This window comes from Thermobia domestica, chromosome 11 (assembly GCF_964235325.1).
Source record: "Thermobia domestica chromosome 11, izTheDome1.hap1.1, whole genome shotgun sequence".
Taxonomy (NCBI): Eukaryota; Metazoa; Arthropoda; class Insecta; order Zygentoma; family Lepismatidae; genus Thermobia; species Thermobia domestica.
In genome coordinates, this window is record NC_137464.1 from 170,509,595 (window position 1) to 170,649,281 (window position 139,687).

The 139,687-nt window shown below is 36.4% G+C and overlaps 1 protein-coding gene across 2 annotated transcripts; it reads left to right on the forward strand.

Annotated features, from left to right (window-relative positions):
- The first annotated feature begins 22,937 nt into the window (after positions 1 to 22,937).
- Positions 22,938 to 121,470, forward strand: LOC145664558 (carboxypeptidase B-like). 2 transcript variants are annotated; one of them, XM_081731327.1, is made up of 10 exons: positions 22,938 to 23,004; positions 63,765 to 63,974; positions 65,504 to 65,600; positions 67,444 to 67,594; positions 70,362 to 70,519; positions 75,557 to 75,647; positions 81,461 to 81,606; positions 110,124 to 110,180; positions 114,190 to 114,274; positions 121,198 to 121,470. In XM_081731327.1, exons 1-10 carry the CDS (start codon positions 22,973 to 22,975, stop codon positions 121,371 to 121,373), a joined length of 1,203 nt encoding a protein of 400 aa, XP_081587453.1. In that variant the 5' UTR covers positions 22,938 to 22,972; the 3' UTR covers positions 121,374 to 121,470. The 2 variants fall into 2 exon arrangements, with proteins under 2 accessions (XP_081587453.1, XP_081587452.1); XM_081731326.1 differs by lacking the exon at positions 22,938 to 23,004 and adding an exon at positions 48,692 to 49,110.
- Positions 121,471 to 139,687: the final 18,217 nt, after the last annotated feature.

A 139,687-nucleotide genomic window follows, 5' to 3' on the forward strand; every position in this document is an offset into this window, starting at 1 on the left:
CAGTAGAATTTGAGCTTTCAAAAAACCAACTCTCGGAGTTTGAGCTTTCAATTTAAAAGGTCTAAGCCCACTTAAAGGCTCTAAGTACATTTGAAAGGTGGTCCTGCCAACTTCACGCTGCAGGACCACCGAAAGCTCAAATTCTCAAAATCCGTCCAGATATTCAGTAGAATTTGAGCTTTAAAAAAAACCAACTCCCGGAGTTTGAGCTTTCAATTTAAAAGGTCTAAGTCCACTTAAAACTTGCGCCACTAACAGCTCAAATTCTGAAACTCGGTGCAGAATTCGAGTAGAACTTGAGCTCTCAGAAAAATCAACTCCCACAATTTGAGCTTTCAATTTAAAGGCTCTAAGTCCATTTGAAAGTTGGTCCTGCCAACTTCACGTTGCAGGACCACCGAAAGCTCAAATTCTCAAACTCCGTCCAGATATTCAGTAGAATTTGAGCTTTCAAAAAACCAACTCTCGGAGTTTAAGCTTTCAATTTAAAAGGTCTAAGTCCACTTAAAGGCTCTAAGTCCATTTGAAAGGTGGTCCTGCCAACTTCACGCTGCAGGACCACCGAAAGCTCAAATTCTCAAACTCCGTCCAGATATTCAGTAGAATTTGAGCTTTCAAAAAAAAAAAAAAAAAAAAAACTCCCGGAATTTGATCTCTCAATTTGTACTATATTTAATGGAGTACCGGTACTACATTTACGGAATATTGTACTACATTTAATACTCTCTCACTGTGAACCAAATATGGGTTCCAGTGTACTGTAAGTTATTTCAATAAATTAGAGTGCTAAGAACAGTGGCTCGCAAGGATACCCGTGAACCATAAGCCATACCAGGGGGGGTCTATCTTCGAAATTTTGGTTTACGTAGGTATAATATTTGTCAATTAGGATCGGACAGTAAGCAAGATATAAATATTGTTGACGATTAAATAATATAATAATATTCACATGTGAGAATCATTTTCGTTCTGAGATATTTCATGGTACGTATAAAATTTGTGCATGTCATTTTGTTCGATCTTTAGCAAATATAATAATAATTTATTGTTAATGGACTAGAGATTATGTGGAATTATGATGATGATACATATCATGACAAAGAGCAATGTATACGAATATGATGTTGATTAAAGAGAAGAAGTACGATTATAATTACATGCCACTTGGTCCTCAAACATATTTGTCAAATAAAATATTTACTTTTGCAAAACTGAGATAGGCAGCTTCAGAACTGCGTAAACTGACGAGCAACTAGTTATATAATGAAGTATAACTATATGGATATTGTTCATGGGTGGACAACTTCACACTATCCTTCCTCTCCCTAATTTATTTCTAGTATAATAGAACTCTTTCGAAAATAATAATTTTAGCAACTAACCTAAACTAACGATTTGAGGTGAAAAATCTGAAAATCGGACGGGTAAGTGTGAAGTTGTCCCGCCCCTTGTTTCATTAGTTTGATTAATAATAATAATAATAATAATAATAATAATAATAATAATAATAATAATAATAATAATAATAATAATAATAATAATAATAATAATAATAATAATAATGTGTCATCTATCAGTTATGAGTGCATCCTATCTCGTAAACGGTACGGTGGGGCAAGCAGATGAACGAAGAATTTCTGTGACTGACTGACTAGCTTCGGGTTAGAATTCCAAGAATTGAGAAGAAGCAAGCAAACGAGGGGATCTGATAAGAGCTTTTTTTTTTTTTTCATTTGTGCTGCACAGAGGGTTTTCACATTGGAATTGGCATGTCATTTCTACTCCCCATCCTGCCGGATTGGTTTTCCTCAGTCTTGTTCCGCCAAAATGTTTGTAAGTATTGACTCAGCCGCGGGCATTTCAGGTGCCATAATAGGGTATCTGTTTCGCTTTCTTTCTTTCAAGGCATGGTAAAAACGCCAGAGTCACTACGAAAAGTAGTGCATTTCATATAATGTAGCTACAAATGAGTGTATTCTCCATGTTAGCATGCGTCTCTATCCTCTCATCTGGTTTATAGTTTTAGTTGTCTTGATTCACCATTTTTTTTTTCAACGTCGACCAAGTGTTCACATCGGGAATCATATTCGCAAGCTCTCGCATCGTAGGCTATGACTTGAATGATTTTTTTCTAGAATTTATTTACATGTACTATAGCAAGCAATTTATGCAGCTATTTAATTCACTTGGGTACTGGCTACTATTTAATTCTACAGCGGAAAATAGTTGTGTAGAAACCAAGGATGTAGCTAGGGGGAGCACGGGGTCCAAATCTTGACTTGCCTTCCAAATATTTAAACTAGTATATAAATGCTAGTTTGCTATTTATACTACTAGTTTAGTATATATGCCCCCCACCCAAATCAGAACTCTGGCTACGTTCCTGGTAGAAACTAAAAAAAATGTAATTGCTGAGCATTTTGAACGTCCGAAAACGTGATTCGCAAAAAAAAAAAAAAAAAAAAAAACTTTTGACGCGCAATTACCAGCTTTGATAATTGCATCACAAAAGTGGTATGATAGAAGAAAAAATTCATTTCTCAGTGAGATCCGACTTTTCCAACTTCTAAAATGTGGAATTTGCTATTTATTTTTCTATAGGAGTATTTTTTTCATTTGCTCAGAATTTTCTGGGATGGGTTGGGCATGAACCCATAGACCTCCGTCCATCTGCACGTCTCTAAATATATCACGTAACTATCATTGTATCACAATGATGCCTCTGAAACTTCTGGATTAATTTTAGACTTCCAAACTATGCTATGCATAAGAAATTGAAGTCCTTTAGAACGGCTGTGTCCATCCGTCTGTCTATCTGTCTGTCTGTCTGTCAACAGGTATCACAGCAAAAACGGTAAGAGCTATTTTCATACAATTTAAGCGGTAAAATCTATCGACAAGTGGTTTTCGAGAATCGATTCAGCATCCCATGAACAGATTCCATCTCCTTCAACAACCTCCTACTTCAACAGAAAGTGGTCGATTTTTACCACTTCCTGTTTCAACAGTAATAGTCATAACCCAGAAACGATAATATCTAGCGTCAAACGGTTCACAGAAATCGATTCAAGGTGTGAAGGAAAAAAAAACACTTCGACTTCTGTATTTCCACTAAAACCGGAAGTGGTAGAAATTCACTACTTCTTCCGGTTTCAATATTGATTTTCATTGACATAAAACTGTAAGAGTTATCGACAAGCAGTTTTCAGAAATTGATTCAGCATCCTAAGAATATGTCCTATCTCCTTCAATCTTCAAGTTAAACCGGAAGCTATACAAATCAGCCACTTCCGGTTTCAACAGTATTTGTCATAACTCAAAAACAGTAAGAGATATCGACAAGAGGTTTCTGCGAATCGATTCATCGTACCAAGAATAGGTACAATCTCCTTCGAGAATCTTCTATTTAAACTAGAAGTGGTAGAAATCAACTACTTCCGGTCTACTATTTCCAGTTTTACTATGTAATTTGTATAGTTTGGAAGTCTACCGTAGTTTCACACTGTGGAACGATACTCACTTGTTTCTTCTTTTCAGAGACAATCATGAATCGCAGAATTGATATGTCATGCTCCACTAATTGAAATCAAGCAAAATTCTTTTAAAATTCTTATAATTTGTGTGTGGGTGGATACACATTGAGTAAGTAGAGAAAATTACGAGAATTTCTGGGAGCCTATCAGTTTTGTGGATTCATGTAATTATAAAATATGTTTCAACTCTACGATTCCAGGTTGTCTCGAAACTTCGTTTTTACATATTTCGCAAACATTTACCTCGACAAAGATAATTTTGAAGGATATGTTTAATAAACATTCCTTTTAATATTTGTAGGAAAAGTAGCTATTTGTGCTTACAATATCGCTTACAAATTTCAGTTCACCCTGTCCTGTTTCAAGAATGCTTTACATTATTTTTCATATTAGGTCAGTTCAGATGAAAGTACTTTATTGAAGTATTCTCCCGCGGACAGCATGGGAATTCGATTTATGAAGAACATCGCCGCAACCGTCTAACGTCATCCACGTTCGGTAAAGTTGTGAAACGTAAAGATGCCATGTGTTGATGAAAGACATTTTACACAAGAGAAATCTATCGACACCATCAATAGAATACGGAAGAAATCATGAAGATGTTGCTCTACGAAAGTTTGCGGAGAAGAAGAATGTGACAGTAGAGAAACGAGGATTATATATTGATTCTAAGTATAGTTTCTTAGCTACTAGTCCAGATGGTAAGAAATATTTTTCAACTTCTTTGTTAATGTAATATAATAAGTGTATAAGTCTAATAAGTGCTGTTTGTTCAGTGTGCTATAATTAGAGGACTGAATCTGAACGAAACCAAATCACTTCCTTTTTGTTTATGGAAAAGGGACAGACAGATTATTATATTACTTTTTTTCTAAAAAAAAATCTATTTTCATTCTTTATCAATTAATTCTCTTCTAATCATATTTCAGGATATGTAGTAGAAGATGATGCGTTGGTGGAAGTAAAGTGTGTTCCTTTTCTCAGAAATAAGGATGTCATTGAAGAGAAAGAAAAAGACAGGGGCATTTTTTTCTTAGAGCTCTTCCAGACGGAACTATAGGACTAAATACTAACAGCGACTACTACTGCCACCAAATTCAGGGCCAGTTGAATATTACAAAATTAGACAAATGCTTTTTAGTTGTATACATTGATGACAAATCACCTTTACACATTGTAGAAGTAAGAAGAGATGAAGAAGTAGGAAAATGTTATGCTACCGAAACTTATACGGTTTTTTAAAGAGTGTATGCTTCCTGAGATAGTAGATTCTATGGTACAACGTGGGATGCCCTGCAGAGACCCGGAATATATCCTAAGTGCTCAAAGCAAGATCGCCAAGAAAAAAGACAATGATCGAGCGAAGATGAAATAGGTGTAATAATGTACATACTTACTGCAACGAATTTGTGTTCTAAATAATCGTGTTTAGCATGTGTATATAATTATTGTTACTATTATTGTATATTTGCAGTTCGTTAATTACTCTTGTAATGTTTTATAATACTGCTTCTTTCGTGTTATTCGAAATGCTGGAAAATGCCATGATTTACTGTATCATGGTTAGGAAATATATAAATAATGCAAATATTTTCTTAATAATGTAAACTTGTATTGTGTTTATTTGTTGCTCTTTGTATTATAGTTGCGCTGTGTATGTATTTGAATTTGCTCATGTTGGTGTACTTGTTAAGATTGAATAAAGTAACTTAGGGTGTTATTATATGATATAAAGACTCAAAATAGAGAACTAAGAATGATCTAAATAGTGTAAATAATTTATAAAATGAAAATTATCATTGCAACACTATTTTTACTCAAATATTCTGTTACATATTTTTTATTCACAGACTCTTATGTACTTATGTTACACTCAAATAACTACTTAACATTACTTAAATTTCCAAGTTTTTAAATGTAGTTTATAATGTAGTAACAGTATTCTTGCGCTGAATAACCAAACAATCATACCATTATTTGTATTTTAGCATAAATAAAGAAATCGCGTCTGACTAGCCCCAGTTAACTGGGAAAGCAGCCAAGAAGACATTGTACCAGTGTTTCTCAAACTGTTTGATAACAACTCCCAAAATCGGTAAAATATCAAGGAGTTTGTAAGTTTAAAAATATTCATTCGTAAATGACTTTGTGACATTAGTATTATACAAAGAGGAGACGTCGTAACTTTTACTGACTTCTAAAGCGGGTCTAGAGGTAAATTGTTTGACAGTCACAAGCCCGGTGAATGCTGAGTGACAGTTGCCGATTGCTTTTCCTGCCATTTGTATTTTGTGTATATCTTTATGTAGAGAGGATAGAAGGGTAGTAGTGTGCGCGAGGTACGTCAAGGAAGAATGAATATCTCCGCTCTATAGGACGAGTTTTCTGGAGTGAGTGACAGCTTCTACACGGGGAGGGATACTGACCACGCGTTGAACAGAAGGATGGGTAGACCACCATTGAAAGAACTCCCCCGCCACGGTTAGTGCTATAGATAGACTGCTGTTACCAAACACGTTCTTCTAATTACTTGGTTCTCAAGACAAGTTTTTGGGCCATTCTTTTTCCTTGAAATCCCATCCTTTCAATTCGTATTTGATGCATTTGTATTTCAAGGCGACAGAAGAGGTTTCTATGGCTTTTTTTTTATATTGTAGTTTTAAAATTTTATTAAATTTGATAAATAATAACAAATGATATATATAAAACCAGTGTAACCAGACGACGGTGTATGGCCCTGCACCGACCACAACCATGGGTTTTCCAAGAATTTTGTCTGGGGTTCTGTATTTTTGCTGGGTGAGTTTGGATATTGATGCATGGAGGAACAACATAACGTAAACGAAATTACATGTGTGATAAGGCAGAAAAAACATTCTCTAACAAGTACACCTTCTGCAAAAAATACTTTTCATGGCTTGATTGAGGCCTATTTCAGAATTGACTATCTCTACAGGGTGCCTCTGGAATTTTCAATTAAAGTTTCTAACATTTCTTCACACATTTACCCAGGGACGTACGCAGAGGGTGAGTCCTGGAGGTCCGGACAACCCCCCGAAATTCTGACTTTTTTCTAAATTTAGTCTAACTTTAGGGGCAATTTTACACATTTAAATATAATTTAACCTCGGACCTCCCGAAATAGTTTGGACCCCTCCCAAAATAAATTCCTGCGTACGTCTCTGAGGCCAAGACATTAGCAAATAGATATATTAGCAAATACAGATACTTTATCTTTAGGGTTGATATGAAAGGCTATATATTTTTCTCTGTATCCATCGATGAATTATGGCAACAACCGTTCAAACTACTGAAACAGATCAACGTGAAGCTTCCACCACAGCAAGCATATATAGCAGGCACATATCCAGGAGGGACCTGGGGGCTCATGTCCCCTCCGAAACTGAAGCACGTTTTTAATAAACATACTTTTACGCTTTTGAAATTCTTTTGTTTCAAATTACTTCGAGTCTGTCAAAATTTTGGGCAATGTGTTTCGTCTTCTTTTAAGTCTAAGAACATACCGTGATGCCATTGCCCCTTGGTGGAATAATAATAATAAAAAAAAGAACACTTTGAAATAGGATTAAAATTTCGTTTCTATTCTGTTTACAACTTTAAATGTAATGGAACTATACATTCAGTGTTTTCTTGTTATTCTTGTTATATGCTATCGCAGACATTTTCCTTAGTTACATATCTCTCGGAAATATTTGTTTGACTTGCTTTGTGCCACAGTACAGTTCCTTCAAACTAAACTGGTTCTTATAATGAAAAGTAAGGAAAAGTTTAAGCAAGAATAGAACTGTTGCATTATATTATTATTATTATTTTGAAAACAAATTGATATTTTAAAACATTAGAATTACGTGCTTACGAGACTTCCCATTGTCACCCCCCCCCGCGAAAAGAAAATCTGGATAAGTGCTTAATATATAGTGATTAAATTCCCGTCAAATCAAATAAGTTCTCATGTATCCGAACTTGATACATGTATTCAAACTACAGACCAGGAGAGCATAACGTGTTCTACAAGATAAAATTTTGAGATGACCAATTTCACATCACATCACAAACTCAAGATTGTGAAGACAAGGGACGTACGGAGGGAGTGGGTGCTGGGGGTCCGGACCCCCCAATATCCCGACATTTTTGTAAATTTAGTCTAATTTTAGGGGCAAATTTACAAAGTTTAATATAATTATTATCCGTTAATATAATTATTATATTATCCGCACGGTAATCGGGTTTGGATGTACATCTGCGGACAGCCAAATTACTGTACAATTTCCATCTCTAAATCGAAAAAAATGTGTTTTTAAATACTTTAGTATTTTATTTCGTAACAGAAGAAAAGACTTTATGGGTTGAAAATATATAAATATTGCAAACAGAAGGAAGAAGTTAAAGGGTTACTTACAAAAATAAAAATAACGTAAGTGTATTAGCGCGATATTGCGCTCATTGGTACGCGTTTTCGTGCACACAGCAATAATAATAATAATAATAATAATAATAATAATAATAATAATAATAATAATAATAATAATAATAATAATAATAATAATAATAATAATAATAATAATGTATCAGATACTCCATAGAAACACATTATATACCAAGCAATACAGAACAAGTACTCATTTCATTTTTTCCTTTTCTCTCAAGGAGCAAGAATTTATTAAATATATTTAATTTACTGGTATTTCGTATTCTAAAAATGTACAAGAATGAAGATAAAACAAGAAATTCCCATTTATCGGAAACTTTCAATACTTTTTTCCTTTTTGTGAGACTTCAAGGGGGTCCGAATCCTCCCCTTGGCTACGTGCCTATCAACAATATAGCCTGTAAAGAGATTAATTATTCGGAAAAATGATGAGAATCTTGTAAATATTTTCATTATTTAAGTCACTGGTTCTTAACAATGGCTTAACGCCCCCACAGGCGTTTTCCTTTCTAAACGTTGCTTGGAACAAAAAGGGGCGATTGGAGGGCGTTTGAGATTTCATGACATGTTATAGACTGTTTTCTTATTATTAGACGAAAACCATGACTTATTTTATCAATACACACACAACCAGACACGTATAAATATACAAAAGAATTGTATATATAAAACAATTATGTTCTTTATGTTCATTATTCGTCAACTGATTTGACTGTATTTAACACTTCTTCATTATTGAGATGGCAACATTGAATGAAACAACAAACCTTTTCTCACATGTTTTTGCGAGCGTAGGCAAGACCGACTGCGATGCTAACTCCATCTCTGGACGGAGAAATAAAACTCGTGCAAATCCTTCGATGTTAAGTAGCCTGTATTTCAGAAACTATTCAACGTACACAGTGCGGCTTAAAAATTCAGGAAAGAAATTTCCCAGAGAGATAGCGAGGCAACAAAGAATTTCATTGTTGTTTGTTAAACCATTTTGTGCAATCCACTCCGAACACATTGCAGAGATTTGAAACATGCTTTTCTAAATAAAGCAACTAGGACTTTGAGGGTTAAGTATTAAGCCATACTCAATGCGTTGAACAGTTTCTCAAACATAGATCTCTCAAGTTCAGTTTCCATCGTTTTCGGCTGCTTACATCTACGAAACGAAGCGTCAAAGACATGTATTTTGACACCGGAGTACTTTTTAACTCCTTTCCTAATATTCAGATGATAAAACATGAGTCCCAGATAGGATTGTTTTACTAGACTCTAATGTGTGTGCAATAGAAATGTTGAAGCAAACAGTGCTTTCTAAGATAATCTATGATTCATTTATCTTGGTTGGTGGATTTTTTGGTGGTCCTGCAGCGTGAAGTTGGCAGGAACACCTTTCAAATGAATTTAGAGCCTTTAAATTGAAAGCTCAAATTCTGGGAGTTGGTTTTTCTGAGGGCTCGAATTCTACTCAATATCTGCACCGAGTTTCAGAATTTGAGCTGTTAGTGACGCAAGTTTTAAGTGGACTTAGACCTTTTAAATTGAAAGTTCAAACTCCGGGAGTTGGTTTTTTTGAAAGCTGAAATTCTACTGAATATCTGGACGGAGTTTGAGAATTTGAGCTTTCGGTGGTCCTGCAGCGTAAAGTTGGCAGGACCACCTTTCACATGGACTTAGAGCCTTTAAATTGAAAGCTCAAATTGTGGGAGTTAGTTTTTCTGAGAGCTCAAATTCTACTCAAATTCTGCACCGAGTATCAGAATTTGAGCTGTTAGTGGTCCTGCCAACTTCACGCACCTGAAGCTTTTGTCAGATTTATTGTTTTGCTAATGATACTTGTCTTAATACCTACATACTTCCACTACCTGACGCTAGTTCACCATCATAAACAGTAGGTATAATTCTAAATTTCAAATCAAAATCAAATTACTTACTACAATAATATTATGTTTTAATATACTTACCTCCGTCTTATCATTGGAACAAACGATTACACAATAACAACTCAGAATTCGCTCCATAAGAACACGAAAACCAGTCGAGCATGCGCAGAAAATGCTGGAGACTAACTCCAAACAAAACACGACAGAGGACGCCTTCATCGAGAAGAAATGCATCAGAATAAAGAGACAGACACCTCCATCAATCGAGTAATGTTAAACCACAATGCATTTATATGTCTCAATTAATCCGTTTTTATTTTCGTTCGTTTTCTCGGGTTGAAAATGTTGAGCATCAATAACAAAAACAAAATTTATACATATTAACGTATCATTTGATGCACGTAAATGTTTCAGATTGGCTATGATGCACTTGTAGTTCTGTGTGTTGGTGGTAATGAAATGTTTGCTCCGATTGCGTCATTTTCAAAGAGGAAATAAATAAATAAATGCATTTATTTCAAAAGGAGTAAAATGAGAAATGTAAACATTTCGGATATTAACAAAAAAAAAAAAAAAAAACACTTTATTCACCGTATGATCATACAGCAAATGCCATCTTTGAGGTTTGCTATGGACTACAAGGGAACAGATTAATACTTAGATTTTTTAGATATGGATTCCCGTTGACCCATATACCCATAATCCAACAAAAAGTGTATTTACCAAAATCAGAACTTAGATCCTTTAGAACTAAATATATTCAAATAAATAAACTAATATCTGTCTAATCAACATAATTACCATCTGCAATCACACATTCTGGGTTAAGTGCTATACCCCTGGACCATTTTTTGAAAATTTAACGTGGATTGGAGAATGTATTTTGGTTTGTGAGGGAGAGTGAGTGAAAGTAGGTAAGGGGAATAGTTAAAAAGAAAGTGGTTGTTATAAGCTCTCTTTGATGTTGTAAGCTGCACTGTATGTGGAGGAGGAGGAGATTATTTGGCGGAGAGGTACATTTCTTATGATTTAGTGGCAGGAAAGGCATTGTGAAAATGGTAAGATTGTGACATATCGTGTTTGAGGTTTATAGAACTATACAAAACTAACAAGCGTTAGTTGTTGAAATTGTGTGAAAACATAATGTACTGTTTACAAGTGGAGTGTTTCTAGTGTAAAACCAGCCACACCCAATCTGTTTTCACTACTCTCGCTCACGCGCATACCCAAAGTTACTGACGCACCCTGTTCTTTCGCATGGGCTGAACAGATTCGCCCTTCCCTGACTCGGTTCTAGCATTCGCGCTTATTATTGGCCACTAGCACGGTTAGTTTGAATTTTTGGACTAGTTTTTATGTCATATGCCCAGACGCCGTATTTATACGCAAATAGTAATTTTCTATTCCAAATTGTAAAATCCTCTGTTGTGAAGGTAACTGACTTGTAACTGAACGTTTTATTTAGCCTAATGTAATCACCTAATGTAACGTAATGTAATCTAACCAAATGCAACCAAATGTAGTACATTTTGATTCTTTTTTATTTTTGTGTGGTCCGGCGATACAGCACAAATGCTCACATTTTTACTATCATTCAGCTAACGATTGGATTCTATGGTGAAAGAAGTCCTTAGTCCGATCTTTTTCCCTATCGGATTCAATCAGGCAAGTCTTCCCTGCCAGGAAGTGATCTAGAGGCCGGAAAAGGTGGTAGCTATTGAGAGAGATATCAGGAAAATATGGTGGTTGAGAAACTGTTTCGTACTGCAACTCATAGAGAACCTGTCTTTACGTGACATTTTGACAAGTCTTGTCGTGCAACATAACAGCAGCCTGTTGACCATTGCTAGATGCTTGCGAACAAATTTGCGGTATTTCATGAGTTCAAGACTGAAACAATTTGCATGGATGGTTTCACCTCGCCTGAGAAAAATATGATGGAGTACTCCGACCATATACTACCATAGTAGTAAAAACACCTATGGTGAAGAGATGGTTTAGGGAACCGTCCTGGATGTTAATTATGATCCAACCACTGCACTGACCCTTTGCGATTGCCGTAGCAGACAACCTGCAACAAAAACATTTCCCAATTTTTGTTTACGCTCAGAGCATTGCACATTCCCAGACGACAATTCTTTTTGGACAGTGTTAACTCATATGGCACCCATGAGTCCAAATCTTTCACCTTATCGATTGTACGGATCATCGCGAACAACAGTGGTATACTGTATGCCTAACTCGTCTACAAGGACACGGGTATATTTCCAGTAGGTCTGCTTTCACGGTATTTCCTAAGAGCTTGTTCTCACATGATGATCAGTATCAACTGGAATGCTGTGTCACCAGAACGAAAATTGACAAACGATTAACGAATGATGGGTTGATAAGATATATCTAGCTGCTATATTAAAATAATCGAAATATCTGTAGTTTACAAGTAATATTTACGAAGTGGTAACACTAAGAATGCGTGTGTAGCACATGGTTGTTATTAGTAGTGTGTGGGGTAGAACGGAGGTATGTTTTAAAGCGAGCACACGGTCGTGATGAAAAATAGGATTCCTCTCTCAGTTTCTGAATTAAAATTGTTGGTGCAGTTAGTTGGCGCATGTATATCTAAGGGGCCATTGTGTTAGATAGGTTTCGAGGAACAGTATTTAAGGTGACAATAGCTTACACAACTCATGGTAGAACAACACAGGATAAAAGTAATAATGGGCGTAACGGAGGTGTCACTAACAGAACTGGAGAGCATTAAAGAGAAATGTCACCAAGGACAATCGAGCGAATGTGGCAAATTTGACCGTGGAACTCTATCAAGCACGAATATTCTATTGCAACAACCACAGTCCAACAGTAGCTATATAACGTGGACATCTTCGGGGGTCACGGTGGATCAGTGGTAGAATATTCATCTCTAATGCGCGGAATTCCTGGTTCGATCCCAGCTCGCGGTAAGTGGGCTTTGCAGTAGGTAAACATCTTGCACTTGGATTTTCTTAGGGTTCTCTCATTTTCTTACACTTCCTTGATTCCACTTACAACAGTAATGTATATTTCTTAAGTACTTTTAAGTATTTTTTTTTTTTATTTACGGGCATAATGAGCTATTTAAAAGGCACAAGCTCTCAAGAAGAAAAAGAAATTACGTAAAGGAATAATTTAAATATTTGTATCCTATTATAAGATTCTTGTATCCTATCGAGAGATTTTCTTAACTTAGTTACTATGACGATTTTTTTATCTGTTTAATGTCGTTGCTATGGTAACTGAAAAAGGATAGATATAACGAAGAACCATCTTGTGTACTCTGAATATATAATATTTTAATGTGGCGAACGAGATATAAGTTGAAAGATAATAATATATATTTGAAGTGCATAACTGTGTTGAGTTATTTTAGATAATCTTGTGCATTGCATAAAGATTTAGAATAAGGGAATATGTGACGTAGCTGACGAAAGAATTAACGTTACACACTATTTTATTCATTCTCACAATCACCGTCTCCTTTAGCCTACAGCCATGGGACAACCATAGTTACGTCCCGGCACTACCATGAGACATAACACTCAAAATTTTCATTCTGAACATCTCCTGTTGGGTTGCAACTTCAAAACAGTTATCACTGCCAACAACACTAACACTTTAACAGGACGAAAATGATGCAAGAACAAGCAAAATGGTGCATGGTGACCGCAAATGCGCAATACATCCCGATAAGTCCTCTTTCTCCTTTTTTCCAAACAACAGGCCATGCCTTATCGCAGACGCCCAAACAAGTTTATGCTCCGAACTGTTTCTCCCTACCGTGAAACATAGCGGCTTCTCTGAGATATTGTAGATCACAATTTCTCCATTTTTTGTCCTGGGATCACGCTCACAGGATGCATTACTTCTAGTGATTATGTCGAACTTCGGCTGATCACGTGCATCATATGGTTCAGATGCAGTGGCGAAGCGTAATCCCACAAGTAAGGTAGGCCCGATAAACTAATGTTCCCATTTAGTTCCACTGTAAATATTTTGAAGTGCAGTTCATATTTTCTTCTGTCTGGAATTTCTAGGGGGAATGAGAGGAATTTCCTCTTCACTTGCTGTTTTCATTTCCTGCATATTTGAAAATGGAGAGCGAGAAAAAGTAAGTACATTCTTACTGTTAGCTGTCAAATTTCTTGGATAAGCGTTTGTTACTTGCATCTCTCGCTTTAAAGTAAGTACAATACTGCATTTAATTAATGCATCTCGTGATAATGATTTCACTAGAAATGTTAATGGTCACAATGAACTTCATTTGAATCAACCAGTGGCGGCCGGTGGATTTGGTTTCGGGTGTTGCAGTACGAACGATCAGGGACAGAAGACATAAAGTGGACTCATTGACTAATCAGCATAACTTAAGATGCAAATGCTATATGACATGTTAAATTAAATAAAATTCTGTTTTTAAAAAATAAAAGAAATGCAGAACATTTTATCAGATTAATCACCTTATTTAATTAGTAAGTTCATTCTTCTCTCTTTGATTGGAGCAAATCTGCCTAATACATACTGGTTAAACTCTGGTATTCTTATTGTCAGGTCTTTTTCAATGAAAATCATAACCCATGGTGATACCCTTTCGTGGGACATTTTTGGATGTGGAAGAAAACTTTTCTTCTTTTGCTGACGCCATAGGTACAGTTAATATTAATTTCAGAAGCTTTGTAGATTCACTAAATATTTTTTCTAGATTATTGCGAACAATTCATTCTATCAAACTCAGTCCCTGACAGTGATCCGCATTCCTCTTTAGCCTAGACTAAAGAGAATTTGCAGCAGAGATTAATATTATAAAAAATGTACATTGAACACACTTTATTCACAGTTTATCTAGGAAATTTAAAATAAATTCTGGAAATGTATCTAGTGCAATTAACATTACTGCCATAAAATGTCCTGTAAATTTACACCGGATTTTTTTTCGAACACTCTCCTGAATTGCCCTTTCCTTGTTTTGTTTAACCCTTAATTGCAAGGTTTTCCTCAGTTGAAAGCTGGGCATTTTTTGTAAGTTATTTACAGAAGTCAGGGTATACAATTCATTCAGAATTTGTAGGTTATTTACAGAAATAAAGCACACACAATAAAATTAGATGTAATAACTAATAGCTAAAACAGCCAATACAAAAGAGGTACTGGTATATGAATTGCGAATGTCACATATTCATACATCAACACACACACACACATGTGCGGAAAAGAAAAAAACTACATTCCAAATCATCCGTCTTGGTTTTTACGCAATGCACGATGAACACAATATCCTTCCACATGAGACGAAACAGTGCTTATCAATGTCATACGTTCTGGAAATCAAACCTTGAAACCCGCCAGATGTAGGATCAGCATGTAACAGAAGCCGAAAATCAAAGAACGTCAAAACAAACAGCTTTGCCAGTTCTACTCCCAGAAATGTTAGCTGGGAGGGGTCCAAAATATTTGAGGGAAGTCCAATACGTCTATGTAATATCGAACCTGTCTTATACTGCATTCGAAAATACGATTGGTAATTCTTAATTACTATCACCTATATTTTTAGAGATAAATGATAGAACGATTATTTTTATAAGAAAAGAAAGAGTATATGATTAGACGTAAAATAAAATATTTAGCTTACATCAATCATTTCTCTGTTAAACAGGTATAGTTCGTTAGAAAAGTCTACAAATGTTAGTCGAAATTCGAAATTTTTGGGAGGTCCGGACCCCCTGTTTACGCGCCTGAACATTGCTAACTAGTCCCAAATTCAATGTGGCGTTCCCCCTAATACAGTTTCATGTAGAAATTATCAAGAGTATAAAATATACTTATTTTATAAAAGAAATACCTGTATGTATATACTAAATACTATCCACAGAAGGGGCGATTCTACATACTGACTTATTAATATTTAGTTCACAAGTTACTTTTTTATTTTTTTTAAAGGCTAGCCATCGGCTAGCAACCTTTCAGAGGGCTACACCCTCTTTTAGGGAAGGGTAGTTAAAGGGATAGGAGAAGAGAGGAATTGATGGATGGGCTATGGGCTGTTGTATTGATATCTTTATTTAATCATCGTTTATTTTGAGGTCTTTATGATCTTTTCGATCATAAACATACAACAAGGTAGAAGGAACTTCAAATGTTTATATAAATGTTAACATAACGAAAAAGAATATAGTAAATGTAAGAATACAAAACAAAACATGACAAAAAAGAAATAAACTATCGAAATTAAGTGGATATAGCAACGGAAAAAAATATAGTGAATAAATGATCTCGTAACAATAAGCAATAAAAGAAAACTAACGAAATTGGAATATAAACTAACGTACAATTTGAAATCATAAGCACTAATGGAGATGAGAGATGAAGTGAGGTGCACTAAACGCCACAACACATTATGAGAACTGTTAGAAGGACAAATGCGGTTATCTTCTGCCTAGGGGCTGCTCTAGGCTAATGAAGACGTGGTGAGCCCTGTTAGTAATGATGGAATCACTGTGCCCAAAATGATGGAAAAATATGAGGGAGATGAACATGCAGGCGATAGTCGTCAAGGAGTTGTCGATCGAGGTGGTCTGGTGGTACAGTGTAGCAGTATAATGTAAACAAAAGGTGAAGCGGGGTATAATGGTATCGTGCGGGAGCGGAGTGAAGTGCAAGATGATGCATTGTTTCAAAGAGGAGAGGTTGATGGTGTGTGTAGCGCTGAGTGATGAACTTTAAACGAAGTGCTTCAAGGTGATAGCGGATGGTAGGAAATGAGATCAAGGAGTAGAGATCACGAGTCGGACTTGGCAGAGAGATTCGAAAGGCAATGCGAAAGGCATGTCTTTCAAAAATGGCTAGTTTTTCATTATAGGAGGATGAAGCGGAAATCCAAGCCGGAAAGCCATATGTAAGAACTGGCCTGAGGAAGACCTTGTATGTGTTTAAGGCAACGTTGGCTTTAAGACCCCAGGTAGTACCGGTTAAGCGTTTGAGCAAGTTCAGTCGGTTGTAGGCTTTAGTTTTGACACTTTGAAGGTGTGGTTTCCAGGTGAGATGGTGATCGAAGATAATGCCTAAGTATGTGACAGTGCGTGTTGGAATGATGGGTGTATCATGGACAGTGAGCGATAGGAGGGATGGATTGCGATGAACTTTGGTACGTTTCCGAGGTGAAACAAAAGTAATTGCTTGAGTTTTAGAGGCATTTATTTTGAGCTTCCATTTAGAACACCAGTGGGTGAAATTATTTATAGCTGTTTGTAATGAAGTGTTTATGGCTTGGATGGTTTTGCCTAGAGCAAGGAAAGCAGTGTCATCAGCATACTGGAAGAGGTGAACGTTGGGAGGCAACTGCGGAAGATCTGCAACAAACAGGATGTATAAGAGAGGGGAAAGAGCAGAGCCTTGAGGTACCCCACACATGAGAAAAATATGATGTGAAAGCTGCTCATTAATGACAATGTATGAAATGCGACAGGCGAGGAAGTGATAAATAATGCGAACATAGGTTATCGGAAACTTAAATTTGATGAGTTTGTATATGAGTGCCAGATGCCAAAACTTGTCAAATGCTTTTTCAAGATCAAAGAGGAGTAGAACGGAAGGTTGAATAGAATTGTAATGATTGGTGATGAGAGTTGTGAGGCGAACTAGTTGATCGTTGATAGAAAATGATGGTCGAAAACCGGCTTGGTGTGTTGGGAGTAGTTGGCGGTCGAGTAAATAAGGATGGAGGCGTTTCACAAGTATTCGTTCGAATATTTTGCTGAATGTAGACGTTAACTGTATGGGGCGATAGGACGAGACATTCGATGGAGGCTTATTAGGTTTGGGGAACATGAGTGTTTTAGACACTTTCCAGTCGGTAGGAAAAAATCCTGTTCGGAGGATAAACGTATAAATAAAGGCTAAAAGTGTAAGTAGTGCTATATGACTTTCTTTAATGTGTCTGTAAGTGATAGAATCGAAGCCAGGTGCAGTGTTTCGTTTTCGCTGGATGACAGATGAGATTTCGGAAACTGTGATAGGACTAGTGAGACAATGGTCTGGGAGGACATGGGTGGTGTTTGGTTGCAAAGGTCTAGAGTTAAGATTCACTTGATCGACTGGATGAGGTATGCCTGTGTTGTCCGACTCGGATGGGGTGAATATTCCCTGCAGATAATCAGCAAAGGCGTTTGCTTTATCTGTGTCTGAATGAAGTGGGGCATCATGTAGTAGGAGAGGGTATGGAGTCCTGGCGTGTTTACCACAGAGTGCATTAAAGCGCTTCCAGTACAGGATAGGATGAGCTGTGTCGGAAAGATGATTGCAGGTTTTCACCCACTGGCGTAATTTATAAGCCGAAATGTAGTTATGAACTGTTCTTTGGAGTTGACGATGAAGGCGGAGTGCTTCAGGATTCCGGGTGCGCAGGAATTCCCGATATGACTGGCGTGAGCGACGGACAAGAGCTAGATATTGTGGTGGGAGTTTCGGCCGGTACGGGATGGATTCGGACTGTCTGATATATAGAGAAGAAGCCTGTTGAATTGTAGTAGTGATAGTATCGACCTGGTGCGTTAGTTCGTCTTGTGTAGTTGGGGATTCGTAATCTGTCAGTGCGTTTGATATATAGGAGCGATAAGATGGCCAATCAGCTTTATCATAACGTGGTGATAGACTTGGTGAAGGTAATGATGCAGAAGAAGTAAAACCGGAGTGATAAGTGAGCTTGATGGGCGCATGGTCGCTCCCCATTAAGTCCAGAACAGTTACTGTACAACGGCTGATGATAGTATTGGAAACCAAGGCTATATCTGGTGAAGTATTACTGATGGGACGAGTTGGGGACGGTAGTGCAAGCAGAGTACCGCTGATATGGACCGTAATGAAGTCAGTAAAGTCATCTCTCTCTGCTTGAGAACGACTATGAAGGTTGATGTCGGCGAGTATAATGAAGTGTTTATATGATTGAGAGATGTGTGAAAAAAGTCGTGAGGAATGGGAAGGCCGGGGCGGATGTAGATTGTGGCTAGAGTAAGAGCGATATTTTTGAAATATAAAGTAGTGATGACGTATTCGGGGATATGTAATATAGGAGATTGGTGTGATCGAAATGGAATTGAATGACGAAAACCTATCGCAGCGCCTCCGTTGGCTCTGTTTGCTGGGATGAGACTATCATGACGTAATAAGGTGTAGCGCGGAATAGTGCAGGAGATAGTATGCTTCAGAAAGGTTTCATTTAACAGAAATGCTGTAACGTTTTCTTCCAGTAAGAGAGTCTCAAATACTGCTTTGTTTTTAAGAAGAGAACGGATGTTGAGAAATAAGAAAATGATATCCATAGTTGATAGAATTATACTGCTGTTTCGAGTTTGGTGGTGTGGAAGTAAACGTAGTTGTTGGAGTATGTAGCGTATAATGACACATGAAAAGTAGATTTGGCGGAATTAATGATATGTTGAAGAACATGTTGACGTTGGAATGGATGGATATTTTGTAATGTCAGAGCAATGAATTCAAGTAGTTTGCTAACGGTGACAGGATCGTCAACGGTGCGGTTGGTAGAAGCGGTCTGTTCTGCTGCCCGTAAAGGTACAACAAGCTCTGGATGAGATTCTTCAGCTGTAGGTTTGCCTTTACATTTATAACTATATGCGGGATGTTGATCATTGCACGTGGGGCATTTCGGAGGCTGTTGCATGTTTGGGCAGATGCGAGTTTGATGGGGCCCTGAACAGTAACCGCAGACAGTAGAGTTTGTACACTGAGAAGTATGATGAGAGTTGTATACCTGACATTTTTCACATCGGAGAGGCAAAGGTGGAGAAGAACGCGATGGTTCGACACGATGTTTACGTTTATAGATAAGTGCCCCTGCCGTGAGGAAGTTATCGATGGTGTCTTGAGATGAAGTGAGGACACGTACCATGTAAGTGGGACCAGAATTGTTTCGAATACGTATGACTTTGCTGATGATATGTCCTTCGTATTGAAGTTCCTCATGAATCTCCTCATCACTGTAGGTTGAGTCAACTCCTCGAATCACTACTGAGAGTAATGGAGGTCGTTTTGGTGGAGGTGCTTGTTTGCGTCGAGTTGAGCTGAGGGAGGTGAGGGTAGCCTGTTTGCCGAAGATTTCGAATGAAGCCTTATTCCGGATTGTAGTGGCGAATTGTGGGTCTTGCGATTTGAAGATGTATCCGTTCCTGGTTTTAATGACTTCTGTTAAAGATATGCTAGGTAGATATTTTCGGAGTTGAATTGTGATGAACTTTTCGTTGCTGAACTTTGTATCGTATTGTTGAAGAAGAAATGAGTGAAGACAGGGCTTATCCGGAGAGATGTGATTGTTCATGAAAGATGACTGAGTATGGTTGGTTTCATTAGCAGTGTGGTCATCGGCTGCATCCATATCCGAAGAATCTGATGGCTTATCTCGATGCTGCTTTTTCGCCTGATGGCGAGGCTGCGTTACAGTATCAGAATAGAGTTGCTTGCTTCGTGGTGATCTGGACCGCGTGGAAACGTTTGATGTCGTAGAAGCAGTTGAACTGCCCGATTGAGTGCGTTGTCTATTACCCGTATCCTTCCGCTTGACCACTTTCGTGGCCGAAGAGGAGGGAGGAGGTAGAAAAACAGGTGGTAGATTAGCGTGTCGACCATCCACTATGGGTCCACCCGAAGCATGTGGGTCCGCCATCTTGCAGACCGGGAAAGTAATAAGCCGTGACCCTGACCAATGAGAGAGTGATGAATGAGATGATGAAGGTTGGACAACCCGTTTGGATAGCTGTCCAGGTGGAGCAGCCCCTCTGGCTCAATCCGTAGATCCGACCGCCCTTGACTAGATAAGTCTGACGAAAAGATCTCGAGAAAGAGACAGACAAGAAACTCAGGATGTGGAACAGGAAGGATAGTTCAAAACTCGTTATCATGCACTTGATAACGCTTCAGAGCAAGCTCTGGGAAAGTATCGCGACGAGTTACTGTGAAAGAAGCCTTCATTATCTATAGAAGCTAAGAATTAACTGGTAAATGCGGGTCTATTTTCATTTGTTTTCTGCTGTACTACATATTTTCTTCTTTATTTTGTAATTCTGCAATCACTTTTTTTAATTGTCATTATATTGATTTGCTTCAGTATAGTCCCGTAATTTAAAAATATGAATGCATAAGAACAAGTTCCATTTGTTAATTGCTAGTGAAATAAAGTTCAGAAATCTTATTTAGCGCGAAAAACCTTCTCGTTCATTGGAAACAGTGCTGTGTTGCAGAAGCACTGCAACGACCAGAGGCTTTAACTTCCGAGATAGGGGAAAGAAGACTTAACATTCGCTCCAATTGCCGCGCTGAAGGAATCTGGTCGTTGTATGCTCGCTGCAACGCAATATAAATTAGACTCTGTGACGGATTATTTTTCGCTTTTTGAAACGGATTAACGGAACGGACAGTTACAGAAGTAAAAAAATATGCTATTTAAAGTATATGGGAGTATTAGAAAGTATTTTTCTGTTCTTTACTACTATTGCTAATAATATTTTTTTCTTGAAATACTTTGGTCGTTGCGCAACGCTGCAACACTAAAACTAGCCGCCACTGAAATCAACGTAATATACTTAATACTGTACTCTATGCAGTTAAGATGGTGGCTTCGGGCTTAAGCACTCACCGAAAATTCATTGCATTTTTTAAAATTTTACATATATATTACAAAATTTTCACATTTCCAGGAATAAAGTTAGAAAAGCCCCTCCCGAAATAAGCAAACCCCTCGAAACAAAATCGTAAACACCCCATTGATTCTATGAAATGGAAAACTCCACTAAAATTACACACAAATATTATTGTTTTATCCTGTACGGTAGCGTTTTGTAAATTTATTCATTTATGTTTAATGCATCAAATTTATATTTTACAAGATATTATGGACCAGGCCCCATGTAGAAAAAAAAAACAGCTACTCTGAATAACTCCTATATACCTAAAATAAACAAGTTATAACTAATAGAAGTACATAATTTTACACATGTTAAGGAAAATATTTTATAACATATTAGCATTGAAAGATGCCTTCAACGCTAAAAGCAAATTTCCAGAGGCGAGTCTTCATACCTTCCTAAGAATGCGTGTAATTCCCAGTAATAATAGGTTCGCTCCCTGAGCAGCATAGCCAGTAAGCCTGTCTAGCGAGCTGGTGAGGCTCAGACGGAAGGGTCTCAATACTGAAAAACGGAAATATTGAAGTATTGATTTTTTAAATAAGAAATCAAAGATAAAGAAAATTTACGGTAGAAAACAGGGTAGGCCCGGCCTCAGAGCCTCATAGTACTCTTCGCTACTGTTCAGATGTTTGCGGCCAATGTCACTTTTCCAAAATAACAATGCGCCAAATCACACTGCTGGACCTGTCGAGGAGTGGTTTCATGAAAATCGGGAAGAACCACAATCTCCACTCCTCATAGATGCCTAATCTCCAGTTCTGGATCTCAAACCCAAGAGCAGATATCTTTCCCTACCATCGATGACAGAGTTGAGTGCTGCACTTCACGAGGAGTTGCACAATATTCCTCTGGAAACAACGTGGCATATGTCTGCATTCCATGACGAATCTAAACTGTTCTGCAGACTAACGATGATCTCATGCTGTTTTAAACCCACGTAAGTTGTATTTTAATCAGATGTTTCCATTATTTTGATAAGCATGTGTATCACGAATGATCTCTCTCTCTCTCTCTCTCTCTCTCTCTCTCTATATATATATATATATATATATATATATATATATATAAACTGCAATTGACTTATACATGCTGCAGTTGTAATATTTCTTAAATAGGGACGTATGCTAATGTGCTAAAATTAATATTACGTTTTCTCTTTGACGAGTATCACATTGACCTTAATATATTTTTTAAATCTTTTTCTATATTGGAAAATAACTATTGTTGAAGAAATACATCTTCAAAAAGGAAAAATCAACTGATAAGAAAAGAAAGTGTGTTAGTTTAGATTACATCATTACGGAGTACATAAAAATTAGAAGACACAATCTGAATCCATTCATTTCGTCTAATATGGAACACATCGTAGGGTTACTTTTTCTGAGTGTTATGGTCCTTGCCGAGCCAAAGTCATACACAGGGTAAGTTTCTATTTATTATCTTCTCTTTATGTCCGTTTTTTGTTGCTAAAGAATTTTTAAAGTAACACAAAAACTATTATTAAAACAACATGGGGAAATACGTATAATATAGGCATTCACATACAAGTGGGCTATGGCTATCCTTATACTGCTAATAGATACTTTAAGCATTGGACAACAGTGATGACTCGTGACCAAAAGGCAGTTAACGATTTTTGGTTTCTTTGGGCTTTAGTGTGATTCCTCACCGCGTAACTTTCCAAGGTGTAAGGTAAAATCGTATACATAAATGTAATAAGAAGATACATCTGAAACGGATTCAAATTTAATAAATTTGAAGCTATATGTTCATATGCGAAAGAAAGTACATTTTCTGTCAAATCTTTTTTTCTTTTTCAATGTGTAGTACATTACTTGAAAGACGTTATTACTCACGGAGCACTAAATAAGATTTTGTCAGACGCGTAGCATTTTATTCAAACGAGCTTCTACTGTTTGAGTCGATCGGCATTTGTGTATCTGCTCGTCAATATAGGGAAAGGAGATGCATGATTAATTAGAGTGCATGGTTTTCAGAGAATTAGTTGAATAAGAATGCGGGAAGAAACGCGAGAACTTCTAAAGAATCCTTGGACATGATGTTGTCTACCACGAACTCACAAAACCTGGGATTGAACCAGGGACCCATCACACTAGAGGTTAGCACTTTATCTCTGAACCACTGTTATCTCAGTCCTTCCTCCCTTTTCCATACTTCTTGCTTTCCCCTACAATATTCAGCTATAGATATTACAGTATCATATTTTCTATTGTAAATATGTAACGACATATGAGGCCAGATTCAACTTATATTCAGCAATTTTAGAAAATTTACATTTCTTCACTAACTTCATACAGAAGTTATTCCACATGCAAAATTTTCTTCACGAATACTTCGATATCATCTGGCTTGGGAGCAAGCTTAGTGTTGGATATTCTACCTAGGTACATATGAATATTTAAGCTACCAGAGGTGTTCCTAAAATTTTCATCTGTTTAAAAAGGACTGGATAGACATCTTCTACTTTCAAAGAATTATGTAAGGTTTGTAGTCTGAAAATAATATGCAATTTGTAAGTTTTACGTCTTACGAGTATCCATGTTGGTCCCGGCGTCCCCCACAGGGGACATAAAATATGAGGATATTATTCTTTCTTTACAAATTTAAAATCAGACTGGCAACATTGAAAACAGTTTACAGAGGGCATTTTCCCAAGAGGTTCAGGTTCATCAAATACATGGCTAAAGTAGAATTCTTATTGGCCACGTACGGATGACGTCACAAAGATTCAACTTCAACCTGCTACTATACTTGTTGCTTTCGTTTCTCTGCTTTGTGTGTGTGCGTTTTAAATACCAATATTACATTGCATTATAATTCTTGCAGGCCCGTGCTAGGATACTAATGAGGGCGCTGGACAAGTCTACTGAAAGGGCGCCCATACAAACTGATATATACTAACGCCCATATATATATATATATATATATATATATATATATATATATATATATATATATATATATATATATAGAGAGAGAGAGAGAGAGAGAGATGGGGAGACTGAAAAAAAAAGTATGGGTGCCATTTTATATCAAAATCACCAGCAAATTTGTTTAATTTGTAAATAGCAAATTTGTGGAAACCTCGAATCGAAATCCTGTTTACTAGAGAAAATCTTTTTACTTCCTGTAATAACATTTCCGTCAAGTAAAAAGAACCTAATATGCCAACAACTTAATATAGTTCTATGGCCTATGGATACATGAGGTTCAGTGCCGCGTTTACAAAAGCTCTCCATTAATTTCTGTGTTTAGCCAATTGTACCCACTTTCTACTTTACATTCCAATCTCTGCGAGAACCATTTTAATATTGTCATCCCATCTGTGCCTCGGTCTCCCTAATTGTCGTTCTCCTATTTAGATTTCCAGTTAGTACTTCGAAAACGTTTCTAATTTATTCCATTCTGGCTACATGACCTGCCCATTTGAGCCTCCTAGTTTTGATGACCCTAACAATGTTTGGTAAACGTATAAATTATGCACTTCCTCGTTATGAAGTTTCCGCCTTTCCCGTTCCTCTTGGAGTCCAAATATTGGTCTAAGAATCTTGTTTTCAAATACTTTCAGTCTGCGATTTTCCCTCAGAGTGAGTGAATATTTTTCGCAACCATACAGCACAACAGCCATGATTATCGTTTTATATTTTAAGCTACAAATTCCTCAACAGAATTCGCGACAACAAAAGATTTTTAACTGAATAATAACACGAAATCCCTGCTTTCAGTTGACATCAAATTTCTTAGTGATTATAGTTTTGGTCTGTTAATAATGATCCTAGATATGTAAAGGTATCCACTTTGTCGAAAGTAAATATTATTTGGTATTTTAACGCATCCATAAAATACAGTATTACGATCCCGACAAACTTCCATGTATTTAATTTCCTCTGCATTTACTTTTAAGCCTATATCCCTGCAAGCGTTAATTAAAATTTCTGCATTCCTTCCTATTGTTCTATCATCCCCTATTAAATTTACATCATCAGCGTACACCATAGCCTGGTAAATACAATTCAGCTCTAGGACCTGATTGCTGTTTTTGATTTTCCTTATAGTGTTCTCCAGAACCAAGTTAAATGATAATGGCGATAATGGCAACTCCTTGTTTCAGGCCATTCTCGACGTGAAAGCTCGTAGACAAAAGTTTTTCTATCCGGACTTTACCTTGGGATTCATTGAAACATATCTTAATTAATCTATCTTTATCGGTATTCCAAATTCTGTAAGCACTTACAATGTTTCCCTCCTACCATAGTCTATGCCAGGATATAGCATTCCCGTTTATTTTCAAGTATTAGTCGAATGGTAAATATCTGGTCGACATCGATTTTACCTAAATCCGCTCTGATAATCTCCAATAATTTCATCTGTGCATGGAGTCAATCTTGCTAATAGGATGTTTAAGAGGATTTATTGGATGTTGACAGAAGAGAAATGTCTCAATAATTATTATAATCAGTTCTGTTGCTTTTCTTCTGAACTGGGACATGATTGATTATTTTCACTCTTGTGGCACTTCCTCCTTGTTCCAGATAAGGAGATTAAGTTTCTGTATCTTGCTCTATAATTTTTCCCCTCCAGCTAAAATTAACTCAGCCAGAACTTCGTGTACACCCGGAGATGTGTGTTTCTTTAATTTCTATATAGCGATTTCTGTTTCTGTCTAGTTAGGTTCTGGAATATACGATTATGCAGTATTCATTTCACTTTCTCCACGGACATTAGGTTTTGACTATATGTTAATTAGATCGTCAAAGAAGTCTTTCTATCTATTTAAGATGCTATTCTGATCAGTGAGAACTGTTCCGTTGGCTTTCTTTATGTATAGTCACGAGGTTGATAGCCTTTCTTAAATTCGCTGATTCCCTTATACATGTCCCGAATATTTTTATTTTTAAAGAGGGAGCTACGGGCAAAAAATTTGAAATACTCTCCACGTACCTCTATAAAAGTTGTTGCTAGAGTACCTCAGGATTCTGAAATTTAGATAGGGCTCATGCATATTCGTAAGTGAAGTCTTGACCCGACTATGGTAGGCCCCATAGTCTTGGAGCTATGTACCTTTAAAGTTAATTTTTTCATGTTCTCGGCAGCCTATAACTCCGAAGGGAAGCATTTGTGCACTCAGGTCGGTCTACACTGCGTGTGAAAAACTGCCCAGTTACATGTTCTAAATGTTTACAACGGCTTCTATGAGACAAAACACAATAATTCCTTTTGTGTTCAGATTGCTATCCTCAGTTTTATAGGAAGATGTGTTTCAACAATTCTAAGAATATTCCGTAGCATTAAAGGAAATCTGTGCGTAAAATGGCGAAGTGATGCAAGAAATGTCTAAGAATGTACTCTTTTGTACACCTTGTCTCAAAAAGGTTGAGCGCATTCTTTATTGCTGTTTCGAGGCAAAATTTTTCTAAGTCCAACTTCGGGTATCTTCGGAAAAAAGTAAACCAGGTTCGAACCTCGAAGCCAACCTTTGCAATCGAGAAAAAGTTTGCAGATGTGTTTTCTTCTTTTGAATGTAATAAGACTTGTTACTACTGTATAAAAAAGCAACATTGATTGAAATACTTAATGATACAATATTTCGAAACTTTGTATTAATGTCAGCACATGCTTGTTTGTCATTTTGCTGTCCCTACTTAATGGAACATTTAGATACGTAAACGAATCTTTCCGTATGTAAAAGAATGCTGAAAGTTAAGACATAGAACATAATTCTCAACTGAGTACTAAAATAAAAGTCAAAGTAGAACAAAAACAGCGTTTGGAGTGGATATGTTTATCTTAAATGCCACTATACATCGCTAGAAGTATTTTACAAAGATTGCTTGTGGTAGCTCAGTGGTAAGCCGTTGGATTTCAAATCGTAAGGTTGTGAGTTCGATTTCCATCTAGGTTAATGCTTTTTTATACAATTCTATTTTCCGCAATGCATGAAAAATTATATAAAATAATTACATTAAAATACATCAGTTTTATATATATAACATATAATCATTCCAGAACATAGTGATTATTATGATAAAGTTCTTCTCGGGCAATCAGCCAGGTGAAAACTGGTGGATAGGCCAACGTTTCGAGAACTGTCATCGTTCTCATCATCAGGGCAATTATTATATTATAAAATAACAGACAAATTTTGACCAAAGCATATATTAACTAATAAATAATAGCGTTACAGTTTCGGCAAATTAACTTTGCCTTCATCAGACACATTATGAAATACAATTTCTAAGATTACAGCTTATATACTTCTTAAAGTGAGAGGAGGTATTCCATGAACCAATCATATTCGTCCTTTCCTTTAACAATTTTTAATTAATACAAATGCAACTTTTAATGATCAACTTTCACTTAAGAGCTAAACTTTTAATTGGCACACCTGTATATGAATAACTTTCACTTTTGAAAAACATAAACTTTTAATTGTCAATCCGTTGTTCAACACACCTGTTTTAATCTCTTCTTTCTTCTCTGTTTTATCCAATATCTTTCTCCATACCTCATGTATATTTAGTCCGCTATTCCAATTCATAAGTTTCTCGCTTCCTTCCTTTCTTATCCATTCTGCCTCTTTCCATTTTCTTATAATGCTTCTTTTCTCCTTTTCCAGCCCCTCTACGCCTTCCCAGTCTATTTCATGTCCTGTCTCCCTTACATGTTTATATATAGCGTTACTATCTCTTTTCAATCGAACGTCGTCCTTATGCTGTTTAATCCTTTCTTGTAACCTCTTTCTTGTTTCTCCTACATAACTCATATCATATTCTTTGCATTTAATTCTATATACAACCCCTTCATCACTTATTTGAATATCTGTCACCTTCCTTTTCCTCGTTCGCAATGCATCTAACATTCTTCTGCTACCTTTTCTGTACGTTCTTACTCCTCCTTTTCTCAATAAGTTTTTTAAGACTTCCGTTTTTTCTCCTATGCTCTCTATCCCGAACCATCTTTTCTTTTCTTCTTCTCTATCTTCTCTCACTTCCTTCTGCCTTCTGCTCTCTTCTTTCTTGCTATTCTTCTTCAATATATCCTCACTATATCCATTCTGCATTAATAAACTGTGAAACTGTTCTATGTCTTCTTTTCTCTTCTCGTCATCACTGTCTATCATTCTTATCCTTCTCTCCATGTTTCTAATAAAGTTCCTTTTAGTTCCTTCATCTACATCACTTCTTCTATGGCAATAAACACCTGCTGAACATTGTTTTCTATACCATGTTGTTTCAAATTTCCCTCCTACTTTCCTTATTGTCATATCTAAAAAGTTTATTTTCCCCTCTTCCTCTAATTCTACCTCCAGGTTTATTCCTTTTTCTTTATCTTCTATCCTTCTCACAAATTGCTCGAATTGTCTCTTCGTTCCTTTCCAAATACCTAAACAATCATCCACATACCTGCAAAACATAATCAGTCTTTCGCCTCCTTCTTCTTTAACTTTCTCTTCCCATTTATTCATCACAATTTCTGATAACACTGGGCTTAATTTCGATCCTATACTTAGTCCTTCCTTTATTTTCACTAATTTTTCTCCTATCGTACACACACTGTTCTCCCATATCAGTTTTAATGCTTTTATCACTTTATCTTTCTTCCATTTCCTTACTGTTCTATTCTCCATTTCTTCTTCCAATACCTTCAAAATATAATCCCTTCTTTTATGTTTTTCAAAAGTGAAAGTTATTCATACACAGGTGTGCCAATTAAAAGTTTAGCTCTTAAGTGAAAGTTGATCATTAAAAGTTGCATTTGTATTAATTAAAAATTGTTAAAGGAAAGGACGAATATGATTGGTTCATGGAATACCTCCTCTCACTTTAAGAAGTATATAAGCTGTAATCTTAGAAATTGTATTTCATAATGTGTCTGATGAAGGCAAAGTTAATTTGCCGAAACTGTAACGCTATTACTTATTAGTTAATATATGCTTTGGTCAGAATTTGTCTGTTATTTTATAAAAGAAGTTTCAAAGCTGGAATGAGTGGTATTATATTATGTTTAAAATATAACAGGTGTTCACAGTACGTTGGTATTCTATATGTGTATGTTAAATACAAATTCAGAAAATACTATCATCGCAATAAATAAATTATGTAGTGTATTTACTTGCAGCTATTTGTCATACAGAAGTTATTTCTCAATTTTCTCATTACAGCAAGTAATTTACGCTTTCTGAACGGTAAAGAGACTATGCGGGTATAAACAGAAATTATTATACAAACTCCAATCTTGGTTACAGACACAAAACTCATGATCCCCATAACCATGTAAACAGGATATCTACGAACACGAAGTCATGTCTCTGGGAGACCCGGGTTCGATTCCCGGCGGGAGTTCATGTGGTTCGGATTCCACGTTAATCAGTAGGTCCACGTCTCATATAGCCTCGCTGCTGAACGGGACGTTAAACTCAAAATCAACTCAACGAAGTCATGTCTAAGAGGCTTATTTATACTTTAGAAAGAAGGCAGAATAGAATTTCTTTCCAAAGAATTTCAGTTCAATAACCTACAATGCTTTTGTATATGGATATGGTCCCTTTCTCTCCGCCTCTTATATATATAATGTAAACAAACTTCCTACATATAGTGCTTACAGTCTAAAAAAGAGTACTCTCAGGGTAAGCTATTGGGAGTTGGAGGAGGATATATATAAAGTAAAAGCGATCGACATTAGTGTCGAATCCATAGTTCTCGTTGTAACAGATATTAATAATTACAACTCCGAAATCGTTAAAGTCGAAATTTAACTCTCATCGTATAGCTCCTTTGTGGTTAAGCGTATAGCGTACACGCTTTCGGCGTGGGAGACCCATTCGGCCCCCAGCGAGAGCTCATGTAGTTCGGATTCTACGTTAATTAGTAGGTTTACGTCTCATATAGCCTCACTGCTGAACGGGACGTTAAACTCAAAATCAACTTAATGAATTCAAAACCTATCATCATGGCGGGCGATCAAGGATGAAAAATAAAATGTCTCAAGTGGCTAAGATTAGTGTCAAATCCATAGTTTGAGTTCGTAACGCTATTACAAACACAATGTCATTTAATGCCACGTTTTGGCATTAGCGACTATGCCACCTGGATTTTGAATTTACAGGAGCAACATCGAAAGCGTTGCCCACACACCTCTAAATGTTTTGCTGTATGTATACGTGTATATTCCAGCGAAACTCCGGAATGTCTGGAGCAACTTTTACCTAGCATGGGAGACATATTACTTCCAATCTAAGAAAAGAATATTGTGGAAGTCAGATAACTCAAGGAATGGAAGTTGGGAGGAGTGACATGTAAAAATAGTGTAAAACGACTGATTGTAGTGTGTTATCCATTGTTTTCTGTTTCGTTGAGATGAGTAGTGAGGCGCTCAATGGCGTTATATCCAAATTCATCCCCATCTTCACAGGATGACGGGCTTGGAGACATGATTAATAAAATGTAAAAACTTACTTAAATATTTGTCGAAGCAATAGTTTTCTGGGGTCGCGAAAGCTTTCTAATAACTTTGGAATGTAGTTTGTACCCACTTCAAGATGGGCTTTTTAATCGTATCAATTTCTCACCTTAAGAAGAAATTACCATCTCAACTTGTATATGTATCAAGCTAGCCTTAGCAATCGAGAAAAAATTGTGTAGATATACTGTTTCGTCTTTTAAATGATATACTAAATCTAAAATAAGAGATTGAGTTGGTCGGTGGGTCAAATGGGTCAAGATTTGTGAGTGGGTCAGTGGATCGTAGTCAACAAGGCGTGACCCACTGCGAAACACCATCACCGTGACTCACACTGACCCATTGACCCACCGACCCATTCTGCTCAGTGCCTTCTAGATAGCATTTTCTGAACACCGGAAGTTTCTCTACGTTTTACTTTCAAGACTTCCATTTTTCTTCTTTTTTCACTTGGTTGTAATGAAGAAAGAAGTTCAGGCTCTTTTGGATTTTGATATTTCCAATTGTAACAATGGCAATAGGACTTACTACTTGGCTTTTGAGATGCAGGCTGTGAGTTTTTAGAGAAGATAACTACTGAAAAAAAATGGTTTATTACAAATATAACCTCTTTAGTCGGTAGAGGATGGTATGGATCATGGATCAAAGTTAATGACGATGTGCTTTAGTGCGTCGGAGTTGGTCACAATGTTTCAGAATTGTTTATATTTGGTGGTGGGTCAGAGTGGGTCATGGTGGGTGAATGGGTCACGTTGGGTGTTGAGTCATTGTGGTTTACGGTGGGTCATGGGTCACGATGTGTGGTGGGTCAGTATGTTATGGATCAAGGTTTCATTGACCCACACCATCTCTGGTCAACATTGCACTAAAGAGGAGAGGCTCCGAAGTTGCGGGTCGGTGATTTTCTCAAATTTTTCACATAGATAGTACCCCATCAGAAAGCAATAAATCTCGAAACGGTTCACAGCACCATCTCACAGAACTCGAGATAGAGGGATTTGTTTGATTGGCTAAATTAAGACCTCAATAATTTATACTTCTACAAGCGAAATTTTCTTCATCGAAGTCAGAAGAACATGCGGCAAGTAAACTTAAGATTGAAGGTTCGCGGCCACCTCGGGATACTTGCTTTTTTTCTAGTGTTTTTTACACTCACCTGAATATTTAAAAAAATCAGGCATATAGGCGCTTTAACATATTTTTGGGGAGGAATTTTGTGGTTCGTTGGCGTTCCGTCAAGTCTCTGCCGCTGGTGGTATAATTTTCAAAACGGAAGTGGGGCCACCACGGATCATAGCTGCGGGGTCACCAACTTTTGGCGAAAGGTCGCCAGTTGCACATCGGTGGTCCACTGACGCTTGTCTGAAAACTAAGAGAATAAAGTAGCATGGTATCGTTGGCACTCCTAGAAGTCTGAAACGATGAAACAGATGTCAAAACTGGAAAACACGTATTTTATAATTTCGAAAGTACCCCGTACCGAGGTAAAAGAATTGCACCAAGGTCCCAGGAGGGTATCAGGAGGGGTACAACTCAAAATTTGAAAATGGCAAGTGGAATCAAGTAGTATGTCATTTAAAAGAATTGCTAAAATTTAAAAAAATGGTAAGAGTCTTGAGTCTTTATGCTAACTTGAGCAAAATAGCAAGCGTTCAAGATGGTAATAAATCATTCATTGAAAACTCCGTGACCACCTCTAGAAATGTGAAACTGTGAAACTACCCAGAAGAGGTAAACACTTGTCTTATCATTGCAAAAGTATAATGCATCAAGGTAAAACTAGAATTGCCCCATTATGGATTTATTGCATCACTAATATTAAATTCTACGTTCCACGATTGTGTCTTTAAGCTAAAGGACAGGGTGATTGTGAATTATGAAATTAATGGTAGAATACAGAATGGACCCATCACCAACTATGAACCACTCTGAACCAATGTGACCAACTCCGACCCACCAAAACTCATCGTCATCAATTCTGAACCATGATCCATGTCCTTCTCTCCATTGACTAAAGAGGTTACATTTGAAATAAAACGAAGATTGTGAAATTATCACTTATCGGAGTTTGAGTTCCTACCGTCAATCGCTCAAGCACCGCTGTGTTACAATACCGGTAGATCTGACTTTTACGATATACAATGGTTTCTCACCTAAATTAAGATGAATTTAAATTTATCATCATAATTATTTCTTTCTTGGCTTACAGATACATTTCAGTACAAAACAGGATGAAATTTGAAAGTATCAAATCAAAATATAGTAGACCAACTCAAAAAAAGAAAGAAAAACTAGTTTTCCATATAATTAAGCATGCCGTATAATTTAAAGTGGCCATGCAATTAAGAATTTTAGGATTTAGGGTTTAGATTTCTGGGCTTTCGGCATCTAAGGCCACTTAGCCCTTCACGTTTTGAGGGATGGCGTCTCTCGGCACACAATCCGGGGAAAGGGAAGGAAGAAAGGATTGGGAAAGGAAGGAAGCGGCCTGGGACCTATAAGTTAGGTATCACTCCGGCATTTGCCTGGTGTGAATGAGGAAAACCCAGGAAAACCTCATTCAGAATGGCTGGCCTGAAAAAGCGTTTTACACTTTTTCGACCGAGTGCCCCCACCGGGAATCGAACCCGGGACCGCTCACACCAAGCCCCATGTAATTAAGCTTGGAATACAAATTTTATGTCCATTTTTCTCACAACTTTATGGCTTGATTGCCTTATGCTCTGAACGCTCCATATATTAAATACCAGCTTCAGCAATTATTATAATAAAAACAGTCGGTATAAAATGCAAAGGACTGTAGTTTTCATTCCTCAATTTATTTCTCAACTAATATAAATCGTTTTCGAGTATTTTTACAAATCAAAACAATACCAATTTCCAATATATAGAAAATCCTCCCCCGCTCATTTTTAAAAATGTCAGGACACGTTCTGTTTATTTTTAATAAAGAGTTATATACTGAATTTCAGCTCTCTAAGTTGAACGGCTTGTAAGATACTCAATTTTGTGCAAAAATTCGGACCCCTACTTTCCCCTAAGAATATGTGTTATAATGAAAGTGATACGCGTATGATAACTTCAATGTAAAGACTTTCTGCTGTGGTATGCTTCATAAGAACAATTCCAGTCTGCTCACGTGACCTTTGGGATTCACGAATTTCTTGCGAGCGTTCCGACTTTGCATTCTCTGTTTATACCCTCTTTTTGTGCCTCGGATAATTTGTCAAGAACATCAATGACATGCTGTAATACGAATGTTGTGAAGTAACTTCCATATGACAAATAGCTGCAAATAAATACACTACATAATTTATTACTTGCGATGATATTATTTTCTTAATTTGTATTTAACATTCACATATAGAATACCAACGTACTGTGAACACCTGTTACATTTTAAACATAATAATCACTATGTTCTGCAATGATTATATGTTATATATATATATATATATATATATATATATATATATATATATATATATAAAACTGACGTATTTTAATGTAATTATTTTATACAATTTTTCATGCATTGCGGAAAATAGAATTTCATAGAAAAAAGCATTAACCCAGATGGGAATCGAACTCACAACCTTACGATTTGAAATCCAACGGCTTACCACTGAGCTAACACGAGCGCTCTTTGGAAGATAGTCCTAGATATATATAGCAGTATTTAAGATAATTATGACATTCATATCCACTGCAAAGGCTGTTTTTGTTCTACTTTGACTTTTATTTTAGTACTCAGTTGAGAATTATGTTCTATGTCTTAACTTTCAGCATTCTTTTACATACGGAAAGATTCGTTTACGTATCTAAATGTTCCATTAAGTAGGGACAGCAAAATGACAAACAAGCATGTGCTGACATTAATACAAAGTTTCGAAATATTGTATCATTAAGTATTTCAATCAATGTTGCTTTTTTATTCAGTTAGTAACAAGTCTTATTACATTCAAAAGAAGAAAAACACATCTGCAAACTTTTTCTTGATTGCAAGGGTTGGCTTCGAGGTTCGAACCTGGTCTACCTTTTTCAGGAGATACCCGAAGTTGGACTCAGAAAAAATTTGCCTCGAAACAGCAATAAAGAATGCGCTCAACCTTTTTGAGACAAGGTGTACATACTGGTGAACGCATCTACAACTGCATGGAAAACTTTGCATCATATGTAAGAAGATTGCTCCAGCGTCATATCAATGTTCCATGAATTCTGATCAGCAACGTATGAAACCTGGTATGCCCTCTTTCATGCACGCAAAGAAAGCAATTCTCGTTTTCTGTGATACTGAAGCGATGCAGGGCAAGAACATTGATGACAATATGATTGTGTACGTCCCACATTTACTGGTTACACAAGTTTGTTACGTCTCCCTAGATAGAAATAACATACCATTGACACTCATTATCCAATTTAAGATTCTCATTTATACTTGCGGGAACGACGTCCAAATATAAATAGGATCATTTGCCTTGCACACAATGCAAAAGGTTACGATGGATATTTTACATTGAATGCAATGGTTCAACAACACGAGTCAATTTGAATGGGACCAAAATTTTAACTGTGAATAATCATGCATTCCTTTAATGTTCTACCCACGATCTTTAGCAAATTGTCAATAACATTTAATTTATCAGCAACCAAAGGTTACTACCGCATTTCTTCAACACGATGAAACATCAAGCATACATTGAACCATTTCCTGAAGTGAAGTTTTATAGTGCAATTTCTATGCACGTGAAAAATAGAAACAAGACCACGCAGTGGTATAACGCATATCGTGACGACATGTTTCATTTCCAGGAGGAAACTGTAAACTACTGCGTCCAAGTTGTCAATGCTCTTCGCCAAGCATACGTTTCCTTCATAACCACCTTTCGAGTAGAGACAAAAGTAAGTCCGCTCTTGAAGAATATCATCATTGCAAGCGCATGCAAACTCGTGTATCGACGAAATTTCCTTAAACTTAATATATTGAAATTCTACAGGCAAATTGTAACTAATGGAGGAATACACCATCAATGCCTACTGTACGATAATTAAACTACACTGAGTGCTCACTGAATTGCGACCACCACTCGACAAAGGCAAGTGTGAGCAGCAGTCCAGCTGATTACATGACCGCTCCGACTGATAGTATTGCAGAGAAAGAACACACTCAAGGCTATATGTTGGCAGACAGTACACTGTTTTAGTGGGAGGTGGGCAGGATTTTTCAGCATTCCAATAGGATATGATTGTAGGCACCCGAGCAATAGGTGCGCCAATAACTCAGTTTGCAATACTAGTCGGATGCGCTCGTTCCTGTGTAGTAAAGGTGTGCGAGGAGTGGGAAGAAAATGGGGTAACGGTCTCCAAGAGACGGAACTCCAGGCGCGTGACGAAGTTCAAAAGGTGAGGTAAGCGTAACGTCACACAGCTCGTGACAGCCAAACGAACCGTCAGTGTTCGGGAATTACGTGACCAATACAATGGTGGATGCACAACACCCGTATCCCGTGTAACTATACAGTGTACATTGTCACGCATGAAGTTCCACAGCAGACGACCCACTTGTCACCCACTCCTTACGACTCGTAACCGTCGACCTCATCGCACTTGGGCACAGGAACACACTAATTGGATTATAGATGATTTAAAAGAATGGTGTGTTGGCCCGATAAATCATAGTTTGTGCTACTCCTCTCGGAAGGCGTATGCATGTTTGGCGCCAATAGCATGAAGCTATGGACCCGTAGTGCATGGTGCGTACTGAACAAGCAGGAGGGGACGTCTGTATGGTTTGGTAATGGTTCTGTTGGCATGGATTAAGACCGTTGGTTTGAATGGACCCCAGCGAGATATCCGTTGTGTACCTCCATGTGTTTGAGGATCACGTACACCTTACAACGCAACACGTCTACCCACACGAAGACGGCATTTTCCAAGACGAGAATGCATGGTACCATCTGTATTTGCTTGGCTTAAGGAACATTCCACGGAGCTGTAGCATATGAATTGGCCCAATGACAAACTGAACCTTAATCCTATAGAACATTTATGGGATGTTATGGAACAAGCTCTTCGTACCATGATTCCAGCACCGACATCTGTGGGCTTATTGGGGGATGCCATCAGGAATATATGGTGTTTGATTCCCTTAGAAATATATCAGCAACTACCAGAATCCACGTCACGCCGTGCCCGGGGTGTCCTCTGAGCGAAAGATGGAGCAACAAAGTACTAGATAGGTGTCGCAATTCAGTAAGCACTCAATGCATATTGAGAAGACCGTAGGCAGGAAAAATTATACATGCTGCTCGGCATCTTTACGGGCTTATGTTTGTTACAGTGATTTATGTTTGTCCGTTATTGCACACAATAACTCTTAAACAAAAGCATTATTTTTAAATTCTGTTCTTTGCAATAAATAGCTAGATCAATTATCTCACCGAGTTCGATAGCGGAGTCAATCCATTAAACTCTTAAGCGGTATTGATAACTTACATATATCCGTTAGTGCACACGATAACTCTTGAACGAAATCGATTTTTTTAAATAGAAAGTTAGAGCAGATATCTCGCCCGAGTTCGCTAGAGAAGTCAATCTGTTAGCATGTTAACGGGAACAGTGGCTTACGTTTGTCCATTACTTCACACGATAAGTCTTTAGCGAAAGCGAATTTTTGAATTCTGTTTATTGCAAAAGCAGCAGAGTAAGAAAAGTAAGGTACATCTTGCCGTTAAATAACATAAAATCTTCAACGGTGTCATCTACCAGATGAAATTGAAACTTTCAGTGCATGACCCTTTTTGATTGTCCACCAAAGTTTTATTATTATTATTATTATTATTATTATTATTATTATTATTATTATTATTATTATTATTATTATTATTATTACACCCAGTTGAAAGTACAGTGTTTGGTGGACACAACCCTACATGGGGTGTTGTATGAGCAGTGACTATTCTGCCCTATTTCAGTGACTGTAATTTCCTTAACTTTTTTACATTTTAACAGAACTAACTGTCTAAAAAAATAAATTTTAAAAAGCAGAAATACAAAGGAAAAGATTAAATATTTATTTATTATGTAAAATACACTTTGCGATTTGGTTAGTGTACCTTAATAACTTCTTTCGTTCGTTATTAAAAGCAAAACATGTTCATACATTGTGGAGGAAGATATGGGAGTTTTTACTTCGTAAAGAAAAAGTTATATTTCAAAGTCTTCTAAAATAAAATGCCTCTGGACCGCAAGAAAGGTTTTGCACGATTTTCATTTTATCAAGTACTAGCAGCGTTCACCCCGCTTCGCTGCGGTCACCCCGGAACGCAATAAACGTTGTTACTTAGATAATTTTTACTTTTTCGCTTTCAAGTGATATGATAAAAACCATAGAAGATTGCAGTAAATGTTAACATTATATCGCCTGTCATTTATGTTAACCCGCCCCGCTTCGCTGCGGTCACCCCGGAACGCAATAAACTTTGTTACTTAGATAATTTTTACTTTTTCGCTTTCAAGTGATATGATAAAAACCATAGTAGATTGCAGTAAATGTTAACATTATATCGCCTGTCATTTATGTTAACCCGCCGAGTGACACGGTCATGCGGGTTGCATATAAATACGTTTATTTTTACCTATGATGAACTAACAAAGGATTTGTACGTTATGGACACTTGAATGGTCAATTATCTCAAGACACTGGTAATTAAAAATTAAAGTGATATGATAAAAACCATCTAGGGTCCAAATCCTAATAACCCCCCAAAAATGAAAGAAATTGGTTCAGCCGTATTAGCGTGATGAGGGAACAAAGGATTTGTGCGTTCTCTTTTATATATATAGATTAGCCTCTGAATATTGGAGAAGATAATTTACTTTTATCAGCCATCTTAGCTGGTTCATTAGCTTGAAGTCTTGGGTATTCATCGGGTTTCAGTACTTTATTTTATGGATTGGATGACTAATGTTTATTTAATGCATCCAAAAGTTGATTCCATTTATCTAAAGGTTTATACGATTAAAGGCTTCTAGAATATCTTTTCTTAATTTCATTGCTCGAAATGAACTCGTATTGTTTATTAGAAAACACCGTCGAGAAGATTGTGCTTTGGTTACAACCCTACATGGGCTATTGTATGAGCAGTGACTATTCTGCCTCTGGACCGCAAGAAAGGTTTTGGACGATTTTCATTTTATCAAGTATTAGCCTCTGAATATTGGAGAAGATAATTTACTTTTATCAGCAATCTTAGCTGGTTCATTAGCTTGAAGTCTTGGGTATTCATCAGGTTTCAGTACTTTATTTTATGGATTGGATGATTAATCTTTATTTAATGTATCCAAAAGTTGATTCAATTTATCTAGTATAGTAAAAACATTTTTTTTAACTTTGTAATTTCTTCAAGAATCCTTTGATTCAAGCGCTCCCGAAAAAAATATATTTGACATTTGTCTACTTAAGTCTCGTTTCTTCCTCTTCTTATGCATGAAATGTTTCTAATTTTGCGTTTTAAGTAGGCAGGCAACACAGTTTCGATATACAGTGAAGAAAACTTAAGGCGCAACTTTTGTGATTGACTTTGGCAAGTCTCAAAGAATCACGAATTTTGTATTTAGCTTTGCTTCTAGCTTCTTTATAAATTTTCTTCAACAGTTTTATTTTCTGCTTCTCAGTTAAATACGTAGAAGCCAAGTGGATCCAAAAGGTTTGATCAAACGTTGAGAATAATGGAACCTCTTTATTTAGTTCATTACTCAACTTCTCTGCTTTTTGTACGAAGTACCACCAATCCTTTCCAACTCTTGCGCATCGAAATGCTTTTCGAAGCCTTTGCTTGTATTGTTCAACTAAATACTTTTTATAATCACTTTCGAGTTGACTTATTTCTTTTCGAACTTTCGAAGAAATGGATGATATTGCCTTTAATATCCCAAATTCTTTATCTGGATTATAACGTTCCTCATCAGTTTCATCACCTACCTGCTTGAAGAAAGTTTCGTTTGTGTTTTGATCTTCACTTAACGAATTATAAGCTATAGTCATGTGGTTTTCAGTTTGAACTGAAACTGATAATCCTGGTTCACTTGCCTTAAATGGCAATTCCACCTGGGACGCTGTTGAATTAAAACCATAAGCTGAGTGACTTATTTGGCAAGCAACAGTGCGTGAATTACTTTCTTCAACTGACAATTCCACTTGAGATGCAGTGGTATGATAATCATAAAATGTGGCACCTATCTGACATCCCACAGAGTTAACATTTCGACGTGGTGTAATAAAATAGTTGTCTGGAAATAGTTTCACTTCTAGTTCATTGCTATTTTTGCATTTACTTATTTTTTTTTGTATTGTCTCCCATATTGAAGCCTAAACGATATGACCAAAAATCAGAAATTGATAACTCTCTGGAACACTCGCTGGTGCCTGAATCATAACTCGTTTTTGTTAGGGCAGTATCCATAGGTGGGTCAGATTCCAATATATCATGAATGGTTACGTTTGAATTCTTCCTTGTTGCGTAAGACAAAAAACGATACATTATAACAGATGATCTACATTGAATAGAAGAACAAAGCTCAAGTCCATGTCTTCGTCCGGGTTTTCTTCTGGTTTGTTTCCTGCCTGCGAAAACGTCATTCAAAGTAATGCTTCCAGAAGTACTTGCAATGTTTACTTTCTTTATCATTATAAAAGCTGATCGTGCTAGCTCACGAGAATCTCGAAATGATAAATGCATAGCAAAAATTGTTTTTGTTTCAGAGCATTCTTAAATTTGGTTTCTGCTTCTGGCTAGCAGTAGGTTCAGGCTTCAGGCTAGTCTGCTTCTGGTTAGCTTCTTCAGGCAACACATCAATAGTCCCAAACTTGCTTTCAAGAAGAGACAAATGAATTGAGTTTTCGTAAGCTACTGGCAAAACAGACATAGGTTTAATATTATTCTGAATTATGCCTATTTCTCTAGCCCTATCCCTGCTATGAAGTCTTTCCTTTTTAGGTGTTACAGGAAGCAGCAGCAATTGAGGTTTAATTAAGACTAACATTCGAAGGATATAGGCGAGTTTTTTTTACAGAGTATTTTTGCTGTAAATTTACAAATATTTCACATGACTCCAGCCAGTCTCTCTCGTCGCAATTTGATAGTAACGAAGTATAACAGTTAATAATAATTCTTCTTGAAGAAGATTGGAACGGTTTTATTGTTGTTCTACTTCTTTCTTCGCCATAAGGTCTGCTCTTACGTGCAATTTTAACATCATGTGGCAAGTTGCTTGAACCTAATAACTTATCTCTTAGATCTTCAGTTGCTACAATAGTCAAACTGGAGCTATCAGATTGGCTTATTTCTTCAATTACTACAGTCTTTTTCTTCTTTTTCCCTCGTTTTCTTGGCGGAAATCCTTTTTTCCCATCGGGGTATCTTTGGACGTAGAGTCCTCCACAATTGGGTATTGGTTTACGCACTACCGTGGTCTCTGGTGGTGGTAAATATTGTGGACAACTGTATGGTGTCGTTTGTGGCAAATGTGAACGCCATTCACGGAAGCTGGTTGGATAGCTTCTCGGTAATACTTCCCAATCATTTTGATGGTTAATAATAAAATTCCTACCACCTCCAAGTCTTTCAGTTGGTTGATTCCGACTTAGCGGGAAGCGGGGCACAACTTCCCTAGGAACTCTAAACATCTTGTACAATTTATTTATCGCTTTTTCGTCTTCACCGATGCTTCAGACAATCCACTCGAAATCAACCTTAAGCCTCTCTGAGGTAACGCATTTATGTAATTGTTAAAATTAATCACAACAATAAACGTGAATACTTTAATCAAGTAATACATTTGTGTCTAATACAATTGTTTATAGTATTTTGAAAGTTAGGATTTTGATAATAATTTATGATGAATCGTTTGCAAATAGTAAAATGCTATTCACTATCGAGTGACTGTAGGATAGAGGAAAGTATAGTGATCGTTAATAAAAATTGAATTCGATATTTTAATAGATTGATTGATTGATTTTTAGTTTAGCGTCCCTTTTAGCAGCGAGGCTATATGAGACGTGGACCTACTGATTAACGTGGAATCCGAACCACATGAGCTCCAGCCGGGAATTGAACCCGGGTCTCCCGCGTCAAAGGCGCGTACGCTGACCTCTTAGCCACGAGGGAGCTCTAATATTTTAATAGATTTACACGTTTCATGACCACAGATATGGAAAAAGTGATTGTTCGACATCTCTCCGCATGTTCGTCCTGATATTTACTCACCTAGAGGCCATACAGTTCGACGTATCGAGACCAAAGTTTTTTTTTAAATGCGATTCTCTATTGTTGTTTCAAATTTTCTTCCACGACCCTCTGGAACAAACTCAAAATGAATTATCTCGTCAATATTCCAGCATGTGTGGGCTTCCTGTCCTTTTTTCGCCCACTGTTTACATGTGTCAGTTTTCTTTTTTTTTAAAGTACTTCTCATCTTCTGTCACAATTCTCCTCCAGAAATGAGGATCTCGAGGTTCTTTTTAACAAAGTCTGGCAAATTGGCACTCTACGCAGGGCCTACTCCTCTGTCAGCTCATGGGGACTTTGTCGGAACTGTTTATTGAACTAATCCATGTAATGCAATAGACCGTTTATTGTCGATTTGTATGTCTCAACTACTCTTGCTAACACGCGTGTACTCGATTATGGTTCAGCACTCACAGCATCTTGCAGAGGGCCGTTCATGTCTATCGCAGGTCTAGCCTTGCGGAGCTTGTCCGCGAGGCTTAGATCACCCGAAGTAAATTTTTTGAACCAAAGGGTAGCTGTCGATCGATCCAGTACTACTTTGTTCTCGACACCACAAATTTCCTTCGTTGCAACTTTTATAGTTAGTCCTTTTCTCCTTTTAAAAAATGAAGTACAGCTCGAATTGCAATTTGGTTAATTTCTTGTGACCAGAAATGTATCTCTTTCTCCTTTCCTTAAGAAACTTATTTAAATTAAATTGTAGTGATAAAAATATAAACTCTTCCCACCGCTACCCACCACACCTTGTGATAAAATCCTAAATTAAGCCATGCTCCACCCGTGTATCAAATATAATCAAATTCGATACAACAGTGAAACATTCTTACTTTCCATTTTTATTCATATAGAAAAGTTCCGCTCTTTCCCTCTTAAAACGGGAATTTTAATAATATTTTATACAGAATTTCATCTTCCTAACATGACGGGCTCACGAGATACATTTTTTTGTCGCATAAATTATGATCTTTCCTTCGGGATATGCAGTTTGATCCAAGTAATGTAATAAAATACTAGTTCGAGATACCTGAGAACTATATAATACAATTAATTTAAAACCATTGGTCAGCCGCTTTCCCATGATTCGACTACACAAAAGATTAATTTCTCTTTTATACGTTAGGGGGCATGGTAGCTCAGTGGTAAAGTGCTTACCTGTGGTGCATGAGATCCCTGGTTCGATCCCCGGTCAAATAAGTTAGTGGTGAACAACATTGTGTCCGTAGGTTTTCTCGGGATAATCCCGTTTCCTCCCAGTTTCTCATTCAACCAATTGTTCCATCGTCAATCACTTGCTTTAACCATCATCTTCGTCAGCCTAAAGGGCATAATTGTGGGACGTTAAACTGAAAGATGTATCTTCTTTTATATGTTAGATGTGGCTTCCTGCTTTTGTCAGTTGATGTTGGACTTATCATATAATTTGTGTGCTTGCAATAAATGTATTTCGGCCAAACCTGAAGATATGCAATTTTGTTGTTGAATGGGAGAATGGGCTTCAAGGCTAACCTCAATTGAAGGTGATTCTCGGGCTCCCGAGGCCTCGGTTCTTGAGTTTCGACATCTCTGCTTCATACTGGTTAATCGTACTGTTAAACTAAACTACTAATCGCACAAAATTATACTGCCACCACCAGTTACCTCTCCTTGTTGTTCAGCAACAGAGTAAATGGATCTTACATTAATAATGACACAGCAGCCACTTTGTGGATAGGAGTCTTTATATGTTTATGTGCACTGGCGCAAATCCCGGGGGGCGAGGGGGACATGTCCCTCCAATCTTGGACCTGGGGGGATTGTCCCCCCAATAATCTGACGTGAAAAGTGCTTTTTGGGATAAGTGTGATGATTTGTGTCCGACGGCCACGAAGGAATGTAAGGTGAAATTAATTTATCTTGGCTTTTCCATTTTCTTAAAAGAAGAAGAAGGAGAAGAAGAAGAAGAAGAAACTTATTCTGAGGTATTTCAAACTAAACTTCGTGCTGTAGTGCGTTTAGTAGTCTCATCAATATGCATTAATTCCACTTCCGCTACTTGGGCACAAATTGCAATATATGCCAGAGGAGGATATGACCCTCTCCTCATGCTGGAAAGTTGTCTCAGCTGTAGGTACGGGCACAAATTCCGGGGAAATGGGGGACATGTCCCCCCAACATTGAAACTGGAATCTCTCCCAATAATCCGATTTGAAAAGTGCTTTTTCCAGATAAGTGTGATGATTTGTGTCCGACTGCCACAGAGGAAAGTGAGATAAAGTTGGTTTCTCTTGGCTTTTCCAATTTTAATGAAAATGGAGGTGCATGGCGTAACCTGATGTGAATTCTTATCTCCTCCTCTCCTCTAGGCCCAATCACAAGAAGAGTATATAGACTACCCAATGTCAGTAGAACTCATCTTTTCAGTAAATGCGCATTTCATCTATTTGTAGTATCAGCCTAAACATCTACTCATGCTTCGTAAGCTAACTAACTCTATGGCCTATGGAACCCAGAGGTTCAATGCCACGTTCACAAAAGCTCTCCACTGACTTCTATCCTTAGCCAACTGGATCCAGTGTCTACTTTGTGTTCCTATTCCTGAGAGATTCATCTTAATATTGTTCTCCCACATGCGCCTTGGTCTTCCTAATGGTCGTTTTTCGATTGGTCTTTCAGTCAAGACTTTGAAAGTGTTTCTTCTTTCTTCCATCCTAGCTACATGACCTGTCCACCTAAGCCTCCTAGACTTGATGACCCTAACATGTTTGGTAATCCGTATAAATTATGAAGTTCTTCGTTATGAAGTTTCCGCCATTCTCCATTCCCGTTCCTCTTGGGTCCGAATATTCGTCTCAGGATCTTGTTCTCAAATACTTTGAGTCCATATTCTTCCCTCAGAGTAAGCGACTATGTTTCGGAACCATATAGAACAACAGACATGGTTATCATTTTATATATTTTAAGCTTCAAATTCCTCGACAGAATTCGCGACGACAAGAAATTTTGAACTGAATAATAACACGAATTCCCTATTTTTAGTCGACATTTAATTTCTTCATGAATATGTTTTTCGTCTGTTAATATTAATCCTAGATATTTGAAAGTATCCACTTTATCAAAAGTATTATTTAATATTTTAACGAATTTATAATTTGCCGTATTACGATCCCGACGTACTTCAATTATTTAGTTTTCTCAGCATTTACTTCTAAACTAAACCCATGTTTCTGCAAGCGTTTAATAAGATCATCCCCTATTAAATTTACATCATCAGCATATGCCATAACCTGGTGAATACCGTTCAACTCTAGGCTCTGGTTGCTATCTTTGATTTTCCTTATAGCATATTCCAGGACAAAGTTGAATAATATTGGCGACAACGCATCTCCTTGTTTCAGGCCATTCTCGACTTGAAAGCTCGTGGACAAAAATTTTCCTACCCGGACTACTTTGGGATTCATTTAAACATATCTTAATTAATCTAATTAGCTTTTTCGGTATACCAAATTCTGTAGGAACGATGTATAATGTTTCTCTCCTAACCGAGTCGTACGCCTTTCTAAAATCAATAAATAGTTGATGTACCGGGGTATTGTATTCCCACTTCTTTTCGAGTATTTGGCGAATGGTAAATATTTGGTCGATAGTTGATCGATTTCGTCTAAATCCGCACATATATTCCCAATAATTTCATCTGCGTTGGGGTCAATCTTTCTAATAGAATGTTTGGAATGAAAGTAAGGATTTTATAGAATGTTGACAGAAGAGAAATGCCTCGATAATTATTACAGTCAGTTTTGTCGCCTTTCTTGTGGATTGGAACAATGATGATTCTTTCCACTCTTGTGGCAATTCTTCCTTGTTTCAGATAACGAGGATGAGTTTGTGTATCTTGTTCCACAATTTTTCGCCTCCAGCTAAAATTAACTCAGCCGGAATTTCATCCACACCCGGAGATTTGTGTTTCTTTCATTTCATTATAGCGATTTTTACTTCTATTCGGTTGGGTTCTGGAATATACGGTTCTACGGTGTGTATCTCTCTTTCTCCACGCACATTAGTTTTTGGCTTCGTGTTAAATAAATCGTCAAGGAAATCTTTCCATCTATTTAAAATGGTATCTGTATCAGTGAGAACTGTTCCGTTAGCTTTCTTTAATGTAAACACTAGATTGATAGCCTTCCTTAAATTCGTTGATCCCTTTATACGTATCCCGAATGTTTTATTTTTACTATTATCTTCAAGTTCCTTAATTTTAGGTTTCAAAAAATTGCGTTTCTTTGTTCTAAAAGTTTTGAAAGTTTCCCGCCTGATTTTACGAAATTTTATGTACTTGTTTCATTCGGATTTTGTAGCCAACGTAATTTTGCATGTTTTCTCTTCTCTGCTAGTTGAATGCATTCCTGGTCGAACATGGTTTGTTCCTACGTATTTCCACGTGTCCCAGTTTTTCTTTTGAGAGAGGGTTCTTCATAAGCAAAGAAAATAATTCAATTGCTGGAATATTTTTCTCCATAATCTTAAGGTTACACCTGTTAACTAAAGAGTATACGACAAGCGTCAGATTTCTGTAAGAATTCTTGTAATGCTATTGAGATTATAATTATTTTGCTCAAATAAGGGTATTGTTGCGTCATACATAATTGATATTCTTTCTTCGTAGTTTGGGGGAAGTCATGAGTTATATTATTATAAAACAATTTTAAGGTGGATCTTTGTAGATGCCTAATTAGAAATATGCCAATTATAAACATACATGTATTCAGTTTTCAGAATGTGTTCACGGCAGTGATTTCTAATACTGATTTGTAGTACTACTTCATCTACATCGCTTAATATATAATATACTCTACAACAGGTTCACCTCAGATTCATCTACCGTAATATGAGTTTCATCTCCCTTCCCTAGAATAAGCCTCAAATCTGTCCATTTCCCATGAAGACAACCATTGGTGTATTTAGGACTTTGTTTCGAGGGTCTATGCCCAACACAGGGAAGGAAGTGGTCAATTGCCTACCTGAGTTTGAGAATTAAATATATTTTAATTTATGCATAAATTGAAGTTATAATGGCAAGAATTGCAGACCGATAAATCCTCTATGATATGATACAAAAATTTGCGAGTGAATCTAACCCTTAATTCTGTTCATACAAGAAAAAGGAAGCATCCTCTTGGCCTACCTAACTTACCGGGCTAATTGTTCCCCCGTTTTGATTTTCTTTAATTCAAACATTTCCTTCTTTTACAAATAACTGAACGATACAATTTTCCCTTTGATATAATAACATAAGTCCCGTCATGTTGATATCCGCGCAAGTTGGCGTGGAATACCAGTTTCTCTTATCAACTTCTCTTAGTTTTGGTGTTACTGATGACGGCCGACTTGAATTAGAACTGACAACGGTCGATAAAGTATGATAGGTGAAATAAAAGAAAGTAACATCAAGAAAAAGAAACAGAAAAGTAGAAAGGACGAGAGAAAGAACAAAAGGACGCAGTTCTTACATGGAATGAAATTTGACAAATACAGTATTATTTCTAAACAAAGAGCATAAGAAAATGAAAAGTCAATGACATTCTTAGAAATGGTAAGAAGGATTATTGTTGTACGTGGAATGCTAAATACTAACAAATTTATTTCGGGGGGAGCTTGAGCCCGATAGCCCCCTAAATACGCTACTGAAGACAATTCTGCTCCCCTGATCCTCCACAGCATTGTTTTCAACTTAATAAATATTTTGAACATCGCTTATATATATATATATATATATATATATATATATATATATATATATATATATATATATATATATATATATATATATATATATATATATATATATATATATATGGAAACGATCTTATCCGCCCCCCCCCCCAATGTTGAAGACAGATTTGCGCTGATGTTTATGTGCGAGATGTAGAAATCCTTTCGTTCCTTACTTTCAAATTTCTTAAAACCATTTTTCATTCTTCTCGTATTGATTTGTAGAGAATTGGAGCAAGTATTTGAAAACCATATCAGTTTGCAAAAACATTTTTCCATTGATTTATATCCGCAACTTTAAATGACACTTTTATAGGTCTTGAATTTATTTTTTTCTACATTGTTATACATTACCTGATTCGTGTAGATTCAATATAACCCAGCACACACACATATTTAGAGAATTCGTTTCTGCAAAATCCTTTATACCATTAGCAATTTTCTACTTTTACTAGGTACTCTTTTAAAAACCAGTGAATTTTGTTTCTTAACGCAGTGGTGAGTTTTATAATCCGGGCGGGAAAAGGCGGGTGAGTAGCATAGCGTCAACATGGCATGAGCGGGTGTTGTTTTTATGTCATATGCCATGCATCTTTAGGGGAAGTGCATATATGTCGGATAAGAATGTATCATTGTATTACTTGTCTTGTATAATATTGCATACACATAGGTGCAAGTTTACAATAGCCTAGGTCATCAAAGTAGAAAAATATAATCTAGTTATGTTGCTTTAAGTGATTCTCTAAGACATTCTGCATACTTATCTTCCTGGCACATGACCAAATAATTGCGTTCAGACAGGCAAACTGGGCCATAAGAACTATTATTTAGGCAAACAATACGCAGCAACCTGTTCTTGGTAGTCACTATAAGCAAGATTTGTATCTGGTTGAGGAAGTATTCATAAGTTAACACTGTGCATTTACTTACCATCGTTTCCTTACAGATGATTCCGTGTTTAACTCATCTTATTTTGTCCCCTGAATTTCTCCATTATTGCACCCCTCTCAGGTAAGATAAACACTATTTATATTATTTACGTAGCGCTCTATCGAACTGATTGTACGAGACAGTGGACTTGTGAATAATAGATTAATTAACGAGGATGATCTACAAACACCAAAACAAACTCAAGCAAAATTTAAGAGCTATCAGAAACTTGTTATGGAAGGGAAAAACTTTTATTTGCAGTGACTATAGTTTTTAAGGAAAACCTGGTTTATTAGTATATCCACCGTGCCTGCTCCTTACGGATTCACTCATTGCAAGCCTACCAGCATCGCAATTCCTTAAAACCCAATGAATATAAATCCTGCTTGTATGACATACTAAACAGGATAGTTCGTGCTTTTGTTGCTAACAGATTTATGATATATGTTTGCACGCATATTGTAAATCTGTACTCAATTGATGAGTATAATACTAGTAAAGATGCATAACTGTCTTTTCTAGGGTATCTGCGTAGAATCTTATTGAAATAACACTATACGCACGTATTTATACACAAAAGGGTTAAGCGTTCCTAAAGTTATTCAACATGGCGAATGCACCTATGCTATCTAAGGGCAGATTTTCATGCAAGCGTCCGTAAGACGTTGCTTAAACAACTTTCTCAATTGGGTATTCAAAACAACTTTCTCAGTTGGGTGTTCAACCACATCACAAGCAAAGAGCGGAACGGACGCTTGCATGAAAATACGCTTTTATTCTACAGGAACATAAATTTGTAAAATCAGGGGCAGAATATATTACTCGATTTTACAACAGGTTTTATAAGTAATTAAAATATATCGTGATCATACCTCTCACATGCATAGTAAGGTAGAAAAACGAATTGCGAAGTATGCTCTTTATCATGTAATATTACATGAGGAAGACATAATGAAGTGAGTACTATGTGGAGACAACGGTGCCGACTTTCCAAAATTTATGTGGGTGCATACTGTAACATGTCACTCTGTTAGTTACAAAAAAAAACTTGTAAGATATTATATAAATTCATTCTATTTCGAGCCTTCGATAACCTAGTTTCGTTTGTCAAATTTTGAATATAGCGCCTCTAGTGGCGAGTGTTGATACTTCACCCAGCACTTGAGTTATGCTCATCAGATGTGTGCTGGAAATGTACTCGGTGAAATCTTGAAATAGTAAGCTCTATTTGTCGAAAATTAGTAAATTATTCTATTAGAGTTGTGTGTATATTACAAGTGAATTCACTTTGACATTCCAAAGTGTGGATTGTTATTTACTTAATAATCTGGTGAGTTGTATAATAATTTTCTTAAATTTAAATCAAATTCATATATGTTCTAATGGAAACTAATCTGTTTGATTAAATGGGATATACACAGTTGTGTGTTAACCATACTTATAACTTCCTGTATTCGATATATGTATATACGTATATTTGAAAACTCGGTACAATTATCCAAATCTTTTTGGTTGTCGAAGAACACGATTAAGTTGAGATTTGCTGGGACTCATATTAATTTCACTTGCATTTGATTTAATGTGTCCAATGAGTACCAGCGAGTTTAATGACTTGTAAAGAAATTTGTAATGTCGATTGATTTTGTTATAAAGAAGTGCTTCCTAAATCATTGACTTATTACTTAACGAAACAAATATTAAAATCCTTGACCTTTTTATGGATTTGCGATTGTCCTAATTTTGGAGAAGGTTATATGGTATTTATATTTAAGCTGATCATATGGAGGTGCTTAGGGTTTGTAGTAACTATTCTTAATTTGAAAATATATATATTGTTTCTCAAATGTGGCGGGACTTCACCGGTGGGAGACCCGTACCGAGTAACGAGCTCCTATCTAAAAAGGAATGTTACAATACCAATGACGAGACGTTGAGTTAAATTGGATTGATTTTGAGTTTCACGTCCCTTTCAGCAGCGAGGCTATATGAGACGGGACCTACTGATTAACGTGGAATCCAAACCCAAGGCCCCCGCCGGGAATTGAAAACAGGTATCCCACAACAAAGGCGCGTATGTTAACTGCTTAGCCACGAAGGAGGTCCAAGTGGCGAGACATGTAAACCAATATGCTTTTAGGGAAGTCTCGATGTTTGATTATTTTTAGTTAAAAATCTTTTATGAACACTGTCATAAAGAGCTGTGCTGGATAAAGTAAAATATGCCGGTACTATAAGGATAAGTAGGGGGTGTCCTACCTCAGTCGGTAACACGGCTGAGTTAAACGCAAGAGAAACGTGTTCACACCCGGTTCCAAACTAAAAATCCTGTGGGTGCCGGAGCAACAGAGCACCCACGTAGTCGGTGCGCATGTGTGAATTGTATAAAGTGGTCATGGAAATGATGCAAAGCTGTAGCATACGCAAGGCATGAGTTTTTGCTATATCAAATATTTCTCCACTATCCTCATTTATGTGTATACCCACCGTCGCTGACCCATCTGCTTCCTACGCTAGCACTTCTATGCAGGCCTTCTGTTTTGCTCCTGCCTCTTTCCTTTAAATGTGAGTATTTCGTTTCTTTCTTATTTCATTGTAAATGAGAGTTCATAAAACTATTTTTGGATCTTGTTTTGATTGTAATCCCTGAAATCCTGTACGTCATCTTTAATACCTTGTATCATTATATATCCATCAGGCACGTAGTCAGAATTTCGTAATGGGGGGCTTCGAGACGACATACTATGGTTATCACACCAGGGGCTCGATCATTCTAAACTATTTTACTGGCACCTAGGGATGCGCACGAGACAAGATTTGTGGCTGTCTCGTCTCGAAAATGTGCTGTAACAGTGATCTCGACTCGAGAAATATATGTTTCTCTATTGGAAGAACCGTGTCTCAACTCGAATTTTGTCAGGAAAATCCTGTCTCGACTCGTCTCGTACGCATCCCTACTGGCAACATACAGTCGTTTAGCCAGGATTTTATAATGGGGAGGGGTGGCGTGACACGAAATACTGTGGTTACATACCAGGGGCTTGATCCATCTAAAGTAATTTTGCTGGCAACATACCCTTTATTGGTTTGTTAGAACAATGAAATGAGGATATGTTAGTAAGTATCTTAATAACAAACTATGAAGAAATTTCGAGTAAAAGAATATTTTTAAAAAGTACTGAAAAAGATATACTTTCTTATGCAGAATCGTTTTGACGTATGATTAGCGTCATACTAAAGCAGGAAACATATGTCAGTATACTACTGCAGGAAACATATGTCAGTCGAACTCTTTAGTATGGCACTAAGCAAGCGTCAGAACGACTCTGCATATGGCCCATTGTTCCGAGATCGTTCGAACTTGGTTCTTCTTCTTTTCCTTATCTTCGTTTAATGCCGTCAAGGATAGCAACGAGATCTCTTTCGGCAGTAAACACATCCTATAAAATGGAGTAGTGTTGCCGCGAAATTGAAAATTTCTTTAACAACTGTAACTGGAATCTAAGTTGTCATGTTCATATTATTGGTGATTGGGGGCATTTCTTAAGTTCCACCTAAGAGTCTATCTGATCGAACTGGTTTATCGATCGTCATTTGTAGTCCATAGGTTAGCATGGAGCTAGATGGAATTCGGAATGCTCCAATTATAATGTCGATTTTTAATTTGACCCCCGCCCCTCAGTTTCATCCACACAAAACTCCGCATAAAAAAGGCTAAGCAAACCCTTACTGTAGCTTTTATTGATATTTTCAACGCTGATTCTTCTTTTTCTCGTTTATTTTTGTTTCCACTCCTTGGCTATGTGCCTGTACCCATACAAAATAACTTAGGAGAAATGCAATAAATGATTTGAATTTCTTCATTGTCACCTATTTGTTAGGCGTTTTGTGTACATATTTGAAAAAAAATGCTATAACATGTGAGGGCCAAGGTCTATCCACAGAAGTTTATATAGTAATTTTTGTCCACCACATGGCAGGCAAGTACTCTCCTGTTCATCAAGAATGCAAAGCTTTCCCGTCTTTTTCTAGCAGATGAACTTCAAGGGCAAACTTTGCTTTAGTGAGGAACATCTAAAGTGCCATTTTGTAGTCTGTTTTATTTTGTCTTTACTTATCAATTAGCCAAAATTTATTTTAAGACGAAGAAACGTTCTTTGATTGAACTTTGTGTTTAGAAAGTAGTCCGAATTGCAATAGATTTATGAGAGTGGTGAATGAGTGACTGTTTTATTTGAGTGGCAGAGTGACACTATTTTGGGTAAGGGACTCAATTTATTTGTATTTATGCATGTAGTATATGTCGTAAATAATGGCCGAAATAATCTGTGGTATCGCAATTTGTAAAAGCAATGCGATAGAGGCACAAAAGACCGGAGAAAAGGTATCTTTTTATTGTTGTCCTTGAGATAAGAACACGAGAAAAATATGGATCAAAAGGTTAACATTCATAAGACCAAACGGCATAAGACCTAAAAATATAGGCACTAGACCTAAATTTTAGGTCTTGTGCCGTTTAGATCCCTTGCCTTAATTCTGAAATTCACCACTACCACACGAAATTGCAACGATGCAGTAACTAGTTGGCAATAAAGTTACGACCGTAGCTAATTCTAACGGTAACAGCTATATTTCTATTATTATTATTAGCATTATCTGTTCTGCAGTTATAGATGAATTACATAATCTAACTTATTTCATTCTAAAAACTAATTAAATGATTGGACAAGAAGTCCGTTTCTTTCAAATGGAGAATGGCTATGACCAAAAGTCGAGGTTAGCGTCGAAGCCGTCAATAAAGTGGTTTAAAGATAAGTGATATAGAATTTTCTTCCTTATAAAATACTGGTTGTTACTCTAAATTTATTGAATATAACATATTGACCGAATAGTTCAAAATTTACGAAAGAAAGATTAAATACGGTTTATATTTCAAAGTGCTTCCTTTGGTTACAAGGCATCATCAAGTACTCAACGTAGATGTGATACCTCATTTCAGATGTCTTATTTTTGAATACACATTAGCTTAAAAAAAAAAAACATCGTTACATATCGCTAATGCTCAAAGCAATACACCATTTAAATAGATCCAGAACTCTCATCACCATATTCAACCGTCATTGAGTATGCTGCAGTAATGATAATGTACTACGTCAAGATCAAATGCTAGTAAACAGGGCTATTATTAGGACTGAAGGAGATCGTATTCCCCTACCACAATCAATTAAACCAGTTATTCCTGTTCGAAGTGCTATGGATAATTTCGAAAGAGAAGAAGCTACATTTTCTGGAATGGATTGGACTCATGACACAGTACTTGTCTTGTTTCAAGATCATCATGATGATTAACTTAATGTCTTGTTAGAAGAACCTAATAGTCCATAGAAATTGCCATTGATGTCGCTTCACGAACTCTCACTAAAGATATAGATGCCCATGAACAATTGTACTACACAAAGCCAAAACCAAGGTGAAGTATCCTCAGTACTTTCGTTCCTAGCAGTGACCTAATTACAGCAAATGAAATAAAACAGCCAGGCAGAGATATTATTTCTTTTAAGATTTCTTAAAAAGGTCCAACGTACCTCAAGCAAATTTCCCTCAGGAAGTTGAGATTCCCTCCAGAAACGCTTTTACGAGTGCACTGTCTGGACATTTATCTCACAGGACCATTACTGGATACACTCCCATTCTACTCTATCCTGCAACTCAGTATGACTCTATTTATAAAACTATGTGTAATTTCTAAGATATCTTGCACCAGTTAAATGTTGAAGAGAGTTCAGTCTGGTGTGACGAAGGAGTATATCATATAGCTAAAGAAATCCAGGTCCCTGAACCCGAAACTTTTTCCAACATATTTCTTGGTCTTGGAGGATTTCGTCTTCAAAAAGTCGTCCTTGCTTGTATTGGTCTATACCTCAAGGAGTGTGGAGCTTTGGAAACTCTTGCTCAGACTGAAATCATGGGTCCAAACACTGCTGAAAGCGATTTAAAAGGAAACCATAGTAGCAGGGGAGTTTGAGCAATAGGAATGTATTGTGAAGTAATGGAAACATTGGAGTGGAAGGTGTTCATGGAACAGATTAATATATCGAAGTATTCCGAATTGTTCTTAACAGTTAAACGCATACAGTTATCAGTGTACGAAGAACGAAGTTTATCTAAATCGAAAACCTGAGTGCCATCAGAATGGATCTTGAGACATTTAGAGAAAGTGGAGCACAGGGAAGTGAAATGTTTGCTTATTGGGAGCAGTTTGTCTCAACACTGGCTCCTCTTCTCCGAGACTTAATTCGAGATGACCGAGAAAATAACTGGGACTTTCATGTGTGCAGCCTAAGAGAGTGTTTACCGCTTTTCTTCTCATTTGACAGAACAAATTATGCACGGTGGTGTACTCTATATTACCATGATTGCTTAAAACTAGAACAAGAACACCCTTTGATCTATAATGAGGTTAAGAACGGTCATTTCACAGTTCAACATATTAACAATAGATTTAACAGTGTTTGCATTGAATGAAGCATTAGAGCAACACTACAAGAAGCTAAACAAGGAATATGGAGGTATCATCGGAGTAACCAGACGAAATGAAGCCGTAACAAATCTTATCAAACATGAGAAAGAAAACATAACATACTTTTTGAGACAGTTTTGTAGCTTTAATGAAGACGATGAATATGTTCTTCATCACGAGTTTTCGAAGCCTTTAACAATCAAGAGCAGCAGAATATTTAAGAGATGTTAAGGTCGTGAACAAGGAAATCTTTTCCTGAAAGTTGATAATTGTGGAATTTCTAACATTATAGCTGGAATAAACAATGATCAAGTAATAGCTGAGTACTTACTCTGTATACAAGAAAAAGGAGATACTAGCTACAAAAACTTCATTCAAGAAAGGCTGATTTAGAAATTCAAAGGTATTCTAGATCTCATACATAAACAATTTACAAAGACAAAGAAACATACATCTGCAACTGAGTTAGCGCTCCAAGAAACAAATAATGCTATTCGATTAATAGAATTATCATGTTCAAGAAGTTTCGATATTAAGACCCTACTAAAATACAAGCTTACATCTACATCGTATTATGAGTTCTTAAAGAAAACAGATAAAACACAACTCAGCAAAGAACTTGAAAACCACTTTTTAAATAAGAATGATATAGTTACTTATCTACCAACGCATGAAACGAGAGTAGCAATGGTGATTGACTTTGTCGTGTACACGCGAAACGTCTATGTCAAACGGCTTATCCGTAAGACGTTTAGAGACTACTTTAGCTACTTGTGGAAAACATTTTTAAAGCTTTCCGAAGGTTGTTTGTGCACGGATATCGTGTTTGATTTGTATCAAGAGAAAAGCGTCAAAAACATGGAGCGACTGAGAAGATCAAAAAAAGTGTTTCCTATTCATGTAATTGCTAGTAACCCAAATGTACCCCTTTCTGTCAACGTGGATACTTTTTGGAATTTAAGCCAGAACAAAGCACGTTTGCAAGAACTCTTCATTGAGTGGATTGTCGATGAAGGAAATCGGACAAAATCTTTGTATTTGGGAGGAGGTTACAAACAACCCAAAGCCATGCCTGAAATTAACAGAAGGATCTGTTAGTTTGGTACTAGGTCTTTGCTGTGAATGTGACGAAGCTGATAATAGAATCATGAAAAACACCCAACACGTGGTGGAGACTGATTCCATTGAAAGAGTTATGTTGCCTCAGTAGATACAGATGTTATGATTTCCGCACTATATCATTTCAAAAAGAGTTCTAAAAAATGTGGCCTGAAAATTTTGTGGATTGTCAAAGATGCCTATGAGACGACCAGACCCGTATCCAGGGGGATTTAGGTGGGGCCGGGCCCCCCTAAATTTTTGCTGGCCCCCTAAAATTTTCACGGCAGGCTTGCAAATGAACTATAATATGGTTAGATCGGGACCCCCTAATTTCAGCCGGGCCCCCCTTACGTTTTTGGGCTGGCTACCTGCCTGGAGACGACCATCTATGAGGTACATTCTACTTCACAAAATGACAGAGAATACACTCTTTATATGTTCTTTATGCTGTTCACAGTCTAACTAGTTGTGGTATCACAAGTGAGACTGGGACAAAACTTATGGTACTTAAAACAGCAATGGCATCGGGAACACTGACACTAGAAGGACCAAGCCGTCATTTTGACTGCATCACTTAAAACAATTTTGTATATTTCATATATTTATTTGAGTAACGCAACCAACCTTTAGGACTTTTATTATTTTAAAGAGAGGTTTGATATAGCTTATAAACATTGTGTGCCTATTTGAAAAAAATACACCCCTAGAACGACCAGACAGCCAATTTGATTGCCTTATTTAAAAATCTATATTTTGTTGTTGATATGGAAAATTTTATAGGTTGTACGCTATATGGTAGTATCTCTATTGGAAATAATAACTTTTAAAATATTTTACATTGTTTTTCCAATGGGTTTGCTATTTTATACGTTTTATTTCTGCTTCTAATTGCTGTAAAGGTAAAATATATGGTACATCTTTGAATGATTTTCTTCTTCAATAATGTTCGTATCTCATTGGTAATACTGTTCTCTGTAGAAATAAAGGTTTTTTTGAAGCTGCATATGAATAATTACAAAAGCAACATGAGACCTGATAAAATGTTATGTAATTTCTAAGATTTGAGTGAAAATGAATTTCGCTTGGAAGAACAACAGGGAGATTCTTCCGACAAAGACAGCAGTAGTAGCTAGAATGCAGTGTCTGAAGCTACTTCTTCGGATAAAAGGGAGAAAACAGATACAGAAGCTTCCAGAAGTAATCGATCAAATATCTTAAAAGCAGCTGATGGGACACGTTGGAGTAAAGTGGACAGACAGAAAAATGCTGGGCGTACTGCCTCACGATATTCTACGATAGAGACCTGGTTTGTTATATTATGCGTTACATCATATTGAAGATAGTGATTTTGTTAGAGCTTTTCGCTTGTTCATAGACGAAACAATGTTGAGAAACATTCCGTTATTGAAGCTCATAGACAGCGTCAAGATTCTATTTGGCCGCTGTCAATTGCAGAACCCTTTTCATTTCTAGCAATATTGATGTTTCGTGTAGCTTCAGGTATACCCGTAAAGGAACTATAGAACGAAAGCTATGGCCCAGTGCTTTACAGGATTATGTTGAGAAAGCGATTTCTTGAAATAATGACGTTCTTCAATTTGGTGAAAAATGTTCTAGCTCTTCAAGGCTGAAAGCGGACAAGGATGCTTTGGCATCATCTGTGTGGAACGTATTCATTAAGAATTGTATCAGGCAGTATAAAACCGAGGAAAGTGAATGAATAGTTTTTCCCTACTACGATGAGATGCAAATTTATGCAATATATGTCTAACAAGCCTGACAAATTTGGATTCAGATTTTGGCTGCTTGCCGATGTAAGGTCAAGATATGTACTAAATGGCATTTCCTACTTGGGAAAGAATCAAGAACGACGTCAGGACTTACAGTTAAGCGCATATATTGTTCTGAAGACGATGGCTCCTTTTTCCAACAGAGGACTGAATGTTACTTGCGATAACTTTTCTTTAAAAATTAGCCAGATCTTTGAAAAAGAAAAAGACGACCTTGATTGGTAGTATGCGTCCAAATAGAAGAGAACTTCCCAAAATGTGCTTGAATCAGAAAGAAAACGATATGTGTACTACAAACGTATATGAAGATCAATCAGGAAATCGACTCACAGTATACATGTGTAAGCGTGAGAAAAGTATTGTTGCCTTGAGTTCAATGCATACAAGTTGAAATAAAAATGTATTGAAAATCTAAATTCATTTTCATGTAATAAAAAGTTCGAAATAAAAAACTATTATTTAGGTGTATTAAACACAGGGTCTGCTATAAAAAAGTATAACAGTGAATGTCTACAAGGCAGGTAGGGTGATCACGTGACGAGTAAGAAATGATTTCATACGTAGATATGTACGTATTTTCACTTTATTTTAATTGTTCTTGTCACTGTCCTGTGGACGAAGTTACGATATTACTATTATATTTAATATATTGTCGGGGTTTCGTGGCCCACCCTGCACTATATCACGAGAACAACTTACATGAAACATAAGCTAGTCGATTAAACATATTAAACAAAACCTAAAAGAACAGAAATATAACGAAAAAACATATATCTCTTGCAATTAAATAGCCGTCAAAATGGCGGCTCGGTACCTCTGGGGAGGTAAAAATTTTGGTCCTCCTAGTAATAATAACATGTATGTTACATTAATCACCACTATATATTACATCTAATCAAACAAATTATAAAACGAAATATTATTTGTATCTCTGTGGCAGTTGCAGTCTGAGCTGGAGGTCTTTCATGTGTCAAAAGTACTTCCATTAAATCCAAAGATCGTTAGAGCGACCAAAATCATAAAATGCAAAATATTTTATTACTCGTCTGCTAGTGAATCAATCAAGACAAAACTTTCCATATATATACCACGCAACAGAAAATGTCCGTAATTTTTCTTTCTAGCCTAGAACCCAGCGTTGCCATCTAACAAAGCAAAAAAATCTTTGAAAGGGAAATTTTTGAGGAAAATTTCCAAAATTTCTCTCTTTTACTCCCTTCTTGTGTGTACTACTGACAAGTGAATAATGCCAGCTATAAACCTATATTATTGCAAATCGAACGAGGTATAATTGATAATTTTGCGATAATTACAGCTTGAGCTAGATGTATTTAAAACGATCACAGAAAAATTTAGGTAATACGAAAGGACTATTCAAGATGGTGGTCATTGCGCAATAATGACCATGATTCAGAACATGTGACCAACTTTTTTTTTTAAAACACTAAAGCTAGAAGAACTCGGAAAAACAAACAAGCCTTCTCAAACTTCCAACAGAACTCTGCTAGCTGCTGGATTAGAGGGGGAAAGTGTCCCCCTCTAAGTTCGAGAAATAGGCAACGTATGTTTTTATCAATTGAATAATCGTATAGCAATACAGTAAAAGCGTTAAACTCTTACGTGAGTGAATAATCTTGCCCACTTTTAGCAAAATCTGAAACGACGACGCTGTGGTGAAGTTTGTGAAATGAGCGTTTGAAAGTAAAAGAAAAAAAAAAACGTTTAAAACACATTAACCCTAGACGACAGGTTTGATATGTGCTATTGAAGAAGTATAGTTTCATTTGAAAACAGGTAAGATCATACAAATGAGACTGTAATGTTAATTTCACACACACGAAATTGTAATGTGACTCTGGACTACGTATTTTTAAGTCCGTCCGTTACTCCGCACGTTATCTCATGTACGAAAGCAAATTTTTGAATTCTGCCTTTTTTTGCAATAGATATCTAGAGTCAATATCTCAATCGGGTTTGTTACTGGAGTCAGTCCCTTAACATTTTCAAACACAACGGTGACAAGCCATATTCTACTTATTTTATTCAAAAGAATGTTAGAAGTTACACATTGCTCCGTTATATTGCAGCAAACGTTCCCCTGCTGACATCTACCAGACATAATTGAAACTTCTAGGCGTGATATTCTTTACAGTATTTAGCGGAGTAAATTCATGGATAGTCATACTACATTCAACAACTTGCAGCGAGCAAAGAGTCTGTGATAGCATGGAAATGGTAGACTTAAATATAGTTCTTGTTAATTGTTTCAGAGCTCCAGAAAACCATTGTTAATAGTGCTTCTCTTTGTTGAACATCAAAATGGAATATGAAAATGAAAATACGTCCTTGCTTCATGCAAGAGAGCTTTTGCCAGTCTTACAAATGTAAAAACTCAGTTTTTGCAATAGTATTCCCGATAAATGTGTTCAATTTCCTTTACTTTTTCTTTTTCTTTCTTAGTTTCTTTCTTTTTACTTCACACTGGCAACACTGCGCCGCTTCAATCCAGTAAAATTTAAAAAATGTTTCAATGCGAGTAAAGCAAGCTACGGTTTTGTGTTACTTGTGTAGAATGGAACACAAATCCTTCAATTTCAAGAATTTTATACGTTTACTGCGGGGGGAAAAATGTACTAGCTCCATTTCACAAAATAATGTTCTTATCTTCGGAGCCAAAGATTCTATGGAACACTAAAACTTGAGTTCTTTTTTAACCCCGGAACTAAAGATGCTATTGAGATAAAACACGTGTATAGTATTTTTTAATCTAAAACGTGTATACATATTTTATATATATATATATATATATATATATATATATATATATATATATATATATATATATATATATATATATATATATATATATATATATATATATATATATATATATATATATATATATATATATATATATATTTTAAGAAGAACCAGTAAATTTTGAGCAAATATTACAATTAAGTAAATTTACTTAAAGTGGCTTTTGAAATATCTACTGATTTTAAATTAAAATACGATTCTCCAGTTATCTTTTGTCAAATTCTAAGTCTAAATATAAATTAACAGTCAAACGACTAATGAATTCAGAATACAAATATATTATAATCAAGTTTACTTGTTTTCGCACATATGTGCCAACATTATAGTAAAATTAATACGTTACACTAAACAAATAAGTTTAAATTTCGCCTGGTTTAATTCTAAAATTAAAATGTCAAACGGGAAAAAAATATGAAGGAAAACTACTTATTATAAGACCGACATCACTCGTAATTTTAAAATAAAACACGAGGATAAAGAATATTCACGTTGTATGGCAATCGTATTTGCTATTTCGTTAAGGAGCAATGTATTCAAATTTTCGATATCATATAATAAGCATATTTTATAGCAGAATGATTGACATATTATGATTAAAACACATATTACATATTACACATATTTCTTTCAATTTATTCTTTTATTTTCAGATAAACGTATAATTTTGTTATCAGACATAGTCTCCCTGACAAGTTTGACCGATTAAATTCCAGAAATTATATACTTTATATTATTGCAGTCACTGTAGCGAGCTTCTACTATTCTAGTCAGCAGATAATTATCTCATTGTCAGTCCGTTCTTCTATTCGACGATAATTTTCGTAAAATTTGTCTATTTTAATGAAGCTTCGCAGGTACCGTGTTTCGCTTAAGCAAATCCCTACGTTAAGTGGGTATGCATATCCAGACTCTTAACTATGGAAACATTTATGATCAGTCCAACCCCAATCATTTCATGGATTCAACCTGTTTTATATAAATTATTAGGACTTAAAATCGAATGTGATTTATTCGAAAAATATTTTATACATTGCAAGAGCTGTAACTTTCAAATATTTACCTCAAACTCATAGTTGTATTGGATTAAACGAAAGCCAGTGTAGTGGACCCGCGTAGCGTAGTCGCTAACGTTCTCGCCTTCGGTGCGAGCAGTCCCGTGTTGCCGGAAAATGTGCCCGGAAATGTTCCAATCCCGGAAAAAGTGTAAAAAGCTTTTTCAAACCAGCCATTCTGAATGAGGTTTCCCCCATTCACATCAGGCAAATGCAGGGGTGGTACCTCACTTCTAGGTCCCAGAACGCTTCCTTCCTTCCCCAATCCCTTCTTCCTTCCCTTTCCCCGGATAGAGTGCTTGCCGAGGAATGCCATCCCTCCTAGGTGTTGGGCAAAATGGCCATAAATGCCGAAAGCCCAGAAATCTAATTCCTACATCCTAAAAGCCAGTATGAAGTAGAAAACTATATATACACAAAAGTTAAAAGAAGATTTGCGACTGCATACGAAATGGTCGAGCGGTTTGAGTCAACAGTCTGGCAATCAGATATTTAAATGTTCAAACTCAGTAGAAAGTCATTTTTTTTAAAAGTGTGTTCCTATTATTTTACAGAGATTGAGAACATTTCTTTCAAATTTGATTAGAACAGAATATAATACGGACTACAAATCTAAAACCATAGCTGAAAACAGCTGAAAACAAAATATTAAGCATGATCGCAATTTTATTATTATCCTCTGTAACCTGTATCCTATGATCCTCTGATGTTTTCTAACGATAACTACAGGGCAGTCGTCAGTTTTCTTTTCCTTTTCACGAATATTTTCGTGCAAGGAGCCAGCTTTCCAGTATCATTTTTGTTCTTTTGGAAGATGCATTTTTGACCTCATGCACTTGCCTGCTACTGCCCTTGTAAATATTCGTACAGTGTAATTGATCTACTGTCATATATCAGAGTCATAGTTCCGGACCTCATATTGCTTCTTTCATAATTGCCTACAATTCCTATGATTGTTTCCTATGGTTACAGTTCTCATCCAATCTGCGCCTCATGCTTTCGCTGACGCAAGTTTTCTCCTCATTTGATTCAGATGTTGGACATATTTCTACTCGAAACAATTATATTACGTACAATTGATGATTTCTAGTTGTCTTTTTTGTTTCACATGTACGAAATATCCAACTTTTCTTCTAAGCTACCATTGTGGCGGTTCTGCTTGCAATACATTTCTTGAATAATGAAATCTCAGGTATGAATAATGCATATTGTCTTCGATTGAACTTTAATCTGACATTTCGTTTTTGTGTTATGGCAAGTTGTGTCCCGTTGGACACATTTTCAGTGCTCTCTATCTCCATAACGAAGCACTTCCGGACACTTGTTTCTATTCTCAAATTGCTTCTTTTATCATTGTGTATCTTGACTGTGAATTTTTCCCCAGATTACGGAAATGCCATATATAATTTTAAAACAACGGCATTGGTATTTAGCTATTTAACTTTTTACTTTCAGATACAAAGTACTGAGAATTCCGGTAGATGATGCTAGCTCTCTAAAAGCTCTTGTTCCTCTGTATGGACAACATCAGTATGACTTCTGGTCAGCACCACGGTTGGGGAGATCCTCAGATATCCTTGTGTCAGCTGAACATTTCATGCCTTTGATTAATTACTTAACGGAAAATCAGATGAACTATGAAATACTTGTACATGATGTTCAAAGGTAAGTAAATCTAATTATTATTTAAAGATAGCTTACCTTTAAAAACATTGTTTACCTTTCCTTAAATGCAGCAAATATTTATGTTTATCTTCTTTACTGTTTATGATATCCAATACCCTGTATTTAGTAATTTAAATTGACTTTTTCTTGGGTAAAAACCCATTAATTGATGAACACAAAATTTTTAAGCTTCCCTAATCCACATGCAGTATACGAATACATGCATAAATACGAGTCTTGTCTTCCAGTTGTTTCCAATACTTACAAATAACGTAGTATCTTGACTGAAAGCAAAATGCATAAAAACTTGAAATTTACCTTATAGCTTGTAGTACTTTTCAAGGAAAATATTGATATAGAATGAGTAAAATAAGTGTTTATCGCATAAAATGAAAAATGTTATGGCAATAAACCTTTTTTTTCAGTAGTAGCGATCTGGTTCAGGCAAACCAATTTGTTAAGAGCTTTGTCTATAATGTTATATTGTAGATTTCTATAGTATACATCAGAATAGAGAAATGTAAACTTTCATTTTGAAATGTTTTAAATTAGAGTAATTACAAATGTTTTTCAAGAAAATGAGTAACATGTTGAATTAAAGGATATTAATTGTTAGGAGGAAATTTTACAATATCCTCTGTTTCATTAGCTTAATTTCTTCTATTTCTTGTTCTTCTGTGCTCTTCATGTGGAAACATAATTGTAAGGAGGAGATCTTAGCATTTCACTTGCTTTTCTTTTTTCTCTCCTTTCAACATTTTATTTGCAGATGACTATTTACTATGTTTACTGCTACTATGTTTCCACTTTATAGTTTGAAAAATAAGGGCATTATTTATTATTATAGTATAGATGAAGATTATTAGAGACAAGGACTTGGAAATAAAATATCTTTCTAACTAGTAATTTTAAAATAAATTTGTTTACTTCTTCCCAAAGCCTATGTAGAAAGAAAAGAAATTGCTTTTGCACTTTTGTTTGAGGATAGTACGAATACCATAAACCATATGTACACATGGACATACAAAATTAATCTTGGAGTACCTTTGAATATATACTTTGAATAGATATTGACAAATAATATCTTCCACTAACTTCAAATCCTCTTCAGAAAGTTTTCAATATGTAGACTACACACTGAAGCAACAATATATTTGCCATAGTATGGAATGAAAACTACAAGAGTATTTCTATTCATTAAGTCAAGAGATACATAAAAAGAATAGTTCATGCAATATTCATATAGTAAAATAAAACGTTTTTGCTAAAGGGATCTTTCTTTTAATATTTGGAACAACCACTGCAGTTACTTTTAAAATCAGGTTGCACCGTGTCTTAATCAACGGATTATATTTTATCAGATAAGAATTACGATATTAAATTAGAATTTAGGTATCTAGTTTTATATTTTACATATTTTCTTGTAGGCTTATGAAAATAGTGATTATATTGGAAATCCAACTCGGAACCACAGATGTACTGATGAGATGTATATTTTTATAACATAAACTTTTCTTTCTGAATTTTAGAACCATTGAAGCTGAGAAGCGGAAAATGAGAACAAGGAAAAGTTCCCCTCGTATGAACAAATCGATTTCTTTTGATACGTTCTACACTACAGATGAGGTAAGGGATTTGATATTTACATAGTTTGCAGAGTTTTCAGCCCCAAACTATGATTTCAAAATTGGACTTTGATAATCATGTATTACGATTTCCTTCACTTCTCGTTACTCTTTATGTCAGAATATTTAAGTATCGGGAGATTATTAATGGGGATAAAGGTATACATAATCATATAAACATTCTTGTTTTCTTTTGTAAAAGCACTTTTGAGGATTAATAGAATTAATTATACAGTAATTTCATTTTTATTTATCTTACTTCTATTTTTTTATTGATGAATGTTGATAATTAACATTTATTGAATTGGTATGTGATTATAAATGGAAACGAACTTAAAGAGAAAGGAAAAATGATAAAGTGTGTGTGTATTAAATTTATATTGTAAACATTCTTTTAATCGGAAAGCTAAATAATACGGATACTAAGTACGTGTGAACAATTCAGGGCCTAAATTTTTCTTTGTATGCTGTTAGTAGTTACTCCTATATCAATATTACTCACAGTACTAATAGTCACAAAACCGAAGATTAAAAGATACACAGATCAATCATAACTTGTGAATTTATTTATTTATTTTAATTTACATACCACCGAGAAGTCCTCATGATTGCACACGAGAGATATTGGAGAGCAGGTGTTTCGTCCCTCTTAAAATATCTTAGTGTCCTTCTTAAAATATCTTAGAATGGAACCCTCTTAAAATTATTATTTTTTTGATAACTGACTATTGCTTTTGTTAGAGTTTGTGTAGTCATTGTTTGAAAGTAAAGAGAAGACGAATTCCAAGGTAGTATACAGTGTCCCAAAATTTTGCATTATCTACTTTTACTTCTCTTCCCAGCAGCACAGGATGTGCTAGGCATGTTCCATTTAGGTGTCCCAGCTACTTTTTTGGTACTCGACACTTGACACTTATGATATTCATGTGCTAAGTATGTACTTCAGTTGCCTACAATTTTAGGTACTTGTTACACCTAAGTGATATTTGCAACTATGTACCACAAGTATAGCATTTATATACCTGGCTCAGTTTCGCACTCTAACAGTCATTTGTTTATATGTCGCCACTTTGGACATATATCTGTCATGTTCTAGGCACGTCCTTTAGGTACATACTGTTTCAGATACTCTAACAGCACAAGATGTGCTAGGCATGCTACATTTAGGTGTTCTAAATTCATCTGCCACATTTGATGCATTTGTTGCTTCTTTTTCTAAGCGATTATGTACTAGAAACAACAAACGCATCAACTTTATTAGATGGCAACTGTCGCCGATCATTTGAAAGTGAATATGTAAGAACCATGAAATAAAGTAAATAGACACTCGTCATTTGGTTATAAAATTACACTGCGAGTAGATTTTATCTGATCCCAAACGGTTGTCGTCGAATATACGCGGTTCAAGGAGCACTCTGATTCGCCAAATTCAAAAGACCTCAACAATTTATTCTTCTACAAGCAACATTGTTTTCATCGCATCCGTGGCCAAGACGGAAGAGCACGCGGCTAGTAATGCAAAGGTTGCTGGTTCGCGCCCAGTTATGAAGACTGGAGGCAACATTAGAATTTTGTCGAATATTTGACAAACGTTGCGAAGTTGCAACCCAAATTAATTCTTTCTCGACAGACAGAAGTAAGCAGGATTCTTATCTGGCAATATGAGCCGGAACTTTTGCTGAATTAAAGGTACTTTTTTAATATTGCCTTCAAATGCGTTTATAAAAATACACATAAAGCATGAAGAAAATCCATCGATTGCATAGGCATGTAGATTACAAACGCTACTCTACTAGAATGTTTACAAAAAAAATACTATTTAATTCTCGTTTTTACAAAAATAGATCTATGGTTACATCGATGAGCTTGTGAAGCGTTACTCCAACCTGATTTCCGTAGAAACTATTGGTCAAAGTTTCGAAGGAAGAGAGATCCGATTGGTCAGAATTTCTTCAGGAGGAAACGGATCCAAACCTGTTATATTCGTGGATGGAAGTAAGTAAACTTTACTAAATTAGTTGTCGATATTCTTTCAATAATTAAAGGTGAGAAATGATATGAAATGACACATCTAGATTTTAAATTGTCATTTATTACATTGGTGTACTCTCTCGTGTAATAGTTGTCAACGTAATCAACATACAGTAAATGGTATAAGAATAACGTTAAGAGTATATTTGCATCATTATGATCTTGATTCAGTTTCTTCCTTGAGTTTTACTATATTCTGAACGACAGAATAGCTCAACAATGATGACTTAATCGCTGTCAAAATTTCAAAATAAAGTTAAAATACAAGTAGTAGACAGGCAAATGCAGAAGGTACAAATATAAATTATTCATTTCAAATAAAGTGTCGTAAATAGATACTTATGCAATGTTGCCTTAGTTTATAAATTACAGTTATTTCAGTTTCTCAGACATTAAGTCATTGTAGATGGGCTATATATTAAGTAATTGCACCTTGGACATTTTAGTTAAAGGTGCTGAACATACTTAAGTAGTTCCAATGTATTGCCAACCTTATTCGAAAAGGAGAAAATATGCTCGAAATTTGAAAATTTGAATTTATTAACACGTAAAAGTACGTTAATAAAGAATTAATTATGGAATTACTTATAAAGAATAATTTAATGTTTTAAAGACTATTTTTTCAAAAACTGCTCAGGTGATTATTTAAAATATTTCATTAAGCATTCTGTAATATGGCCTGCTAAACCACACAAGAAGTAGTTTACTTTAAGTTTTTCCAGACGATTTTTTTCGAATACGAGGCAAGTGATTTGATGTATTTTGTTCAAAACCCGTAATTTTTGGGGATGAATGTTTCTTGGACGCTTCTCTCAAAAATGGTTTAGGCTGTTTTATTAACATTTCATAAATTAGTTAGTTGATTAATTTGAAGTTAACTGTCCCGTTCAGCACTGAAGTTCTGTAAGACGTGCACACCTACAGCCTTATATTGGATTCGAATTACGTAAGTTCCCACCAGGAATCGAACCAGGTCTTCACTGCCTAAGGTGCGTAGGTTAACCATACACCCACGAGGAAGTTTTTGTTTCATAAATTAATATTTCATTATTGACTTTATAAGCTGACAAACTATTCCTCTTGAAGATGCCCACAAAAGGGGTAATTCCTCTGAGGGGTGAATCTTAAAAAAAAAACGACGTTCTAAAAAAAACTCTGTGGTTATTTTGTTCATATTTTACAATAACAACCATATTGCATATGATGTAATTTCAAATGAAAAATTCACAAGTAATAGCTTACTCTTGGAGTGAATCCTCTTTGAAGTTTTCCGAAAATGGCTTATTATAACATTCTTCGTATTTCATAAATAAATGTTTCAATGAGAACTGCAATAAGACTTAATTTCACTTAATAAGTGAATAAAAGAAAGTTTAGTGTTGTTCGTACTTTTTATTAGAATCACGCAATGAGACTTACAACATTGTGTTGTAAGCACTTCGGCCCGTGCGTTTACTACTCCGCAAGATAGCTTTTGAATTGATGTGAATTTTTAAATTCTCTTTTTGCTATGGATAATTGGAGCAATTATCTCGGCCACATTTGTTAATGGAGTCAATTAGTTAAAGGATTAACGGATAACGGCGACTTTAACAGTGGCTATATATAGCGTATATTCTATAAATATTATTGTAACTGATTTTTTAAAAATCTGTTTGCACAACAGATAGCTAGAATGATTATCTCGGCCAAGTTTGCTAATAGACTTATTTCGCCAACGGATTAAGGGATAACCTTACATGTATTGGATATAGGCGATTTTAACGGCAGCTATGTATTACTCATGTCCTATACATGTAAGGTAATTGTTGATTTCTATATTTTGCAACATATAGCTAGAGCAATTATCTCTGTTGAGTTCGTTAATCCATTAACGCATAACGACGACTTTGACGATGGCTATCTATAGCCCATATTCTATTATTGTAAGCGAACTTTTTTAAATTTTGTTTATTGCAACAGATAGCTAGAGCGAGTATCTCTGTCGAGTATGTTAACGGAGTCAGTATTTTACAGGATTAACAGATAATGAAGACTTCAACGGTGACTATATATAGTCCATGTCCCCCACATGTAAGCGAATTTTTAATTCTGTTTTTGAAACATACAACAAGACTTACTATCTCGGCCGTTAGACTGACTATCTCTTGTCGTTAATGGAGTCAATCCAATCCGTTAATTGGTTAACACATAACGATGACTAACGGTGATTATTTCTTACTCATATTGTTATTGTAGGCGAATTTTTAAAAGTCTATCTTCTTGCAGCTAGTCATTATATTGACCGATTTTCGTTAATGGAGTAAATCCGTTATTATATTAACGGATAACAGCGATTTTAATTACTATCTATATCCCCATGTTCCATACCTGTAAGCGAACTTTTGAGTTATGGTTTTGGCATCTCGGGTGAGTCCATTAATGGAGTCAATCGTTTAATATATCAACGGCTAACGGTGGCTAGTGGTACGTATACATTATGGATACCCATACATGGAATTATTTTGATTGATCCTCTCCACTGACTTTATCAGAGTTTATTCCTTTTCTGTGGATATGAATCTGTACGTTCGAAAGTTTATCCAAGAAAAAGAAAATGACTCATCGCATGGAACAACACAGTAAATGTTTACCAGGGATCACTTGATTTTTTTAAAAGTATTGTATTTGCAACTCCTCTTGAATATTTGGGTTAATTGGAACGTAATTACATTTTATTTTTTATTCGTAGCAATCCATGCTCGAGAATGGATCTCGCCAGCAACTGTCATGTATCTTATTCAGCAGTTGGTTGAAAATAAGAACGCAAACATTGATCTACTGCAAAGTTTAGATTGGTTCATTGTTCCCATTATCAATCCAGATGGATACGAATACACCTTCTCCAACGTAAGTGTTACCTAGGATATGTTAGGAAATCAAATATTATAATGTATAATTTTGTTTATTTAATTTATTTGTTTTGTCTAGTCCTAAGTTTGAGCTTGTGTTTAGTCCTAAGTTTGAGCTGTCTAGTGAACACAGGTAAAGCTGTACTTACGATCTTCTACATATCCTTTCCTATTAACATAAGGCGTAGGCAGAACTTTTCATATGGGTGTATACAAAGATAATTAAAGCGTAATCACCCTTTCACTATAACATCCTCACCCAGCCATTTGTTGGATTTTAAGTACATTTAACAAATCAGGACAATTGAAGGAAAAACAGAATCAAACCATTTTGACATTTATTGGAAAATCAAATATATTGGAAATTGGATAAATATTTAGTTGAAATTTTATTCTAATGTGCGTAAACTAGTTCCATTACTCCACTTTTGTCTTATAGGATAAAAGTTTTGCGTATGTATATGTTTAATTTACATTGCAATTACATTTTTCTTACTGTTTAAATAATACTTACAGATTCTATTTTTGAAATAGGTAACTATTCGCTTATTTCGCCAGCGTCCGTCCTAAATTATCCCCCACCTCTCTTAAGTCAGAGTGTTGTAGAGGTGGGGGATAATTCATTTAAATTGAAGCAAAATTAATGTGAAATTTATTTACTAAATTCAATTGAATTTAATATATTTTACTCATTCCCGTAATCAAAATCATGCAATTAGTTATTTTATTGCTCCATGACAAGCATTAAAGTCGTAGGATAAGATGCTTGTTTGAAGAATAGTGACATCTAGGTAATAAACAACGTTGACTGGCAGCCAGGTAACGGTTTTTACATAGGGCAAACTGGGCAACCCTCCGAGGCATAGGGCATGGAAGGGCCCCGGGCTTTAGACTATTACTCTTGATTTTTAAAAATACTTGTGAACACCAAATTAGGCGACATTCAATAAAATTTTGAAGTTTAGAAAATCCCAGAATAGTCAAACCGATTACAGTTCTGTAAGTAGCTCATCTTCAGGCTACCAACATTATGCATTATTAATAACTATATTGCCACTATCTAGATATTCTCTGTATTCGTAAGCAGTGATGATTTCAGGAAGTGACCTGGAGCTACGAAATTCTCCCCGGGGCCATATTTCCGATCGTCCTCAATGTAGATTATCAGTATTTTTGGAGTACTTTCCACCCCCTGTATATTGAAATTCCTCTGGAGAAAATCTAAAATCATCACTGTTAGTGAGTCTCGTTGCCCTTCAATTTATCGTGTGGATCAGCATTCAGCAGTAATGTACTCTGTGACGTAATCAACATTCGTTCTTTAATTATGAGGAAGTTTCGCAATCTGATTAGGCATTCAGCTACCGTTAAAATCTGGTACTAGGTTATGAAACAAGCGTTGTTAGCATTCAAGGCAGATGTCAAAATGATTGCAACTTTGTGTACTAAGTCAAATAGATTTGATACAACTTTACGCCAAGTTTCAGCACAAACTCCAATGAATTGTATAATAAAGATGAGTTTCTGTTTCCTATTGTCATTAGACTTTAATTGTTGCACTGTCTGCACTTTATATACCGGTACAACTAAAGCCGCTTATGCAGAACTCAATGCAATATTGTTGGAGTAACATTGAATTGCCCAGATGCATGGTGGATAGATTTACTTGGTTTCTTTTTTTAAATCCCGCTTAAATCTCTGCCGCCATTTCATGTCAGAAGATGGCGAACTCTACCAGATTGTTTTTAGACACTGCTGGTTGTTAGAAACATATTGGACCACAGACTAATAGGTTTAGCATCACTTGTCCTTGTAACTCATCCGTATACTCGTCTGAAATTTTGTTGTGTTGAAATTATACATTTTCTCTTAGCATATTTCACCAATACCTGTGTGCATTGTTGAACAGGGACCATTTTTATTTATGGGGCAGTGCGCTATCTAGCACGGAAACGAACAACTTAAAGTCATGAACATAAAACTTCAATATATGGCTTTTCATTTGGGGTTACAGGTATTTCAAGATTCATCGTACTTTGTTCACAGTAATTAACTGAAATTAAGGGAATTTGAACGGACCACACTGTATTTTCAAGCCCATCTACTGTTTCAAATAAATGTTCAAGACACGAGATATTAGATGTCCAAGATAAAGGGTTTCTAATACACACATGTTCAAGATACAATATAAAAGGACATGCAAAATAAAAGGGTTTCAAATGTACACACAAATTTAAACTTTTGTTTGGTTCCTAGGAAAGGTTTTCATAGTGGAGAGGGTTCATGATAAAGGACTGTCCAAATTCAAGAGTTTTATTGTACACATTCCCATATACACAGTATGTCGGGAAAGTAACAGAATTTTTTCTTTACAGATAACCACTAGATCCATCCATTGAAACAACATATCATCGGATACCTGCTCAACAAAACGAGATCACAATCATGAGAACCGATTAACGGAGTGTCAGGTTATAGCAAGAAAAGTGAATGTATCTGGTATCACCTCGTCACAAAAATACGTTGGAGCAAAGAGCCGATATTAAATTTTGTTAAAACATTTGTTCAATTTAGGTAAAATATTTACACAAAAATTGAAAATGATAAAAACAAGTATATGGCGATGAGTGCTTATCTCGTACACGTATGTTCGAGTGCTATATGTGATGCCAGGACGGTTGTCAATCCTTGGAAGACTACTTCAAGCCGGTTAGACCGAAAAAACAACAATCGGGATGAGTTAATGGAACGAGTGCGTGAAATGATCGCCCACGATACGAATTCGACTGTGAGATAGATGGCGGAGGAATTAAATATGACGAAAGACATGATTCACAAAATTTTGAGAAAGGATTTAAAGATACGGAAAGTCTGTGCTCGATTTGTTCCGCACATCTTAACTGACGACAAAAACTTGCTCGCATTGAACATTGCAAGGACTTGATTAAAACTGCCAGACGGAACAGATCATTCCTGGAATCCATTGTAACTGGTGACAAGACTTTGTGCTTCAAGTACGACCCGCAAACAAAACGTCAAAGTGCTACATGAAAGTCCCCAGGTTCTCCGAAAGCGAAGAAAATCGCGTTTTCAAAAGTCACGTGAGAAGACAATGTTGATTTGTTTTTATGATTCCAAAGGTATTATACTTTGGGAATTCGTTCCACAGGGTGAAACTGTTAATTGTGTATATTATATGGGTGTTATGAAGCGTTTGTGGAAGCGAGTCATTCGCGTAATGCCCGAGTATGGAGCGCCAGACAGTTGGTCTTTATTACACGACAATGCACCATGTCACAGAACTGTCGCTGTTCGTGACTTTCTTGCTAAAAGAACAAATCTGTGGGCTTCCACATCCTCTGTATTCACCTGATTTATCTCCGTGGACTATTTCCTATTCCCAAAATCAAAAGTGACCATGAAAGAAACATTTTATGATGATGTTACACACGTTCAGTCTGCCGTGATAAGGGTCATTGAGGCAATTCCGAAAAAGGATATTAAAAGCTCTATGCTACTATCAGTTGAATGTGCCCAGCGGTGTATTCATGCGGAAGGGATTATCTTGAATAAAAAGAATTACAGTTGGTAAAATACTTAATTCGTTTTGTTTAATTTAAAATGTACCGTTATTTTTCCGATATGCTGTGTATTTATTATAGTTACAATAACGAACTAGATCTCTGTAGTTCATAAAGTTCTTTTAGAAGAATCAATACTGTCCCGTAGTCAATTGCATCCTTGCGGAATATTGTCCTGTGAAAAAATGAATCATACGATACAGATATTTATAATTATATTGTAGTATATTTTTCCTTCCCTACTGTGTCGAATGGCACCAGGTACCATAATAAAAATGTTATCGCCTTCGAGTTTCATACTTGAGACCAATTAACTAAATTCCGTAGCAATTCTTTGATCATATTTTTGCGTAATTCTTGGAGTGAGATGCGATAATCAGTGTCGATAACCTCTTAGAGGGTGGTCCGGAAGTGGACGTACCCCCGTTTAGTTTCAACAGTTTAGTGATAGTTATGGTAGAATGTCTGTACAGTTACCTTGAAGTCTTAAGAGTCATAAACATCGGTATGATCACCATCCATGTCGTAAGAAAGCTGAATTCTGCGCCAAGTTCTCGCAGATATTTTGCGGGGATACTCCGGAGTCACGAGGGGGAAGGCGTGTTCCATAGTGTTCGTAATTCCTGCGTTGTGTGATATCGCGTTTTTCTTACGAGTACTTGTTGCTTTATGAAACCCCAGAGACCATTGTCTGGTGTCGTCATATCGGGACTTCTTGGCAATGGGAGCTGGTGAAGATGCACAACCTCTTCCAATCCAGCGGCCACGAAACGTCTGATTCAGGTAATGCGCACGTGAATCGCGAAGTGCGCTGGTGCTTCATCCTGCTGTGTCACAACAGTGTCTTTGATACCATTTTCTTCCAGTTGAGGCAATGTTACCAGACTGCCAAGCAATGTTACCAAACAAATGTGGGTAAAACCTAAAACCGTTAGGAAACACCAATTAGGGTTGGGCCTACTTCCGGGCCACGCTGTGCATTACTGCAGCAGCAGCTAAAAAAGACAAAGACCGAACCACAGTGTCCTAACAAGGGAGCAACACACCCTTATTATATTGCTAGATACCACATAGCTTATTCGTACATTCTGGACTATTTCGCTTTTAATCTTGACCTGTCTTCATGCGATTCATATGTGTTTGAGAGTTGAAAAGAAATTTGAGAGTGTCTCGCGGACTGAGTAAAGCGGGAGATAGTGTAGCATTAGCTCTACTTACTTAACCATAACAATTGCCGTCGTCTGACATCACGATGGGAAACGAGTGTTGCCGATGATGAATACTATTGGCATACGAATACATTTTTCTCTTTACTGGCTTCCGTCGTCTTTTAATTGGCAGATCCTTGCATACTGGTATGATCCTATTGTTACATTTAGACTTGGAGTTTCAATAGTATTTGAAAAGTGTTAAAATATATTTTACATATTATAATACACATTTTCCTTTTACAGGACAGATTTTGGAGAAAGAACCGTGCCAGGTATAATTTCACAAATTGTGTAGGAGTGGATAATAATAGAAATTTTGGATATCATTGGAATGGTAATTATCATTAATTTAAAGTAGCTATAGTTTCACAGCATTTATCGTGATAAAATACACTGGTGAAATGTGCTTAAGAAAATCTCGATATATCATTCGATTGGAACTAAATTCACACTACGGCATATGTGCCATCAAGACCATGATGATGTTAGTGTGAATATCCCAATATACCATCTAACCTAGAGAGCAGTGTTTGAAGAGTGCATGTTACTAATAGTTTGAATCTTATCGAACATAACAAGTATAATTGTGTTTATTTTACAGGCATTTGTCTACAACGTCAGGACCAGTGATTTATGCAGAATTTTGAACTTAGAGGGAGTGTTCAAAAAATCTGGGGGGCTATCTTGAATTAAGGTCGTATACTATTATCGTCTTTATTATTATTATTATTATTATTATTATTATTATTATTATTATTATTATTATTATTATTATTATTTTACAAACAAAAATTCGTTGATGCAACGAACGATTGCATTGAATTTTCTTTCTCAGCCAGAGCCAATTAGCGTCGACTTTCTCATGCTTGGTGTGACGTCGAGATGAAATCGTTGGCTATCGGTTAATCAAACTTTGTTGTGACGATCACAGCCGTGAAAAGGTTGATTTTCATTCAATCCTCGCTTCTCGAACATGTGTTTTTTCTCTCCAATGCGCATGCCCGACACAAGCATCTGACAGGGAAACGGTCTGCTACCATTATTTTGGAAAAACGGTTAACCCTATACGGTAGGAGGCACTTATTTTCACGGTTATTGGTTACAGTGTGGTTTTATTAGTAAAATTTCATTCCAAATGCCATTTCAAAAAATAAAAGTTAAAAAAAAATAATTGGCTTAGAGATTACTTATTAATACCAAGAGGCAACTTATACTACTTATTAATACAAAGAGAGAGGCATTGAGAGTAAGTTTTATTGTATTTAATGCTTAAACAAATGGTAACAATGTGATGATGTATTGAAAATGTCAGGGGTAACAAGGTTTGGGTTTGGGGAAGGAGATTATGAGGGCGTAGACATGCCTTTTGCCTAGGGGATAAAATATCTAGAGCCGCCCCTGTCGCTAATCGACGTATCGAGAGCTTTCTATACCTAGTGGCCGTGACTCTTTTATTCACGTGACTCCCCAGTTTTGCCTCACGACGCTGGGTGGACGCTGAAAATTGGGGAAGCACTGGCCGGGAATCGAACCCGGGACCACGCGAACATGGGTTCAACGCTCTAACCACCAGAGTACGTTGTACCCTCAAGCATCCTCATACTGATAGGAAATTCGTGCGATCAGGGGCAAGAGAATTGGATATGCCTTTTACAAAGTTTACAAGATTCTACGCAAAATACTACGGCTCTATCCATATTTGGTTCAAATAGAATGATCAACGTAATAACAACCACTACGAATATCGATATGGTAAACCGTATGTGGAAAGTAATCGACTATTGGTTTGTGACGGGAAGGAGCAAATATAGAACTACACTGACACAGGATGGAAAACTGAGTTAATTTTTATTATCATTGATAACAGTTTACTTTTAAAAGTATTAGTTTCTGATTTAGTAATAATTAAAATATGTAAGAGACTTTGTGTGCATCCTGTATATGCTCGAAACGCTTCGAATATAAGATATTGTCTCTAGATGGTTGGAAATACTTATTTGAATGCATTCGTTGACGATATTGTGATTCCAGCTGTATTCGTTCGAATATTTCAGCCGTTTTACTTTGCCATGATTTACTTCATATTGTGGCTAGTGCATCATTACGAAAGTTGGTAAATATCCCTAAGAATATCATATACAGGAATTAATTTTGGGGATAATCTGTAACTTTAAAGTTGCGTTATCCACAACTAGAGATGCAAGGGCTCGGAAAAAAACGGCTTTTTTGGAAAAAAAACTCGGTTTTTTCTGCTTTGCTTTTTTGCTTGGGAAATTTTGGGCTTTTTTCAAAATACTGCTTTAAATTGATAAAACAGACTTTGTATCGCTTCTCTGTAACACAAAAAATCATTTAATTAGTGGTTGATGCTGATAATAATATAAAACATCGAAAATAAACTATGAATTTCGAAAAAATATTTCAAACAATTTTTCTTCAACATATTTACATTATGAATTCCACAGGATTAACCAATGTATATAATAAGAATTTTTAAACCTCCTATATACAAAAATAAGCAGAGTGTGCAAGAACCGTGGTTGTTTTTGAAAATGCCAAAAACCCGTTTTTGGGGGGATGTTTAAACCAGGCTTTTTTGACTTAGATTTTTTGCTTTATGTATTTATATTACATATTCACAGAAATAAGTTTGTTTCGCCTTGATGTTATTATGCAACAGCGGGGTTATGCCGGAAGAACTCCCATAAGCTTAAAGAAGTGCGGTCAGTAAATTTCTTAAGTTGAGAATCTCCCGCCCTAGCCATTGGGAAAATCCCGTCATTACTTGAAATGTAAGACAATAACGGGAAAATCCTGTTATTGCTTTGCATGTAAAATTTAAAGGTCAACGTACCATAATCAGTACGCTAAAACTGAGATATTAAATTACAAATTTAGTACCGGTACGTAGATATCATTGAAAGTCCAATCCAAGCTAATGTTGGAAGCTACGTAAGCAATCGATAAATTTTGCCAATTTCTATCAATATATTTAAGCAATATTGGCTTCTTTATAAAACAACACGCATTTAGGCATGCAGAAATATACAATTTGGTTTGTTTCGTATATTTAGGTTTAACATCCTTACGAAATACCGAGGTTATCAAGAAGAAGACTTTCGCTTAAACTGACATCCGAACCGCTACTTGGGTTACGCATGAAAGAAGGTTTGTGGTTCGACCGAGAATTGAACATGGGACACCTTGATTAAAAGGTGAAAGGGAAATAAAACTATTGCAGGTGGTTTGATATCTGGAAACGTTACCATGAAGTTCACACGATTCGCATTTTTCATTCTTTTTATTTTTGTGGTTTAAACCAGTTATTAAAAAAAAAAAAGTTGGTGTAAACCAGCCAACCCTAAAAGTAAACACTTCTTTTTAAAGAATACACAAATAACTAGCAAAATAGTATGTAGTATTTTTACTTCAAAATATTCCATACCCTCTTTTTGAAACAAAATAAAATTAAAATAAAACATAAGAGAAATACTTAGATTTATATGATACACTTAAAGGCTGCACATCTAGAGCTTTTGGTTCTGTATATTCTTGAAATTCTACAGTTAAGTTTTATAGAACCACCATCACAGTTTACCCAATCCTCAAGTTTTCTAAATTTTTAACAAGAGGGATTCAACATATCATTACGGAACCCCCCCCCAAAAAAAAGACTACGGAATATATTTAAGTTAAGCTAAAGACAACTCCACAACAAATATGACTGAGTGATTAGCTTTTGCGCTTCTATCGGGAAGTCCGGAATTTAACCAGCATTCGACCATTCTGACAAAGCTTTTGTTCATTCCATCTGTGAATGTAGAAATAGTGCGTGTACTGTGAGTTGGCCGACTTCCTTTCTTATTGTTTTTAAATCGTTATTATTAATAATTACCAGCAGTGACGGTTTTGCGAAGGTTAGGGGGGCGGTCTTTCGGACTGAAGCCCGTTCCCCAAAGTTACGGAATGTCTGCAACAAACGAAATATCTATTATTTATGCCTTTACTCATAAACTTTAAGCTCCCGTCAAATAAAAATTACGAATGTTTAAAAAAACTAAACATTAGTAAGAAACCCTTCCCAAAATACTTTTCTAAATCCGCCACTGATTCTCAGTATAAAATGATTTTTAAAGTTGTATCCGGAAGATTATTGCTAAACATATAAACGAAACGAAATATTAGTTATGCCTGTACTCATAAACTTCAAGCACTTCCCAAATAAAATTAGGACTTTTTAGGAAACGAAACAATCAGAAAAAACCCTCCTAAAGTACTTTTCTCAATCCGCTACTGATTATTTGTATAAATTGGTATTCAAGGTTGTGTCCGGAAAATTATTGCTAAATCACTTCACAGCTACAGTATAACAGAAATATGGAAGTACGGCTTGACGGATATATTGAAAAACGTACGCTTTGACGGATAAATAGAAAAACGGGCAAGTTTAACTTTTGCGCTAGAAGCTAGAGTACTAAAAGCTCTTAGAAATGAAACACGGATGACAAACTAGAGAAGAAAAGAGATGTCGATAACTCAAAAGTTAAAATGAAGTTAAATAGCCTCTAAAATTACTCTCAAATACTACATTCTTCATGTTAGCTTTAATTCGTAAAACACGTGCTCCATCCATCTTGATGGTGAATTTCAGAGCGAAATATCACATTCAGGTCATGGAATTCTTATCTAACTATAGAATATACTATAAGAAAGCTATTTAGATAGAAAAATCATGAAGTTGAAAAAAGCCAAAATTTCCAAAATTCTCGTTTTTTTTCCAAAAAAACCGGCTTTTTATGTGAAAAAACCATCGATTCAAAAAAGCCGGCTTTTTTGCATCTCTACCCACAACGTTCGATCAATCTGAAATCCATAAGATAAAATACCTACTCAATCGATATGGGACTTTTAAATATCACTGTGTTCTGTGGGTCAAAACTGTAGTTCACATCCAGAGTAGGCGTATAACCAGGATATTGTACAGGAAACTAAAACAAAGCCATTAAAACAGACGTATGTGATGTATTATGATAGTAAATACTTTCGAACCGTGCGCTGAGGAGAAAGGCATGGCTCCGGTAGTGGGGTGCCGAGATACGTTTAATAATATTCTTGTTTATTGATACCTTTTATATTAATTGCATTATAATTTAAAGTAGTAGTGAAAGAAATTAAATTTTTAATTTAACGTCCCGCGATTATATCCTGTAGGCTAGAAAAAGACAACCAATTATTGCAACTGAATATTAGAAAATAAGTAGTGAAACGAGAAGTAAACTTAGTTGAAACTGGAGAACTCCAATAAGGCACACAGATGCGTTGTCCTTTACAGTTTCACATGAAATGAGATTGAATCAGAGACCTTACTATTAAAAGTAAGCATTATCAGGGTCACACAATATCCCTTTCTCATATTTATATTCTATAAATTGTTTCATGGTTTGTAAGTGAGTGTGAGGGATTATATTCTGAAAGACATCTGAATGTAACAAAATAATCTCTTAAATTATAATACGTATCATATGCCCAGACCGTTAGGTTCCTATACATTGATTAGATTGTCGCCAAAGGCGCCCATGTTGTGGTTTCCAAGGGGGGCAAGTATAAGCGACGTTTCAAATATAGTTTCAAATTTTGCTGTAACTAATGTAAAAATTCTATTGGGTTTTCAATATTCCCAAGTACAATTTCGTCTTAGAGAGGGCGAGCGCCCCACCTTGCCTCCCTGATGGGCGTCCTTGATTGTCGCACTAACATTTCGCTGAAATAGACATAAGATTAAATTATTTATGTATAATACACACTACGATGTTATTATTAGTATTTCTTCCGTTGTCGTAACTTTTGTATTAAGTTCCTTATGAGACGAATATCTTGTTGCCGTGTCACAACAATTCCTTGGAAACTGCTTTCTAGATGGAGGCTTGGCAATAGCATTCATTTGATCACACGAAACGTCAGTTAGACTGCCACATAATATAGTGACTGGTTTTCGAACTCTGTACCACCCGTCTTAACTTAACCGTATTCATTCTATTAATGAAACAAACGTAGAATTGCAATTTATCATGTAACTAGTTGTTACTACATTATGCGTATTAAGAAAGTTTTCATTATGATTTAAATTTTGCATATCATCTTCTACAGAGAGCGGTGCAAGCGGCCACCCATGTGATCTAATTTACTCAGGTCCTTCAGCATTCTCTGAACCTGAAACGCAAGTGATGAGAGATGTTATATTGGCTAATGCTGATAGAATTAAACTTTACCTCAGTTTTCACAGCAATGGAAAGGTATGGCAATAACTCTATCTGTTAATATACATGTTCGTCTCTGTAATTATCTACCTGTCTATGCAGGGTTGTAGCCAGCAGGTTTACCTAGAAGAAGCCCGTCGTTTTTCAGGGAGCAGCTACAAAATAAATAAATAAAAAAAAAACTAGTGATTTTGACGCCTGGAAAAACAGGAAAGTTTTGGTTTCCGTCCGGGTCCTAAAAACACACGCTTTTATCTTCCCTTTTTCTTTGCTTTTCTCCATAAATATTATGTACCAGGTAATTTTTTATTATGCTTAACCAAGAACTACTGTCCCAGACCAATCGATTCTAGCAAATGTAGCAAGCTATGCATTTGGTCATTCCTTACACGGAAGAGGTAAAGTATTATTTTTCGATCGGTAAGGATCGGTAAATAATTTACCGTAATTTACTAATTATATGTAAACTTTGTTATTTTTAAATGACTGAAGAGAAGTAATATTACGATGATGTTTTAAAAGCTGGTCATTTGGATGGTCCAGGAAGTTATTTGGGGGAGGGGGGCTAGCCCCGATGGTCCCCCGTGGCTACACCCCTATGTCTATGTCTTGCAATAACTCTTTCAATATTTACTGTGTTCTATACCTTTAAATACTTGATAGTAACCGGTTCAAAGAAAAGAGTAAATGAAAATGCTAATATTGTGAAGACAATGAAGTAAGTAGTAACAGTTATTAAATTGTTGAAACGTGAGTAGTGCTCAGTGGCGTATTTAGAGTGGGGGCTTCCGCGCTTAAGCCTCCCCCGAAATCTTACTTACTATAGTAAAGTATATGAAATATCTTGCAGAATTTTCACATTTTCAGGCGAAGCCCCCCCGAAAGTTAGCAAAGCCCTCCCCGAAACAAAATCGTAAATACGCCACTGTATATAGTACTAGTAAGACAAGAAAAGAATTTGTTCTGCAGCGTTGTGATCTATTTCTCTCACATCCAAATAATAGAAATGCATTTCATACACTCTACTCTGATATTCTTAAAATAAAATGATAGTAGATGGCAGTGATTATTATTATCAATATTATTTAAACAATTAAGAGAATGTTGCATCGTTTTCAGACAGTAATGCGAGTATATATTCCTTCGTAATTCTCAATATTACATACACTTGAATTGTTTTCAGTTATTGTTTACCGGACTAAGTTTCATACTTAAGCTTAACTAATTACACTGAAAAAGTCTGAGAAATTAATGTTAAAATTGTAAGTAACGTCTCTCATCTCTAATCTATTTTCTGGTCTAAGCTTTTTTCTTTTACTTTTTGAAGGAGAGCAAGCTTGTAGGCTTGGCGGCCTCGTTTACTGTTAACTCCTTCACTAGCTTTAAAAAATACATAAGTATTAGACGAAAGGAACTATCGAAAAACACTTCGAACGACATCAACATTGAGCATTCCTGAAATTAAATACGTAAATTTTAGATCCCTATTTACTGATTGTTATTTCTATGATTTGTTAGTTTTGAACTTAAAGTTATGCTATTCAGCATTGAGATTTTATAGGACGTGATATATATCTTACTCGTTGAATCTGAACCACATGAGCTCCTACCGGGAATCGAACTACGGTTGCCACATGTACCGAATTAGGCCGGACATCCCAAATTTCGCTATCGAAATTCTTAAGTAATATTTCGACCCACGATGTATAGGCCTACTAGTGCTATCCAAAAAGACTTTTCGGAAAACTGAAAATCAGCTTTTGAAGAAGTTGAAATTTCAAAACATCGATTTTCAATTTCGGTTTTGAAAATCGATTTTCGGTTTTCGGTTCTCAAACACGATTTTTGGTTCTCGGTTTTCCATTTTCAAAACTGATATCCAGTTTCGGTTTTCGAAACCAAAAAAATCTTCTTTTAGTTTTCAGAACCAAAAAATCAGTTGCAGTTTTTGAAATCGAATTTTCAGATATTCGATTTTCCAAAAGACCGAGAATCGAAATTGTCATGAATTGAAATGTGAACAGCACTAATGTGTAAATATGATTATTGATGTATGAATATGATCTTGTTAAAATTTTTGGTGTTGGCAGCAGTGTTCGTTGGTTTCCCATAAGTAAATTTCCCGACTGACAGATAATTTTCCCTTATTTGTTGAGTGTCCAATACGTATGACAGAAGTTGTGTGATAAGATTGATATAGTTATATTAAAGGAACGCCAATTTCATTTGTTTTATTCATTTGCTTTTTGCTTCTATTATTTTTTTAAACATTTTCCTTGACTTTTTTACAAAAAGATATACACAAATACACCCAGCCAACCAGTGGCGTATTTAGGGGGGGGGGCTTCCGGGCTTAATCTTACTTACTATAGTAAAGTATATGAAATATCTTGCAGAATTTTCACATTTTCAGAAAGTTAGTAAAGCCCTCCCCGAAACAAAATCGTAAATACGCCACTGATAGTGCTGGTCATAAAGGGTTAATGTATTATGTTTAACAATAAATGATGGTGCAAAACTCCTTTGAACAACTAAAGTATAATAAAATTTACAGTTTTAGTATTTCACTATTGAAAATACACGTTAACTATCTGAAGAAATTGAAGAGAGAAGAAACACTTAGAAAGAAACTAAATATCAACTATTTTCCTTCTTTTCATGCATAATATACATTTTGAATCACTCTGTACACCCACAAAGCATTGTGTTCTCCTTCGCGACGCAGCGAACTGGAGACACAAATAACTTCTATGTACCTATCGTAACAAAATAAATTCTTGCTTAATTTAAATTATTACAAAGCAATTATTTACGAGCATACTTTTCTAAATAAACCACTTGACTACCAATATAATATTAAGTATTATAACTATCATCTATAAAATGTCTGTTCCTAGTCAAACAAATTAATGGCTAATTAATGCAGGAATTTTGAAAAAAAAAACATACAAGCAAGGAACTTTGCACAGTTGTAGTTTTTGACCTCCTTCTCCTAAAAATTAACCTTGAGCTTCGGCCCCGCCGATTTTCAGTTTTGAGCCGATAATTCCAAAATGAGCAGAGACAGCGTAAACTATAAAGAATGATGATATGTAGAGAATAAAAAGCACACATTTTGGTGTATAATACATCTCTCTAGCTTTATTCGTACGGGAGATATAAAATTTTAAGTTTTGGAAACTTAGTTATTTTTTGCAGAGAGTATGGTTTATCTGACAGAATTCGATCACTACAGATACTTACGCATACTTACTCAAATTGTACATTGAAATTATTTTAATACTCTTAAACTGAAACGGAAGAACAAAGTTACCCCTCTGGCTTCAATGAATGTAGGAATAAAAATCCGAGACAATAATATAGTTATTAAAATACCAGAATTATTTAATTATCTATGTCGTAAAAGGAACTGATCAGTTGGAAGATTGTTTCCGATATGAGCTTTTGCAAATGCTCCACTCATGCAAGGGAAGCTTTTGCAAATGCAAGGGAAGAAGGTCGCGATACTTTGCGTTTAATGAGTGAAGCATTCTTATCAAATAGTGTTAATATCGCAGTATTAAAGAAATTAAGTTGTTCGTCTATACACGAAGAATTCTAGATTACCTGCCAAGGAATATTTGCCGCATTAAAGAAAACGGCAGCTTCATTTATTTTATTTAAGTTTCTGTACGAAATAAATTTTGACTGCCTCTTCGGAGTGTGTATAGAGTAGCAGGCGAACATAAGATCGTTGTAAGATATACCCGGAATTGGTAATTGTCCATAGTGAACATTTTTTTTTGCGGATTATTAGTTAACATGAGATCGAGTAGTGTAGGGATGCGCACGAGTCGAGACACACTTTGTAAAATTCGAGACGAGTAGAGTTAAACGTATTTCTCGACTCGAATTTTCGAGTCGAGACTCGAGTCGAGTCGAGACAGCTGGTAAAAATCTCGACTCGACTCGAATATTTTTCTATAATTTTTAATATTATTTTGAAGAAAGTACTCGCTCAGAAACACTCGACACGAGAATTTCGGAAACTGCAGGACTTGTCGCGTGTTCGAGGAGTGCTGTGGTGATTGTCTTCAACAAGTGGAGAAACCAAGGGGAAAAGACATCAAAATGTCGAGGGGTTGGGCGCCCCCCACCTCATTACAGATGTCGAACATCGTAGGCTGGGCAGACTGGTAAAACAGAACAGGCAGCGAACTGCGTCGGAACTAAGATCAGAGTTTAATGCTGGGCAAAGTGCAAGTGTGTCTGAACTAGTGTTGTCAAATTTCAGGAAATTTTGAACCTGCTTTTTAAAAAAACGTTTTTTCGATTTTCCGGAAAAATTGAAAAAAATGTTCGTATTAAGTTAATTTTACTAGTAATGATATCTCTTTTTCAAACAGCGAAAAATGTAAGTTCAAAAATTTCAATATTGCGAATATTAAAAAATAGCACTCGAAAATAAAACTATTCCAATTATTATCTATATATTAAAATACTAGATTTACGCGTATATGTTTCTCCTCACAGAAAAGTTTATATGTTTGTCTCCAATGCTTTCAACAATGAGATCTCGAACCCACAAGTGCTAGAAACGTGCCGTTTTCATTTGTCGATTCCAAATTTTGTGTAAATTGTGCAGTTCTAATTGAATATTTTTATTTAGAAAAAACATGGCTATTAGTTCTTTATTACATTTATAGGAGTACATTAGAAGTACTGTGTGGGCGCGGTGGCTCAGTGGTAGGGCGTTCACCTTCGGTGCTTGGGGCCCTGGTTCGATCCCAGATCGCGCCTGTGGACTTTGTGGTGGACAAACACCATGCTCGTGGGTTTTCTCGGGGTCTCTCGTTTCCTCCCACTTTCTTCATTCCGCCATTTCATTCATTTCTGATCATCACCGTCTCCTTTAGCCTAACCGGCATAACCGTGGGACGTAAAATTCAAGATTTCATTTCACTAGAAGTACTGAAATTTTTGAAAAAGTAAAGCATCATACTCTTATATATTCCAACATCACATAGTTGTATATAGGGGTTGTATGTCTGTCAGGCGTTTGTTTCATGGCCAAATTATAATGAAAAGGAAGGATAACCATTTCTCCAGTCTAAGATTAATCTTCATTGTTTGGAGAGTTTTTTTTTCAATAAACACCGTTTATCGCTGACATAATTAATTGTGTGTGTACTTTATTTACTTATTAAATAATGCATGCAAATGCATGCATACACGATATGGGCATTCAGTAAATGAATACTTAAAAATTTGAATTCAATTATCTATACAAGCCGGCTACGAGTCTTTTGTTAGCCGGGTACGGGTGCAGTCCAAACTACTCTTTGGATTGAGCTTCTTGCCGGATGTGTAGCGTACCGAAGGACCACACAGATGTTATCGAAACTATTGTGCTATTGTTTTTTTTTGTATGCTTTGGCAGAAATTTCTGTAGACTTCGAAGCCCGCCAGTGAAGCCATATGTAGTATCTTGGTGCTAGATCTAGCATAATTCACTCCCATTTAGCATCTAGCATCTTGACTTTAGCATCTTGGCAAAATCTCATTCTTTCCTCTGGAGAACAGAAAAAGAACGAACATTTAGATGGCTCACTGACCGTTGGGAATTGTCCCTTAGTTGAAGCGATGGTTGGAGTAATAAAACCAGTTAGTATATTTCCGCTGTTGTATTGTTGAATTCACAGAAATGTTCAAAAATAAGCAAACCGTGACTCTGCACAAGATGTTTACTTACAATAGTTTTATTATTGTCAACTGAACCCTGAGTGTCTGGGATGTTTCTGTCCCTTCTCACTTTACAACTTGAGAGGGGAGGGGGTATGATCATCAGAGTACACCGCTAAAAGAAATGCTTCAGTGCTGCGTCGGAAGCGGCATGTTTTGTACATATTTCTTAAAATGTTATCCATTCATAAAGTATAAATTCCCCCTTCCTCCCCTGATTCTCTTTCCAATACAGAGAACCGACTCTTTAAATGAAGAAAGAACCCTGAACCCTCCCGAAAATGCAAAAATGAATGATGCGTACAAATAAATCTGTGGATGAATCAAATAATGCAGATACATGAGAAGATGATGACGAAGATAACAGTGGTTGATGCAGCGCAGTCCACCACATGTAAATAGATTTGAAGTGTTCATATTTGTGTATGTGTACGTGTATATGTGCTTGTTTCTGAGTATTTATATGCGCGTGTGTCTTGTAATTGTTACATTAATATCCACTGGATTAAGTGGAAGTATAAAATGGATTTGATGACTGCCAAATTAATGTCACCTTGGTAAGTCATTATTTTTTAATATTTAGTAATATTAAATTAGATTATAGTTTAGCGTCGTTTTCAGGAGCAAAGCTCTACAAGACGTGAGCGTACAGTTTAACGTCGGATTTGAAACACATGAGCTCCTACCATGAATCAAACCTCGTTCGAGAAATGCGCATACGCTAAGCACCCTGAACCCTCCCGAAAATGCAAAAATGAATGATGCGTACAAATAAATCTGTGGATGAATCAAATAATGCAGATACATGAGAAGATGATGACGAAGATAACAGTGGTTGATGCAGCGCAGTCCACCACATGTAAATAGATTTGAAGTGTTCATATTTGTGTATGTGTACGTGTATATGTGCTTGTTTCTGAGTATTTATATGCGCGTGTGTCTTGTAATTGTTACATTAATATCCACTGGATTAAGTGGAAGTATGGGAGGAACGGGGAGTTCAACATTTAGTAATATGTATATTAAGTTGTAAAATTATATTCGCTTAATTTTCACTAATATAATCTTCACAATGTAAAGCATTCGCTAGTCACGTTATCTTGTTTAAAAACAAAAAGCCTATTTCGGGGTTGGACTGCGGGATGATAGAAATCCGAAAGAGATGTTTTTATTATATTTTGTACAGTAGATCTGCTCCTTCATAATCTCCGTGTTTGATAAGAATTTACCACCCTGGCTCACGAAAATGTATACGTAATATAAAAAAACCATGCACATTAAATGCCAGACTAATATAGCAAACATTGAAGATGCCCCCCTAGAAAATTTTCTTCGGCCGCCCATGCAGACACACAATTTCGCAACTCAGTGGATACGATGTGGATATATTCAAAGCCCACTGATTTACCCATCATATTTAAATCTTATAAAAATATTCTCAGTGAATACTAACCTGAGGAGAACTATTTTTTTTTAATTCGATCGCAAAAGTTTTTTTTTTTTGTTCACCAGGTCTCGGTAATCGTCCGGCACGAAAACAAGTTTCTGCAAGTGTTTCCCCAGCAATTTTTTTGAGAAAGGGGTCCTCCAGGAGTGTTATTTAGGGGGTAATTCCTGCGTTTGTTATATACACATATATAGATATAAATATAAATATACTGTGTATATATATAAAGATAAGTAGGAGCGGGTCTTTAAAATTAGTTCGGAAAGATAATATGAAAATCTGGCATAATTTGCAAGAATCTAGTCTAATATAAAAAATAAATAGTTTGTTTGTTTGATTTTGTCTGTCTGTATGTGGCATGGGGACCAAACGAATGGACCGAGAGTTACCAAATTTTGGTCAGGGGTACCTTGGCCCAGGCCCCTGATCAAGACGAATCTTTTTTTTTTCAAAATTCGAACCAGGGGGTCTCAGGGGGCGCTAACAGGGACATGTAAAAGTGGTAGAAAATGGCCGATATTACTGTCGAATTCATAGTTATCGCCGTCGTTGAAATCAATGATGAAACTCTGATCACATTAACTTCCAAATTCACCCTATTCGGGCCGGGGGTCACCGGGGCGGGGTCGGATACCGAGACAAGTAAAAGTAATCCAGAATGACCGTTATTAGTGTCAAATCCATAGTTTTCGCGGTCGCTGAAATCAATGGTAACAATTCCATTAGCGATGATTTGCAAATTTAGCTACAATTGCATGCGGGCCGGGAGTCAGTGGGTAGGGGGATCCAAAACATGTAAAAGTAATCCAAAATGACCGATATTAGTGTCAAATCCATAGTTTTCGCGGTCGTTAATATCGATGGTGACACTTCCATTTGCGATGATTTGCAAATTCAGCTATAATTGAATGTGGGCCGGGAGTCAGCAGGGGATACTGGGACATGTAAAAATAATCCAAAATGACCGATATTAGTGTCAATTCCATAGTTTTCGAGGTCGGTGATATCAATAGTGACACTTCCATTAGCAATGATTTGCAAATTCTGCTATAATGAATGTGGGCCGGGAGTCAGTGGGGGGGGGATACCGAGACAAGTAAAAGTATTCCAAAATGACCGATATTAGTGTCAAATCCATAGTTTTCGCGGTCGCTGAGATCAATAGTGACACTTCCATTAGCGATGATTTGCAAATTCAGCTACAATGTATATGGATCCTGAGTCAGCGGGGGGGGGGATACCGAGATAAGTAAAAGTAATCCAAAATGACCGATATTAGTGTCAAATCCATAGTTTTCGTGGTTGCTGAGATCAATGGTGACATTTTCATTAGTGTTCACTTGCAAATTCAGCTACCATTGTATGCGGGCCGGGAGTCAGCGGGGGGGATACCGAAACATGTAAAAGTAATACAAAATCACCGATATTAGTGCCAAATCCATAATTTTCGCGGTCGGTGAGATGAATGGTGACACTTTAATTAGCAATCACTTGCAAATTCAGCTACCATTGTATGCGAGCCGGGAGTCAGCGGGAAGGGGGCGGAGGATACCAAGACATCTAAAAGTAATCCAAAATGATCGATTTAGTCTCAGATCCATAGTTTTCGCAGTTGCGGAAATGAGGGTAATACTTCCACAGGCCTTGACTTCTATACGTACAATTACCTAATATATATATAATATTTAGCTAATATACAATATATATATATATACTGATCAAAAAATTAGGGAATCAGATGAAATCACATGTTAAACTTCTTACGAATAATGTGAGAACACTGTATCTTGTCCTGTTCAGATTAAAATCATGAAGGCCCAACGTGCAAATGAACCGTTTGGAACATCTGTGCATGTGATCAGTGACGTGGCGCTACCAGATATCATTTTGTAGTGTGGCGCTGCCAACACATCTCAGCTCCAGGATACCTTTGTTCTCATTGTGTTTAGTGCGTCAGAAATCTACGTAGTGAAATTGCGCAACAACGTGATTTGCCAGACTCGTTGGCATGGCGTGCTGTCGGCAGGTTGGAAGCTGGTCAGTCTCGGTGGTAGGTGGCACATGCCATAGGAGTGGCACAAAGACAAAGTGTGATTTCCCGATTGTGGAATCGATTTCAAACAACTGGAAGTGTTCGAAGAAGACAAGGGCAGGGACTTCCCCTAGCAACCAAAGCCAGAGAGGATCGTTATCTCTTGTTAACAGCCCGTCGAAACCGGCGTCAGAATACAAGTCTGCTCCCGCAAGCCTTCCGAACAATAACAGGACGCACAACATCCACTCAAACGGTCCGCAATCTCCTTCAAGAAGGTGGTCTCTACGCATGTAGGCCTATGGTGTGTATCCCATTAACTGCACGACACCGTGTTGATCGAAGAGCGTAGGCGGAGGAACGTCGTGGGTGGGGACGCAATGAATGGGGCAATGTTTTGTTCTCTGATGAGTCTCGATTCAGTGTAGAGCCTGATAATCGACGTCTTTTCATCTGGAGAGAGTGTGGAACACCACACAATCCCATGTTTGATACCAGTATCATGGTGGTGGACTGATGGTGTGGGCAGGAATCAGCATTGGTGGGCGTACTGAGCTCCACATCATCCAAAATGGCTCTTTGACGGCTCTCAGATATAGGAATGAGATCATGAAAACTCTTGTTCTTCCTTATGTTGGTGCCATTGGTGATTCGTTCCTTTTCATGGATGACAATACTCGTCCTCACAGAGCTCGGTTAGTGGATGAGATGCTGGATGCTGAGGGTATCGCTCGGATGAAGTAGCCAGCATGCTCTCCGGATCTCATTCCAGTTGAGCATGTCTGGGGATATGCTTGGCAGACGAATTGCCACTAGGCCAGTAAATCCAACAACCATTCCAGAGCTGGAAGTCGCTCTTCTGGATGAGTGGCACAATATCCCCCAAGAACTCATCGATAATCTGATTAAATCCATACCACGCAGGTGCGAGGCTCTGTTGGCTATTCGAAGTGATCATATGACATTAAGGAACAATCAGTGTTGTTGCCTTGCCTGTTTGTGAGCAGTTCGAGAGGTGCACACATAACCGTCTTGTGTCATGAGCCATGTGAACAAGGTTTTCCGTGCCCCAACACCAGTATGTGCCCCATTTTTCTAGTGCATCTTAAAGCATTCTTTCTTGTATGATATATATGAGTCAAACACAAGCTTATTCATACACTATCTTAAGGTCTTGTGTGATATTTCAGCTGAACCCCTAATTTTTTTGAGCATTATATACAGTATATATATATATATATATATATATATATATATATATATATATATATATATATATATATATATATATATATATATATATACGTGATCGAAAATGGTCTCGAATCCATACTCGCTGGGTCTCGAATCCATGAACAGAAGATGCCGTTTAAATCCACAAATTCAGCCCCATTAGTACTCTGAGGAGGATGGTGACATGTAAAGATAATTGGATAATTGAAAATTATTTATATCCAGTGGCGTATTTAGGGCTGGCTTCCGGGCTTAAGCCCCCCCCCCCGAAATCTTACTTACTATAGTAAAGTATATGAAATATCTTGCAGAATTTTCACGTTTTCAGGCAAAGCCCTCCCCGAAAGTTAGCAAAGCCCCCCTTCCCCCCGAAAGAAGATCGTAAATACGCCACTGTCTATATTAATGTCAAATTCATAGTTTTGGGGCTCCACAAGTTCATTGGTGACAGTTTTGGTGCCCTTTGTGTCCAAAATAAAACGTATTCTCCTCGTGCGAAGAACGGATATTCTGCTAGTCTGTAATAATAACTAACGGAAGTTTCACTTAATATATTTCTCGCTGCTCAAATTTACTCACTTGTGCGGTATATGTGTGTAAAGTAGAATTAAAACCTGTTGCTTTAAGTATTTTTCCGTTAGCGAAATACATTGTATATACAGTAGGACGTCGATAACCCTAACGTCAAAAATCCGAACGCGGTCCCTAGAAGCTTTTTACATTTTCTCTTAACGCTAGCGTTAAACAAACAATAGCGTGTCCATCGACGTTATGTGAAGTCAGTGTTTTTACAAAAGTTCATTTATATGTAATTGTTTGTCATGTACTTTTATTTTTATTTTTCTTAGGCCTATAAGTTTTAAGTGTGACTTACAAGAACAGTGTTATTTAGAGTACAAGCAAGTTCTTCAGAAACATTAAACGTAAGTAGCCTTACGTACGGCAGTGGCGGCGTTTGGACGTTAAAAGTGGGGGGGCAAGACATGATCTGAATATTTGTATGTCAATCTTAGTTTTCCTGGTTGTTTCTAACACTTTGTTTCACGAAAGGCTGTATAACTAATAGGATACTATATTTTTAAGTTAAAATACTGTATATCGTATTTCATATTTTATTAAGTAAATTGACAAAACCAACGCAAGTAGGTACTAGACCTTTGTACTCTGAAATAACGAAAATGTAAGAAGAGATTTGATTCCTTGCTCATGAATATCTTAAAATTCTGTCTGGAAAATTGTGTAATCAGATTATTTAATAACAAATTTGAAAACCAAATAAATAGAAATAACAATATTAATCATAGTAATGAATAAGGAGTCTTGTTTTGTAGATGCTATACTGAAACGGGATAATTGAACAACTTAATTTTTAGTTCCACACATGCTATTAAATGCATATTATTACTCTTAGAAAATGAAAGACAGTAAATACTACAAGCATGTGCTACGACATTTAAGCAATATTTGCTTTTGCAGCTTCCCGAAGCATGTTCGTTACCACTAGGTGTAGTTTTCACTTTCTTGGAACACATCAAAAGACAACAATACTTAGAATCACTCTACACTTTAGCTATACAAAATAATCCTAAAACCTAGAATTATGTTGAATTCACTAAATTTAATTGTATATACAGTTAAACCCTTAACACACACGACTTCACTCGTATATTACATTATAAACAATGGAAAAGGTAGAAGTTGTTTCTTATTACGCTCTTTTTAATCAATATTCCTTACTTTAGAAAGAAGATAAGACATTTTAGGAATTGTCAGTTTTTGCGCAATTAAAGAATAACTTGTGAAATACTTCTTTTTTTTGCGAAATGTTCTCTCAATTAGTTTCAAAGCGGCTGACTGACATATCGAGCCTTTGTAAGAAGGGGATATAGAAGCAAAACCTGCTAAATCCATTTTTGAATTTTGTCTGGGAACGAAGAAAAAGTGACGCCCTCATGTTTTCAGAATTGTTGAACAACTTTATTTGTTTAATGGTTGATTTCACTCATTTGCATTAAGTAGGGACCTCTAAACAAGAAAATTGTTACAGTTCTGAAACATAAGGACATCACTTTTTCGTTTCCTGACAAAACTGAAAATGGATTTAGGAGGTTTGGCTTCTATACCTCTGGATTGAAAGTATACTCGAATTGTTGTGCTCCAATAGGTTAATTTTAGGTTGTTTTCCGTCGCACTTAAAACGCAATTCCTGTAGCTTTCTTAACTTCACGGGTAGACAACCAATACGTACTTACGCAACGGCAAATGTTACATAGCACCATTTTTCTTATGAAACAGTAATACATACATAAAATTTATATTTACAAATGAAACTACGATATATACATTAATGGGTTGCTTCAAAAAAGTGGGGGGGCAACTGCCCCCCTTTGCCCCCCCTAATCGCCGCCCATGACGTACGGTATTGTAATTACTGTATGTACTGAATAACCACTGTATCGATAGAAGAACATACCGTACAGTACATGTAAGCCTAAATGGCATTTTCTTGGTCATTTTCGAAAATCCGAACAATTTGAAAATCCGAATACCTGTGGTCCCAATTAATTCGGATTTTCGACTTCCCACTGTATATGTTGCAGACATGTTACAGCAAGTAAGATTACTAGCATCAGGCCAACAAATAGTTTTTAAATTATATTTTCCTGTTTTTGCCAATATTTCCGAACTAATGATTTTTTCTAATGGTTTCAACATTTCCGGAATTTTACATAGAACAATGAAGATATCTCTATGAAATATATGTTTGATTTAACATATTAACTAAACTGATTTTGTGATTAACAAAAATGATGATTCTGATAATACCCAAATTTTCCGTTTTTTCCCCAGGTCGGGAAAACCGTAAGAAAAACTTTTTTTAAACCCAAAATTTCCGTTTTATTTCACAGGCCTTCACAACACTAGTCTGAACACAGAGTGCTTCGAACACTCCTAACGATGGCGAATGTTAACACCATGACATCGGCAACTATAACTGAAAAGAACACGTGACCATCGCCACTAGACCTTGGCACAATGGCAGAGCGTTGCATTGTCTGATGAATCCCGACATCTTCTTCATCATGACGATGTGAGGGTGCGAATCCGTCGTGTTCAAAGGGAACAGCTCCTTGACATCTGTACTGCGGGACGGAGGCAAACTGGCTGGGGCTTAATTATTATCTGGGGAACATTCAGGTGAGCATCCATGTGTTTAGTGGAGCTCGAGCAAGGCAACATGACGGCCGACGCGTCGCACTCTGCTTGCAGACTACGTACACCCCTTCATGACGGCCATGTTTCCCATCGGTAGTGGCATTTTTCGACAAGATAATGCACCATGTCACAAGGTCAGGAGTGTGATGGAGTAGTTCGAGGACCACAGGAGCGAGTTCCAAGTGATGTGCTGGCCCCCAAACTCTCCGGATCTGAACCCAATCGATCACATCTGGGATGTGATTGAACGTGACGTGAGGGGGCATCACCCCCTCCCCAGAATTTACGGGAGTTAGATGACCTGTGTGTGCATATGTGGTGCCAACTCTCTCCAGCGACCCACCGAGGAACATTGCGACCATGCCAAGACGCGTTGCCGTTGTTATTCGTGCCAAAAGGTGGACATACTAACAATTAGGTAGGTAGTCGTAATGGTCTGGCTGATGTGTGTGTATATTTTAACTCGTATATTTTGTCTCGACTCGAATTTCGAGACGTCTCGTCTCGAATTCGAGTCGAGTCGAGACAGAGACTGTCGAGTCGAGACAGCAACATATTTTCGAGTCGAGACACGAGTCGAGACAACATTTTCTCGAGACGAGTCGAGACAGGTTTAAATCTCGATTCGACTCGACTCGTGCGCATCCCTAGAGTAGTGAATGTGATGTAGCAGTATGGAAAATGGGATTTAGAGTGCACATTGTCAGGTTAAGGCCGGATAAAATATCATGAAATGTTTCAGTTTCACTGTTCGACTTTAACATGTTATAATTAAAATCACCGAGAACTAAACAATTTCCATAAAAGAACAAGTATTGCACTATTTCATCTTCGAAATTTTTAAAATTTGCTTTTGGCGGTCTGTACACAGAACAGATTAGAATTTTTTTAATTCCAGAAATTACATTCAATGATAATGTACTCTGCACAGAAGCTGTATTCGTGTGGTGACATAGCCAGAATTTTCGTATCCACGTCATCCCTCACATAGATACCAACTCCACCAGGTGATAACCCGGTAATTCATACAAGCTGCTATTCAAGCTTGGCTTTGCCCACGTTTCGGATACCAAAATCAAGTGCAGACTATTTTGAAAGAGAACAATAGCTTGAAATTCATCGAAAGTGCTTAGAAGGGACTGTGCGTTGACGTGAATGACATTTAGTACTCGGCTACTTGAGGCGATCGCAAAGCGTATTTATTGCTCATGCGTACGCTTGGAATACGCTGACCATGTATTTAAATTTAGGTGGCTAATCTGAAACGCGAAAGCAATAAAAACGCAGAGAAAACGTCAGCTCGAGCGTATTTGGTGCGTTTCGGAACAATAGACCGCCTGCTGTTTAAAACATTTCAAAAGGAAGGACAAAAAGGAAAGACGTGTTGCCAGGCAAGGGGATTATAGCAAGAAACAGCTGCTTGGAAGATGGTTTGTGCAGAGTATTGGAACTCTGCTAGTAGACCTGGACCTGGGAAAAAGACCCGGAAACCCTGACTGGCTTACAGTATGATTTACAACTCTGGCAAAAGTAAAATTACTGAATAGCCACCTTGGCCGCGTTCGCTACAGGGGATAACGCATCAAAAACGCTTTCTCAAATAGCCACTCTGTAAGGGTTGTCCCCGCTGGTGGTTTACACTCTCCTCACACTCTCAGCTATCTCAATCACCTTCACTCGCCTGTCGTCCAACACGATATCATGCACTTTTTCGATTGTTTCCGGTGTGGTTGCGGTTTTTGACCGTTCTTCACGTGGATCATCTTCGAGAGATGTGCGACCACGTTTTAATTCAGCTGCCCACTTTTTAACGGTTGACATGGAAGGAGCAGAGTCCCCATAAACTTTTGTCAACTTCGGATGAATTTCCGTAGGGGTTAAGCCATCCAAAACGAAAAATTTGTTTACCGCACGATATTCACGTTTATCCATTTTCACAACTAACATCCAAGACGTCTAACTGCAACAATGCCTGCACATAAACAGGGTTGCCATACTCGAGACTCGCGATGATGCCAAACACGGGTCTGAATTATGCTAGATTTTTGTAAATTATGCCTGATTTTCAAAATTATCTTTCCTAACTAATTTTAAAGACACGCCCCTACTTATCTTCATTATTTTATTGAAGTGTATTAACTGCATTCATGTACAAAATTAATATGACGCTGTTAGGAATGATGATAAATGTCACGTTATAGGGGAAAATGGTAGAATTTATATTTTATGAATGAAGAAATATATATACAACATGCCGCTTCCGACGCAGCCCTGAAGCATTTCTTTTAGTGTATTACTAGTTGTTTCCTGACGCTCAAATCCCTCCCCTCTCAATTGAGTTGATTTTAGTTTAGCGTCCCGTTCAGCAGCGAGGCTATATGAGACGTGGACCTACTGATTAACGTGGACTCCGAACCACATGAGCTCCCGCCGGGAATCGAACCCGGGTCTCCCACGCCAAAGGCGCGTACGCTAACCGCTTAGCCACGAGGGAGCTCCTTCCCCTCTCAAGTTGTAAATTGAAAGGAACAGAAACATCCCAGATAATCACACATTCAGGTGTCAGTTGGCAGTAATTAAACTATGGGTAAGTAAATATGTTTTGCAGTCACATTTGCTATTTTTGAACATTTGCGTTTGCTCTGAATTCAACAAAAAATTACAACCGCAGAAATACTGACTGGTTTCATTGCTCCAACCATCGCTTCAACTAAAAAGAATAGTTCCCGACGGTCTTTAAACCATCTAAATTTTCGTTCTTTTTCTTTTTAACAAAGGGTAAAATAAAATTATGCTAGATTTGGCCAGGATGCTAAAGTCAAGATGCTAGATGCTAAATGCTTGTGGATTATGCTAGATCTAGCACCGAAATGCTAGATATGGCTTCACTGCACATAAACTACTTGAGCAGTGTTGCCACAGTCCTACCTCTAAAGTGGGCTGAAAAATAGTACCAAATTGAAACAAAAAGGGCTGAATTCATTATTTTATGCCAGTGTAATACATAGCTTTGTAACACGAAACTAAAAGAGGTAAAGTTCTAGAACACTCTCCCCTCTCTTCCAAGAGTACAAATCAAGAAAGTGCTCGTTTTAAATATTACTTTTTAGAAACATCCAAATAGGAGGACCCTGAACAACCGTGGAAGTAGATGAAACTTTTCTTTCACTGGCGTCACTAGTAAACAACTTACGTTAGCCGGCAACTACGTCAATGTATTTTTTCGTGCTACTATCGTTTTGGTGTAGAATCTTTGCAAGGACACATAAATTATAGACTTACTTGAGCGTATGGTCTTCTACAGAGTATTCAACATTTGATTCAACGTGTATGTGCTTTATTTTAAGATTTCAAGGTAAAATTTCCACCACGCTGTTCTATCTCGTCTCTTCATGAGCGGCGTTGATGTGCCCATCTAGCGTCATTTGTTTCCCAGTATAGTTCGAGTTACGAATTTTCCACACAAAGTTCGTAGCGTTATGCGGTGCAACGTCACAGAATGAACGTTCAGCAGCATTTTTTAAGAGTCCAACACACAGTATAGGTAACGTGAGATGTAGGAAAAATCTTACTGACACATCTGAAAATGTGACAAGTATTTTTGTTAAATAGTGCTGAATTGGATAGAAGAGAACCAAATTTTTCACAAAATGGGCTGAAAATGCCAGCGTGGTACCAACGGGCCGATCAATGACAAAAGGGCTGAATTTGGTACAATTGTATCAAGTGTGGCAACACTGTACTTGAGAGAAGTTGACATTGTTATACGAATAACTGAAAAGCGCTCCCAGGCAAGAATAAAATTTTGCTGATTGGAGTACCATCTCTGGATCATTCCGAGAACTTTTTACTCCGTATATATATAAACAATAACGTGTGTTATTTAGATTCCTTAATTATTTTATCATGTTACTTATTTATACATCCATTTCTTCGTACGTAGCTTCATTATGTATTTATATATTACTTATTATTTATTACTATTTATTATTTTCTAAATTACAATTTATTTATTCTTATCATAATAACTGCAAATCACAATGTTTTTGGAATTACAACAAACAAAATACACACTTATTTAATCACAAAACTTTCTTATGAAAACAATAGCAAGTATCTCATATGCACAGACTTGAAAACTAGCCAATCAAATGGTTTCAAATAAACTGAAACAGTGTTGCCAATTCATTACGAATAAACTTCAATCCAGTGGTACATTTTACATAAAAAATATGAAACTTATATTTTTCTAATTTGTTAACATGGTTAATATACGTTACACTTTTTAAATAATATATGTAGGTTAGAATATTGTTCAATAATATTAGTAATGTAACAATTAACTCCCAGAAGATTTGGGGTTCAAATGTATTCTAGATCTCTCTAACTTTATTTCCATATTTCAATGCTCTTAGTGTACTAGACGCCGTCAGAAATTACACAAGAAAAATCTCTTCTAGTTCTTTATCAGTGGATAGCGTGCCCATAATAGCGGCTACGTTCGCTCGTTGAATGGCCATACTAATGCGTTGAATTAGAAAAGATTTAGCTCGAGTGTCTCCTGATTTAATGGATATACGCTTGCCAGTTTCGTTAATAAATTTTGCGCCCTCTTGATCCCAGGATCCACTAGATTCAATTGCTATTGCAATAAACCAATACTTATCTAGGAGATTAACGTATTTATTTCTTTTTTCTTTTGCTCTTCGTGCAGCGATAAGTCCTGCCTTGGTCGATGAAAATTGTAGATTGGAGGCGCATAAGTGTCTGAGGAAGCGAAATCCCAAATCAACGACTTTCCTTGCTTCCAGGGCACTAAGGTCATACCATCCGGCCCTTTTCCGTCTGAACGGCTGCACCCAATTGGTTCTCTCACTGCTGGCACCCCTGCGGATGTTAAGGCTCTCAAAATGATGTCATTCACATTCGAATGGCGTGAATGTCTGCCGGCACTGCTTTTGCATGACAGACCGTGTAAACCTCTTTGATCTACGAGAGCGTTGCAGCTTAGGCAGTGGTGTTGTTCGCATACATTTGCTTCTAGTCGAAGGGCGGACACTCGGAAGCTTTCGTTGTCTAGGTGTAGGCCAAGAGAAGGTGAAAGTAGAGCTTGAAGCCATGATCCGTTTTCAGGATACATGACAGCAAGCAATCTGGCCTTATCTTCGATGTTATTAGAAGTCTGCAATAATGAATCCAAACGGTAATTCACGATAGGCTCGTCCCAGACCGACCGATTATTTCGACTTTCGGGAGCTGGGGGATCTGACCCAACTAAATTTGACCATCTGGCTATGCAGTACTGCACATCCGGGTTAGTGACTTCATCTTCTCTCTGAAGGAGGGTTCTAATCAATTGTCTTGAACTATAGAAAGAGACCAGAAAAGACGGCATAGCCAAATCCGTGGCGCGACGTATTCCAAGACCTCCATTTCTGACTGGTAATGATGCTTGTAGCCATGCTTCATCACTGAGGGTACAATTAAGAATATTCTCCAGTCCTGTTTTAAGAGCATAGTCGAATTTCTCAAGTATATTATCGTCCCTCCAGGAGGGGGGACAACGTAGAAAATACAACAATCTTGGGATCGAGAAAGATGCTCTGAGGAGATAAAATGCTGAATGTGCAGAAAGTTTGGAAAGGCGTGAAATTAGATGATCTAAAGATGAAATCTTTTCCAGTAATATCTTGCTCCTTGTGTCTCGTGTAAGAGCCACTCCTAGCAGTTCGGCGTTAGAAGATGTTAATAATTTAATTCCAGGCGCCGCCTCGTTGAATCTATCATATAGATTTTGAGTTTCAGCATTTGTTACTCCTAGAAAACCGATTTCGCATTTCGAGTAATTGAGAGACAATCCGATCGATGTTGCTTGTGTGCGTATATGATCTAAAGTATGTAATACTGACTCAGTTTCTCCGGCTATAGTGCCATAATCTGAATACCAAATGTTGAACTCAGTATTAATATCTCTAATTATAGGGTGGAGAGTTAATGCAAATAGAGCAGGATCTAGTGGATCTCCCTGTTGAACTCCACGTTGTGAAAGGATAGTATTATCTCCTATAAAAAGGTAGCTAGGTTGTGAGTAACTCTGGTATATATTGGAAAGAAAGAAGGGAAGTGGCTTTTAACTGAAGACAGCATTGAATCTCGGTTAATTTCGTTGAAAGCGTTTTTGAAATCTATTTTAAGTAGAGCTTTAGGTTGAGGATGTTGAGAGGAATGATACATTCGTGCAGCATGGACTGCGATTTCAGCTCCGTAGGGCACGCAGACTCCTAGCTGGTGTGGGGATAATATATCAATTAATGATTCTCGCATTCTGGAGCATATAATTTTAGCTGTGAGTCGCCTCAACACATTCCCCACTGCTACTGGTCGAATGCCACCACTTTTCTTCTTGAGAGCAATGAGTGAAGCACCAAAAAAATCGGATTTATTACGGCTGGTAATTTTCCTGAAATTACCAGATTTAATAATTCTTTAAGGGATTCCAGCATTGATTTATCCGGAGTAGTTAAAATATCTTCGGAAGATAATAATCTCACTGCTCCTCGTATGTCACCTTCTGCCAATTTCTGTTCGATGGTCTTGATATTAAATGGGTTGAATGTTGGCGATTGACGAGGTTTGTACGTATGCATAAAGGGTGCTGATAGAGCATCTCTATGCGATTTTGACCTAGTCCTGACTCTGTGCTTTACCCACGGAGTGAAATTGGTGACTTTTTCGGAATGTGGTGGAATACAGAGTACTGCATGTGGGTATAGGAAAAGCTCTGTCCAAGGCTCAAGATTGTTAGTTCTCATTACCTTTTGTATTACGCTTGAAGAGATTCTGCTACGGCCAATCTAGCTCCTCGAGGAACTCGGCGAAGAACTGGGATGTTGGCTTTGAGATGAGCGAGTACACCACAAAAGTGAAATATAGTCTTTAGAATTGAAATTTATGCCATCAAGAACTATTTTACTGGATGATAGTGTGTTATTAGAAAGTTTATGATGGCATCTGCGTCTCTGAATAGCTAAACCTCTCTGGCTGAAAAAATGTATGTTGCAGTGAGAGCATGATATACTATTTGGTACATCTGAGTTATCGCCTGTATTTATGCTTTGGATTAGGGTGAAAGCTTTGTGCTGTGTAGCGTTGATAGAGTCTAAATTTGTATTATTGGTTGGATTTTCATTATATAATGGTGCATCGCATAGCCTCATTAGTGGGTTGTCACTTTTATCAAACTTGTCCATATTATTTTGGCTAATAATATGCGTTTACTTAAATGGTATTCATTGTTGAAATCTTTGCTGAATGGATATATTTCGAAATTGACTTAAAGGATAAAGAACTCGTAGTCTGTCTATGGAATTTGGCAGACTTCCAGGTTCCATTTTAAAATTCTTCAATGAATTGGTGACTATTCAACTTGTATCTGTTCGAATTTGAAGAATAACTGAAAAGTTTCCGTTGAACTAGCACTCATTGTTGGAAGATCTCGAAATTACAAACAACACCAACCGCCATTTCTGCTTTTTACCTGTAGCACCGCTATCACTGAACTTATTTCAAAAAGGTTTTGGATATAGTATACGTAAGACCGTCTGAGTTCCAGAAGAAGCTGGACGCTCATACTTTTAGGGATTATTCATTGAGTATCTACGAACTTAGAAAGGGGGTAACAAACCCACTTTCATTTACTTATCCACTGATACGAAAATAAAAAAGAACGTACCTATTTGCCCTTGTACTTTATATGCTATAGCGCATTACATTATATGCAACAAGGATTTTGGTCTGCATCATGATATAAATTTAAAAATATTTAACATTTTTCGAATCGAAATCAACAAAATTTATTCTAGAAAGTAAAAATAGAATGTTAAGCACATATAATGAAGACAACGAAGTGATTTAATTTGGTAACGTATAAATATATAATATGAAGTATCCTCGCGCACGGAAGACAGGGGGTTCTCATGTATACTATTACCAAGGTTTTTACTAAAACTGTCTTCAAAACACAATCAACACCCCTGCATTAAATCCGCTCTCCAAGATGAACCACTCTACCAGAAAAGACAACTCTCACAGGAGAAAACATTTTCATGCATCTATATTAGACAACAATACAATGACAGCATAACAATTTGTTATTTTCTTATCTTATTCTTCCAAGGTATTCGTTAACCTCACTTTTCATATTGCTTATTTTTATTTACCGCTACAGATTACAATCACACAATTAGACTCGTACTTCCTTTCATGAAAATTCATAAAATCCATATTTACAAAAACATGTCATCGATTCATAAGGTTTGGCGGTAATAGTATACATGAGAACGCCATGATGTGCGTTTCATCTGTGTTCTATTACCACTTCTACATGAAATACCATAATTTTTCTACGTAGTGCAATAGTAAGAAGTATCCATGTGCACAAGACATGCGATATGCCTTAATTCCCCCCCCCCCCACACACATAGTCATAGATACTGATGGGTAAATTCCCGGGAAGATATTTTTCGGGAATATTCCCGGGAAGATTCCCAAAATGGGAATTTATCCGGGAATTTATGTACAATCAGAAAGAAAATTGCATTCTATTACTATATTCTTAGTTCAAAGTTGAATTAATTTTTATATCACAGCATATTATTACTGTTGTACCCAGAGGATTCTTTAAAATGTATATTCTGAACGGTACTATGTTACTTTATTAACACTTTATTATATTTAGAGAGTACGCACAGATGTATATTTATTTACAATATGTTCTATCAATTAAATATGTGTGAAAAAATATATAGTAAGTCCTTATACTTTTAAACCGCTAAACAGTTTAAATTTATATGTATGTGAATTTGCTAAACTTGACTCTACTACTGATATTATAAACACATTAAATTTATAAAGCTTATAAACCAATTAGATTAGGTAAATGTCAGAAGATACATGTCTCACCAATTTATCAACATTTGCGCATACATATTTATGTTCACAAAATTTGCTAGATACTTATCTTGATATTTTAGAACGTAACATTGCCATACACGACCTTTCATTCTACTTATTTCTCGAAATTTCATATGTTTATTCACATGCAAAAGAAGTTTGAGTACCTCTTCAGAAATTAGAGTCAGAGATAGTGATTGGTAAATTCCCGAGAAGATATTTTTCGGAAATCTTCCCGGGAAGATTCCCAAAAATGGGAATTTTCCGGGAATTTTTGTACAATCACAAAGAAAATTGCATTACATTATTATATTATGATTTCAAAGATAAATTTGTTTTTATATCACAGGATATTATTATTGTTGTCCCCAGAGGAGTCTTTAGAATGTATATTCTGAACCATGTTATGTTATTTTATTAATATTCTATTATATTTAGAGAGTACGCATAAATGGATATTTATTTACAATAGGGTCCTATGAAAGTAAATATATTTCAAAAATGGTACAGTAAGTCCACATACTTTTAAACCGCTAAACAGTTTAAATTTACATGTAAGTGGATTTTCAAAACTTGACTCTACTACTGATATTATAAACATATTACATTTTTAAATGCTATAAACAATTTTGTCAACATTTGCGCATAAATATGTATGTTCACAATATTTGCAAGTTACTTTCTTATCTTTATAATTTTGCATGTAACATTGCCACACACGACCTTCTCGAAATTTTGTGCGTTAACTCACATGTACGACAAGTCTGAGTACCTCTTCAGAAATTCGATTCAGAGAGAGGAGACAGACCGACGTCTATTACTAACGGTGGTTCAGGGTTTATTAATAGTACTTCATCTCTATTTCTACATAATTTTAAATTACTTTACAAAATGGTTCCTTTTCATCATTTGTAAATTACTACTTTGCTAATTCTGGCTGTTGTTTAGTATTGGGAGCCGGCTTTTGCACCTTCTTTTTTGCGATATTCTATTCCGATTCTGTTTTTCTATGGTTTTATATGTTAAATTATGTTACCAACATTAAATTCAGACAGCATTGCCGAGCGAGCGTCAGCGAGTGAAGGCGGGTTAGAGTCCCACATGGCACATTGTTTTATATCTTCGTTGCCAACAATTCACTTACTTTTCTCACATAAATCACTTCTACTTACCTTTACGGTTTGTAGAAATCCCCTACTGCCCTAAAAAAAAATTGTGTTCGATACTTTCTTGACTACTTGAACTTCACTATCAACTCATTTCTTCCGTAAATCATCATACTTTTTACTAGTTTTGGCCCCCAATACTAAACAATTACCTTGCTTTTTAGTGCAAATGGTAATGGAACTTTAAAAAATCATATTATTAGTTATATAAAGTACAGTAAAAGAATTTTAAATTTTTTAACGTCCAAATTCTTTAAAACCTAGAAGTAAATCATAATTTATTAAAATAAAGTAATTAGTCATATGGTTCTTATAATTTGGAAGATAAAGTAAACAATTGAAAATAAATTTCTTCCCGGGAATTTATAGGTCAGGGAAAAAACCCGGGAATATTCCCATTTTTAAATTCCTTCCCACCGGGAATATTCCCACTGCCCATCACTAGTCATAGATAAAGTACAAGGGCACTACACATGCAGATATAAAGTACAGGTACGTTCTTTTTTATTTTCGTATCAGTCGATAAGTAAATCAAAGTCGCTTTGTTACCCCCTTGGTAAGTTCGTACATATTCAATGAATAATCCCTAAAAGTATGAGCGTCAAGCTCCTTCGGGAACTACAAAGGGGGTAACAAAGCGACTTTTATTTACCTATCGACTGATACGAAAGTAATAAAGATTGTACCTGTATATTTTATATCTGCATGTGTAGTGCCCTTGTACTTTATCTATGACTGTGTGTATGGAGGGGGGGATTTAACGCATATCGTATGTCTTGTGCACATGGATACATCTTACTATTGCACTACGTAGGAAATTTATGGTATTTCATGTAGAAGTGGTAATAGAACACAGAAGAAACGCAGATCAGGGGGTTCTCATGTATACTATTACCGAAATATATTCTAAATTCTTATTCAGAGTCTTGTCTGTTTAGCGGCTTCAGAAAACTCGTCAAAAATCTCGGAAATTGGATTTAGAATGAAGTTCCTAACTCGTTCCTAACTTTCTTTTACTTGTAGGAGATTTCACGTTCATTATAGTATTAACTACAATTTCTTCTTCTTTTAACAGATATACTGTACATTCACACCAAAATTATTTTGCACTGCCAATCACCATTCTGTAATCTTTGGTGCAGATTCAGATTACCTCAACTAATACAAAATACATTTAAACTAACACATAACATTGAAACGCAAATAACAAACATAACTGTGCAGGTCAAATATAAATAAGTCCCATTAAACAACAGTGACCTGAAAAATTGTGATGTAAAAGCGAAAGCTGAAGCATCACAGAAGCATTAGCCGCACAGTTACATTAATAAAGCAATTCCCAATTTTAATTTTCTCATCAGTACATATAACTTTATTAACGAGAGTAATTAGATATAAAGTTTTATTTTCGAGGGACGGAAGAAGAGAAGAAAGTATGGTGGTCGTGAAAAAAAATGAATTCGAGATTTCACCAGATTTACACGTTTTACAGCCCATAGATACTGAAAAATGTTTCTTTTTTAAACGTTTTACATGAGACTCAAGCAATTTTGTTCATCTATATATATAAAAGAGAACGCACAAAATCCTTTGTCCGCTCATCACGCTAATACGGCTGAACCGATTTCTTTCATTTTTGGGGGGTTGTTAGGATTTGGACCCTAGATGGTTTTTATCATATCACTTTAATTTTCAATTACCAGTGTCTTGAGATAATTGACCAATCAGGTGTCAATACGTACAAAAAATCCTTTGTTCGCTCATCACGCTAATACGGCTGAACCGATTTCTTTCATTTTTGGGGGGTTGTTAGGATGTGGACCCTAGATGGTTTTTATCATATCACTTTAATTTTCAATTACCAGTGTCTTGAGATAATTGACCATTCAGGTGTCCATACGTACAAATCCTTTGTTATTAGTTCATCATAGGTATAAAAATAAACGTATTTATATGCAACCCGCATGACCCTGTGACTCGGCGGGTTAACATAACTGACAGGCGCTATAAATCACTTGAAAGCGAAAAAGTAAAAATTATCTAAGTAACAAAGTTTATTGCGTTCCGGGATGACCGCAGCGAAGCGGGGCGGGTTGGGGTGACCGCAGCGAAGCGGGGCGGGTTAACATAAATGACAGGCGATATAATGTTAACATTAGTGCAATCTTCTATGGTTTTTATCATATCACTTGAAAGCGAAAAAGTAAAAATTATCTAAGTAACAAAGTTTATTGCGTTCCGGGGTGACCGCAGCGAAGCGGGGTGAACGCTGCTAGTATTTTCATAAATAAATATTTCATTAACATTGAAATGATGAAAAATATGAAATGAAACCTTTGAGTTTTACTCCGACGGTTGGGCTAAAGGAGACGGTGATTATAAGAAATGAATGAAATGGTGGAATGAAGAAAGTGGGAGGAAACGGGAGAACACCGAGGAAACCCACGAGCACGGTGTTTGTCCACCACAAAGTCCACACGGCGCGAGCTGGGATCGAATCAGGGACCCCAAGCACCGGAGGTGAAGGCTCAACATTGAAATGATGTTGCATAAGTAACTTCCATGAGACTATCCAGATGAATAAATAATTTGCACTTGTAGTAAGTATTCTGATAGTTTTGTGAAATAAACTTTTGCGGTTTTGCTATTTTTATATACAAATACAATATTCCATTAATAACCCTAACATATGGCTCAAGTCAATTTCTTGTGAGAAGAATCTACAAGAGATAGTTTACTTTTGGGGTAGGTTTTCTTTGGGTGAAGCTTTCCGAAAACGCTTTTTAATTTTGTTCGTATTACACAGAGAAACTTTCAGGTCAACATGATTTAGTTTACGGAATTGGAACAAGAAAGTTTAGTGCAGTAGCTTTATTTATTTAGAAATGTGAAAAGGAAACTATTCATTGTAAAATATGTAGTAAAAAGAGTTTCGATACTGATAAAAAATTAAATTTTTAAATTTTACGTTCCACGTTTATGCCGGCTAGGTTAGAGACGGTGATAATGAGAAATGAATGAAATGGTGAAATGAAGGAAGTGGGGGCAAACAGGACAATCCCGAGAAAACCCATGCACACGGTGTTTGTCCACCATAAAGCTCACTTTGCGCAAGATTGGATCGAACCAAGGACCCCATGCACCGGAGGTGAACGCGGTACTCATAAAGAGTCTCGCATATCTATTTGTACAGTTAAGGAAAACCGCAGAAATGGACGGCATTTAAATATGCCTGCACTACCAGACGATAAAGAATCGTTCGTAAGGATATTGGTCGCATAGCTTACTGACATGCGGTGTATTTTTATGGAATCATCTCCTTGATTTTTTTTATTAGCTTCCTTTAAATTTCAAATTGCTTACGTAGGTGAAGTTCATTTTCACGGTCAACCGTTGTTACACAAGTTTTGCTAAGATTTGTATCAATGCTTTATGATTTAGCTAGAAACAATGAATTGTTACCATGCGAATTAATAATATTGGCATGAATTGTTACCATGATAACAATATTGACAGAATGAGCAGATAAAGGACCTGCCAGAATTGTCACGATATTTCAAACTGAATCTTTGTTTCGTGTTCCTTGGTGCTAGAAGTAATGACATGGGTCTATGTGACTTGGAAACCCTGACAGTACCAGAGACACCATCAACATCTGCTTTCGGGTCATGGATTTCCTATCATATTGGAGGATTAACTTCTTTCACTCGAGCACTATACTCGAGTGAAAGATATTGGAGCAGTATCTTTCACTCGAATTCTTTATCACGTCTGAAGATGAAGACAAAAAAGATTATGAAAATGATTCGAAAAAAATTAGAATGTTTGAAGTTAGGTTATCCTTTTAATATTTTGAGAAACATGTAAACAACAGGCTTCGAAACATCAGTAAGGAACAGAACAAGCTTGCTTATTGGTATATGATGTCTTATTTGAGGCTGAAATGAGATCATTAACCAGAAATTACAGAGCTACGGATATGGACAAACTTTAGTGTTATTTTAGCTCCAATGGAGGCAATTATGGACTTCAACAAACAATTCCCCCAGTAAGTGTACCTTAACAGTGCACACAACAAATACATATGCAATAAACGAGACCAAAATAATCTTCCGTCTCTGCTATCCCAGGTCTGAATTTTGTCTTCAATTTGAAAGCGACAGTCAATATGAAAGTATGTGAACAATATGTAGTTTAAGGTTCAAAATACGCTAAAGGACAAGAGCAACTATTTAAAATAAAAAGTTTTCCTATCTTAACGATATTTAAAAAAAAAAAGATTGAAATCAGGGTTAAAAGAAGTAAAGATGTTAATCTACTTGGTAGTAGCTAAGATTTGGATAATTAATATATATATATATACATTACTTCCTGGAGCTCCCGAGACAACTTCAATTAGAACCAACAAATAAATTTTTATATGCACAATTGGACGTGTCTCCTAAGATGAAATTGGCCATGTTTGGCAATGTTAATCAATATGACAATTCTGTGGGTTTAGTTATTTGGAGACATATAATCGCAGTGGCGTATTTAGGGGGGTGGCTTCCGGGCTTAAGCCCCCCCTAAATCTTACTTAGTATAGTAAAGTAAATTAAATATCTTGCAGAATATTCACATTTCCAGGCAAAGCCCCCCCCCCCGAAAGTCAGCAAAGCCCCTCCCGAAACAAAATCGTAAATACGCGACTGTATAATCGCATTTCTTCACCATGTAAAAGTGTTCGATCAAACTATTTTAATGGTTTCTAAGATTGAGAAATAATATATTTTATTTCATATTTCAGTCTATTGTATATCCATGGAGTTACGCAAATATACTTCCAGATGATTGGCAAGATCTAGTAAGTAAGAACTATTTTTTTTTTTTTTTTTTTTAATGTTATGTGTATGAAGAAAATACTCTAAGAGAGTAATGTAGTAAATTCACCAATCATGAATTCAAATGTCTAACAGTGAAAGTACAAAACTTATGATCTGTGTTTCACAGAGGAATTGTCATTTCACATGAACTCGATATCTTGTAAACAACCTCGTATCGAATAGGCAACTACTTTTATTTCGTCTTATTTTCTTACCAGAATCAAGAAACAAAAAGGAAAACCTTTTATTACTGGCTTATGCATCGTCAGCCAGGATATAAAACCTATCTGATAGTCTAAACTTATTGAGAATTTTGCACACGAGATGACATTAGTCCCGAGTGTCAGCCTATATGAGTCGCAGTGAGTTAAGCCTATTGTCATTTGACAGCTGACATTTAAAAGTAGTAGATATTCAGAAAATGTTAAAATTCATATTTTTAATGAGACTAAAGCATTGCACTGTGAAGATAAGTACATTTTCTGCAAAACTGCGTTACAGTACGAACTTTCGAAAAAGGCGAAAAGGCTGCACTGGCCCATAAAGAAATTTATGCCGTTTAGAAGCAATATACGTTATCGAAAGTAGCAGCAAAAAGATGGTTCAGTCTCTTTCATTCGGAAAATTTCAATATTCAAGATACACCTCACAGTGGGCAATTAAGCAAAGAAAAGCGGATGTTACTCTACAAAGGTTGAGCTTGATTGGCATGTAGTCATGACATCGCCAATCTAATCTCTATTATCAAACAGTGTTTAACCATTTGGAGACAACTGGCCATAAAAAGAAGCTCAACGTTTGAGTGCCACATGATCTACCTAAAAAAAATTAGTCTTGGTTGAATTTCTGTCTGCAAATCTCGATTGAAACGTAACGAACTCGAGCCATTTCTGAAGCGGTTAATGGGTGATGGAAAGTCGATAAAATCCGACAACAATGTGCGAAAAATATTGTAGTCCAAGTGAGGAGAAGCTCCATAATCTGTGACAAAGCCCATTCTGAAACCCAGGCGTTTGGTGGGATTGTAGAGGCATCGTGATTGACAAGCTACTGCTTCGGGCATAACGATAGTCTCGGATCTATATTGTCGGTAATTAGCGCGAGTTAACAAACGGAAAGAAACAATCCAAACTGCTCAACAGAAAGGCGTCGTATACCTGGCTGTAAACGCCGAACCACATATATATCTTTAACGACCCGTCAGAAATTAAAAGAACTTGGCTGGGAGATTTTAATGCGTCCGCCATATAGCTCGGATCGTGCACCGTCAGACTCATTTGTGTCGGTCTCTGCAGAACTTTCTGAATGTTGTTACTTTCAAAAGAGTCTGTAAAGACACATGTTACGTATTTTTTTTTTTTTTTTTTTTGGGCTTGAAAACACAAAGGTTTATAGCGACCTTAATATGTGTTTCCAGAAAAATGACAGGTCATTGAACGAAACGGTACATATGTGAGTTCATGTTATTTTCAAATAACAATAAAGTATTCTCAATTTGACCTCCAGAGGCTCAATAGAGTTTTAGACAACCTGATTTCATTAGAATTATGTGATGGCATTTGATTGTTTAAATACTTTAGCTTTAATGTCCCAAATGCTATACCGCGTTCATACCTATTCGAGCATTTCCCGTCCAAGTATCGCACAACACCCCGTCCCCCCTACTTGAACTATCCAAGACTCGTCCGGGCGTTTGTATTTATGACATGATCACAATGATAACGATAAAAAGAAAAATATTCCGTATTGCTTCTACATTCGTAATTAAAAAGAAAAATGTCTAAAACTTCTATAAAACTAGAACAATTCATGGAAACAATTCATAATAAAAACATGTACTCGTGTTATTTTGTTTGGAGGGGGATAGATACTCACTCAAGTATATTTTGGTTATTCCACCACGTGGAGAACACTTGCTTGCAGAATACATTTCTATCTTACAATATATTTCTCTCTCAGTAAGAAATATTGTGTTTATTATTATTATTATTATTATTATTATTATTATTATTATTATTATTATTATTATTATTATTATTATTATTATTATTATTATTACAGTAAAACCTGTCTTCAACGGACCTTTATTAAACGGAAAACTGTCTTAAACGGAAATATTTCACGGTCCCATGAATTTTGGAGAACAAAACGTGTAAAAAGTCCCTTCATTAAGCGGAAACTGTGTTACGCGGACAACGGAAAGAAAAATAAACATTTAACGGAAAATTCTGAGTTCCGGACTACAGCGTTTAGAAGATGTTTAGACATTCTGTGAGACATATACATTACACTGTCTGCGATAAAATGTTAGTTGTTTTGTTAAATATTTCTGGACAGTGTTTACCTTCCCCAACCACTACTCATATTCACCCCCAAAAAATTGCCCTTAATCCCCGCAACTTAATCAAAAATCATACGGAATGTCGGAAAGAAGAAAACGAGATAGAGGAAGAAGAGGAATACGATACCGAGTTCGAAGAAGAGTGTAGAATAAATACATATCAAGATGCTCTCAGAAGTTTAAAGGAACTGAAAAATTTGTCTTACGGAAAAATTATTCTGATTCACTTAGTTTAATTTCTCAGGCTAAAGTCTATGCGGAAAGTCAAGCAGCCAAGCAGCAATGTACACAGAAAACCCTGCTTGGCTATTAGAAAAATAAAGAAAATGTGTGCAGAGTATATTTTGTGTATTTATTCGTAGAAGAAAGAAGTACTGCAATCGAACAATGTACGTAGAGCAATATATTTTCTCAGTATGCCCCTTTATAAGCATGTATTTTTTTTAAAGAGGAAAGGTCTACCTCCACTAAGCGGAAACCTGACTTTAACGGAAATTTTTGCAAGTCCCGTTCGATTCCGCTAAAGACAGGTTTCCCTGTATTATTATTATTATTATTATTATTATTATTATTATTATTATTATTATTATTATTATTATTATTATTATTATTATTATTATTATTATTATTATTATATGTCGTTGGGAATTTTAACAGTAATTATCAGTCATTCCATATCTTCCAGTAGATTTTGAAATTCGTGAAAATAACCCAACTAATTTGACAAGATTTCATTTTTAACACACATGAAAACATATGTGCATTGTCTTGTCATGATATTCCACTCCAAGGAAAACATACATCTGTAGGGAGCGACCGCTAAGACAATAGAGAAAGTGTAGAACACTGGGCTCAGCTGGTCGGTATGCGACGTAAAAATAGGCTTCGAATCAAGGAAAAGAGAGGTTAGGGAAATTAAACATGCATGTGTTGGCAATGTACGCAAAATAATGCATCCAGCAATAGTATGCCTGCATAACGATGAACAACCGTTTTGACATTCTTGTTGCCTGTTACTAGCACCATTGCTCTAACTCAATCAACTATTCTCTCAATAATTTTTCCTCTCCCTGTGGTTTATTTTGAAGAAGACTAGCTGCAAACTATGATCTTTCAGAGGATTCAATTAGGAATGACTAGTTATATAGAAAAATAAAGTTAAGAGAGAAATTACAAGTAGGACAAGTGATAACAAATACTCAACAACTGAGTATTAATGTCTTCATTTTTCATTTATTTACTTGCGCAGATCAGTTAAGATTCTGTCCAAGTAAAAATGTAGTTTGACTTCTTATGGTATGAAGCTGTTGCAGTTAAATGTGTGATTGGTGAAAGTTGTGGATTTCTTGTTCAATTATCTTCATTCAGCAGGTCTTGGTTATCTAATCAGGTCACAACCATACAACAAATGCTGATCTATTTAAAATAAAATTATTTTCTTATCAATTGTATTTTGGTAATTATTTAATAATCATCGTCTTACAACTGAGTTTCTTTTTATAGTCAATTATGTCTTCGTCTATTTAAAGAATATGTAACAAATATACAAGAAAGCTATTCACTTCATTGACAATTTGTATTCATTATTACTAAGTGAAATTTGTGTCACAATTGAATAATAAATAGTTATGAACACTTTCTGTTTCAAGCAAACCCTTGCAGAAGAGGCATCAGAAGCTGTTTATGAAGTACATGGTAATTATTATATTCCTGCGCATTCCCCTGCGATATTCGGTAAGCACCACATGATAAAGTAATCTATTTGATTCAGTTTTGATACGTTGTGGTACCGCTAGTTTAAAAGTAAAGATAAAGATTTGAGAGTGATACATATGTAAGAATAGAGTAGAAAATTGAGGAGACTTATTTTATTTCCACATAAAAGAAGATAGAGAATTCTGGCTTTCAACTCATCATCATCATCATCAGGTATTTTTCCATTATTGGTAGGTCACTTGCTGCAACTGACTCTCTCATGATTACATCAGAGAACTGATAAGGTATCACTTCTAAAGAGTTTTAGGACCTTGGCTATGGCGTCTTTTCACTACCAACGTTTCAAAATGATTTGATGTTCGTGATCTTCTTGAACTTTTCTAAAATCTTCAGTGAAGTAAACATATCTGTTAACAACACCTTTCTTAGGTCGCAACTTCTCAAGGAACACCTAAGTTATTTACCACATGCTCAGAAAATCGTTAATTTGAGCAGTGGTAAATGTTAAATTTCCAAACCAACGTTCGAATTCAAGTTATTCTGATTCCATAAGTAACATTGCATATTGATTGTTTCTAAGATTCAACAATTTTGAAGTAAATTTTGATCATGTTTCAATTCGTGGTTTATGGAAGTGTTTTATGAGTTCGGGAAGTAACTGTAATAAAAAACAATATTCTTAGTATTCTGACAAGGAACTGACATGAACGTGTCATCTGGACATCCGTATCAAACCTAGTCCATTCGATAAACATAACAAAGATATGTTCATGCACAAAAAATTAGGTATCATGGACAACGGAGTAACTCCCTGGGACCCATTAACCCTGTAAGTATAAAGAAAATCGTAGACTTGCAGTGAAATAGCTATTGCATCAACACTGTTCATTGGAAAGTCATGATTTATAGTTTATTCTCTTCAGCATGAAACAAGCTTTCCAGAGGTGCTATGTATTGGGGCACATAACATACTTGAACAGGGAAAATCGGGATAATATCAGGAAAATTTCCTTCAGAAATCCCTTCCATCAACTTTTGACCCCTCTGGAGTAGCCCCGGATAAAAACGCACAATCCATGTGTATCTAGAAAAACTTATAGGGGATAAGAAATGTGTGTACCAAGTTTTGTATTGATAGACAGAATAGGTATGAGGGTAAAGCGTGTATTGGTATACGTGTATCCTAAATTTTTTCCAGAAATCCAGTGGTGAAATGTTTTTGGCTCTACGTCCAACCGTTCAAATTTTTAACCGATTTTCTACCACTGCGGGTAATATGTGGCTCACTGACCAATATTACAGTAATTGTTTAATGTGCCATCCCTTCTTAGCAATCGTTAAATGTATCCGCTGCTGCCAGTCATCCATTACCCTGCTCAGCATGTCCTCAGAAATGCTGGCACACGAGTCAATTATCCTGCGTTGCAGGTGGTTAAAGTCCGTGATCTTGCTAGCATTACAACGGATTTCACATAGCCTCACAGAAAAAAGATCCAATGAAATGAGATCTGGGAAACGCGATGGCCATTCCACAGGTTCTCACCGGCCTATCCATCACTGTGGGAATTCCTCATCGAGGTTCACGAGCACATAATCCGAAATGAGGTGGTGCCCTGTCATGTTGATAGAACAAAGGGAAAGAGCTATCCTCTAATACGACGGACTGTAGAATCTCCTCCTCGAGCATGTTGTGGTAGGTAATTGGATTTAAATTACCCTCGATGAAGAATGGATCCATCACAAGAGTACCCCACACATCATATCACACCACACCATCATAATGTCTGAGCCAAAGATCCGAGAATCGTCGTACCAGTGTAGATTGTTGTAACACCAATATCGGCGATTTTGCTTGTTACTCGGCCGACAAAAAAAGGACTCATCCGAGAACAGCATGTCATATGCGAATCGAGGATTCTGTCTGATTTGTTTCGCTTTCTACTCACAGAATTCGACTCGGCGGTCTGGATAATCCTCAGTTAGATATGGAATAGCTGTATCTTGTATGGGTGCCACTTATGCACAGATATGATTCGCAGAACGGACGTACGGTGTACTCCACATTCTTGGGCTAGGCGACGTCTAGTGCTGGTGGGACTTTTCGCGAACGATGCCAATACAGCAGTGAATGTAGCTTCGTCAGTCGCTGTGCAAGGCCTGCCTGATTGTGGTTTGTTTTCCACCGACCCGGCGCCCTTAAATTTTGCTATAATTTTCCACACTGCACTATAGGAAATGGACCACCGTTCTGAGTGACGAGAATTGAAATCATATGCGATCTGTCTGCTACTGCTCTCTGCTGAGATCAACACGATTTCTATCCGCTCAACCTTTGTTAGCGTCATTCCGTGTTAAGTCACCTGAAACAAATGAAAATCGGTTAAAACTTTCCAACAGTTGGTCGTAGAGCCGAGGTGTCATACGTCTCGAAAGAAAAATGAAACGAAATCTTTAAGTTTAACGTCACACGGTTGTGCCGGTTAGGCTAAAGGAGACGGTGATAATGAGAAATGAGTGAAATGGTGGAATGAAGAAAGTGGAAGGAAACGGAAGAACCCCGAGAAAACCCACGAGCATATCGTTTGTCCACCACAAAGTCCACACGGCGCGAGCTGGGATCGAACCAGGGACCCCAAGCACCGGAGGTGAACGTTCTACCACTGAGCCACTGCGCCCCCTATGTCTCAAAAAGATTTTCAATCTTGTCTGCTATCATTACTTTTTTCCTTTTTTCCCAATTATAAACGGTTTGGATTTTATTTGGGTGTTTTCACACTTTTGGACTACCCTGTATTGAACAGTAAAAATAAGCTTTCTCAAGAGAAAGAAATGTAACTTCCGACAGGCACGTAGACAAGAGGGGTCCAGGAAATCCGGATCCCCCTTCGAGACCGGAAATGAAAAAAATAAGGAAGGATTAAAAGCTACAGCAAGCTTTTGGTTATTCTTTCTTATGAAGAGACTTGTATTACTTGCAATACATGGTGGCGAATGAGCGGAAATCCTGGAAAAGTTAGGGAATTTGAAATTTCTAGAAAAGTTACAGAATTCACAGAATTTCTGCTACCAGTCAGGAAAATTTCAAGCTTTAGAAAGCATATTGCCGTTCTCTAGCAGTGTGAACATTTTTTATCATAATTTTTCGTCATCGCTTCTCTGCAGTATCAAACATATTATTTTAGAAACAATTTTCTTCTGCTCCTTTAACCTGTCATTTGGAACAGACAGTAATTAACGAAATAACGAAAACAAAAATGTTATGTGGAAAGTTCTGATAACATTTGATTGAACAGAGAAAGGAACACAGATATTGTAAAATATTTTACAAATCATCACGCGCACCGACTACGTGGGTGCGGTGTCTTCCCACTTGCGACAGTCCTATTTGCGGCAGGAACTGTTAACTGTCCTATGAGCGACCGATTCGATCTGTTAACTGCCCTATGACTCACCGATTCGTTCATACTAAGATAATGGAAGAATATAAGGTTCTCTCTTCTTTAACTTGTTTCATGCTAATGTGATTTAGAACCTAACAAAATGTACTATGAAAAATTTCGCTCTACCTGAATTTAATACGTGAGAATGCTCTCATTACATTAACAATCTTTTATACGTTTTTCCTAATATTATATTTTTGAATTAATTTCTATGAATACATTGACTATATCTATGATTCTAATATAATTAAAAATTTCATGTTAAAATGATACGGAGCATAAGTTTAGATTGAATATGTTTATGGCATAAGAAAGAAATCAGAAAGAGGTAGGGGCGCCCGAAGAAAATTTTCTAGAGAGGGGCATCTCCATGGTTGCTGTATCACATCTGGTATATCTGGTATTTGATATACGTGGTTTGCTATATTACGTATACATTTTTGTGAGCCAGGGGGGCGCCCCTGCCTTCTCATCGGGCGCCCATAGAAAAAAGGTGTGCACCTTTTGAGGATATCAAAGAAATCTAAAAAACACGGTTTATTCGAAGAAATTATTACACAAGTTACAAATCTCTCGCAGGACTTAACAGTTCGTCTAGTTATAAGGGATTATTTCAGATTGCTACACGACAAGCTTTTATTTATAAGTCAAAATAAGGGAGGATGGCAAATTAAGCAATTAGTTTACGTTTTAGTAGCTTACAATACGGGAGAAGGTAGTTTAAAGAGTTTGTTTACCTTTTGGATTGTTTAGAGTGAACTGCATTGTAATTGGTGAGATTGGTTGAGAATAGCCAATCAGATAGATGTAAGGGATCTCAAAAGCTATCTTTTATCATTGACATTTTTTTTTTCATTTTATTCATAGTGTCTTAGGAAGTCTAAAAAGTAGATAGTTGGCGAAACTGTTACACGTTTAAGTTTTTCAAAATAAAATATATTACAAAATAAAATATATTACTAGTGAGTAATTAGATTTGAATCAAATTAAGAACAGACAACAGAGATTTGGAAGAAAGGGGATATTACAACTGGATTTTCAATAATTACATAGGAATATACTTTTCATGGAAATATCCCTGTTGTCTCGTTAAGTTATTTGATATGTTTTATGTCAAATGTAACTCAAAATTAAAATAAGTTTTATTTGCACTCACAGTAGAGGAAATATATATTTGACGAACAGTATCACTGTCACGTACACATTTCATACCAAGGTTGTTCGAGCGTTAATAACGCCAGAGGCAAACATATTTTACGAGATGGGATCATATCATCTTCCATAATCTCAATGTAAATGAATTGGTCGCTCATAGGACAGATAACAGCTTCTGTCGCTAATAGGACTGTCGCTTCTGGGACTAATTCCGTGGGTGCTCCTGGGCTTCAGCACCCACACAAATAATCTTGTGGGTGCGACGCATCCACACGATGTTTAGTTCGATAGAAACAAAATAAAATAAATATTTCTCACTTGCCATTAACAAAAAATAATTAGCATTTAAAACATTGAGATGGAAGTTAAAATTCCCTACTAAATCCTACCTAACGAAACAATATATGTTGCCAGTAAAATAGTTTAGAATGATCAAGCCCCTGTTGCGATGACCATAGTATTTCATGTCACGGACCCTCCCCCCTTTACGAAATCCTGGCTACGTGCCTGCTTTTGATGACTGTTCTGTGTGTTCTGTGTAATTAGTTTCCTACATTCTTATTCTTAGCATGCAATGTCTCAAAAAGACTACATGTGACTCACAGTAAAGCAACAGTTGTTTTGATGATCCATTTGTCGAATGATATGAGTATTTTGTAGTATTACTTTACTATATCATCACACAACGTAAGTAATTTCTTTCCAATTCATTAAATGGGGTCGAATTTAAGATCATTATTAATAATTTTGTAACTTGTAAAACAAAGTGAGTGTTATACGTAATGTGATGATGATACGTAAGAATTTATTGAAGATCGAAGAAGCTAAAAAGTCATAATAGTAGTTAGATTAAATAAGCATAATTTGTTCTGAACGTTTGACATTTTGAAATACTTTCGCTATACCTCCCTCTGGTATATGGTAGGGGCTGTAAACTAAACTTTTATTCTCAGATACTACAATGAAGAAGCAATGTCTACTCACACTCTATTGTGAATGGTTACCTTTAACCAGCCTAAACCCATTTCTGGTTCGCTGTATACTTGTTTAAATAAAACAGTGAATTTACTGTGTTGGGAGATTTAATGTTAATGTTGGATGTATGTGTTTCAAATGGTCCTAGTAGAATACACACGATTTGCCGATAAACGCAAGATCAAATAATGAGCAAGACTAACCTGTCTATAGTCCAAGTTGGTACTGGAACACCTCTTGATAGCAGTGGCGTTGATCCTGGAGCTCCTGCTGATTCTGTGGTGTTGATCTTGATGAGTTCTACATGTTGGAGGGTGTTGCGATTGCAGCCTCTGTTCTTTCCTCTAGGTGATGTGTGAATTAAATGTACGGTTACTAGACCAACATTAGTCTCGGATGATAAGTAATTTCTCAGTCTAGAGATGAAAATGATAAAATGATGGCAAGTCTCCAAGATGACTGACTGAGACCTCTGGGCAGAAGTTAGTTCATTCTCAAGATGTAGATTTACTTCATGACGAATAACTTGGCTGGTCTGGACCCTGACTAAATGACTGAATGACAGCACCTAACGAATGGACCCTTACTCAATGACTGACCCTTGACTGGCCACGAAGCATCCAAATCCTAATATTTTATATAAATTAAACACTTCCTTAATTCATTGTTCTTCTCATTTATGAATTGCTTCCTTTTTTATTATTTTGGTATCAGATGTTTTTCACCTCATGGCTTGCTCAATATGTATGCGTAAGATGAGATTGTGACAACTCACGATTCTACTAAGTGTTCTTTGAAAACATACGGGAAATTACAATGTCAGTTGTTTCTTAACATTTTTGCATTACAACATATTCATGAGTTTGCATTTACATTCTGTTTGAGTATAATGCCTTCGTATTCTTTTATCTTTTAAAACTTCTTCCTTATTCCTGGTGCATTGGCCTAATTGACATTTGAGCATTGAACTTTACAATTTAGAATATTTTTACAAATACAGAAAAATCAAAGTGATGCTACAATACCCTAGTTCTAATTTTGACAGTTTTAGCGGGTAAAACCATTAGAATAATCTCTTTAATAACTTTGCTGTAATCTCGAGGAATGCTCATAGATAATAGAGTACTTTTTTTCCACCAGAACGATGTTTGTGGAAAATGAAACACTGAAGATATTCCATACTGCATAGTATGGACGCGGGCTCCAAATAGTCCATAAGTTGCCATGGGGTACCAAGATTGGTAAGGGATAATAGTTCATGAATTCACTACCGTCATTTAGTAATTCAAACTTCTGGTATAATTTTAAGACATATTTTAAATTTCAAGATTATTTCACATAAATCTCTAATACATTTCTACCTGTATTTAGATATAAACGCTGGAGGAAGTGACGACTGGTCCAAAGGGGGAGCAGGCATCAAGTATTCGTATACTTTTGAGTTAGGAGGCCATGGATTCGATTTACCTAAATATGAAATTTTACCTGTGGCTGAAGAAGCCTTTGCTGGAATACGAGCATTTGGAAATTATTTTGCCAACAAATAGGACAGTGGGAAAGTACTGTCTATGAAAATTGAATGATCTGAATTTATGATTAACTGTATCTTTCATTATTTTTCGTAATAAACCTCATTGGTGAAGATTCGGTGATAATCATTACTTGGTAATTATGGACACGTTAATCCTTTGATAACTTTCTATTCAATGTATACTTATCTAATTACAAATGTGACAAGATTCCAATCCTTTATAAAATCGTATTTTGTAATGTACTATTCAATGAATGACCTATTATTCACGCATAACATAATGTTATGAACCACTGCATAATGTATTGTTTACATGAGTCAGATACTGCTACTCTAGCCAGTTAAGAACTGAATAATTGCCATAATAAAACTAGAAATGAGAAAATAATTTGAATGAAGAATTCACTCATTTTATCAACATTGAAACATTCCTCTTTTTTTTTTTTTTTTTTTTTTTTTTTTTTACCGATTAACATACACAGAAAGTTGATCCGCCTATACTCGTATATATAATTCGGACATTAAACTTTTACCAATGTTCACAGAAACCATCGATGCCAATGGTTCAAACAGCAAGAGAAAGCCAAGGGCCTCTACCGAGAACTTCTGAAGATGTTGTTGAACAGATCCGTGTTTCTTGTGTTCGGAGCCCGAAGAAGTCATTGGCCAGACGTAGTCTACAATTAGGAGTACTTAAAGGTACTGTGTATGATGTGGTGCGTAAAAGACTTAAGTTGTGCGCCTACAAATTGCAACTGTTACATGAAATTAAACCTACTGATAAAGTCGAAAGGTATGAGCTTGCTGCTGACTTTCTACAGAGAATTGATGATGATGTTTTTTTTTCTTTTTTTAAAAAAAATAAAAGATTCTCTTTTCTGATGACGCTACATTTCATGTCAATGGAACAGTTAATCGTCATAACTGCAGAATTTGGGGGCAGAGCATCCACATGAAGTTATTCAGCATCAACGTGACTCTCCCAAATTGAATGTCTGGTGCGGTTGGATGGAAGATCGTGTGATTGGTCCTTTCATTTTTGTAGAAAAAACAATGACTACTATGACATGCTGACAGAGTACCTCTTCCCTCAAATGGACGATATTGAGGCGGAAAAAGGGCTTGCGTTTTTCCAACAAGATGGAGCCCCACCTCATTACAGTAACCATGTGCATGCGGCTCTTGACACTCGCTTTCCAGGAAGGTGGATAAGCAGGGCTGGCCCAATATGTTGGCCACCACGAAGTCCAGACTTCATCCCACTGGACTTTTTCTTTTTGGACTACATAAAAAATATTGTATACAGTGAAAAGATCAGAGACATCAGTCATTTACGGGAAAGAATCGTCGCTGCGGTTGGGACAGTTACACCTGAAATGTTGGTGAATACGTGGCGAGAAGTGGAATATCGTCTCGACGTGTGCAGGGCTACAAATGGATCCCACGTTGAAGTTTACCAGCATTAAACAAAACTTGAAGGAATTTTCTTTCATCATATATACTCATTGATGAAGTTTTCATTTATTTCCCAATTAAATTTATACTTAAAACTAGGGAGTTCTTTTTCAAACACCCTGTACAACATGCTATGCGTTTGAGACGTTGTTGTGATTTTTTTTTTTTTTTTAGTTGTGTGAAGAAAAGTGTGAGGAAAATGCCGCACACATTTATACACGAAGAGTATGCTGACATGGTTTTGGTATGGGTATTGTAGACCTAATGGGGTGCAAATGCAGTTGGTCAGGAATACAGAAGACGATATTTCCAGCGGAGAACGCCAGACTGGAAATTCTTTATAAACGTATTTCGTGTCTTACGTGAAAGGAGTTCATTTATCAGTGTGATAGTGTAACAGATCGCGGTGTGGTGCAAACAGTTGAAGTACGAGATAATATTGTCATGAGTGCAGAACGAAGCCCGACCACCAGCACGGGTAACGGATTGCATTACATCTCCATCGTCCAAAAAGTTCTTATGTTTGAACGGGTTGTATCCCTTTCGCCGCCAGGTAGTCCAACACGACGTTAAGGATAAAGCACAAATATTGTAATTTTGTCATTGATTATTCCAGGACAGAGTTGCTGTCGTACATGTTGTTTAGCAACGAATCCACGTTTACTTGGGTCGGTAACAATAAGTATAAATTAGTTTTCAACTTCAGACAAAAACTTCATATGGTTATTTTTCAAACTGAACTTCTGTAGGAAAAAGCTGCCCGATTTCTGCCAAAATGACAAGTCTTGTTGCATGAAATTTTCGTAAATCTGCCAGGTTTGCGAATTGTTAAAATTAAAATAATATTTGGGAAAGACCACGAAAACCAATGATCGATGTGATGTGTGCTTTAGAGCTTCGATGCTAAATATGAATAGGGACTTCGACATCATCTATATCTATGTATGCCAGCAAAACTTATATACATGCAATGGTACAACATTGAAAAAATATAAGATTTTCTTGTGTTGATAGCTTTCGCTTGTAAGTCCATGAATGTTTACCTGCCACTTTTATAAAACTAACTCACATATCACACAAGTAGACATAGTTATTACTAGAGCTAAGCGCTGTATATTCTTTTTCTTTTTTCTTCTTTGCTGTTAAAATGTCCAAATTAGATTGTCTTACAAAGAAAACATTAATCACTCCTAAACGTAAAAATTTTGGCTCCTTTGACGCATTTTATTAGTACAATAATTAAACAAGGAACACCAAACGTGTGCGGTATCACATTACTTTCACTTCAGTACAGGGGGGCGCGGTGGCTCAGTGGTAGAGCGTTCACCTCCGGTGCTTGGGGTCCCTGGTTCGATCCCGCTCACGCCGTGTGGACTTTGTGGGGGATAACACCGTGATCGTGGGTCTTTTCGGGGTTCTCCCGTTTCTTCCCATTTTCTTCATTCTACCATTTCATTCCTCATGGTCACCGTCTCCTTTGGAATAACCGGCATAATCGTGGGATGTAAAACTCAAAGATTTCATTTCATTTTTCACTTCAGTACAGTACCGTTAGGCGAAAGCTATTGAATAGGAAGTAAAGGAACGTAACATCAGCAAGCTGACAATCACGGCTATTGCGTGCTTTTGTACATACAAATATCAGTGTCCGGAGCTGCAGCCTCCTAGAAAAACATATTGGAATCTATTTTAACAGTATTTTTTTTCTCTGGGACTTGTTTAGGCAGACATTTTAATACATGAGTGAATCTTGAGTCTTTATATATGGTATAATGAATTTTTGTACCATTTCGATGAATATTCACATTTGAAATTAGCAGATTCTCTTAAAAATTCTGCATCTTTTTGTACCCAAATTTTGTAGCTCCAGTTATTACGAATAATAAGGACTGTAGTATATTCTTCATTATGACGCAACACATGGAATTCAGTTGTTTAATGCTATCTAACATTAGATAAAATACGCATGACAACTCGTCATTGAAGACTTGCATATGAATCACTCAGTCGCATGATTGAAATCTACGAAGCAAGCTATCTTATCATTTTCTTCTTATCTTCTTATCCGTATATATTCGTATTTACGCAAACTTATTGAATTATAACATATAAATGACAATTCTGCGTTCTTATTGTAGTTTTTAATTGAATTCAGTTCTGATTAGATTGTTTATGTACCTGAACCATAGTGTTTACAAAGGAAATAAGGTATGATTAAATTTTATTATTAATATTTGTTTTGATATTTAGAAGTTAAAATACACTATTTTAGTATTTTTAATGTATCCGAAGTCAGTCACAATAAAGCAAGGCAAGAAAGTCAGGTCTTTTCCTCCATGATTCAAAAAGACAAAAGAAGGCTAAACATAAAGAATCTGGAGTGAAGGGAAACATTAATAACTAGGATTAAAAGGATACCAGATGCAAAATAAATAACTGAGTAATTAACAGTTATCTTATTTAGGTAGTAACGCGTACATCAATTAATTTAATTCTCTCCAGTTATCTGACAGTTTCTAGTCAAAACGCACATTCTTAATAGGGATGTTCACGTTCATAGATGTTTATTATTTCGTTCGTTATATTTTGGATTGGAGTTTGAAAAGGGCTATTCCATCGTTACGGGCGGGACAGTTCAACTACATTTATGGTGCTTTCACATCGAATAAATAATTCCATGTAAGTTGTTTTGGTGTAGTTTTCATGGTACACGTAGAAGTAACTTACAAATATTGATATCAATTGTCAGAAGTTTACGAACGAAACTGAGAGCCGAAGAAATATTTCAAATAAAATTACCTGTTACGGGTAGGACATAAAAGAGAACATGATTATGCAACAACAGTAATAGTGACCAAACTCTGCGAATTAAATATTGGTAACAAAATGTTGATTTTGGTTTCGAGTCCAGTAGGAAGTGGCAGGCCCGTGCTTGAATATATATATATACACACACACACACACACACATCTATATATATATATATATATATATATATATATATATATTAGGGATGGCCACATTTTCCGGAAAAACGGAAGACGAAACATTTTCTGGAAAATGAAAATGTTCACTTGTAGTAGTGACATTGGTAGTCTTACATTAAGAAAAATAACGTAAAATGCTATGCGAAAACAAGTAAATGAGGCAACTCAAAACTTAACAGTGGATAGGAGAGGAAAGGTCGAGTAAATCAGCAACGAAACATTCCTTCCTGCTACATCTATTTGTACACTTGCTTAATCATGTACTTTTTTTTTTTTTTTGTTTACGTGAGGGCTTGCGGATCATTCGTTTGCACCAGGAAATTCCGATCATGCGTGTGTTTCGGGGAATCCCCGAGTATGCGTGTACCTGGGGCAGAACCCTGGCAGTAAAGAGAGCTGGCAGTGTGTTATTAGTACAATTGTTATGTTTACATTCCAACCATTTCTTCATTGCTTATCATGACCACGGTGATCTGTCAAGGTCACAGATCCTGGGGGGCCGGGGGCAGCCCCCTCAAAGTTCATGTGGACCCGCATTGTATTTATAAATATACAATATTTTGCACAATTTGAATTCAGTTTGTCTTAAAACCTTCATATATACCTTCTGCATCTGAATGGATCCCCAAAGTTACAGAGAAATCGGCGCCCTAGATTATATAGAATCCATACGCAGTAGTCTTGTATTATTTCATGGGCGGGAGTACACTACGTATTCCAACTGAGCTCAGGCGTTAGGATTAACATTCAGAAGACCGATGTTCGATTCGAGCGCCCTACCGTCCCGACTGTTCTTTTTTTTTCTGTAAGTTTATTACTCAGTTACATCCGTCCTATGCCATAGACTTTTTAATCCGAACATAAATTGAATTCTACTGATGTAATTCAATTTTACACTTTATCCTAGTGTTACCATCTTGCAACTATAAGCGTCACGAATTCCAAATACCGGTACTATTGACTATAAATACCATAGTATGTAGCACTACTTGAAACTAGCGCCAGCTATTCATATAATGATCTATTCCACATAATTCTCTTCGTAACTTTTTCCGCTAATTTCTCTTAAACTGAAGGACGATTCCACCTAGTCATCGATACATCAATTCAGTTCTCAATGCTGACTAATTATCTATATTTCTGTATGCATTTGAAAGTTTTACTTATTATTAGAGCAACCCAAAAGCATACAAAGCATAAAAAGCATAATAGCTATTTACACATATGATTGGTACCTTGAACATGGTTGTGGCTGTCTAAGGGTCAAGAAGAAAGCATAATAAAGCATAATTTTAGAAAATAAAACATAAAGCATAATTTAAAAGATATAGCACAATTCTTTAAATAATCTCTTTAACTACAAGTTTAACATATTGTATTAATATTTTTAAAAACCAATATTTACAATGCAAAATCATTGAGGACATAGCAATGCAACAATGAAAAGCTTATTTTTATTTCTGTAAACTTTTTGGTCTAATCTTTTGACGTGGAGAAAAGAAAAAAGGACAAGACGACGAAAACTTCCGCCAACAATGAATAGTACATAAGAACTCCACACTATATTGTTATGTGTACCTCTTGAACTTGAGCACTTTCTGTACTTTTGGTGGCATCTTTTACTTTCCCTTTCTGTATATATGCACCTCTAAGGCGCACACAAGTGATTAAAAAAAAAAAAAAAAAGACTCGAGTAAAGCATCTCTTTACAGTGCATTAGGTAGAAAGTTCATTAAATATGAAAGAAACTGGTTGCATAAAATATTAATAAATAGATCAATATATTTAGAATATTTAATGTATATTAAATATTATACGTTATACACGATTAATGTAAAACAATGATTGAAATTAATAATAAAGCATAATAAAGCATAATTTGAAAAAAAATAAAGCATAATGTGGGTTGCTCTACTTATTATTCTATATTCATGTTTTGTTACTAAATTGTAAACTCCTAATGCAATCAAAGTGTTTTTTTATTATTATTATTATTATTTCAGAAACGTAGATGATAATCTAGGTGTTTCTACCTCTATATCTCAGATTATCGCTTCACCTGGCGCACGCTCAAATACATCTAAAGTAACAGAAAGATCCCAGAAAAAATGTTTTACAAATATGGGAACATAGTAGTTCGTAAGAAGCAGAAAATAATTCTGTCTTATCTCAGAGACCCTAAACCTTGTTCTTCCGCAGAGGTACTTGATAGTAAAATAAGTAATATGGTACCAAAGGACCTTCTTCCTTTGCCTTTTGTTGAATTTATGAATGAAGTAGAACCAAGTTACCACTCACCATCCAGCCAAACTGTGACTCGCCGTATTGAGGCCTTGTTTTCTAAGGAGAAGTGTGGCTGCGCAATCGATTGATTTGACAACAAATAGCTGGACTTCGCAGGCTACGGAAAGTTATATTACAATCACAGCCTACTATATGCTTCCATCTAAGTTCAATAAATTCAGTCCTTCAAATAATTGAAATAGAAGTGAGGCACACAAGGGTAAACCTAACTCAGCACTTAGCACATGTTGTAGAGTAGTGGAACATTTCAGATAAAATACATGCAATTGTCTATGACAATGCAAATAATATCACAAGTGCGGTACGAGAACTTAAGTATGCAAGCATATGTTGTTTTGCTCAGAGCCTACAACTCTCTGTAAATAAAGGTCTTGCAATAGAAAAAATCGAGAAAATGTTAAGTGTTGCTAGTGGGATTGTTTCCCACTTTAAACATAGTACGTTGGGAACGTCAGAACTGGAAAAACAGTAAAGGTAATTAGGATTGACAGTACATTTCCTTATACAGCAAGTTAAAACTCGGTGGAACAGCATACATAGAATGCTTGAGAGATTGATAGAACAAATAAGAGCTCTTAACAATGAATTATCAGCTAGAAATATAACAAAGGCGTAAGATTGCAAGAAGTTTAATCCTTTAAGGATTTCCACTTTCTGACGTAAATTTTAGACTTTCACTCAAACAGCTACTGCTTCCTTACTATTTATCGTAGGATCATGGTTCATACCTCGTTTTTCTAACGATAAAGCGTACTTACCAACGGTACCACGTGTCCGTATCATAAAGCTTAACCGGAAAAATCAAAAAAAAAAAAAAAAAACTGAATTTTTCTGAAAAAATCACCCCTTCGTAACACTTGCGCTTATCGGGTCCGGCCCCTGTTTCATGTAGGGATCTAAAAAAATTGATAAATACCCAAAGGTACACACAATCCTTATGCAAAGTTTCAATCTCATATCTTGAAAACTAAAGGAGTGAAAACGTTTTGAAATTTGCCTTAAGAAAAAAAGTCACGTCCCTTCGTACCACTTGGCGCCGCCAAGTTGACCATCCGGTTCCAAAACGCATCTGCGGTGTTCTTTGGTCCATCCTTTACTTGAAAAATTAAAAAAATCCGGCTTAAATACCTGTTATAGAACCTAAATAAGCAGTCAAAGACTGTAGTACGCCATGGTAGATAAATATACCAGAACTCTTAAAAGGGTTAAACTTCCTACAGACTAGGGATGACCACATTTTCAGGGAAAACAGAAAACGGAATATAATTCTTCCGGAAACTGGAAAATTAGAAAGGAAAGACGGAAAATCTTCCGGGAAAATGAAAGACGGAAAATTTTCCGAAAAATCGGAAGATGAAAAATTTTCCGGAAAAACAAAAACGGAAAATTTTCCGGAAAATCGAAAGACGGAAAATTTTCCGGAAAACGGAAAATTTACCGGAGAAAAGGAAACGGAAAATTTTCCGGAAAAACGGAAGACGGAAAATTTTCCGGAAGACGGAAACGGAAAATTTTCCGGAAAAACGGAAGACGGAAAATTTTCCGGAAAATCGGAAGACGGAAAATTTTCCGGAAAAACGTAAAACGGAAAATGTGATTTCCGGAAACCGGAAAACTCTTTTTCCGGAAATGGCCATCCCTAATATATATATATATATATATATATATATATATATATATATATATATATGTATATTAGGGTGGTCCTTAATTTTTGATTTCTGAATTTCTTTGGACGAACCCCCTAAAATAGTTCCATATGGGACTAAATTTAGCCAGGAGAAAAATTAGCTCCATTGAATAATATTAAATGGTGCCTCAAGGGACTTATAGTTTTAAATCCGATTACAATACATAGTACAGCGGACTCTTTTTAATTCGAACTTAGATAATTCGAATTATTTGATAATTCGAACAAAAGTTTACTCCCCTTGAAAACTGTATTAAAAACAATGGTAAAAATTGTGTGTAGAACAATGCAATTTCAACTGGCTTTTGTTTATATGTTATCTTATCCAGAGGCGACTGTGGGAAAAAGAAAGCTTTGTTTGTTGATATCACCTCCGCTGGACTTCCTCTCAATATTGAGAATCAGTCAGAAGGTGGTTGGTATATATCTCTCCTCCTCCTCAATAACCTGGAAGTGTTCATCCCTTCTGTAGAAGTGTGAATTACTTTGAACCCTGTCTTTCACTAGCAAATGACTTGTAAGAACGAGATATTTGTGCAGTTCTTTTTGACTGAACTAAAAGCAGTGACATAAAGGTAAGCAGATTCGTATGTGATTTATTGACGTGCATTATGTATATACAATGTAGGATCGCGGCACTATTCTAATTCCTTACGAAAATGTGGTGCTGTAAAGGTAAAGTGCACTGCATGTTGATTAATTTTTCATATACAGTGCAGTTATTTTGTTCCCTTGATTTTACTTAAGAATGAGAGATTTTGGTTAATTCGAATTTTGGATAATTCGATTTTTTTTTCGTGTCCCCTTGGACTTCGAATTAAAGAGACTCCACTGTATATAGAAAAAAATCTGGAATAAACCCTTGTAATTTAGAAACGGCTTAAGGGAATGCGAAGATACCCTGGATAATGAAACTAGAGGAAGAAACACACCTAATGTTGTATAGTATTATCATAGCGGCCATCTTGAAGTCCGCCATCTTGGATTCAGGTCAAAATTTTTAAATAGGAAGAGGGCCATGTGACATATAGTTTTGAGATGGCGTTTCACCAGAAGCACAAATCTAGCACTATTTTAAAGATAGCTTTAGTCGTGTAAGAATTATTACCTGTGAAAAGATTTCCCTTTTTCACAGGTAATAACTCTTACACGACTAAAAGTAGACATGAGTTTTGTGCGAAAAGAACAAAAGGAATATGCACGACTTCAAAAGAAAGAGGAATGCAAAAGAAAAATGCACTTCTAAAAATGATTTCTTTGAATTTTATACACCAAAAGACGGAGGTAAGCATTTCAAGAAATGAAGAGGAAAACCCAGTTAAGAATGTTAGAGAAGATGTAAATATGGATACTTGTATGCACTCGAACCCTACAAGAGATGTAAAAAGGGAAAAACTAATTTTATTACTCTAAGACAGGTTGCTGTTCTTGATCGATATAAGGCCACTGATAGAGCAGCAATACATTGACAGCGACGGCAGAAGCATTAGGCCATAATGTAGAGAAACTAGTAATAAATAGGTCTTCCACTCACCAATGATGAGAGAATATCCGTAGCGGAGTTGCATAAGACTACAAAAACAATTTCGGAGTGCATCAAGTGCGTTAGTTGTGTAATGGGATAGAAAACTACTGCCAAATTTGACTGGTAGAGAGACTGTCAACAGGTTATCAATAATTATTACAGGAGATGGTCATGAGAGGCTAATTGGTGTTCTCAGTTTGTCATTATCAAGAGGAGAACATATTGTTTCTATAAGTTCATTAGTTTGAAGAATGGAACTTGGTAAATTTTGTGCAGGCAGTTTGTTGTCACACTACTCCCTGCAATATGTGTCATGTGAACGGTGCTTGCATTCTGCTAGAGCAGATGCTTCAAAATAATCTATACCTTCCTTGTAGACACTACATTTAGGAATTGGTTTTAAAATGTATATTTGACAAGTGTTGTGTTTCGTTTGCATCTGGACCGGACGTTCCCCTATTTAAGCATTTTCAGAACGAGTGGTCTAAAATAGATTGTACTAACTGTATTCCAGAAATTGATGATGACGAACATAAGGAACAATATTTCAGATGTAAGAAATGAAGTGTTGAATTTTGCTATCAAACTTGTAGAAGCAGGACACTGCATAGAAGATACAGGGGATTTTTAGAACTGTCCATCATATTCTTGGGTGACATACCTCCTCGAGGAGGTTTTCTTTCGTTTGCCTGAAGCAATTCGCCATGCAAGGTGGTTGGGGAAAGGAATTTACTGTTTAAAAATATTTCGAAGCAAATAGAAACGGGTCTTCGGAGAGCATGCATTTTTTTCATACGACTATGTGTTCAAGCTTGATTTAAATATGATCAAGCATACCATTCACCATTACAGGACCTGCAATTTTTGAAAGGTTTGTACAGTTATAGACAAATAGATACTGAATTACTGAATCTCTTTCTAAATTTTCTCGGCATCTCTGAAACTTGAAGGAGGAATACGTAACGTTGTTTTCTTTTTTTTTATTTTTTTAATGATGAAGTTAGCATAATGGACAAATCAAAATTGGTTGAAAGAATTAAAACTGTAAGGAGAAACCGTGAAGCAGCAAAGAGGCTTGACGCAAGAGGCGATACCATAAAAATTCTAGTGAAAAGAGAAATCAATGATTTTGTCTCAACATTTTTTTTTCGAGAGATTTAAAATACTCGTAGGGTTTGTTGAATGTGATCCGAAATCATGGTCAAACAACAATGACTATCTTCAAGAAAAGACAATAATTAAATTCATCTCCGTAACAAACGATGCAGCAGAAAGGGGAGAGAAACTAATAGCAGATCACAACAACGTTTTTACGAAAAATGAGGATCAGAAACAGTTTCTTTCGCAGATAGTGAAGGCTCACAGCCAATCTTTTCCTAAATGTGACAAAAGTGAACTGTGTAGCAAATAATATTGAAAACTTACCACAAAGCTACTACATAAATGAAGGATATTTCAATTTCTTCCAAGTTATAATTTTTCTTTTTCCTCATAATGGTCTATGAATCATCTCGATGGAAAAACTTATTTGTAGTTCATAAGGAAACAAAGATTTAACTTTCTCTAGCAGTTTGTTTCCAGTTTATGTAAAATACTTCCAAATTTCTTACAAATCTGTGGTTCATAATTACGTACATATAATAAAATAACATTACATCGAAGCATTTCGTTTTTCACACGTAATAACTCTTACATGATTATTGGTAGCTTAAAAATGATACCAGATTTGTACTTCTGAGAAAACGCTATCTCAAAATGATATGTCACATGACCCTCTTCTTATTTGAAAGTTTTGACTTGAATTCAAGATGGCCGCCATGATAATTCTATACAAAACTAGGTTGGTCTCTTCCTCTAGTTCCATTATCCAAGATATCTTCCCATTGCCTTAAGTAGTGCTCTCAAACGGGTCGGGTTGACCCGACCCGACCCGAGTCGGGTCGGGTCAGTTCGGGTCGGGTTACGGGTCGGGTCGGGTCAGGTCAACTCGGGTCGGGTCAGTCGGGTCAGCTCGGGTCGGGTTGTCGGGTCAGGCTAATCGGGTCGGGTTGTCGGGTCGGGTCAGTCGGGTCAGCTCGGGTCGGGTTGTCGGGTCGGGTCATTCGGGTCGGGTTATCGGGTCGGGTCAGTCGGGTCAGCTCGGGTCGGGTTGTCGGGTCAGGCTAATCGGGTCGGGTTGTCGGGTCGGGTCAGTCGGGTCAGCTCGGGTCGGGTTGTCGGGTCGGGTCATTCGGGTCGGGTTGTCGGGTCGGGTCAATCGGGTCAACTCGGGTCGGGTTGTCGGGTCGGGTTATTCGGGTCGGGTTGTCGGGTCGGGTCAATCGGGTCGGGTTATCGGGTCGGGTTATCGGGTCGGGTTGTCGGGTCGGGTCAGTCGGGTTATCGGGTCGGGTTGTCGGGTCGGGTCAGTTGGGTCAGTTCACTTTGGTCAACTGAGTTTAGGTTGAGCTTAAACTCGGCTGGAGTCGAAAGCTGCTGTTTTTCACTAGCTGCCTAATTAAAAATAGCAATTTTCAATTGATTTTATAGAAACCATAAATCTATTTTGAACACTTGCAGCTAGTGTTTTTATGATAAATGCTTATTTTTCTACTTGTGTGTACTTTAATTTTTAAATGTGGAAGATTGATTTTACCAATCGACTGTAATATTAATATCTACGCCAATATGGAGTCTGGATTTAGAACAAAACTAGAAGTTATTTAAGCAACGCCAAAAGAGAGATTGGATATGGACAACCAAGCCCAAGCAGGGCCGCGGTGGCTCAGTGGTAGAGAATTCATCTCTGGTGCATGGTGTCCAGTAGCGTAGCTAGAGTTTTTTCAGGGGGGGGCAATGAAGGGCCCAAGAGGATTTTGAGGGGGACATCTCCAATATATATATATATATATATATATATATATATATATATATATATATATATATATATATATGTGTGTGTGTGTGTGTGTGTGTGTATTCAAGGTGAATGTTTCCATCTTTATTGTTCATGATTTTACTCTTTGGAAAACAGTGAAAATATAAGAATTTAGTACCACAAACAACTAGGATTCATTAATGCAATTGATTTCTAATATAAGTAAATAGTTATTTAATCATGGCGTTTAAAATATGTGTAGCTGGTTGACTTAAGTGGAAGCAAATACACTTTTACAGGTAAAGAAAATAACTTATAGGTTCATGCCTCTATTTGAAGAGGATCTTTCTATTCGTGTGGGCAGCAGCAAACATATCCACAACTTGTTAAAGATCTAACGATTTAGCAATTTTCTTCTCAATATAAAGTAACACTAAGTTTTTCAACCTATCATGAGTCATTGACCTGCGTATACAAGTCTTTAATCTTTTCAAAGAAGAGAATGACCTTTCACATGTAGCAGTAGAAACTGATATAATCACAGAGATGATACCTAGCTTGTAGGTTTCTAGGAATGCGTTTTTGTAGACACAAAGAAGATCAACGAAATTCGTTAAGGAATCAGCTTTCGTTTTCTTCTCGTCTTCATACAACTTAATTGTTAGAGCAACCCACATTATGCTTTATTTCTTGTTTAATTATGCTTTTTTTAAAATTATGCTTTATTATTAATTTCAATGATTATTTTACATAAATCGTGTATAATGTATATTTATCATACATCAAATATTCTAAATATCTTGATCTATTTATTGATATTTTTTTGCAACTAGTTTCTCTCATATTTAATGAACTTTCTACTTAATTCATTGTAAAGAGATGTGCTTTGCTCGAATAAATTTTTTCTATCATTTGTGTGCGCCTTACAGGTACATATATACAGAAAGGGAAAGTAAAAGATGCCACCAAAAAGTACAGAAAGTGCTTAAGTTCAAAAAGAAAACATAACAATACAGTGATGACGCCAGAGGGGGGCAAGGGGGGCGAGCGCCCCTCCTAGTAGCTACTTCTGCCCCCCTGACTGCCACCTAGACTGCCCCCCCAGACTCGTACAATCTTTAAACATTCTTTATGTAGTATTATATATCAGTATCATAACCAATCTCATTGACAAATTGTAGTCTACTTTCCATGAATTTACTATGTGGCAGATTAATCCTCAAGCTTTCTTCTTTGAGCGTCTGGGTATGCACGCATATTTCTGTTTTCTAATTTAGCCCCTTTTGAGGTAAATTTTAGTTATACTTCTTTCTTATGATTTTTAATAATTGTGCCTAGCGAACAATAGTAGATTTGGTCGACTTGTTTTCTTCTCATTGGATCAACTTCGATTGGAAACAAAAGAAAGGTAAAACCAGTTACGTAACTTGTTTGTATTTGTCCAGGTTTGAAGTTTTCAGTTTCATATTTTGTTTTATTTAAAACTTCTTTTTTCTGAAACATTATTCTCGGCTTCCAATATTCAGAGGATGTGCTTATAATAGCTTAGTTTGCAACTACCAGGGCTTAATTTTTTGAAGGAGATAAAAAGAGTTGTGTTTTCCCTTCCTGCAAATGATAATAATAAAATTATGGAATGAAATTGATTCCCAATAAAATGTATTGTCAGAGTGCTGATCTTTAGTTAGTAATTGGTTTATACTAGTGCTCCTTTACTTATTTTGTTTCAAAGTACTGACGTGACGTCTACCATATTGACTAGGAACTGCTGAAAAATTCGTAGCCCAACCCAGAAGGAGTGCACGTGGATTGGTGAAGTTTTACTTCTTCTTCTCTTCTCCCGAGAGTCAATATACTACCTTGTACAGTGCTCCAGCTTTTGCAGAAAAGTTTAAAAAAAAAATCTAGATTTCCTCGCACCACTGTTCATAGCACTACCCCTATCTGATCTAAAATGGCGTCTTTCAAGTGTTATTTAAGTTTGGGAAATAAGTACACGTAATAGTTAGACGGAGCTAAATCTGCGGAATAAGAATGATGATCTAGACATTGAAATCCTAAATTATGCAATGTCAGTTATGTTCGCAGGAGCTTGATGGACAGGTGTATTCTCCTGAAGGAACATAATTCATTTCTTTTCATTTTCCGCAGCGTTGAACTTTGAATTTTTCTTTCAGTTTTGTAAGTAATGTAGAGATTCTGGATTAAATATCTGACCATTGAGGAGGTAGTCTACCACTCCATACTTATACCAGAAGAATGTTCCAAACAGTTTCTCAACCTACTTCTGTGTCTTGAACTTCTTGGGGCGATGGAGAAATGAGTGCTACTACTCCATTGACTGTTGTTCCGATTCAGGATCATAGTGGTACAACCATATTTCATCTATGGTTACTATTCGTCAGCGAAATTGATCAGCATTACGGTCAAATTGGAAGAATACTTCTCTTAATGCCGTTACCCTTTTATTCTCCTGACATATATTTTGGGAACCCATTATGCCGAGAACTTGCGCATACCCAAGCCATTCTGAATTATGCTACCGACGAGTTCCAAAGAAATGCCCAGAATCCCTGACACAAGTTTTGCTGAGAAGATAAAAACTGAGAAAGCGGGGTGCAGACCTCAGACTATAATAAATATAAATAGCTTAAATTATTTTTGTCACACAAAAACTGGGGTGGCCTAGGCCCTCCGGCCCCGGGCTATATCCACCACTGGCTGAAATGCTGCAATTTTCAAGAATAATGTCACAAATTGCATCCATGATTCCAGGAAGAGTCATTGCTTTTAATCATCCTGGATGTAAAGCATAATTTGTTGAGAAATTGCTACGTTTATACTAAGCCACTTACTTCTTCACCACTATATATAATGGAGGAGAGTCCCGTGGTGTTTCACTGATTTCCTAATTAATTTACTTCGGTGACTTTCCTTGGTGGAACAAAAATGTTATAACAGTAAGGATCTGGATGTTCGTGAAATTATCTGTTTGGGCACACATAATCACTTCAGAGGCCTGAGAAACAATAAGAATTTCATTATTAATATGAAAATTTATATTTGTACATACAGAGATATGTTTTTCTAAACTACGATTTCATTTTTCTACCTAGTACCTACACTCCTTCTGGATTGGACTACGACATTTTCAGCAGCTCCTCGTAAATTTTCTCTCTGTCTCTCTCTCTACATATATATATATATATATATATATATATATATATATATATATATATATATATATATATATATATATATATATAGAGAGAGAGAGAGAGAGAGAGAGAGAGAGAGAGAGAGCGAGTGATACGTAGCATATAGACGAATGTGTTACTTGTAGCATACGCGAAAGTAATTCAATTTATGTTTAGGCTTCAAAAGTTTCATTGAAAAAGATTTCATGTGCAGACGTTACTTATTTGTTAGTTACAAATTTTATTTGAAATAAGTTTAATTTATAATCATATAGATCTAACATAAAAACAGCAACGAAATACACAATGTAATGTAAAATAAGTCAAACGTAATAAATATGTTATTTTTGGTATGGCAAATAGCAGCCCCCGAAAATGTATCTGCCCCCCCTTTGTCCCCCTAACAACTTAAAGCTGGCGTTGTCACTGTAACAATATAGTATGGAGTTCTTGCATACTATTCATTGTTGGCGGAAAAATTTCTTCTTTTACTTTCTTTTCTCCACATCAAAGGATTACACCGAAAAGTTTACAGAAATGAAAATAAGCTTTTCATTGTTGCATTGTTATGTTCTCAATGATTTTGCATTGTAAATATTGGCTTTAAAAAATATTAACACAGTATGTTAAACTTTCAGTTAAAGAGAATTTTCCAAGAATTGTGCTATATATTTTAAATTATGCTTTATGCTTTATTTTCTAAAATTATGCTTTTAAAACTAGTTTCCCAATGTGAGTGCATTTTGGCGTTCACCCAGTGTCGTGACCATAGTGCTCTCAAACGGGTCGGGTCGGGTCAACTCGGGTCGGGTTGTCGGGTCGGGTCAGTCGGGTCAGTTCGGGTCGGGTTGTCGGGTCAGGCTACTCGGGTCGGGATGTCGGGTCGGGTCAGTCGGGTCAGCTCGGGTCGGGTTGTCGGGTCGGGTTATTCGGGTCGGGTTGTCGGGTCGGGTCAATCGGGTCAGCTCGGGTCGGGTTGTCGGGTCGGGTTGTCGGGTCGGGTCAACCGGGTCAGCTCGGGTCGGGTTATCGGGTCAGGTCAATCAGATCGGATCACGGTTCGGGTCAATCGGGTCGGACCGGGTCATCGGGTCGGGTCAGTCAATTCGGGTCACGGGTCGGGTCGGGTCAGTCTTCAACCCGACCCGACCCGACCCGTTGAGAGCACTAGCCTTAAGTCGTTTCTAAATTACAAGTGTTTATTCCAGATTTTCCCCATATACTAAGTATTGTAATCGGATTCAAAACTTTAGGTCGCTTGAGGCACAATTTAAAATTAGTCAATGGATCTATTTTTCTCCTGGCTTAATTTGGTCCCATATGGAACCATTTTGGGGGGTTCGTCCGAGGAAATTCCTAAATTTATTTTTTCCCATATAAATAAGGACCACCCTTATATATATATATAAAGGACCACCCAATGACCATCTCGGCCTCCTAACCGAGTTACGGACGTCCAAAAGGGTGGGAAAATGAGCTTTGAAGTCTAATTGTGGTAAAACGACAAGAGATAGAAGGGCGGTGTTAGGCGGCCCACACAGACTCTCAACATAGACTATCCAAAGATACTAAGATTAGATGTGTACAAGGCGAGTGCAAGGAATTCTCCAAAGGATGGGAAGCATGCCGTGGACGTTATGAGGGCAAAGCGAGGTGAGAGGGTGTGTGTGAAGTGTTCATGCATACAGAAACGAATAGCAGAAGTGCGTATACGTATGCAAGATGGCGGAAGAAGTGCGCATTTGTATAACCGTACTGGAAAAAAGCACAATCTCGACAGGTTTATTCGAAGCATGTGTTCGAGAAAGCAGAAAGGGCAGTCCGACAGTGGGGTAGGGACATACAGCGCTCTACATAGGGTCGACAGTTGTGTAATTCAAAAGCGCTAGTAGGGAGGTGATGCAACGTTCACGATAGAGGAACCGAAACCGGTTCCGGTGATAGTACTCGTAGAAGATAAGCTGCAGCTGATTACTACAATTGCAATACAAACAAAAATAATGAAAAACTGAGTAAAGAGATTCACACAGTACGGCAAGATGCCGAGGCAGAGCAAAAGTTTGAACTGGCATCCAAGATTCAACGTGTGATTCTGCGCATAGAGAGTGAAAGGGCAATTCAATAAGAATTTAATAATAATAATAATAATAATAATAATAATAATAATAATAATAATAATAATAATAATAAGAAGAAGAAGAAGAAGAAGAAGAAGGAGGAGGAGGAGGAGGAGGAGGAGGAGGAGATGGTGAGGAATACGAATAAAACTAATGTATTATTGTATTAGTATTTAGTATTAGTGTTAGTATTAGCAC

Coding starts and splice junctions, on each gene's coding strand:
- LOC145664558 (XM_081731326.1), top strand. CDS start 49,046: ATGATTCCGTGTTTAACTCATCTTATTTTGTCCCCTGAATTTCTCCAT. Junction 65,601..67,443: donor CGTTCTACACTACAGATGAG/GTAAGGGATTTG, acceptor TTACAAAAATAG/ATCTATGGTTACATCGATGA. Junction 70,520..75,556: donor ACGAATACACCTTCTCCAAC/GTAAGTGTTACC, acceptor TTCCTTTTACAG/GACAGATTTTGGAGAAAGAA.